This window comes from Sardina pilchardus, chromosome 23 (genome assembly GCF_963854185.1).
Source record: "Sardina pilchardus chromosome 23, fSarPil1.1, whole genome shotgun sequence".
NCBI lineage: Eukaryota > Metazoa > Chordata > Actinopteri > Clupeiformes > Clupeidae > Sardina > Sardina pilchardus.
Window position 1 is genome coordinate 18,121,314 of NC_085016.1, and position 144,179 is coordinate 18,265,492.

At 40.9% G+C, this 144,179-nt stretch overlaps 4 protein-coding genes across 6 annotated transcripts; 3 read left to right on the forward strand and 1 right to left on the reverse strand.

Annotated features, from left to right (window-relative positions):
• Window positions 1–4,174: 4,174 nt before the first annotated feature.
• On the reverse strand, window positions 4,175–6,526 carry tdgf1 (teratocarcinoma-derived growth factor 1). Its single transcript, XM_062527900.1, has 6 exons — window positions 6,323–6,526; window positions 6,190–6,236; window positions 5,942–6,097; window positions 5,559–5,673; window positions 5,316–5,422; window positions 4,175–4,856 (listed from the first exon to the last, which is right to left on the reverse strand). The coding sequence occupies exons 1-6, from the start codon at window positions 6,337–6,339 to the stop codon at window positions 4,753–4,755; spliced, it is 546 nt and encodes a 181-aa protein (XP_062383884.1). The 5' UTR covers window positions 6,340–6,526; the 3' UTR covers window positions 4,175–4,752.
• A 5,812-nt stretch (window positions 6,527–12,338) lies between these two features.
• On the forward strand, window positions 12,339–18,346 carry LOC134071581 (uncharacterized). Its single transcript, XM_062528356.1, has 3 exons — window positions 12,339–12,433; window positions 13,209–13,347; window positions 14,957–18,346. Exons 2-3 carry the CDS (start codon window positions 13,220–13,222, stop codon window positions 18,033–18,035), a joined length of 3,207 nt encoding a protein of 1,068 aa, XP_062384340.1. The 5' UTR covers window positions 12,339–12,433; window positions 13,209–13,219; the 3' UTR covers window positions 18,036–18,346.
• Window positions 18,347–24,302: 5,956 nt separating this feature from the next.
• On the forward strand, window positions 24,303–31,593 carry LOC134071588 (uncharacterized). The gene is made up of 2 exons (XM_062528369.1): window positions 24,303–28,477; window positions 31,555–31,593. The coding sequence occupies exon 1, from the start codon at window positions 24,746–24,748 to the stop codon at window positions 28,262–28,264; it is 3,519 nt and encodes a 1,172-aa protein (XP_062384353.1). The 5' UTR covers window positions 24,303–24,745; the 3' UTR covers window positions 28,265–28,477; window positions 31,555–31,593.
• Window positions 31,594–35,667: 4,074 nt separating this feature from the next.
• On the forward strand, window positions 35,668–67,212 carry LOC134071324 (uncharacterized). 3 transcript variants are annotated; one of them, XM_062527999.1, is made up of 4 exons: window positions 35,668–35,871; window positions 62,374–62,434; window positions 63,304–63,448; window positions 63,886–67,212. In XM_062527999.1, the coding sequence occupies exons 3-4, from the start codon at window positions 63,318–63,320 to the stop codon at window positions 65,957–65,959; spliced, it is 2,205 nt and encodes a 734-aa protein (XP_062383983.1). In that variant the 5' UTR covers window positions 35,668–35,871; window positions 62,374–62,434; window positions 63,304–63,317; the 3' UTR covers window positions 65,960–67,212. The 3 variants fall into 3 exon arrangements, with proteins under 3 accessions (XP_062383983.1, XP_062383982.1, XP_062383984.1); XM_062528000.1 differs by lacking the exon at window positions 35,668–35,871 and adding an exon at window positions 37,470–37,530; XM_062527998.1 differs by lacking the exons at window positions 35,668–35,871; window positions 62,374–62,434 and adding an exon at window positions 37,285–37,530.
• The last annotated feature ends 76,967 nt before the right edge of the window (window positions 67,213–144,179 follow it).

The following is a 144,179-nucleotide window of genomic DNA, read 5'->3' on the forward strand; positions in this document are numbered from 1 at the left end:
GTTTACTCAGAGACCTCAGAGCGAATGCTTAGTTATGTCAAGCAAATGTGTCTTCAAGAGACAAAGAACAACAAACCAGCACTTTAACAGCAATTTTACATTGAGTTGACAATGACAAATATTAGACTAAACGTGGCATACACATTTGCTATCTCCCTCTCTTGTCTGATTTTGCTTCAGCCAATGCACCCTGTCTGAGTGCCTAAGACTCTAGACAGTAAGTTATGAAGCATTAGCAGAGAATACTAGAGCCACTAAAGTCGTTTAAACTGCGAACAGTTAGTGTCTTGGATGCTTTGTGGTGGTGATGCTTAGTGACCCCCCCCCCCCCCCATCCCCCAAATCAGATTGTGGCTAATCACTGTGTGAAAAGCAGTCTCATTTACCTGACTTGCGTCAATTAATTCCTGCTTTAATTGAACAATGAGTACATTGACTGCAAATACATGAGTGCATTTCTGATGACATCTTTCATGCACAGATGGCATGGCACATTTATTTGTCTGTGGTGGTATGCATTCTGTGGTAAGGTATGAGGAGTGTGAAGGTTGAAATGTGTGAGTGTATCTCTACAAGGCCAGAATCCTGTAAAGCTATAGGTGGGCATGTTGTGTTGTATTTTCCTCTTTTGAATTGAATTAGAATGTAGTTTTATGTCTAAGCAAACTCTATATCTTAGAACCATAAGGAGTCTATTAAATCACTTGGATGTCATCAGATTTTAGTTTTATGGTCTCGGTCACTGTATGGGTCTTGAAGACTGCAGTGGTCAGTGGTCTGTGGTCTGGTCCTGTAGTGATGCAGAGCGTTCCGGAACGTTCAAGCTGAGCAATCTGAGGGAGGGGTCATCAGTCAGAGAATCACTGTGCTCCTCTCTTCTTCACTGGAGTGATTACCTCATACCTTCCCCCACTCCCCCACCACACACACACACACACACATAAACACACACACTCTCAGTCCTTCTGCCCACAGACATGCTGCAAGTCACATCACTCTTCCCTCTCATTCCTCTCTGATCTCTCTCTCAGTCTCATGTGTTGTATTTTCTACCCACTCCTTTCCTACAATCATTCTAGCCCTTTCTCTGCTCACTCTTTTGATTTTATTCTCCTAGTTCTCTCTCTCTGTCTCTCGCTCTCTCTCTCTCACACACACACACACACACACACACACTTGTGCATGTGTGTATGTGTGTGTGTGCACTATATGTGCAAATGTTTGTATTTACCCAGTGTATTAAAAAAAAAAATACTGGCTCTTGTTAAACGTCCTCTCTATCTCTTTGGAGAGTAGTTTGGTCTTGGTTGGCTAGCTTTATTTGGGGTGGCTTAAGAATTCAAGGCTCCTGTTTTTTTTAGCCTGACGGGGGATAGGGGGGCCCTGAGTCTGCCAGATAAAAAAAAAAAAACCCAGCATATCTGGCTCGGAGGAGGTTGGTGTCAGGGCCCTTATCACCCCTTTATACGTGGAGCTCCTCAAAGGTTTGCCCAGCTGGGTGGAAACCAGATGGCCCTGGGAAGCACATACGGCCGAGGTCTGAGGAGATAGTTCCCCGAGATAAGCCCTGCATCCTCATAAGGCAATGAGCAAAAGGCACAGGGGTACAGCGCAGATAGCAGATAAACACCAAAATAGATTTGCCTCATATGTGAGCTGCACTGTCCGTGTTTGTTGTTGTAGTGGCCGTTCATTTCTGCAAAGCTCCGGTTAACTGGTTTTCTAACTCCTTCACTGATGCCGCTGGTGTTTCCCCAGCCCCCTTTGGCTTGTTAAGGGTAAATACAAGCTCCCGCCACCATGATACATTGCATTGTCTGTTGTGTGAGTTTAAGTCAGACAGCACTCTCCTGTTAAACCCATACGCTTACCCACCCACCCCCTACTCTTCTCCAGACATCCCCCCCACACATTAGTGGGGTCCTCTGGCTGTCTTCAGTCCCTGCACAGGGCCTGCTGACAAGCCCCTGATGGCTTTCCCCCTGTTTACCCTTCCCAGCCCTGTTTACTGCCACGCAAGAGAGGCATTTGCTACTGCCACACGAACGAACACAGCACAAAACAACACAGCCCAATGGCCCACTCCAATCCCTGGGAGAGAACAGAGAGGGAGAGTGATGGAGAGACACAGAAGGGTGGGGAGGGAATAGGGGGAGGGAATGAGAGCCAGCCAGAGGTGAAGAGAATGAAGATGGGAAGGAGAGAGATTTTCACATATTACTAGTGACAATTTCTATTATTGTTCCAAGTAAATATCCTTTACAGAATATGTTTTCCAAACTGTTGGTAGCAAAAACCATGTTGCCAGTGATGTACACTGTACATCATATACACGGAAGATTGACCACAATATAGACCAGAGAAAAAGTATTCATAAGCGAACATACTGTGGTTTCTGGGTAGGAGAAACCTACAGGGGTTGCGTATTGGGTCGAGTCAAATCACTACTAGACCTTCAACCAATGTGTTTCATGCGTCATGTCAGACATCTTGTTTCCTGAGTCATGTCAGACACATTGTTTCTTGTCATGTCGAACACATTCTCTCCTGTCTTATATGAGATACATTGCTTACAATCTGTTTTTTCAGCATTGAAATAATATTCAAAGCTTTTCAGTTCCCACACACTCAATCAGTCACACACTCAATAAAATGAAGGGAGAATTGTGTACATTCATGCATGAACAAAGCTTCTCTTCAAAGAAATGATCAGTGATCCAAAATACAATAACCCATGTTCTCCCATTCAACATGTTGTGCCGGCTGACGGACACAAAGTTAATTCATCAAAAGAACACTACAGAATCATTTAACAAAAAGACCAACAGAAATCTGAGAGAGAGAGAGCGAGGTCTGAGTCGTCTAAACACAAAAAGCCACACAATGTCCCACCGTCATTAGCATATACACATCAACATCCCAGCAGCTTTCTACCAGCAAGCTGATTGTGTAATCCCTAATGTGGAGCCATTTCCCCAAAGCATTCACAGATAAAGGCAAAGATGCCCCACGTGCACCACAAAGACTTTCCAAAGGCCCAGGCATTAGAAGTGATACCATTGATTCCCCCTATGATGCGCCAGTGGGGAGCAGGAAGTGGAGAGGGAATATGGACCTATGGGGAGGACATCTGAGGCAATGGATACATGCTGAGTTGGGGCCTTTCAGGACGGACCTGCTGGGCCTCTACCACACTGCCATACCTTTTAATCCCTTCTGAGGTGAATGAGAACACTAACAGTTCACTGCTTTCTATTACGTTCAGGGAAAAGAACATTAGATGGAATAAGCACACCATGCAATGCAAGGTTTTTGAGGTCATCGATCACAAAGATCCCCCCCCCCACCCCCCTCGACATAACTAAACATTATTGGATTCAAACAATCTAGAGATATTGGTCAGAAACATACAACTGAATAGATAGCTTTACACAAATATTTATATCTTCCCTGGTGCATATGTGGACATGTTGAGTAACCCTGGCGATCATAACTTTGATGTGTAAAATGCTCAGAATTCAAGAATAGTGCTGTCCATTTTCAAAGGGGAACCAGCCAATCCACAAACAAACAGAAACCAGACGAGTCTTTTGATCCAGGATCTACCCTGCAGGAGCAGTCCCTTTCTCACTGAAAAGGACATGGGAACATGTTTCATTTGAAACCCAAATGGAATAAGTTATAACCAAAATAAGGAGCAGGAATCTACAACATTCCTTTAAAAAATAATCTCACATCCTGCATGTTACTGACAACACACGGGTTTCAACTTCAAAAACCTTTTGGCTTGCCACTGCTATCTGTTCAGATGACTGCTGCTGAATCATAACGAGCATAACAGCAAAGTTTCACTGGTTTCACTATATCAGAAAGAGAACATTTTCATATGACCACTATCCACATCCTCTACCAGTATAATCTAGACCTGCTGTAGTCTTTATCAGGCAGTCTGTATTACGTATGATCTTTCAAACCAAGCCACGTTTTAAAGGCTCTATGTACACTCCATGTTCATGACCTTTAATGAAAACATGCTCAAAGAGAGACAGAAATACAACATTAAGTTACTGGTCAATTAGATTTTTACTTTCACCACAAAAACACTGGATTTTAGATAACAGAGCCAGATGCAAGCCATTTCACACAACACATGTGGAAACATCAGCCACTGTGATTAATTGGCAAAAGCATGTGTTTATTTTAGATAAGGGGAAAATGGCATAGACCTCAGCCATGATGGGTCACCCGAGCTTTATCAAACTGACTGATAGCAACAGTAAACAAACATTTCGGCCACAAATAAAGAGAAGATAACTCTTACAAACTTTTAGTTTTGGCAAGTTAAAAGGTAAATTAAAGTAGATCATATACAAACACATTCAGCACTGAAGCAAACATACTATACACACATTTTGGAATTACAAACATTAAGAGCGATCACGCGCATGATAGCAGTATTAACTCATTTTGGAAACCTACAGACAACCCAAGTTCCCGTTAAAAAATCCAATAAAAATCTTATTTACAGACTCCCTGTCTCATAAAATTGCACTTTCTATTTTCACAGCATGAGCTTCCACTGGAAGCAAATTTCATCTCAGCAATGTCCTATTCTGCTTTTTTACAAATCTTAACGACTTGTCTGAGATTTTCTTTTACAGTCTTACACAGGTGGTCGATATGTTAAAAAAGGCAGTGAAATGCAGCACACAAAAACTGTTTTCAGGATGAAGCAGCTAACGTCTTTTCTCCTCACAAGATGAGATGCAAAATCAGAGGGGTCACGCACCAGAGGAACTTTGTTTGGAACAGTGTGGGGGCATTGGAATGAAACCACAAGGCTTCCTGGGAGTCATCTGCAAGCAAAAAGGAGAGGAAGAAAAGAAGCAGAGTATTACATGAATGCAGGAAGGAGGAACGTGAATGCGGGGAGCACGAGCCATTAACACATACTCCAACCTAAGATCTCTGCTGCTGAATACGGCTTTGTGAGTTTCCTGAGGTAAAAAAAGATACCCTGTGATGATATGAGGGTCCGTATTCTATCAGCTGCTCAAGTGTGAATGTTCCCTTCACAGTCTATTCACAGCTAGGCTGAAAACACCTCCACCTGTTTCAATGTTCCTCTTACAAACTCAGTAGAAATGTATCATAGGCCATCATAGAGACTACTTCAAATGAATGGACAGGAATGGCATTTCACGAGTTCACGTGAAGTTCTTCCTACGTTTACTGCATATGGAAGCCAATATGATATCATTAGGCCTCCATCACACTTAGGCCTAACTGTTGTACAGAAAAGACAGCTTACATACCGCAGTTGTGGAACACTTGAGGGAAGCAATGGAGAACTCCATATCCACATCGACAGTAGGAGCAACCCTTTTGAACCCACTCTCCATGAGGGATAACACCACAGTACCTGCGCACAACAGCAAATATGTTCCGTATATTATACATACTGTATATTTAATGAGAAGAAGAAAAAACGGGACACTGATATGCCTATTTATAATCAAAATACTACTCCATTAGTCCTGTCAACAAAGCAATCTTACCTCACGCGTTCATCATATTCACAGCTGCGACCAGTGAAGTGCTGGGGACAAGCGCAAAAACTTCCTAGGATGCAGGTTCCACCATTTTTACAGCAATCACGACTCTGTTTAGCACCTAGAAGGAACACGGTCACAAAACAGTTGGTTAGGCGAACCATTAATATGTTGACATGTTTGTATTATGACAGCAACGAAAACTGACTCACCTAGCCTAAATGCAATCAATTTAACGACAGTAGCCTACTACGGTTTCTCACTAGGCCTACTCAAAAAACAGGTTGTTTGTAGTTAGATCAATATGTAAGGGTGGCCAGCTCAGGTGGTGCGCTATGTCCTCTCTTGCCTTAGGCCTACATCATAGTTAGAAAACACATAGTACATACTTCCTGTGAGGCCGATGAAAGGTAAAACGGGGTCGGAATTGCTGCTTCTTCGGTTGTCAGAGGGTGAGTTCATCTCATTGAACTGATTCAGGTATCCCGCGTGTTGTGTTGGCTTCCCCGGCAATTTATTTTTCACACAATCCACTCCATCACAAGCTGTTCGCAAAACAAGAAGAACAACGTTGTTGGCATGTAGGATATCGTGTAGGCTTAACCCATACCCTTCATTACTACGAGTCATGACCTACCTGGTCCAACAGCAACACCAGCCGAACAGAAGGCAACCAGTTGCATCCTGAAAAGAGAAAATAAGTAATTAAGAGTACATCGAAAATTAGAACATTGCATGAATGCTGTAGTGACAATATAAAACAGACTTACATAAAGAGGTAATTCATGTTGTTTCGGTTATCCACTTAGAAATGAAGCTTTTAACCCAGTGACCTCCTAGTAGCAAGCAAACAGAACACACTAGTTACTCCACTTCCAACGTGCGTACTTCTGTCCACAGACACACAATAATAAATCCTCGGACCTGGAGATGGCTCTGTCCTACCCACACCCCTAACGGACAATTAACACCACGAGGCCCAGCCTCCTCCGGTTCATAGTCATGCATGAGCTAACCATTCGCGAGGGTTTCCAGATGTTAATGTAGGTATGCTGGGTTCTCTCCATATTTGTATGCAAATGTAAAGCTTAAGCAAGAGAAGAGCACAATTAGCTGGTTTAAAATAAAATAAAAATATAATTATACTGCTATAGGCCTACATCCGAATATTGTTTACCTTGAAATGTTCAGATCTGTCCCACAGTAAAATGAGACAGTAGTGGAATAAAACTATTGAGAACTATAGGCCTACTTCAGGCATTCCCAGTTCCACTGAACATTTCATTAGACTATAATAAAACAGAAGTACATTTAAAACGAAAAGTTTTGCTGTCCCATTGATCCATAGCAACATGTTTCTATCCTCCATAAGACCTCTAAATGCTGTATATAACTGTATATTATTAATAATGTGGGTGTTTTCTTAATGGGATAATACAGAATACATGTAATGCTGTCCTCTTCTACAGGAGTGTAGATGTGATATCTCCATTAGCCCATCCAATTGAGATGTCCAGTTTGGACAGTTATTGACCTTGTGTAGTAAATCATATTTACAGGGTCGACCTAATTTGCCTTCTAGAATTTCATACACAAGACCCTTTTAAACATGTTACGTAGCTTTAACAAAGTGTGATGTATAAATACCCATGAATACCGGAAAGAAAACACAACATGGCATTACTTAACAGCAAAAAGTCAGATGATTTTTTCCCTTATAAAATGGCAACTGCCCTTGCAACAATTATTCAACGTTCATTCAATATAAAAAATGACACTCAAAGGGGTAAGGGGTAGGCATATATTTGGCTGAATTGGTCTGTTATCTTGAGCAAATATTCCTATTGCGTCTCCTGGAAATTCACTGCAATTGCTAGTGTACTATGTGAAGCCCCCCCCCCCTCCATACCGATGGTGAAGAGCCAGACAGTTTTCTCGCTGCCCCATAGCAGACCCCGCCCAAAGCCCACCCCACCCCACCCCACCCCCACCACTCGCCAGACGAGCTCCCTCTGCCTGATCTGGTGTGATGGGTTACTGAATAAAGTGGGAGTTGGTATCAGACGGCCACGTGGGCCCAGTATGAATGGTGACCCCCAAGAAGTCTGGGGTTAGACAGAAATTATGTCTCACGTGTGCCGGCAGATGCTTGGCCAAGAGTGGTCTTAAATCACCCACCGGACGGCGAGACGGACAAGTCAAGCCCCATCTAAGATGACCCGCTCAGAAGACACAGAGGCCTGGCTTGGCCCCTGAGCACAAAATGGCTGACCTTGGTGTCATTGTCAAGTAAATAACCTCATCTATCACTCTCTCTGCGGAGTCAAAGGGAGAGATTTATGTGTGTGATTTCTAGCAGTGAAGAGTAGCCCAATAAAGAACTACTTTGTGGCCAAAAGATCATCACAGCAAGTGCAGTGGGAAAGACAGGATTTGATATATATTTTGCCAACGATTTCTCCAATCGTTTTAAGAGAAGGGAGGGAAGATTGGCTATTGAATTCTTCCAGACGATTGTGATGTGTGCCTAGCGAGCTTTAATTACCGGTGAGAAAATTAGACCACTCAAATGATGAATCGGAGCCGGTGCGGGTCGGACACTAAAGTGACCATGAAGCAGAAAAGGGACCTATTGAGCTGCCAAGGTCATGGATCTTTCCGGAGTTTCTGCCTTTCTCCAAGCGGCCTCAGGGGCTCTTGCTGTGTGACAGAAATAGAGGGGAGTCAAAAGGTGATTCACTCGACTCTGTGCCCAGGTGCAAATCAGTCTGCACAAGCCGACAGCCTGTCATGTTTTCCGTCAGGGGTGCATGTGCGATAATTAGAGTGACAGAGGAGGGAAAAGGGGAATTGGACGTGCCGACTCGCAGGGGTGGGGGTGGGGGTATTGGTGTTCAGACGAGCAGAGGAAATGACAAAACAAAAGTGGACCTGGTGGGTGACCACCTTGAGAAACCAACATTGGCTAAAACTGGAGTGCAGAGCTAGTCTGCTGAAGATATCTCCTAAAGGAGTGTCATGCAGTGCAGGGCTTGATTTGGAACCCAGGGAAGGCCTGGAGCCATCCAGCAAAGTTCTAATAAACAGTGGAGGGTGTGAATGTCATGCTAAAATATTATGCACAGCGCCCACAACTAATTTTTATTGACATGAAAATTTGCCTGGCTGACCACTCCATAAAGTACACATAACTCAATTAAAACATCTTTTATATGTATGCCTCGATCAAAGTAAGCCCAGTAAAAGATGATTACGATATGAGCAGGAAATAAGAAACCTCTGGACCTTTATATACCTAATGTCTCCGCGTGGCCTCTCACTCTGTAAACTTGATTTACATCAACTATGGCACCTCCTGTTGGTTGCTTAGTTTTATAGCTGCTCATAAGCAACACCTGCTGGTGCTCAATTAATCCACAAACTCTAGCTGGGTGGGTTTTACAAGTGTACCGTACTGGCAAGATGGGACAGATAAATGCCCTTGTGTGCTTATGCACAACCTGCAGTAGCAACTGTTTTTGGATGGTTGTGCTGTTACAATCTTTACGGTTTAACATAGACTTTGGGTGCTTATACAACTGCTGAATCCTTTTGTTTCTGTGTTGTTTCCTCACATCCCTCAGAACATAGACAGGCAGTTTTACACAACACACACACACACACACACACACACACACACACTCTCATACAAATACATCATTACCATGCCTCGGCACTGCACTCCACCAAAGTCCTCCCACACACACATCCATAAATCCATTATGGCGAATTTTGCCCCCCACATGGATTCTGCATGTGCTTTAATACACACACTGAAAGCAACCAGTCTCTTGAACCACAGCCAACCGTTCTCAGGCGAGTGCGTGTTTGTCACTCTGCACCCTGTTGGACCACTTCCAGGTCACAGTGGATAGCTAATGGTCTTGCAGTTAAACAGGGCTCTTTTTTAAAAACACACCCATGCGGATTGGAAGAAGGCTAATTCACACCGGCACGGTGCTGCAAGTGCTAGAATGATGCTATGTAGCATGCCATATGCCAGCACACAAGACACATTAACAGTTTCCCCCGTCGGGCAAATGCTATCACCTTTTCCAGCATGGGCTTAAAACCGTTAAGTTCACTCGGTGAAACCCTACACTGGCACAGTGTTATGTTTAGTCCATGTGAGAGGAGATATGTCACGCTGTATCAGGTGTCAGCCATCAGCTTGTGTTCCCAAATGCGGCGCCCGTGCAACAGTGTCGAATGCGAGACACTGGCAAGGCAGCGGGACGCTGTGACAAGTGTACTTTTCTCCATGTCATCGGACAGGAAGACTGGCATTCTGGTGCCCTATGCAGTGACAGGTGGATTTATGTGTTAGTGGAAGGACATTGATTATGTACTGTATGTGGCAACAGGAATGCAGAATGCTTTTGTTTTTGTGCTATAGCAGAAGGTGAAAACTGAATCGCCCACCCTCACCGTTTAGTTGGCAGAAGAGGAGGCTATGAAAGTTGAGAGGAATATTTATGATACTGTAGAAGTCAAGGCAAAGCTCTACATTGATCCAAAGGGCAACCAAATGTCAGCAACTTTACCACCGGCTGTGTGCTGATCTTGTTAAATTCACACACAATTATTTAAATCCCCATTTCTCTTCTCCCAACATACGTTGCATTCATATATTTAATAGATAGTCAACTGAACCTTTTGCTATTGCTAATGGTTCAAGTAGTCCTGTTCATTGAAGGAAGTGGAACATGTTTCTCACAATGTAATTTAATGACTTCTGCAGTCATATATTCATACAACTATAATGTAATATTCACTGTGAAACACTTAAATATTTACACTAAATTTTAATAACCATGGAATGTCTGAGATTTATGCTTTGTTAACCTTCAGTTTGACTTCTGTCAGCGACTTTGGCTGGCTGGTATTTTGCCCGGATAGGGAGATTGCAGAGCTTCACGCAGTATGAAGACCACTGCCAGACCTGATTAACAATTGGATTCATTTTTTGGAGGAAAAAAACCTGACAAAATTGACATATGAGTCTTTATCAGACATTCAAAAGGTTGACAGTTCTATTCCTAATGAGCTGTCTCTCTCCCTCAGCCATGATCCTCTTTAGTTCACTTTGAAAGGTTAAAAAAATCAAGATGTCATCAGCTTCAAACAAACCACACAGTGAGCTTCACAATGACCCACCTCTGTCAAAAGTGAGTGTTAATCCTAATTAAAATACAGCCAGCTAAAAAAACGAATTAATCAAATGTTACCTAAGACAGTATATATGTGCATGTAATTGTACATCCATCCATCCATCCATCTCTCTCTCTCTCTCTCTCTCTCTCTCTCTCACACACACACACACACACACACACACACACACACACACACACACACACACACACACACACACACACACACACACACACACACACACATTCATTCATATGTACTGTATATGAAAAAGAGATGTGTTTGGGAAAGATTCAGGAAAAATATAAATTATGTTACATCTAACAGGAATAAGTTGTTGATTTCCAGCTAGTAATGTGGTTTTAAAAAGGGGGGACCTCTTATACAGCAGTGCTCTTGAATTATGTGATGTTACAGTTCCCACCCTCGATGGCTTATCTGTTTGATGCCTGTCTCGGGTTACACAGAATGTGCAAGGCTGTCCCTGAATCATAATGCAAATAGGAAAGAGCTGCATTACTTGCATGCTAATTGAACTAGATGTATTTGACTCTTGCTGTTGACAGCAGGAACACAAGTAGTGTAGGCTGCCATTGTTCTTGACAGGTGAATGCGTCATATCTAAGATCAGGTGTGGTGCTTTTGTGGCATTCTGCTGAAACCCTGAGCGTGTAGGAGGAACAATGAAACATCACAACAAAGATTACTGGTTAATTCAAAATGTGCTCATCAAATAACTATCAGTAGCGCCTGGAGCTATGCTATATGTGATGCTCCCCTGACAAAAGAATTAAAATATAGAGATGCTTGTATGAGAGGGATCATATGATGTCTCAGTGTTAACAGGCATGATAGTCACTCCACACTCCGGACCAGCAACATGTGATCCAACCCATCTGTACCATGAGGGGACAACTTGTGCTATGCTATTTATATGCTCAGGCTACACCCACTCCTTAGATGTAGCTGCATTAGGTGACATGTAGATTTTTTCATTCTTGGCAGAGACCTCGCTTACTTACATTTAGCATTGACAAGCTCTGCGGTTGACCCTATTCCTGGGTCGAAAATAAATATGGGTCACAACCCAGCTAAATCACTTCTTTAAGGTGATCTTGCAGAGACAAGTTGTCTTGTTCTTCTGAACAAGTTGGACTTGTTCTTAAATAAGCATGTTTACTTCATACTACCTGGTATTTTACTTGAAACCCCATTGAAGGGCTAGTGCCTGGCAAAGCCATTGTGAATGAGAGGTGGGTTCCATGGGTATGCCACCTCAGCAGCTGCCCACTGTGGCAACAGGTTTAGCAGGAGAAGGGCAGATTATAGCCTTTATATATTTACACCGGGGTTTCCTAAGAGCCATCTCTCCCTTGCCAGTGTGCCCTGCATGGTGCTTGCGGCACAGTTAGACTGTGTTCTTGCCAGCTGCATGTTTTTTCTCCACACGCAGAGAATAAGGGTGCACTGATAGGCATCCCGAAGACGAGCATGCCTGTTGCTTGTCCTACACAGTAAGGCGAGAGTGAGGGAGCTGCATCAGTCTTAATGGTCTATAAATAGTGAAGGCCAAAGCATCCCTGGTCACACGGGCCAGTTAATTACAGTTGACACTTTGCGATATATAGGAGTTGCTTCTGTCTGCCGGTGGGAACAGGATATCTACACGTTTGCCCCAGGAGCTGTGACTGGTGAGTTTTCATATTTATCTTTTACCGTACTTAAATGATTTAATGTAAAAGCAAATGTCAATTTCTTTGTCACGAGACAAAACAAGGAAGGTAGGATTAAACTATTTTTTCTAATGTGCCAGAGACATATTAATTAAGTGATAATGGCTGATGGCAGGGCTCACTATGGGGCATCTCTCTCATTTAAATATTTTCATTTATATGATGATTGTGTGCTCTTGAAAGATAACTGATTAAAAAGTTACCAATGTTTTTGTATGCATAAATGTAAAAGTCTTTTAATATCAGGAAATAAAAAATCGATTGTATTTTCTTGTCTAAACATTTCTTTGTCAATATGCATCTGTGTGTGTGTGGCAAGTATATGAAGTTTCTGTAATTGCCTTTATGTGTAATATAACGTTGCATAATGATTGAGTCTCTCCCTGGCTAAATAATAATAAAAAACAAAACAATACAAAAAATAATACCTAGATAAACATGTATTTTATTGGAAAGAACCTTGACTTGAATATGGTTTGTTTTGTTTTGGATTTGCAATCCTATTCAACAAAAATGTGTCACACAGATGAAACATTGAAGAATTGGCTAATACATATTTGAAGCACCATAGAAGAAGTTATTGGCATGGGAACCCGGTCTTCACCCTTTACTCATAGTTACAGTTTTCCCAGATTTACCACAAATGAACACATGACTTGTGTGTGTTGTTTTCACATATTGCAGTAGACTCGCCTTACTAAAATGTTTTTTTTTTTTTTTTAACTGCCTGCAGAGAAAGACAAGATGCCGCGGTCCGAAGACGTAGTCTGTAACGCGCTCCTCATCAAGGGTGTGTGGGAGATCAGGACAAGAGACACACTCCAGAAGCAACACAATGATGCAGCACGACAGGAGAAAAGCGCACTGTCCAAGTAAACATCTGTTGCTGTCTTTAACTGTGTGTAATAATAATAATGACAAAGGACACTCGCAGAGGGCTCTTTTGAGACTATATATGTTGTGTGAGTTTACCACCTGCTGTCTAAGAACATTGAGTGAGAACAGGTTTGAGTCTCGTTTTTTTCCCCTTCAGAATTGCAGTCAAGAAAGATAGCATAATTTTACACAACTCATGAAAAATAGTAAAATCACTAAACATAAAAAAGTTCAAAGTGTTTCACGCCTAATTACGTAACACAGAAATCGTTTGTGTTCTGTTTGTTCAATTAATTCATCTACAAGTGGGGTGTGCAAGTTAGTGAATGATACATTCAGTTCTCATTAAGCACATATAACATGCATCTTTTAAAAAGGTTCATTTCAGACAAGTGTGACAGACAAAAGTGATTAATGAAGTCCTCCCCTGTAAGGAATGTAGATGTAGGAAGCTTGTTCTGTGTCTTAAACCCTCCACATATCAGATGACCTACATCATCCCAAGGAACTCAAGCAGACATACAGTATGACATGTTGAGCCACCATATGTTGCAAGCTAAAATTAGACAGCACATATTAATAACAGAGAAAGCGACCCTTGACCTTTCCATGCTTTACTATGATGGCAAAATCACTGTGTTTTGAGACATTGTTTCAGGTTTGCCCAACCTCTACAGCAAACACAAACAGAAACACAACACACACACATGCAAGCACGTGCACACACACACACACACACGCAACCTCTACTGCAAACACAAACAGAAACACAACACACGCACGCACACACACACACACTCATACCCATACATTCAAACATAAACACAAGCCCATTCTTTCGCAATTTGCTGTTCTTCCTAACATCTTGCTGTCATCACAGTGACACTCCCCAGGGTCAGAGAGAGAGCGAGAGAGCGCTTTAAGCGCGCATAGTTCTATATTATTCTAGGCTCTGATGTTTTCTACATTTCGTTAGCTAATTGAATTGAATTGAATTGAGAGGGAGAGAGAGAGAGAGAGAGAGAGAGAGAGAGAGAAATCATACATCTTTGTCCTTTTTCCTTGTTACAGCACACAAAACTCCTCTTTGGATCAAAGCTATTCAGAGCTTTACATTACTGAGTGAACTAGACCGGGACCTCTGGTTCATTTATATTTCTCCCGGTTGGCCAGTAGGGATTTTCTTAATGCTCTTCTGGACACTGAAACACTTTGCTCCAATTTCACAGGTTCCACATCACCATTGATTTCCATACAGGTTGTCCTCTAAAAGAACATTACCCTATCAACCCGCATCTCCTAGGAAACCTTTTGGGACATGCCCTGATCACCTCTATGATGTCACACTGTATTTAATTGTACTCTTGATTAGCTTTTCTTACTATTTGGAGGAAGGTCTTTTGATCAATAAACCACTCTATTGGGTTACAAAAGCTAATAGTTTGAAATTTCTGAGGCCGGCAGTTCAAAGCCCCTTGTCCAAAACCCTTTCATTCAATTGCATGAAAAATACATTCAATCAACTTTTTTGCTTTATTAATTGTTTTGTAGTCATGTTGTGCTTTACATGTTAATAAACTGGACTGTGTTATGTTTTAACTACAGGATCAACCAAGAATGGCAGAATCGTATGGGCGACAAGTACAAGCCTCGCAAGAGGAAGGAGACGACAGTCCCACTACCTGACGCAGCACCACCAAAACTCAGAATCTCAGTGAGCAAAACAAGATCACCTCTAGAACTCAACAGACCTAACCTCTCAGTTGGTCATCGGTCACTGGAAAAGAAGGCCCTTGTGAAGCGTGACAAGCTGGCCTTATTGTCTTTGTTGAAAAGCTCTCTACCTAATGGGTCGATATGGTCATCATCTTATAAGTTCTCTAAGCTCCCAGGAGAAGGTTCAAACAAGCCAGAGGGCTCAGAGTGGGGAATGGCATGGAAATGCTTGAATTTTCAACCACAGCTTGATGGAAAAGCTTGGATTGAGCAAGAAAATGTTGATATGGGCCCCAATGGTGAGTCAAGCTTGTGGAAAAAATCCCAAAGTCATGTTGATATGGGGGAGTCTTTGGAGAATCACATGTCATCAGAGTGGGAGTCTTCTTGGAAATATAAAAAATCTGAAGGGAAGAAAAAGGATGGTGTGTCTAATGGGCCCAAGCATGGCAGGATGGCTCGGCTAAAGCATCTTGAAGTATCACAACACAAAAACGAAGAGAAATGCTCATCTGAATGGATTGATTCTTGGAAGAGCACAAAACCATCTGAAAATGGGGATGTGTGCTTTGAGGAAAATATGGTTCATAGCGAAGAAGGTAATCAACAGGGTAACGAAGACCAAACTGGATCCAAGTGGGCGGCATCTTGGAAATATTTAAATAGTCAGTTCCATTCTGCATCCTCTTCAAAGAAGTCAAAGAGTCGTGGATGGGCTGATGCATGGAAGATCTCAAAACCAGTGGAGAGCCATGATGAGCCTTCAGAAACCAAAAGCATGGATGTAATGGACCATGAACCACTAGACCCCCATATTCATGGTGTGATAATACCTGTATGCATGGCTGAGAAATACAAGTACAGGAGTAACCAGTTCTGCGAGGGGAAAACCGTCCTAGCTGAATGGGAAAAGTCTTGGGAAGCTGCAAAAAACATGTCTATCCTAGCAAGTGTGAAGCCAAGAAAGAAGGTGGAACCCAAGGAAGAGGAAAAGAAAGATGAACCAAAGAAGGAAAAGGAAAGTGAACCTGATGGATTGCCTAAAAAGCTCAAACCCAAAGATAGATTGGCAGTTCGGCAAAAGCGTATGAAACCTCTTTCAGAATGTGATTCTTCTCACGAGTGGAATGAGTCTTGGAAACTCCCCCGATCTCAGCCTAAGAAAGACCATTTGGCAAATACTGCTATGCTGAATGGGCCAACGATCCTCCAACCTCATTTGAAGAAAAGATGTCTGCCAGATTGGAAGGAATCATGGAAATGTTCAAGATTCCGATCCAGTTTTGGCAAACCCTCGGCCACTGAGTGGAAAGAGTCAAGCTGTTTAGGTTATGAGCTTAGAAAAGGCAGAGAACAGTGGATGAAGGAGATAGGCATTGAGAAACATCAGGGCACATCTAACAAATATGAAGTATTCTCTCTTCCAAAAAGAGGCATGAGAGCAGAGAGCCATGTGTCCATTGGTACAAAGGACAGCTATACATTTGCCCCCGAATGGAAAGACTCTAGTCATGGCATAAAGCATCAAAGGAGAAGTGAAGTAGCCAGGGGAAGGGCTAATACATCACATCTATTCAGAGAGCCTGAGAGAGGAGAAACACCTGTGGCTGACTGGTCTACTGCATGGAAATTTACGAATGTTACACTGAACCAGGACAGCGGTCTTTGGGATCAAGGTTGGTCCTCCACTGAAAATGTTCGACAAGACAGATGGGAAAGAGAACAGGAGTTCCTGAATGACGAGGTCCCTCATAATGGCCCAACTGGATTCAGAGGATGGGGCGAAGCTTGGAGGTCCACAAGAAGACAGCACCGTGTAGAGGGCGCAACTGCAGGTCAGCCTCCTCGGCAAAGACAGCAGCACGGGAGATCCCCGCTTTCTGAAGGATGGGAGAACTCCTGGAGAGTTTCAGGCACCAACGTCAGACAAACGCTCCGTGACAGACCCTCTATGACAGAGTGGTCAGATTCATGGGAGTTCTCTGAACTCAACTCGTATGAGCGTCCACCAAGAGAAACCTGGCTTCAAAAGTCTATGGAGATCACGCCAAGGAGAACCCTCCATCGTATGCCAAAAGTGGGGCAAATCAGCAGATCTTTCAACCCCGATGTGTTTAAGGAGAGAGTTCCTCCATCACAATGGATGGAATCTTGGAGAATGGCAAAACTTCATAGACATCACAACAGATTCCCTTTAAAAGATAAATCTCACTTGTCTGTCCCTCGTCATCAGATCGAAGATGTTCAAGAATGGTCTGAAACCTGGAAGTCCAACAATGTTCTCTCTCAACAGGACAAGTCACTCTGGGACAGTGGTTGGGAAACATTTGAATTGGAAAAACAGCCTCCGGCGCCTAAATATGTTCCCATCACAAATAAAGCACATGGAACAGTCAGAGTGGAACAGTCAGAGTGGAGCATGTCATTCAAGATATGTGGCCCTCAGCCTCTGGAGTGGGATGACACTCCAAAAGTATTCCATCATAAAGATAAAGTGCTGTGGTCAAGGACAAGGTGCAGTAATGACACCTATTCTCATCTCACCTCGAATGCACTCTCACAGAGATTGTGGGACAAATCTTGGAGATTCATGAAGCTAGAGAGTGTACTTCTTCCCCAGATGAGTAGCACCCCATCCAGCAAGTCTGATCGTTCACTTACTGTGAAAAACACTAGAAAAGCAAAGAAAAACATGTATTCTGACATAGAAAAAGGCAAACCACAAACAAAGAGGTGGTCAGATGCCCCAAAATTAGCCAAAACCCAACCACGCAGAAGAGCTCCCATCAAAGGAGCGAAAGGCAAGGGAGAAGCTGAGCATATTTCTATGGATTGGGTTGACTCGTGGAAGTTTTCAAATGATTCAATTAGCTCTAAAGTGGAAGTAGTATCTTGGTCTGAGTGGGGAAACTCCTGGAAGTTCCTCCTGGACTCATACCCTCCAGAAAAGAAAGGAAAGTCCATTTAGGAATATCTGGAATCTTGGCTTTAGTTACGTACAGATAAAAATCCAGCTTGCACAACAACGAGTCCTTGATGTTATGTCATCATAGAAGTCAATCATATTACATTGTTAATTTTATTCAAGAACACCTAACACAAGAACCTTTAATGTAGGCGGTATGGGCTGGTTGAAGTATATTACCAAAAATCTACAAGAGGCTGCTGATATAGAGTAGGGGCACAATAACTCACATGGTCATCAAATGTCCAACACAAATGAACATTTTGACATCAAGCATTTTCTACCAAGTGAAACTATACTGTAATAAAGAATCTATGTAGATCAGTTGGTCTGTTTTCATTTGCCCTTGCACACTCAATCTGAGAACCTGCACACTAAGAATTCCAGTGTTTGTGTGTTGCGGTGTGTTGCTTGTGCACCAATAGGATTAGATTATCAAAATGATTAAGTTAAATTAGTTTTTCTTCATGCACAATGGACTTGCCTGCTACATTGTGTGTCATCCAAATCAGAGCCCATAGAATGGCAAGAAAATAATTTGGTAATTTGAAGATAACTCAAGGAGTGATACCTGATGACACTTGATGATACCTGATGCAATCACATTATAGATACTCACTTTGAGATAAGACAGACAAATACACATAACAAAGCTTCATAACAAGTATAGGCAAGTAAGAATAATGATACTGTAGGTACCTTGCCACTAGTTGTAGAAGTCTAGTCTGGCTCACTTGATTATGACTGAAATAGTTCTGTGAAGCATTTTGATAACTTTCATATTTCAATGTTTCAGCACTTAAAGCAACACAATTTTCATTTCATGTCATTTCACTTAAAGATAACAGCTTCAAACTAATTTTGATGATACACTGACTTAATATGGAAAATAATATCTCTGACATTGCCAGTGCACACCCAGAACACTTGATCTAGCATTATGTAACATTGTTGATTGGGTAGTACCAAGACCCATTACGTATTTCTTGATGAACTACCTCAGCGCTTTTAATGGTGTTGAATATTGATGCTAACACCAGAACAGTATTATGATTTCATTTAGTTTTTTTTATATCAAATGGGAGAAGCCAGCCCAAATGTACTATTTTTTTTTTATTAAATTAAATGAATTAATTTGAGGAAGGGAAATTCTGTCTGCAGTCACTCAATTGATACGTCTATATACCCAGTTAAGATGTGTACAGGTCAATCACAATTGTTTGTTATAAGATGAGTTGAGCAACAGTAGAGTAGTAATCTAACATCACCTGCACGTGTTTGAGTAGATTTTGAATGCCCAGGCTGAGTTTTAGTGGGTAAAGTAAATCATGTCAGAAGCACAGCGAACACATTTATTGGAAAAAATAAAGCTTTGCATGCAATTGTTGCTCTTAAAAAAAAAACAAAAAAACACTGCACTGACATGATCAGCAGCAGCCATTGGTTATTTACAAAGGTGTGTGAATGATGCTCCTCTGTCATCATGTAAAACCAGCCACATCAGATAAACAATTGTGACTGGCCCAGCATGTTTCAACAGGGTGAAAATCTGTCTGAATGCGAGAAGGCCAGATTAGTCTGCCAGAGCAAATTAAAAGGAGGTATCTGCTTTCTCTGGTTACCAGATTAATTAAAGATTGAGGTGAGCGTCTTGAATAAGTCTGAAATATTGCTTTGCACTACACAAGGGTCAAAATCATAACAGAAATATGCACACATCTTGCAGAACTACAAAACGTCTGAGGTGTTTGAGGAATTGAGGAACTTTGAGGAATTTAAATGTGAGAAAAGAGCACCCTGTAATACATGAATGCTGTAAGGTGCTTCATGCCAGCAGAATTTCACCACATCTTTAGAAAAGGGATTGGCAGCAGTCAAATATGCCTGTTGCTTGTGCCACAGTAAGATGAGAGTGAGGGACTCGTATCATGTCTAATGGTCTATAAATAGCAAAGGCCAAAACATTTTGGTCACAAGGGTACAGTTTATTACAGTTGACACTTAACTGCAATATATAGGAGTTACTTCTGCTTGCCTGTGGGAACATCTACAGGTCTGTCCCAGGAGCTGTGACTCTGGTGAGTTTTTTCATTTATCTGATGTGCTTTAATGCACATTCAGTTGTAACTTTTGGGCCATTTTGTGAGAAAGCAAAAGTATAGAAACAATTGTTTAATTGTGCTTCAGGGATCAATGCAGTGATTAAGGCAGTTGAGTAAATTGCATGATGTTTGCTAATTGTGTGATAAGATAGCAGTGACATTAACTTTCATGTCATAGACATAAATATCAAGTCATTTTAAGTAGAGAAAGAATCTTTTGTTCTCTTGACTTATTGTCATGAGTGTTTCTGCAAGTGGAGTTTATATTTTTGTTGTTTTGTTTATATAACATGTGGAATGATGCATGTGTCCCTCTTATGTGAGTGAGACATAATATGGATTGTTTTGGATTGCAATCCTAGAATTATGGTCCACAGATTAAAGTGTTGGCTAGCACAGTAATGTAAAACACTGCAGAAGTTATTGGCATGGGGAACTTCACACACCCCCATTTTGCCAATGGATACATTATTTCATGGACGTTCCACAAATCACTGCACCACATTTCATATTCTGTTACACATTGTAGTGGACTTCCCTTGCAAATTATATATTTAAACCACACAGTAACTAACTGGTTTGTATTATGTGGTTTTTTTATTTATTTGTTTTAACACAGGACCTATTGAGAATGATACAGCCATATGGGTGATACATACAAGCCTAGCAAGAGGAAAGAGAGGAAAATTCCAGTACCCAAAGGCACACCACCAACATCCAGAATCTCAGTGAGCAAGACAAGGCCACTGAATCAGCAGGCCTAGTGGATTCCCAGTTGGTTATCAGTCTCTAAAGAAGGGTGAAAAACTCTTGTTAGTGCATCAGTATGGTGACCGTTGATGTGTTTCAAGTCACCAGGAGAAGGTCTATACAGACCAGACAGCTCAGAGAGGGAAACGTCATCTTGATGAGAAAGCTTGAGCAAGAGCACAGAACACACAGGCCCCACACTGCAAAAATAGCTTATCCAATAACATCTAACCAAGTGTTATTAATATTATGTAAAGATCAAGCAATGTATGTCCTAAAAACAAGCAAGACTCCTTAAAATGAGTCAACGTCCTCTGAAATTAAGTAAAATAATCTTGCAAAAGAGTGCTAGGTGAGTCTCTTCATTCCAAAAACGATGCCAATTTTTTTGGTATTCCAGATTCACCACCAGATTGTTTTTTTTTATCTTAATATAAGATTAATAGACACTTGGTTAGATTTTATTTTTTGCAGTGCACAGAGGGGAATAAATAGTTCAACTCGTGGGCCCATTGATGAGGCTACTGGCTCCACTTAAGTGCTTTGAAGCATCATATGACCTAATAGATTGCCTGAAATGCTCAACCACCCACTTTACGGTCCATTTCATATAAAACCAGTAACATGGCATTTCCCATAATGGCCAAAAATGGAACACGATTCTAAATTGACACACAAAAACAGAAAAAGTCTGAGGCCCATATTTAGATGATGGTTATACGCAATCTAAGATGAGGCTAAAGCTGACAAGGCAAAGCATGAGTAAGGGAAAACATTGTTGCCTAGTTGCATACACAAACATCAACGCTCCAGCATGGTATCTTTAGTTTGTGAGCCAGATGAGACACTTTGCACTTTGCCCAACTTTGGCCAGCAGCCATAACAAACATGTACCCTGTCTCTGCTGGATAAATGAAGCTCCTTGGAAAGCTAAGGTGCTTCTGGAGGTTGTGTTGGTAGACCTGTAGGGGGCATTCGTCCCTCTGGTCATAAGTCCAGTGCCCCAGTGCCTGGGTCCCTAGGACATTGTGCTCTATGAGATACCATCCTTCAGATGAGACATTGCATCCAGTTCCTGGCTCACTGAGGTCATTAAAGATTCCATGACACTCATCAGAAACAGAGTAGAGGTTCCCTGGTGTTCTTGGCTAAATTCCCGGTCCATCAGGCCATCTAATCATCACCCAATGATATTGCTGAAAGGTTCCATTGCTCTTCACCTCAAGCAGGTGTGCAGTGTGCATTCTGGTGCCAAAATGGCTGCCATGCATCGCTCTGGTGGGTGTGGTGATGGTTGAGATGACTAGGTGAGATTTCCCCTGCTTCATTGTAAAGCCCTTTGGGTATCTAGGTTAAGGCTTATAAATGTAGTGAGTTTTGTTGTTGAACATAGAGTGTTCCAAAACAGACACAATATTTAATTGATATCAGAATTTGAGAGCCAGTTTCATGTTTACAATTGACAGTTTTGAATCTCCGTAGTTCAGGAACTAACATTTTTTTAGAGCTTTCATTAAGCTTGTTCACTAGTCTGTTCTCCAACTGTCTGTCCCTACCAATATGTCAAAGGAGTTCTACTGCTTGAGGGACTATGCAACTCTACGACTGTAATGGCAACATCATTTTCTTCACATCCTGAAAATAGAGATATGCAGCCGAAGACAAATTTCCCTGTTGCTTGTGTCACAGTAAGATGAGAGTGAGGGAGTCATATCACGTGTAGAGTCTATAAATAGCACAGGCCAAAGCATTTTCGTCATAGGGGTCCAGCCGGTAACAGACACTTTGCGATATATAGGAGTTGCTTCAGCCTGCCTGTGGGAATATGCTATCTTCAGGATTGCCCCAAGAGCTCTCTGACTGGTAAGTTCTCTTATTTACCTTTTACTTAAAAGTAAAACTTTAAAGTAGATGTAATTGTCAATGTTGTGCCATGAGACAAACTAGTTTCAAAGCTGCTCTATGTAAGCCTGACCTGATTTCACACATGCTCCACCCCAAGCAGTTTGGGGGCAGTGTGTGACTATTTATACACTATAGTGCCTTTGCAGAAGTAAACAACAAGTTTGACCTGAGCCTGTTTATTACAACAAAACACTGGTTTGGGAGACCGAAAGTCTACATTTAGAATGAAAACACCTACAGTATATGGTTGAGAGTCTCTCTGTTGACATCAGTTATATGTTGGATTAATATGTAATGGCGAATTCACTTTCTGTCTTCATATAAGGGCCAAAGCTGTTCAGTTAGCTGATATTCTAACTATTCATTTTAACCAATTAGCTTCTTACTAAGATACTTGGATCCATACCGTATATAAAACTCAATCCAGCACTCTGCGATTGAACAGATGCTCTCTATACGTAGAGCAATCCATTTATCAACAGCTTAACAACACTTTAATGATCCTTAAGGAAGCTTCTGAAATGTATTAAAAACACCACTCTTGACTCTGGGGAGTGTGGACTTTTGCCAATGATGGCATATATGCTTAGCTTTGCTGTTTTCCCTACAATGGTTCCCTGGCACCTGCTAAGTACACAGTGGTATTCTGAGCGGAGATGGGCCAGGCTAGCCTGGTCTGACTGCTAACCTTAGTGCAGTGATCTATTTTCTCATGCCACACTGGCAAGAAAGATAATGAGCAATGTTGCCAGATTGGTGACAGATTCCTCCCCTTTTACAATGTGAATATTTGTAAAAGCCCAAATATGATATGAAATTGTACATTGTACAAACACACATTGTCATTTTTTATTCACCTAAAAATAAAAGTCTATTTATTAACCCATCTTAACGCAAAATGTTATTGAAAATATTATTGTTGATTTCATGGTTATCATTACTACAAATCTATTAGACCAGTTAGCATATAGCTAGCCTATAGCTAAACAGAAGTTATCAGATAATTACCCCGATACACTTCCAGTGAATTATGTTAAGCTAGGCTAACGGTGTCAAATTGGTTTATGGTACGCACAGAGAAGAAAAGGGTATGTATCCTCTTGTAACTTTGGGTTAGATGGCAAATAGTTGGCAAATAGTCCAAAACGTTGGTGTATTCCTTGAACATTTGAAAATAAAACCATTGTAATTCCTCTAATACGAATTGCTATCCTGCTGTGCACACCACAGCAAGTAGATGGGTGTATTTGTTTTCTTTTGAATTTAAACGTATGAGACATTGAGATGATCATGCAATTTAACGGGCCAGAAACATGATTTGAATATGGTTTGGTTTGGATTACAATCAACAGATATGTGATACACAGATTAAATATTTAAGCATTGGCTAATGCACATTTATAACACTCAGAGATGAATTAACTTCTGATATGATTTTACCATAGACTCAATGAAGAATGGCAGAGGTGTATGGGCAGCAAGTACAAGCAAAAGGAAGTAGAGGAAGGCTCCAGTACCTGAAGGCCTACTACCAAAACCAAGAATCACACTGAGCACAACAAGGTCAACAGAAATCAACAACAGACCTAGTGGCTTCCCAGTTGGTCGTTGGTCTCTGGAGAAGAGGGCTACCCAGAAGGTTGCCAAGCACCCTATTGCTATTACTGAAAACCACCCAACCTAGTTGGTCAGTCTCGTCATTGTTATGGAAGTTCTTCAAACCACAAGAAGGCAATGAGTAAAGAAAGTAATGGAAATGCATTGTATCTACTTGATTCTTCTGTTTGCAACCATCATTTGATGGCAAACCTTGGATTAAATCACTTTTTATTGCCTGTGAACAATTGGAAAACCTTGGATTAAGCAAGAGTACACACAGGCTTACTGAGGCTCCAGTGGTGAGCAGAGGGAAAATCTATTGTCATAACAGTGGAGGTAGTCTTGGAAGTATGCAGAATGGATTGGGCCACGTCATGGAGGCTCATGAGTGTTGCAAGGGACAGAAGTCTTTGGGATCAAGACTGTTCCTACACTGAAAATGACATAAAGGATAAATGGGCGGTCCCTCAAAATGGCCCAACTGGGTTTAGGGGATGGAGTGACTCATGTATGCCTGAGGGGGGGAGAGATGATGGTGAAACCAATGGGCCCATGTTTGGGCCACTGGCTCAACTGAGATGCCTTGAAGCATCACACCACCAAAACAAGAAGAAATGCTCATATGAATGGGGTGAGTCCTGGAAGAGCATAAAATACACTGAAAAGGAGGATGTGAGCCTTGAAGAAGATACCTCTGAAAATGATGACAACGAAAATGAGGATGAGAGCTCTGAGGAAAATATGTCCCAAAATGAAGAAGATCAAGAGCATGACGATGAAGACGAGGATGAGAGCTCTGAGGAAAATGTGTTCCAAAATGAAGAAGATCAAGAGCATGACGATGAAGACGAGGATGAGAGCTCTGAGGAAAATATGTTCCAAAATGCAGAAGATCAAGAGCTTAATGATGAAGACAAGGATGAGAGCTCTGAGGAAAATATGTTCCAAAATGAAGATCAAGAGCATGACGAAGATGAGTACATAAGCCTTGAGGAAAATACGGCCCAAAATGAAGAAGACGAAGAGTATGATGATGAAGATGAGTTTTTGAGCCTTGAGGAAAATATGTCTCCAAATGATTACTATCAAGAATTTGATGATGAAGATGAGGATGTGAGCTCTGAGGGAAATATAGCCCAAACTGAGCCTTTGAGCCTTGAGGAAAATATGTCTCAAAATGATGACCATCAAGAACATGAAGATGTGAGCTCTGAGGAAAATATAGCCAAAACTGAGCCTTTGAGCCTTGAGGAAAATATGTCTCAAAATGATGACCATCAAGAAGATGAAAATGTGAACTCTGAGGAAAATATAGCCAAAACTGAGCCTTTGAGCCTTGAGGAAAATATATCTCAAAATGATGACTATCAACAATTTGATGATGAAGATGAGGACGTGAGCTCTGAGGGAAATATAGCCCAAACTGATGAAAGTGAAGATGATGACATCAAACAATCAATTTGGAAGTGGGGGGAATCCTGGAAATATTTACATCATCAGTTCCATATTCCTCCTCCACCCCCTCCTCCAAAAACCTCAGACAGTCCAGGATGGGACGAGGCTTGGAGAATATCAAGACCACTAGAGTGCCACTATGAGCCTTCAGAAAGTGAGTCTGATGAAACAGATTATAACGAACCATTAGACCCTTATATTCATGGTGTGATAATGCCTATATGCAAGACTGAGAAATACCAATTCTGGAGTGCACAGTCCTGTGAGGGAATCCCTGCCTTGGCTGAATGGGAAAAGTCTTGGGAGGTTGTTAAAAACCCACTCTTCCTAGAAAATGTGAAACTCCAAGAGGAAGTGGAGTCAATTGAAGAGGAAATGGAAAGTGAGGAAATGGAGAGTGAGGAAATGGAGAGTGATGAAATAGAGGTAGAAGAAAGTGAACCTGATGGATTACCTAAAAGGCTCGAGGCCAAAGACAAATATAAAAATTGGCTAAAACATATGAGTGCTCTATCAGAATGTGATTTTCCCTCTAAGTGGAAGGAGGCATGGAAATCCTCCATATCTAAACCTTGCTTTGGACAAAGGCATCTACCAAATAACCATAAACATAGACTTGACCATAAGACGATTCATTGGGTAGAGCCAGATAATACCGTTGCACTGACTGGACCAGTGACTCCTGAATCACCTTTGATGAAAAGAGACTTTACTGATTGGGATGAATCATGGAAATGCTCAAGTTTCCAATCCAGTTTTAGACCCTCAGCCACTGAGTGGAAAAATTCAAGCTGTTTAGGTTATGCGCTGAGAATACGCAGAGAGCAGAGGATAAAGGAGGTAGGCAATGAGAAATATGAAGATGATTCTGATAAATATGACATATTTGGTCTTCCAAAAAGGGGAATGAAACCAGAGATGCAGGGGAACTATACAATTTCTCCTGAATGCAAAGAGTCCTGCAAATCTTTAACGCATCAGACCAGAACTGAGGAAATCAGAGCTAGACCTAACCAATCAAAGCCATTTAGAGAGTATGAAACATCTGAGTCTGACTGGGCTGAGGCATTTAATTTCACAAATGGTACATTGAACCAGGACTGCAGCCTTTGGCATCAAGGATGGTCTTCCACTGACATTTTCAGACAAGAAAAATGGATAACACAACTCAAAGTCCTGAATGAGGAGGAGCCTCACAATGGCTCAAGTCGATTAACAGAATGGACAGATTCTTGGAGGTCCACCAGCAGACAGAACATTCGAGAGGATGCAACTGCAGCACAACCTTCACATCAACCTGCTCAGCAACCTCAGCAGTATTCTAGTCCATCTTCAGCAGATTGGAAGGACTCCTGGAGGTCTTCAAGCACTCAGTTCAGACAGACCATCCATGATGTAACCCCCATGACAAAGAGGCCAAACTTTTCTGGATTCAACCGCTATGATAAAATCTCAGAAGACAATAGAATTAAAAAACATATGGAGATCCAGCCCGGGAAAAGCCTCCATCGTGACCTGCAAGCGGGGAAGTTCAGCATATCCCTCAACCCTGATGTGTTTAAGGAGAGTGTTACTCCATCAGAATGGATTGAGTCTTGGAGAGTGGCAACACTTCAGAGACACCACCACAGATTGAAAAGTAACTCCCACTTGCTTGCCCTTATTGTTGAGGCTGAAGAACTTCCATCCTGGTGTAGAACCTGGAAGTTCATCAATCTGCTTCCTTGGCAGCACAAGCCACACTGGGACAAAGATCATGAAACCTTTGAAGTGGAAATTTGGCCGCCTCCAGTGCCTGAGTATATTCCACCCACACCACATATAGTGGAGGAAGAAGAAGAGCCAGCTCAGTGTGTGTCATGGAGGATTTGTAGCCCACAGCCTCCAGAGTGGGATGACACTCCAACATTATTCCATCGTGAAAATGAAGTGCTATGGTCAAGAAGAAGGTGCAAGAATGACCTCTATTTTTGTCTTAACACAGAGATACTCTCACAGGAATTATGGGGTCAATCTTGGCGATTTAAAAAGCTAGAGAGTAGTCCCAAGCCCCAGCCTGAGCCTGAACCAAGCTTAGTTATAATGTCAAAAAGAGATAAAATCAAGGTTGACATTCATTCTCAAATGGAGGAAACAAAACCTTTTGCCCCAATGTGGGCTAGAGCTATAAAGTTGTCTATGACAAAATACTGGCGGGTTCTAGGGGCACAAAGAGGGGGCGGTTCCACTCCTGTGGTGCCCACCCGTCCTACCCCGGCACCCATCCGCCCTTCACAGGTACCCAAACGCTCTGACCTGGCCAGCCGTTTTCTCATGCTTGTCAACCGTCCTTCCCTACTGTCCAGCCGTTCCCCCAAGTGCTCTTCCAAGTTGTCCAACCCTCATTCTATTGTGCCAGCATGGTTGAAAAAGTTTATCTAAAGTGCCCACTTGTGTCTTAATAAGTGCCCTTGTACTGGAGAAAACATGATTTCATGCCTTACAAGGTGCCTAACAACATTCTGAACTTGATGTTCCCAATGGGCGTCCTCCTAAGCCATTACCCTTGCTCTATGATGCTTTACACGAGAATGTACCAATAGGTGTCCTTTCCAGTAGAGAGGATCAGATGCTGTGCGGTATAGGAGACTACAGGTGAGATAGAATACATGATGAAGTATCCAATAACATGCTTGTCTACTAGAGAGGTAGATAGTGGGTAAACATGGGATGCAGTGCTATATTGTGTGTTGCTATATGCTTGAGAATATCGGAAAGTTCCTGGATGCTCCTCAAGTGGAGAAAAAGTGATCTTGTACCTTATGAGATATATAAGTGAGACAAATTGAAGTTCTCAAAAAAATTCCTAGTAAGGAAAATGAGATGCAGTGCCCAACAATCTCCCCTACAATATGCTTATTTAGGACAGGCTTTCTCAAAGTGTTGATGACAGTCCAAACGTGCCACCTTAGGCTTAGATCATTTTTAAATTATAATTTTTTTAGGGCATAACAAATCTTTGTGGTGTTTACTTGCGAGAGGCTGATCAATTAGGCTAATACCCAGCTAGCAATTTGTAATCTCACTGGTACTGTCTCCATTTTTGTTAGTCCTTGCAACACATACAATGCACACAATAATTTAATCATTCCGAATGTCTGGATGCTGAATGGTCAGACTTCTCGCTCTATTGTGCCAACAGAACTTCTGACTGTGATAGGAAACCAGGCAGCTGACATTTTGTTTACATAAATGTCACATTATGCACAAACATGACCAAATTCTGCTCTTCAAATTTGGAATGTGTAATACAAACTGTGAGCCTATCTTAGTTATTAATGGCTAGTTGCTGCCATCCGTTATTTCAAAATGCTTGCAACAACTGTTTTTTACCCATCAAAGACACTGATCTAGGTGAACAGATCAACAAGCCCTCTCTCACTTGGAAAAGATGCAACACCTATGTCAGGATGCTCTCCGTCAACTACAGCTTGGTGATTAAATGCATCATACCAAGCAAGCAAGTTGACTCCATGCAATAGGTCTCACTCTTTCCAGATGCAGTTGGATACTAGGTTTCCTCATCAACCACCAACTAAACAAACACACGTCCTCACCCTGACTCCTAGCACCAATGCTCCTCAGGGCTGTGTGCTGAGTTCCTTCATGCACTCTTTACACTACTGTCAGCCCATCCAATTCAAACACTATATTGTCATGTTTGCTGATGATGCATCTGCCATATGGTTGAGATAGGCCTCACTGCAGAACACAAGATCCATGGGGTGGAGCTGGATCTAAATCCAATTGCGTACTCTTGTACAATCACTACATAACATGTTATTTCCCAACAAAATATTAATTTATGCGCAAGTTGCTTCAAAGAAGTATTAGTTTCAATGCATATTAGTTTCAATGACCACCATACAAGTGATTTAGTTTGTATTTTCACTTAGCTTGGCATACGAAGCTAGCTAGCACGCTCATTCTCTGCCTATGGTTTAGCTAGCACACTAAACTAACTGTGCCTGAAACCTATTGTTTCCGTTTTTTTTTTTTTTTTTTACCCAAATTGGCCAAAGTGATCACATATTTGTATTAAGTATGAAACATGTTGTCTCATTATGTCAACAAAATATGACATGGAAGTATGTATTCAGATTCATTCATCATTCGAGTCTACTTGTTACTAAAACATTTTTAATTGTTTTAATTGTTTTAATTGTTTTAATTGCCGAACCAAATCGGTAGCAACAAGCCAACAACCTGAGACTTTTGCCACCTTCAAGCCATATCGGATATTCAGAAATTCGGACCGCCGACAGAGTTAAAATGGCTTGAACGCAAAGTCCAAACGTATTTTATGCTTGGAGACTCGTGCAGAACTCTTGTGCCCCAAGGTTCACTATTATATTCTCCAACCATGACAACCTCACTTGCAACAACACAAGAAACAAATCTCACTCTTATTACAAATAGGAAAGTTAATTTATCACTAACTACAGATAGAACCATAGTAAGCATTCCTAATAACTTATTTATGCGTTTCCTGTATGTTTTCTGAACTGATCTCATGAACACACTTTTTTTGGAGGTTGGGATTTTTAAAGTCGGCTGCATGAAAGCAGTATATGTTCAGGCAGATCTAACTCCGCCCACTGGACCTAGATCCAGCTCCACCCCCTGGATCTCACACTGCAGCGAGACCCACTTAATATGGTTGAATCAGACTACAACAAGGCCACATACAGGGAAGAGGTTCAAAGTCTGGCCATGTGTTGGGCCAACTATGAGGTGGTAGTAGCGTAATGGCTTAAGAGCAAGCATACAGTGGCAAGACAGTCGTAAATAACTATAAGTAAGAAATAGTAACTAACTGTACGTAACCATTATCTGGCCCAAAACACCAACAGACAGAGATTATCATGGCCTAGTGGCTGTGGAAAGAGCCACTTTAGCTTCGGGTTCCTGGGAGTCACCATCACAGAAGGCTTCTCTTGGGCTGACAGCATCTCAGCAGTGGACTGTAAAAGCCCAACAAAGCATTTACCCCCCCCCCCCCCCCCACACCCACCCCCCCACAGATGCACCACAGAGAGCATCTTCTGCACTAAAGCTATCAAAGGCCCTCCAATATTAACAGCATAGTTGCTATGTGAAGAGAGCTAAGAACATCATAACAGATGTTACACTCCCTGGACAAAATCTGTTTAAGCTTCTCCCATCGTGCAAGCACTTCAGATAAATGCCTGCATGCTTAAAAATGTGCAGATTAAAAAATGGTTTCCTCCCAAAAGCTGTGGCACTACTGAATACACACATCTCAGTCCGACAGAACTGCTGTGCTGCTATCATTGAGTGTGTACAATACTGTACTTTTACTTATTCAGATTCTGTAGTTTTTAAATAATCTTTTATATTTATTATTATTGTTGTTGTCTCATTTTTTTTAAAGTATGAATTCTTTAACGCAATATTTAAATTGACACAACAGCAATTTTGTTGTGTTTGCACAATGAAAATAAAATTCTTGAATCTTGAATGTGAAGCACTATATTGTTCATCATGGGGGCCTTATTCTTGCTTGTAGCAATTTGTGTGAACAATTCAGTTGTTGTGTTGTTTTTGTGAAGAATTGTATTCACCCTCTCTATTTAACTTTCATTTGTCTTTTACTCAGGCAACATGTGTTTACTGTGTTTTTTCTTTCTCTGTCTGTTTGTCTTTATCAGAGAAACTCTATACTGTCTCCCTCGGTAATAAAAAGGAACTACGTCCCCAGAATGTGTTTCCTTTCACATATTCACGCAGTGACTTATAAACATATATTTTAAATGTTATATTCTTGGTTATCTTAACAGTCCACGACGCCAGTTAGTCAATATTACAATATAACTAATATTATACTAACTATAATATAATACAATACAATACAATACAATATAATATAATATAATACAATATATTGTTAAATTAATGTATGATTAATTAGTGGTTTATAAGGAATTAAGTTACATTCATTTGGAGATCTATAAAGGAGCAGCCATGTCATGGACATGAACAAATCAATGTGAAATTACTGTATCACAGATAAACAGTGGGAGGGGGGTGGGTATGGGGGGTATTGAGATTTGTGCTTTGACATTGTATAGCTTTGTTTGACAATAAAAACAGCAAATGAAAAACAAAACAAAACAAAACAAATACAATATTCAAAATCTGGAGGTGTACGGGGTCCTCAAGGATGCACCATCAATGTAAAAATATACTGTATGTGGGTACTCATTCAGATTTCTCTGTGTTATTCTAACATCATTAATCTTATTAAGAATCCTTCATCATTACTCATCCATCAAAGACTTTTGTCAAGTAAATAGCAAAATGTGGGCTACTATAAAAAGTAATCTCTCTTGGGACACATCAAATGATGTGGGCCTTGAGTTTGACGCATGAAGTATATATGCGGAAGAAGGGAAGTGCATGGTATGGTATGTTTGGTGTGTTGGGTTGTGAGATGTGCTAGGAGGTGTGTTGGGAGAGGAGGTATTATGTGAGCTGGGTCTTCAAGAGTTTCTTAAAGACAGAGAGGAACAACCCTGCTCTGGTAGCACTTGGTAGCTCCCTCCACTGCCGGGGAAGACTGCCAAAAAGAGTGACATGCCTTAAAAGTTCCTCTTGTTTGAGACTTCTTCTTGCTTAGGAACTGGGAAGCACCAGAGGTAAGTTGTGTTTGTGTGTTTTCTCTGGATTCTCTCTGGATTCATAAATGCAATATACACTGTTTTTTTTTCCAGTAACCACAAATATATGGGGACATTTTATCTGTAAATGTATGCCTCATTTATAATGCAAATATTCTATAATATAAACACATTGGCACACATTGGAATGAAACTGCTTGAAACTGTTATTTGTTGCAATTACTGTTGAAGCTGTTAATGCCATTTTGCAATAAAGATTTTGTAGCTGCTCTATTGGTCTTGATCATTTTTTAATATATTCTAACTTTCTTTTGAGTTGTCATGTTTATCTATGAATGTGCTTGAACTTGATTATACTGTATCAATCAACTGTAGTGCACCAATAATTACCTTTCTATAGTGCACTAATTAAACATTGGGTTGGGAGTGCAGAAATGTTAATGCTTAACCAAATCAATCTATTGTGAACATAACATAAGAAAAGGTTTGTGTATAGAGTGGAACTCATTAACAACACTACCAAAGTCTTACTAATATCTAGCACATCAAATAATAAAGTTTACAACCAAGTTTACAAACAATTCACTAATGACTGAAAATGTTGAATACTTCCTTGTTTGTTAACAGTAATATAACGACCTGAACTTTATTTAACAATCAATTTGCCATTCATAAGATTGTTATTATAAAATGCTAATAAATGGTAAACATTGTAATAAATAAAGTGAAGCTTTATTGTTAAGAACTATTGTGTAAGGTGATTTGTTTTTTAAATCGTCTGAAATTGATTGACAAAGCCATTGGCAACAGTGTAAGTATGCCATAATTTGTTATCCACAAAATTGAAAAAGAGATAGAGCCTTAGAGAGAGAGAGAGAGAGAGAGAGAGAGAGAGAGAGATTGTGTTCCAACTTAGAGCAACACCATTTAGCCAAATTGTCACCAACAAAGAAGGAAAGCTTATGTTTCATGTGTCCAAATGACAGGCCTGACTCTCCTCAATCCCTTGTTGAAAAACAAGGTGGAGACCAACTGTCTTTCCCTACAAGTGTGTCACAGAGAGCAATCCTGTTACTGTGCCGAGGTCACTGTATCTAAGGCTCTTTATTCCAGAATGTTCTCTACGTCTAGAATAGGGATAGACACCAGAAGAAAAGTATGCCTGTTGCTTAGGCCACAGTAAGATGAGAATGAAGGAGTCGTATCAGTGCTCTATAAATAGCAAAGGCCAAAGAATCCTGATTACACTGTGTGGGCCCAGTTAGTTACAGTTGGGTTGAATAAGTTGCTTCTGCCTGCACTGTGGGGACAGGCTACCAACAGGTTAGTTCCGAGAGCTGTTACTCTGGTGAGTTTTCTTGTTTACCTTTTAATTATGTTTTCATGTGGATGTAATTGTCAATGTTGTGCCGTGAGACAAAACAAGAAACTATTTTTGAAACTTGACCTGATTTCACACGCCCCACCCAAAGGAGATTGAGTTTGCAGGTGGTGTTGCCACATTAGCACACTCTCTCTCCCTTTGCAAATTCGGCCAGAATTGTTTGGTTTAGGAGACTATAGGCTACATTTAGCTGAAAACATTTATATGATTGAAGGATATCTATGCCCTATCAACATCAGTTGATATTAATAAACCTTCTAGATCTTAAGAACTAAGAGTTTTGAATTTGCTGATAGTGCACAGGGTAGTAGAATCTATATTCATTAATATTAGCCTTTAGGCTTGCTACTGAGCTTCTTGTTGATGCATACCATCACATTGGTAAATTCAAGCCAGCACTCTAAAAATGGATTGAGGCTCTGCAGTTAAAAACTGGAGCAGTCCAAACTATCTAAATTATAGTGAACCCAGATAGCAAACTCCTACTGGCATCAATCGGACCACCCTGTTGATTTTGGGCTGAACCCAATAGTGGTGTGCCACTTATCTCTCAGGAGCATCAATGTTGTTCATGATGGCCTGTTCAATGGCCATCTTTCGCAAAACCTTGCATAGAAATACCAGTTGTAACCCCTAGATGGCAACACAATACAATTATTTTCTTTAGGCTACATAGCCTATATAAGTCAGGCAATTCAAATTAACCTAATACAAGGTTTAATAATTAAAACATTTTAAATCACATTTTTTCTGAAGAGCAAGTCAGAACAATGTCATTGCCATGTTGGCAATGTAGTTTTGTTAAAGGAACACTTAATCGTTTTTTCATATTAAATTACGTTATTCCCTTAACTAAGACGAGCTGATACATACCTCTCACGTTTCAATGCGTGCACTCACTGGCTAAGACGCGCGGCGCTACTTTGATAGCACTTAGCTAGCCCAGTTCATTCATTAGGATCCAGAGATGAAGTTAGAAGCGACCAAACACCTCAATGTTTTCCCTTAAACGAGTAGTCACACGACCAAGTATGGTGAGACAAAATAATAATTGTATTGTGTGGCACAGTAATATCCTCACTCCAAAGTGAAACTGAAAGTGCAAGAGTGATGATATTACTGCGCCGAGTCGATGTGCTCCCAGTGTTGCTTCGCCCAGTCAAAGTGTTATTCCGCCACACAACATAGTTATCCCTCTTACCCGCTTAGAAATGCACCACATTTTATTTTGTCTCACCATACTTGGTCATTTGACTACTTGTGTCACTATATTTTAATAGGGAAAACATGGAGATGTTTGGTCATTTCTAAATTCCTCTCTGTTTGGATCCTAATGAATTAACTGGGCTAGCTAAGTGCTATCAAAGTAGCGCTGTGCGCCAGAGCCAGTGAGTGCAGGCATTGAAACGTGAGAGGTATGTATCAACTCGTCTTAGTTGAGGGAATAACATAATTCAATATGAAAAAACGGTGAAGTGTCCCTTTAATGTGCCCAAGTAGTGATGCCTCACCAACCTATCTAGCTCAAGTTGCTGCAGCTAGGCAGCTTCAGTGCTACACTCTGGGAGCATATTCCTGAGCCCCCATGTTCATGCCCCCAGGATTCAGCAGAGTTTTGAGTCTGATCTAAATAGAAATGTACACAGATGAAACATTGATTTGTTAGCCATATTACTGTACAACTCAGTAATAAACTGCTTTCTGATGTGTTCACACCATAGGATCAATCAAATGTGGCACGAGTACACACAAGAGGAAGGCTCCAGTACCTGACGGCACACCAACAGCAACTTAGTGAACATGGTCACTGGCTTCGGAGAATGAGGCTCCTGAGAAGGTTGAGAAGCTCTCCTTACTGGAAAACTCTCAGCCTAGTGCATCAGTATAGTCATAGACTTCAAAGCTTTGCAAGCTCTCTTGCTGGATTGAGCAAGAGTACACAAATACTGAGAAGGGCCCCAGCGGTAAGTAGAGGGAGGTAAAGTTGTGGGGGAAAAAAAAGTTACGCTCAAACATTGCAGTCTTTGGACCAGCTGCCACTTGAGTGGGAGTCATCTTGGAAGTATAAAAAATCTGAGAAAAAATGGATGGTGCAAAGAATGGTGCACCTGTTCGACTAATGTGCCTTAATGAATTTGAATGGACTCCATCCGAATGGATTGAGTCTTGGAAGACCACAAAAGTCTCCAAAAATGGGGATTGGCCCTTTAAAGCAAATATGGACCAAAACATAGAAAACAAACAGTACAGCAAAGAAATATCAAAGTCCATGTTGGCGGGATCTTGGAAATATTTCAATAGTCAGTTTCATTCTGTATCAAACTCCTCAGCAAAAAACTCAAAGAGCTCTCTGTGGGCTGATGCATGGAAGATCTCAAAAGCAATGGAGTATCATGATGAGCCTTCTGAAACCACAGATGATGTAATTGATTCCAAACCATTAGCCTCTTATGTCCATGGTGCAATCATACCTGTATGTAGGGCTGAGAAGTACAAATTCTGGAGTAACCAGTTTCATGAGGGTAACACTGCCCTGGCTGAATGGAAAAAATCTTGTGAGGTTGTTAAAAACTCATCCATTCTTCAAAATGTGAAACCCACAAAGAAAGTGGAGTCAAAGGAAAAAGAAAAAGAAAGTGAGGAAACAAAGGTAGAAGAGAGTGAACCCGATGGATTCCCTAAAAGGCTCAAGCCCAAAGATAAGTTTAAAAATCGGCAAAAACGTATGAATCCTCTATCACAATGTGATTTTCCTTTTGAGTGGAATGACTCTTGGAAATTTTCCACATCTCAACATAAGGAGGGCCACTGGGAAACGTCAAATACTGAATGGATGGAGTCATGGAGGGTGGCAACACTTCAGAGACACCACAACACTTTGAAAAGTAACTCCCACTTGTTCGCTCCTCTTCTTAACGCAGAAGAAGTTCCACCATGGTGTAGAACCTGGAAGTTCATCAATCTTCTTCCTCGGCAGCACAAGCCATTCTGGGACAAAGATCATGAACACTTTGAAGTGGAAATATGGCCGCCTCCAGTAATTGAATATGTTCCCCCCTCATATTCAGCAGAGGAAAAAGAACCAGGATGGAGCATGTCATGGAGGATTTGTGGCCAACAGCCTTTGGAGTGGGCTGACACTCCTAAAGTATTCTATCGTAAAGATGAGGTACTGTGGTCAAAGAGGAGGTGCAATGACAACCTCCGTTCTTGTTTTAACTCGGAGATACTCTCACAGAGATTGTGGGGAAAATCTTGGAGATTCAGGAAACTAGAGAGTAGTCTTATGCCCCAAATGAGTACCACATCCACGCTTCCAATGGCAAAAACTGATACAACAAAGCAGCACCTTTTTTCTGAAATGGAGAAAACCAAACCACTTGCCCCAACATGGTCAAAATCAGCTAAATTAGCCTCAACCCAACCCCAGGCAAAAAGCAGCCCCACCAATGGAGGCAAAGGAATAGTGGAGGCCGAGAATATTTCTTTGAAATGGGTTGATTCGCGGGCGCTTTCAAATGATTCAAAGAGTAGCCAAATGGAAAAGCTATCTTGGTCTGAGTGGGTGAACTCTTGGAGGTTCCTGCTTTCTTCTTATTCTCCAGAAAAGAAAAAGCCTTCATGTAAGTCCTTTTATAATATCTGTCATCTTGGTGATTTGCAGATAATATTTTGCTTGCGCAACAATGTGTTCTTAATATTATCATATTATTCGGTGTCATAATATGCACTGTAAAAAATAAAAATGTGCTTTATCCAGTTTAAATGATTTTCTGAATCATTACTATGAAAAAATCCAATTACCATACAAGAATAAAGAAAAACATGTTAGATCAACAGTTTGACACACAAATGTTTCCAAACATGCATTTGTGAGTAAACTGAACTTGGAATATTAAGTTCCCAGGCTGTGGTGCCAAATGATTGACATACACGGGGTTTCCCATAGATATTTGAAGGGGTTCGTTCCCTTGTCGACACAACGCAAACGGTTCTCTTTTATCAGCAAGACTTGCATGGAAGACTTCGTGAAGCACGCTTGAGCTTGGAAATGTAAGTAACTTTTTTTGATATTGTATTCTAGTTATGAAGTGATTTTGAATAACCTTGTTAGGTTCCATGAAATACATCTAAACTAAAAAGTGCTTTTTACGGTGAGAAACCACTTCTGCTAGTCAGTCAGTGCTAGCATTTCAAGGACGTTATGGTTGGGCTTTAGCTAGCAGTCTCTCTAAATAACATACAGTTAAACGTTTCAGCCATGCCACCAACTAGGCTACTACATAATTTATTGGTTCACATAATGTATCATCGTTGTGCCACCAGGACTGCAAGTTGTTAAATGAGATTACAATTCTTGTTTAACTAGGCTAGTTGCAGACGTCTTTTTATGACTATCAGCTAGCCTGAACAAGACTAGATTAGCCTAGCTGCTCCTCTTCCATTAACTGCTAAGTAAAGAAAGTAGTGAACACATGTCTTCTCTGCCAAGGCTAAACATACTAGACGTTTGTTACACTTGTCATGCAGGCAATAACATGAATCATTTTTAACACATTTGGTTATCTTTATGTGAAATTGTATTTTATTTATTGCTATGGAATAGTGTTGATTGTTAGTCAGGTACATTTATGCATTTAGCAGACTAAAAGCGACTTCCATTGCTCATATATCCATTACTTCAGGGCCAGTCTCCCCTATATATGGTGTTATGTTGTGATAGCCTACATTGTGACAATATATCAAGTGGTATTAGGTAGTGATGTTTGTGTGGTATCTAGGTTACATGTATTCCCAGGTAAAAAAAAAACCTATTGAAAATATACTTTTTCAGAGTGTAATAAGTAGAGTGTGTACTTTTTTCGTCAAATCCAAGTATATTTAAGTATATTAAAGTATGTATTAAGTTCATCGTAATACAAACTTCACTATACTTCAAGTGTGTAGGGTATGCTAAATTGGAACAACTATTTACAAACTTCAAGTGCACTGAAGTACACTAATTAAAATGAGCAATTAAGCATACTTACAGTACAATTACATTGTATGACCATTCTAATAGAAGTACACTTAAAAAATAATTGGAGCTCAACTTACAGTTGAGTTTAAGTACATTTTGTACATACTGTTATCATACTAAGTATTACTATAAAGTATGTTAATTTAGTATGCCTCTTTAATATTTCAAGTGATCTACAAATGCACTTCCGTACTATATTTAGTGCATTTAAAGTGTCCCACTATGACAATGATAACATATTTCAAGTGAATTTCAATTACAAGCTAAACATCATAGACACATACTTTCAGTGCAATATTATTATATTTTATTGTAGAAAAGAACTGTCTTTGAAGTATATTTTATCTGTACTTTAATTCCCATATTGTTATACTTTGGCATACATGTCGATATTACACTTTAAGTGTATTACATTACAATTAATTTCAAGTGCATTACAACAGATTACAAATCTCATTTCAGAAAGGGAACTTTATTACAATAAAATTACAAAAATACATAATTCAAGCAAAGGATATATAATGCTAATAACACAATAACAGGAACATAACTACACATCACCATTCACATTTATTGAATATTACAACACGCAAATGCAGCAAAGTCCCTGAATTTGCATGAATTGGTGAACGTGCAAGATCACAAAATCATGGAGGGCCTGCACAATGCTAATGAGGGATCGGTTCAAGGTACTTCAGTCATAGTACCATGTCTTCACTGCAAGTCTCACTGCTAGTGCGTGGTGAGTCGCTTTGGCTGGAGGAAATAGATGAATCTGCCATGTTGTTTATGACTGCTTTCAGTGATGACACCAGTCCTGGCAGCTCTAAAACAAGGATGCAATATAAAAAGGGTCAGTATCACATTATGATACAAAGAATAAGTATCACATTGTGTCAGAAAATAGAGCATATACAGCGAGGATAAGTATTGGAACCCATGCTAAAGTTGACTAAAAAAATTAGGAAATATCCAACCTTTAAGGACACCAATTGTCTTTGTGAGTGAAATGTATAGCAAATAAATAAATGTTCTTCCTTAAAATACAGGGGTCATAAGTATTTGCTCCCATATGTTAAATTCCCATAGAGGCAGGAAGATTTCTGTCTTTAAAAGCCACTTATTTCATGGATCCAGTATACTAGGCATCCTGATAAAGTATCCTCAGCCTTTGGAATTAAAATAGCCCCACATCACATACCCTTCACCATACCTAGAGACTGGTATGATGTTTTTTTTTTCAGTTAGCCTATTAGCCGGGTTGGCATTGAGCCCAATGAGCATCAAACCAGCTAATAACTGAAAAAAAAAGGTCAGGTGAGGTCAGGACTGTGTGCAGGCCAGTCAAGTTCATACACACCAAACTATATCATTCACGTCTTTATGGACCTTGCTTTGCACACTGATGCACAGTCATGTTGGAACAGTAAGAGATTTTGGACAATTCCATGCTCCCAACTTTGTGGGAACAGTTTTGGGAATTGCCCCTTTCTGTTCCAACATGACTGTGCACCAGTGCACAACGCTAGGTCCGCAAAGACATGGATGACAGAGTTTAGTGTTGACTGGCCTGCACAGTCCTGACCTCAACCCAATAGAACACCTTTGGGATGAATTAGAGCAGAGACTGAGAGCCACCTCGTCCAACATCAATGTACAACCTCACAAATGCGCTTCTGGATGAATGGTCAAAAAAGCTATAGCTGCAAAGGGTGGACCAACATCATATTAAACTCTATAAATTAAGAATGGGATGTCTATTGACATCACTATACTTTTGGCAATATAGTGTACGCCGATGCAAGCTCTAGAGTGCTTCATCAATGAAAAATACTGTCCGTCTCCACGACTTCTTTGATGCATTTTCATGCAGTAAGAGAGTCTGAGGTCCATTTTCACCGAATTTACACTGTTTTTTGGGATATTCATTTACACTTACCAGGTATTCCTTTGAGTTTCTCAGGGCCTTCAAGTACACAACAAGTGCTTGCAGGTGGCAAACTCTCAACGAGCCAATGATGGGATTCTGCAAAACAGGGAAATATAATAACACTACTTTACTTACACTTACAAATTAAGCATCTTAATGTTTACTACGCCTTTACCGTGCAATCCCCCAATGTTAACTTGGAGATTTGGGTATTGGGATGCAATGCCTGTTTACTGCTCCATGGATAGAGGAGTTTCAAAAGACTCTCAATACATTGGAAATGCATTATAAGATGTATGTAATGCTCATGACTTAGAGAGAGGTGGGGCATGTGACAAGGTGTGTTTACGTAATCACATGTAGAGGTTCATATAATGCATTTCCAATGTATTGAGAGATTTTTTGGAACACATTGATCTTCAATGCAAATCTATTCATGGGGTAGAAACAGGTAGTGCAACCCAAAAATGTAAATGTTAACATTCAAATTCGTCATGTCAGCATGGTCAAAAATGTTTCGTTGACAGGTGCATGTTACGGCCCTGTAGCTCATGGCCTAATATTGGTTTTCAAAGTGGGAGGCACAAAACAACTTCTCACTAACCCGATCAATGGCAGCCATGATCTCCTTAATCTTATGTCTTGTTTCTCCTCCCTTCCTATGGCACTCAGCAGACAGCCTGGAGCAGATGTCAAGTTCTGGCATAAACTTGGACTTCAGTTGCACAATGCGTGTGAAATTCTGCACATCTTGAACCATACGAGGGTAGAGGGGACAGAAAGAATGTACAAAACAACCCAGCATTTGTAGAAAGAATTACAATTAGCATACAGAAAACATTGATCTAAGTATGATATCTGCTTCAGTGACTATGAAGAGCATTCCATGCTTATAATAAACAGGGACAATGATAATAATTATGCACATAGGTATGGGTGTCTACCGCAAAAGTAACCATGAGCTAACCTGTAATGCTTCTGTAAGAGAGACCTCAATGACGCTGATGTCTTGCACTCTGCACTCCCACGTCTGTGGAGAAAGTATATCAAACTCAACAAATTTACACCATGCAAAACTATAATAATATCAGATTACTGAAATCTTTTAGAATTTGAATTAAAAGTTGGGAAGAAAACATTTAATTACATTGAGGCTTGTTTGTGATTAACAAATCACTCAAACATTTAGAGTAGGCAGCCTCTACCATGATCATGAAAAACTTACTTGCTTTACTCGTTTAATATAGAAGTCGAATGAGAGCAAGTAGCCTACAATAATGCTGATCACATCATACAAAAATAATGATAAGTCTAACGTTTGTGTAACTTGTCCTTCAAAGATAGTCTGCACGTGATAAACGTTACAGAGAGACTAGGCAAGATGGTGTGGTTTGCTACACGGACATTCAAATAATTCAAATGTTTGTGGACGAACTTTAGTGTCTGTAACAACGCAAATTGTTCATGACACATAAGGACAATTTGGTAACACAGACTGGCCTGCACCTACGTTTAAACATTAAACTTTTCAGATAATAATCTAACTATTAGTATTCTAAGCCTAACACATAAACATAGGCTGGGTTTGTGCGGGGCTAGCTAGCGGCTATCTTATGTTAGCCGTTAACTGCTAGCTGCATGAAACAGCAAACACATGAAGTCGTCCTGACCTGGTCACATCCATGAACATTCAATTGTGTTTTATGAAACAAACCCATCAATGCATAACCACCCCTATTTTCGGCAGGGAGTAAAACTGACCTGGGAAACATGATACAATTCTAACGTTAGCCTGAGATGATTAGCTGTTAGCTACTTAGCCGCCCACATGAGATCTGCTGAACCTCATGTGGGCGGCTAAGTAGCTAGCAGCTAATCATCTCAGGCTAACGTTAGAATTGTATCATGTTTCCCAGGTTTGTTGTCATGCTAAACTCCCTAAAATTACACCGAACTCAAAATAAGAACACTGTGTGTTTAGCAAATACATACCTTACAATCCACGAGTGAGGGAGAAGAGGCAGACCTGCCACAGCCAGAGACCCTCGTTTGTGCGTTTTGAAATAATGCTTCTACGGCGACCATAGAGTGAAATATTTCCTCCAAACACGAATGCATTTCGTATAACTGACTCCTTTTCACCTAGAAACCTATTTTTTACAGTCTATGCTAGAAACCTAATTTTATTGTGTAAATCCTACGAAAAAGGATTCATTAAGATGAGCAATAGTGAGATTTCATTTTTTTGAGAGTGAGTACTGCCAAGTACTGAGATTCTGATACTGAATTGACATGTAAATACAATATCTGTAAAAATAATTACTGTTCTTAAAGTGACTTTTCTGTCAATCAAGTGTTTATTAATACATGGTGGTGATAGTGTAGACCAGGGGTCGGCAATTAAGTTTGGCCTCGGGCCAGATATTTTCCAAGCCATTACATAGCGGGCCACAAGTTCACAACCAAAACAATTGGCGAATTTAATTCATTAATATCGGAGGAGGTAAAAATGATAGGCGCTCTTGAAATGTCAGAGCAGATGTAGGTTAAATTTATCGATTGGTCATTGGGGGCGCTATTATATGCCTGTGTGTTTAAAAAATAAATACAAAAAAACACCAGAAAAACATTTCCACGCGTTGCTGTTAGCTGTCAAAGATGGCACTATCAAAAAATCTGAAGAGAAAAGTTAACAGCGAAAACAGGATCTTTAATGATGAATGGACAGAGAACTATGCCTTCACCCTCCCTAATTTTATTAATACAAAGCCCACATGCCTGATCTGTAACAACTAACGAGGGTGTCTCTGCATGCAATGAGTAGGATACAAGACGGCACCACGAAACTAAGCATGCTAATTGAAAGGTTGCGTTCCTAAATAACACGCACGGTATGTTTGAAACTCGTGTTTTACTTTTCACAGTTCTATGTGCGTAAATTGCCTTGATGTCAGGCCTGTTTAAAATAAGTCGTGTTTTAATTATCACCATAAGCCTATGTCCGTTGTTTGAATTACAACATGGGTTTTAGGGACTAGCTTGGAATTTGAGAACCAGCGCTGTCCACTGACTTCATTTGTTTTTGCATGTTGTGCGTTCACGCTGCACCTCGCTGCGTGCTTCTTCACTCGTATTCAGATGAAACAAATATCTAAGCATTTAGATTGAATGAAATTCTTCTGTTCTGGAAAGTTGCGTTTCAAAATTAAGAGCATTTTTGAGACTGGCAGTCCGATTTTTAAAAAGTTTTTTTTTTTTTTTTTTCATTCTCTGGTTCAAAAGATCTCACGGGCCAGATTTGTTTTGCTTGCGGGCCGCATCTGGCCCGCGGGCCGCCTATTGCCGACCCCTGGTGTAGACTTATGTATTCCCTCACCAAGATGTGGAGCCAAATGAAAAAAATATAATTTGTACAAAATAAACTTACTTCGTCCACACTGCAACATTTAATCACATTACTCTTTCAGATATCAGCCTAACAATGTAAAAACACTTTCCATTGGTAGACTACAGTAAATTAATACATTACCACCAATTAGTTGAAATCAAATGTACACTTTCAAAAAGTATACTAACTCTGTATTACAAATAAGTGCACTTACTTAAAGTGCATTAAAATATCACTATATATTTTTTTATATTTTAACATATTTTGTGAAAGTATTCCGATATACCACTAAAAATGCACTTATTTTAGAGTGTACTGTACAAAGTGTACAGAAGTAACACTTCTAATAAAGTGAGATGATAGTACACTGTAAAAAAGTATGCTAACAGTTTATTTGCAGAAATGACACTTTCCATAAGTACACTAAATTGCCACTCAAATTTATGTCAAATTTAATACACTTAAAACATTGGTACTTCTATCAAATTTAAAATACACTAACAACAAAGTACACTTTCAAAAAGTGCAATCAAAAGACAATTTGATTATTGTGAAATTAGTATACTTTCTTTTTGGACTCAGAAGTTGAACTTAATTACACATATTTTTAAGTATACTTTATAAAGTATACATTAAACTCACTTCAAATAAAGCACAGAAACGAAGAAGCATACTTGCTTTATACTTCATGTACTTTAACCATATTACTAATACACTTAAGTACACTACTTTTTTACCTGGGTTTATTTGAATGAGACTCACAGCATGGTACTTTGAGTACTATAGGTCTTGTCAAGTTGAGTACAGTGACTATAGTGAAGTGGTTATTGCTGAAATCAATGACCTGAATCATTACTATCCCTTGGCAGCCTATGCAGTTAGAGGAAAGCTCTGGGTGACACCTAGGACACGCTTACGCTAAGAGAAAATGGTAAGTGGTATTTACAATGCTCGAATGTTAAAGTTAAAGGAACACTTAACCGTTTTTTCATATTAAACTATGTTATTCCCTTAACTAAGACGAGTTGATACATACCTCTCATGTTTCAATGCATGCACTCACTGGCTCTGGCGGGAGGCACTACTTTGATAGCACTTAGCTAGCCCAATTCATTCATTAGGATCCAAACAGAGATGAATTTAGAAACGATCAAACATCTCCATGTTTTCCCTATTAAAATACAGTAGCACGAGTAGTCACACAACCAAGTATGGTGAGACAAAATAAAACATGGTGCATTTCTAAGCGGGTAAGAGGGATAACTATGTTATTTGGCAGAATAACAATTGGGAGCACTTCGACTCGGCGCAGTAATATCTTCACTCATGCACTTTCAGTTTCACTTTGGAGTGAGGATATTACTGCGCTGAGTCGAAGTGCTCCCAATTGTTATTCCGCCACACAATATAGTTATCCCTCTTACCTGCTTAGAAATGCACCACTTTTTATTTTGTCTCACCATACTTGGTCGTGTGACTGCTCGTGCAGCTGTATTTTAATAGGGAAAACATGGAGGTGTTTGGTCGCTTCTAATTTCATCTCTGTTAGGATCCTAATGAATGAACAACTGGGCTAGCAACAACTTGATGATGAGGTGTGTGCACAGTACACTACACTACCAAACTATACTTTCAACTAGTGTGATGAAATTGAATGTGTTGAATTACTCATCTTGCTGTTATTACAACTCTTTCTATTTTTTGTTTGAGACTACCAACATTGTAAGACACCGCGAGGAAGCAGCCATGAAAGGACTTCCTGTGTTCCTACGTGAAGATCCTAATCAACTTTTCAAGCAGTGTCTTGTAAGTATTAATGGTCATTAATAGAACTTCGATTTTACAAGCATAGAGATGCTAAAATGTTATATGGAAAAATGTGTTAATTTCAGTAATTCAATGTAAAACATGAAACTTGTACTGTATATTATATAGATTCATTAGACGTTAAGTGAAATATTTCTAGCCATTATTTGTGTTAATTATGATGGCTGCTTACAGCTTAAGAAAACCCCAAATTCAGTGTCTCACAAATCAGAATATCACCTACAACCAATAGCTTTTAATATAGAAATGTCAGCCTTCTGAAAAACATGTTCAGGTACAGTATATGCCCTAAATACTTAGTTTGCCGTCCTTTTGCATGAAACACTGCATCAGTAGCTGCGTTTCCATTACAAATATGCGCAAAAACTTTGTCGATATTGTCTTAATGTCGAATATCACAATTTTCGCAATTGCGGTGTTTCCATTACATTCGGCTAACTAAATTAAAATCTCGTGTATTCTCGCGTGCTGTAAGTCATTAGGAGACATGGTGGTTATCAACATTACCCAGATTTAGCCATAGGGATTTAGCCTACACTAAATGCATTCAAATTGCCACCACGGCACGCTGATTATCAGCTATAAGCCATCAGCGGAGGAGGCCTACGTTTTGGCGGGGCAGAAACATAAAATTAAAAATGACATATTTCACAGGAGTTTGTTGTAGTAGGCCTATGCTTAAATCATGTCACAGCCATGTCAGTGGAATATTTCGTAGATCAGCCCAGTTGATTAGTTTCTAAAACTAGAATCTAGATCTAGATTCTAGATTTCTTTCAGCACCGTTCTCATCACGTTAAACCAGCAAAGCATAGCAACGTTGTTGCTATGGGTAAACAAAACTAGTTGAGCGGTTGCGTAGCCTATGCAGCGTTTTTGAGAAAGTGTTGTCGGCAAGTTCACAGCTGTGGATTCAACATTTTAGAATGACACGAGCCACTTTTAATGAAAAAAAATATATTGTTTTACATTATTCTCCCGGTGCCACTTCCTGTCGGCAGTCTTCTTCGTCGGTTTCGTTCCTCCTAACATCCGTTTGTTGGATCACGTGACTCGTCAGATGCGAAAAAAGTGTTTCCATTGCAGTTTTGCGAAATATACAAATTTCGATACGCTCGAAATACCACCTCACCCGAGCGCAAAAACTTTTTATCGAAACATGTGAGTTTTTTCGAAATGTGTGTGTTTCCATTAAGCACATTTCTTTTCGCAACTCTTAATTTGCGCAATTTAATGGGTAATGGAAACGCAGCTAGTGTGGTGTGGCATTGAGCCAATCCGCATGTGGCACTGCAGAGGTGTTATGGTTCCTTTAAAAGAAGCTTTCAGCACTTCTGCATTGTTGTATCTCGTACCTCTGATCTTCCTCTTGACAATACTGCACCACATAGATTCTCTATGGGTTTCAGGTCAGGCGATTTTGCAGGCCAATGAAGCACAGTAATTCCATGGTCATTAAACGTAGGTATTGGTAATATGGGAATTACAGTGCTTGACTGGCCAGCAAACTTACCAGACTTGAACAACATAGGGAACCTATAGGGTATTCTCAAGAGGAAGATGAGACATGAGACCCAACAATGCAGACAAACTGAAAGCCTCCATCAAGGCAACCTGGACTTCCATAACACCTCAGTAGTGCTACAGGTGGGTTGACTCAATGCGACGCCACATTGATGAAGTAATCACAGGTGGGTTGACTCAATGCGACGCCACATTGATGAAGTAATCACAGGTGGGCTGACTCAATGCGACGCCACATTGATGAAGTAATCCATGCAAAAAGAGGCCAGACCTGTACTGTGGGCATATACTGTATGTGTGAATATTATTTTTCAGATGGCAAACATTTCTATATTAAAAATCCAGTTTTGTATTGGTTTAACTTTGTTAGATACTGAATTTTGGGTTTTGTTTAGCTGTAAGCCATAATCATTCAAATTAACACAAACAATAGCTAGAAATATTTCACGTAATGTGTAATGAATCAGTATAATATACGAGTTTCATGTTTTGCATCGAATTACTGAAATTAACAAACTTCTCCACAATACAATTTTTTTTAGATCTACCTGTAAATTGAAAAATAGGAAATTGGAGAGTTTATTTGTGTTTTACTCTTGGACTGCCTGAGAGAGGGATGGAAAATTAATTGCCTGGTTTGTGTGTGTGTGTGTGTGTGTCCGTGTGTGTGTGTGTGTGTGTGTGTGTGTGTGTGTCCGTGTGTGTGTGGGTGTGTGTATGTGTGTGTCAGTTTGAGATGTAGAGGGGATCTCTACAAGATCATTTAACATGTAAGAGCATGTAGTTTGTGTGATGGGAGTTTGAATTGAAAATCATATTTCTTCATGTCCTCAAACAGGAAACTGATTCAGATGACGTGGCTGCCAAGGGAGTCACTGTGGGAATTCTGTATGTCCTTGAGGACTGTGTGGCTGAAGTCTCATCTCCCAAGATTCAAAACATCGCAGTCATCTTGGAGGAATCAATAGTAGTAGAGGACCTTCCGGATACTCCCACTGCCTTGGCCTACCTTCTTGGCCTCCTTTATGCACTCAACATTTCTTATCCTAAGCACCTTAAGTACACCTTTGAAACACTTCAGAAGGTTTTCATGGACATTGACCCAAAATGCTCTAACCGTGTACGATCCCTAAAGAAAAAGCTTGGTCTTGCCTAACATTGCAAAAAAAAAAAACGTAATGCTCATAGTCATCCCTGACTAATTGCTGGCTAGTGACTGGAAAGTTTGTAGAATGTTACAAACATTGTTTTCTACATAACGGGTGTCATGGAATATTTGCTAGAACAAACATTTTTACTGCAGAATGTTTTTTGTTCTTTGAAGACCTGAAAATCATTCTGAAAAGAGGCCTCTTTTCTGTCATTTTCTTCATTTAATATTCTGTCTTGATGATTTAAAATAAATTGTCTAAGTATACATTTGTGTATGTGGATTTGCTTTGTTAATAGCTTATACTGTATAATGCAGCTTAAATGAGGAAAAATGGGTTTAGTCAACAAAGAAATCATCATATTACTAGCTAACATTTTGTACTATGTTGAACTAAAAACTATTTGTAAGGACAACAGTATTTTTGTAGTTGGTATAATCACATCATTGTCAAGTCAACAAACAAACTTACGTTGGCAGAATGATGAATTTTAAGTTGTGCCCACTGGCAGAACGAACAATTGTTCGTAAAGACAACAGCATTTTTGTAGTTGCGAAAACGCAAAAATCTTTGTTGGGAAAACATGAAATTTTGAATGCAGAAGGTTGCCATTGAATTTTACGTTGTCGCAAGCTTTTATTTTTTACAGTGTGTCAATCATCTAATTTTGTCCAATAACGCCATGCACTAGCCTGGCTAGCGCCTACCACTTCTCAAATGAGACGTGGTCTGGCAACCAGACATTCATTTTATCATATTTGAAAAAATGCCCAGATCCATTCATTGGGCGCCACGGATGTCTATCAAATGCGTCTATGCATAGTCTTGCTTTCCCCCCTGTTCTATGATTGGTCCCCTATCTTAGGCAAAAATTAGGGTGGTAGTTTCATGTGCATTAGCAGCGTGAATGAAATCACAGCGCAAGGCAGGATGGGAACACCCAGGCTAGCCATGCACAGTAACTTTTCATGGAAGTTGCTGGTTGAAACACATAACCAAATAATAGAGAAAAAAACGCAGCTAATATTAATTAAGTACTCACATAAAAACATGCATAGCATTTAAATGGTGAAATGTTGCTCGTATGTGTTGGTCGCAAAAGTGAAAAAAAAAACAACAAACAAACCAAAAAACTGAAACTATACTATAATAAAGAAAATATGCAGATAAGTTGTGCTGTTTTCATTTGCTTTTCGAAATGATTGGAATGTGACAAATGTTGAGACCTTATAGGCCAATTATGACGGAATAACAACATGAACATTTGATTTGGTTTGCGCACAACTGTGATGCAAACATAATTACTGTATGTAAAATAATAATTTGTGAATGTATGCAAACATGAATTAACCACACACACCCATGCTCTGGAAAGTAACCCATTAACCCTTTGACGACTATTTTCAGTCTAACTGTACTACCTTTAATTCTAAGCTCTTATCCTGGTCATTGTAAGGGCAACAGTTCTATATATCCTGTTTTATTTTCAGGACAGTTTCGCTTGCCATGCCATGTCCAGGAAAGTATGACAGTATCTGGCAATATAGGAAGTGGTGGGATACTCTTTGGCTTTTCTAAATATATATTTATCTATTGACATAAATATTTAGTTCATTATGAATTGTACATTGAATTCTTGCCACTGAACCATTGGATGAATAATGTGGCTTTTACTTCAACCTGTGTTTACATATGTGCAGATGTCATAGTCCAAAGCACAGTTGATCTGTGCATGCTGTGACCAATGTATTGTGGAGTTCTTGTGACCGACTTTGATTCCTTGACAGTTTGGGGTGCTGTTACATTAGAATTTCAGCCCAAAGTTGGAAACCATGTAGGCATTTTCTGTAATTTCAAAAAGGGATACTCAAGAATGTCTAACTGTACAAGGGAACATCTTTGCATCTTTACATTTATGGTTTTTACATATGGCTTGTCATATGTTGAATGAAGAGTTTGTGAGATTTTCCACCAAGAGTAATGGGTGTGGAGATGGCCGCAGAGCTGTGTGCAGAATGTAAATATTATTAAATTAGTTTATTTTGTATCAATTTCTAATGTCTTATATGTGGTAGCCATTTTATATAAGCAATAAACCCCTTGAGGCCGTTCTATATTCTGAATTATAGCACAGGTAAGGGTTGTTTAACGGCATTCCAACAATGCCCCTCAGCTGTGCTATATTCACGATATATAAAACGGCCTCTCGGGGCTTATTGCTTAAGCACCACTCAACAGCTTAGCTTAAACACTTTTATGTGATATGCATGTGTGACAAGTACTCCATTAGCAATTCAACAACGAAAAATGAATTTGACCTGCTTTGGACCATTCGTTGGCCTCATACGGTTAATGTCTATTTGATTTTTTACTTGGCAGTAAATGCGACCAACCCTCTCAATTCCAACACAGTAGCTTTACATCTTGGCTTTTGTTCAGTTCTAGTAGGAAATACTTTAAAAACTGATTTGTGCATCAGTAATCAATAATGTGAGTAGTGGACACTGAGTTGGGTTTTTCTATAGGCCAGTGTAACCTGTGTTGTGTTGAACCACAGGCCGGGACTCAATATATCAGATGACTCAAGATAACCCCATATTTCCAAGTGAAAAAATACAAGCAAAGGTTGTGGACATAACTGCAGTCACAACATAAATAAAATAAATAAATACTTGAAAAATATCTCAAGAACATGATCTTAAAGGAACAGGCCAACGTTTTGGAAAATTAGCTTACATACAAATAGGAAAAAAGTTGGAGTCTTTGTCACTTTTTTGGAGTTTTGTCACTTTTGGGAGCTATAGGCTAAATGGATCTGCCTATTTCAATGAACTACAGTATGTTAAGCTAGGCTAATGGGGATTTACTGGATGCAGAGACGAGAAAGGTATCTCTGGGGAAGATTGTGAATAAGCTAATTTCCCAAAATGTTGGCCTGTTCCTATATAGCTAATGCTCACTTTAGCTGACTAGTTCAATTCATTGTTCAGTTCAATTCAGTTATCTGGCTCACATTGTTATGCACAATTTGATAACTTATTAATAGTGTGTCAGAAATTTGACTGCATAAAGATGCCAACTATACTTATTAGTTTGCCAACTTCAGATACATGGTGCATACTTGATACATAATTCCTGTTCACTAACACAAGACAGATGGTATATTTTAGATAGTGGATACGCCTTTTTATATCCAGCGAACATCTCATCGATCACTTCGTCACTCTGATCAATCATTCAGTTGAATACCTGTCAGTGGTGGTCACTAAATATATCCTATCTCCTGCAATTTGATGCCAAGCCTGGAATGAGAAGTAGGTGGGTACCATGGATAGCTGTAGGCCACGAGAGACGTTGAGGAGGGAGTTTCCTGCTAGGAAAAGTTAGAGGGGTGACCCCTAGCGGAGCGGTAGCGTTGGTGTTCCGTACCACGAACAGAGCAGGTTCTAGTCCCGTCTGAGGTCACTTCTCGAATCCACTCCCCATCTCTTTCCCTCACTCATTTCCTGTCATCTCTTTTGTGCTGTCAAATAAAGCCTAAAAACATAACTTAATAGCAGGGTCATTCCACCTCATCTCAGATTTGCTTCAAACTTTTACCACCTAAAGAGTCACCATTTAAACTAACTTAGCCAAAATATTAGCTTGGTATACCTAATACTGTACATCCAGAGAAAAAAAAAACTTGAACATGGTAGCCACCTGATTTTTGGCACATTTGCACCCTCATCTAAATCTGCAGCAAAGTTCAGATGTCATTATCTCAAACAGTGTTCAAGCTAAAGACTTCATATTTTCTGTAAATAATGATTGGTACCTATAGATTCCACATGGACGTAAGGCGTTCAATTCATTGGTATAGCTTGTCATACCCCTGTAATGGGGAGATAAAATATCATCCAAATTGATTATTTTTCAGTTTTGTGTTACAATATTTCCAACAAAAATGCAATATAGACACCTCTTAATTACCTTTTCACAGACAGCTTAAACACCTCTGTAGAGAGACATAACCATTTGACGAACCCAATGTGGGGGTTTGAAAGAAATCTGCAATGTTTCCAAGGTATACCAAGCTAATGTTTTGGCTGAGTTAGCTTAAATGGTTACTCTTTAGATGGTGAAATTTTGAAGCAAATCTGAGATGGTCAAGCAGAAAGTTTGTCTAAAATCCGTTGAGGTGAAATGACCCAGCAGTTAGTTATTTTAGTAGTCTATTTATGCTCACAGCAGACATGGCAACTATTAAAACATTTTCAGTTAGGCCTTATAATTAATTTTATGATGGAGTTCCATCTTGTCTGTACTGCCACACTATTGTAATTACAAGTGCACCAATTAGTTGTTTTTGACTATAAATGACTGTTTATGGCTAGTTTCATACCATACCATTTGCTACCATACCAAGTTTTTAAAGGCGAGAGACGTTTTCAGGATCATTTCACCATCTACACACTTTCTTCTACCAGTTCACTAATGCTTAAAAGCTGATTCAGTGGGAAAAAGCCTCCCATCATCATAGGAAATCTGTATAATAAAATACAGTAGAGTAGCAGCCATTACCATTACCGACAAAAGGGTTAAATGATCTCACACATTATATTATTCACATATTACATTGTAACAAATGACTCTCTTTTCATTCACCATCACACTTCCATGCCGTTTCCGACTTATTTCCCCATATCTACGGTGGCCCTGAAGTGCAAAACACAACACAAATAAGACAAAACAACACAAATAAGACAACACAACACAAAAAGAGAAAACACAACACAAAAAGATACAACACAACACAAAAAGAGAAAACACGGCCCCGAAGTGCACAACACAACGGCAAATCACACAACACAACACAAAAAGAGACAACACAACACAAAAAGAGAAAACACAACGGCAAATCACACAACACAACACAAAAAGAGACAACACAACACAAATAAGACAACACAACACAATTAGAGAAACCTCGGCTCCGAAGTGCACAACACAACGGCAAATCACACAACACAACACAAAAAGAGACAACACAACACAATTAAGAGACAACACAACGGAATACCTTCGGGCCACATGAATCGTCGCTGGGACACTTAGGCCTACGTAGGCCTACAGCCCGCAGAAAATAGCATGCTGGGTCTTCACATGTCCATAAGAACCCACAGTAATGGAATATCCACGTTGTGTTTCATTCATAATATGTTTGGTGTATAATCCAACTCATACAAAAGCAAATCATCAGAAATCAGGAAGTAAAACAGCTTGTAACTCTGTCGTTCTAGATACCGTCATATACCATATATGGTAATTTTTGTGAGATTTCTATGGATCCCCCTAGTTACCGTGGTAGCTACCACACATCAGAGCGATGGCTTTGCCCCACATGTCTTTCTGCGACGAGATATTCAAAACCGGAGGAGATTGGGCAAGAGAGCTGTCAAACAGGCTCCCTAGCTTTGAATGACGACAGCACTAGTCAGCCACATGCCTCGTTATTGAAAACCGGATAATGTTGAAGCCAAGGGGTAGACGATTTCAGTGATATGCGAATTTACTTTATAAACCCTAGTAAAGTCCTCGTAACATTCATTAAAACATTTAAAGAGACATGCAGGCTGAAATAATTCGAAGATTTAATGGTGCATAGGCTACTGACAATAAAACTCTTACACAAGAACCCCTTTGAGTAGAAGCATAATATTGGTGTCAAATGAAAGCTAACATTCTGGAGATTTTTGGGGAGCCTGATTGACAGCTCTCTTGCCCAATCTCCTCCGGTTTTGTATCTCGTCGCAGAAACACATGTGGGGCAAAGCCATCGCTCTGATGTGTGGTAGCTACCACGGTAACTAAGGGGATCCGTAGGGGGGATCTCACAAAAATTACCATGTATGGTAGGCTATATGACGGTATCTAGAACGGTGACAGAGTTACAAGCTGTTTTACTTCCTGATTTCTGATGATTTGTTTCGAACTTGTTGCTTTTGTATGAGTTGGATTATACACCAAACATATTATGAATAAAACACAACGTGGATATTCCATTACTGTGGGTTCCTATGGACATGTGAAGACCCAGCATGCTATTTTCTGCGGGCTGTAGGCCTACGTACGTGTCCCAGCGACGATTCATGTGGCCCGAAGGTATTTCGTGTTGTCTCTTAATTGTGTTGTGTTGTCTCTTTTTGTGTTGTGTTGTGTGATTTGCCGTTGTGTTGTGCACTTCGGGGCCGAGGTTTCTCTAATTGTGTTGTGTTGTCTTATTTGTGTTGTGTTGTCTCTTTTTGTGTTGTGTTGTGTGATTTGCCGTTGTGTTTTCTCTTTTTGTGTTGGGTTGTGTGATTTGCCGTTGTGTTTTCTCTTTTTGTGTTGTGTTGTCTCTTTTTGTGTTGTGTTGTGTGATTTGCCGTTGTGTTTTCTCTTTTTGTGTTGTGTTGTGTGATTTGCCGTTGTGTTTTCTCTTTTTGTGTTGTGTTGTCTCTTTTTGTGTTGTGTTGTGTGATTTGCCGTTGTGTTTTCTCTTTTTGTGTTGTGTTGTCTCTTTTTGTGTTGTGTTGTGTGATTTGCCGTTGTGTTGTGCACTTCGAGGCCGTTTTTTTCTCTTCTTTGTGTTGTGTTGTCTCTTTTTGTGTTGTGTTGTGCACTTTGGGGCCGTGATTTCTCTCTTTGTGTTGTGTTGTCTTATTTGTGTTGTGTTGTCTTATTTGTGTTGTGTTTTGCACTTCAGGGCCACCGTACATATCTCATTCCCCAACACTACACTGCACACACACGGGTCGTCATCTAGCCTGGCTAGCGCCTACCACTTCTCAAATGAGACGTGGGGTGTTTCTCAAAGTCAAGGATTGGTCCTTCCAAGCCACTTTTTCAAGGACGTTACGTCATCAAATCTCGTCAAGCACTGTTCCAAAGTAAAGGATGCTTTCAAATTCTATCAAGTACTACGTCTTTCGTTCTGAGAATTTTGGAGGATGCATCGATGGATCCTCGGCGTGAAGAAATAACCCACAATCCTTTGCGTATGGAGGATTAGAAATTATCTGATGGTGTGATTAAAAAAAAGACGGAGAGGGAGATGGAAAGTAGATGCAAAGATGCAGTGCGTGTTAATGTAGGCTAAATACGATTTCTCAAGTGTTTTGTTAATGTCATCGTATATTTGCTCAGGCATTTATATCAAGTTATTGTGCATATTCATCATAAATGCATATGTCAATGTGTATGAATAAGTTGTGATAGACTTTTGTTATTAATTTATCTCTGAACTTCGCCCAATGCAAACTTTGTAGGCTACAAGTTTAACAAGGCTACCATTACCGTTGCCGTTGCCAATTACCAGTATAACTTTCCATTCACACTAACATAATTATAAACTACGGATTGTGATATGTGAAGACCAAGTCGAATGTGGAAATACTGTAGGCTACTCAAAAAAGTTTATTTAGAGGAAAGTGCAGCTGCACAGTTGTTGGAACTAAAAGCAGCACAATTTCTACGGTTCAAATGAAGCGCGCAGCCGGAACCTGCGTGCACTTCCACACTTGCTAGGCTGTTCCATTGCATGTGATCTTGACGGCTGGGGAGGGTACTGGGAAGGTGTGTAGCCTTGTCTTTCTAGCACTCAAAAGAAAGCATTCTAAGGATGCGCTCTTGACTTTGAGAAACACCGGTGGTCTGGCAACCAGACGCTCATTTTTTCTCGTATTTGAAAAAATGCCCAGATCCGTTCATTGGGCGCCACGGATGTCTATGAAATGCGTCTGTGCATAGCTCATCATGGTCTTGCTTTCCCCCCTGTTCTGTGATTGGTCCCCTATCTTAGCAAAAAATTAGGGCGGTAGTTTCCAGACTGCCTTAGCAGCATGAATGAAATCACCGCGCAAGGCAGGATGGGAACACCCCAGGCTAGTCGTCATTCATGACACACTTTAGCAGTGGCTATACACATACAGTACACATTTACACTGACATCATTCATTCAGGAGGTGGTGTCCATAACAACATGTAAACACACAACACAACAACACATTGCATCATCCAACCCTCCTGCAAAGCACCCTGGGAGCTCAAGTCCAGAACAGCTTGGCTCAGTCCGTTACAATATAGTATAGCCCTAATTTGAATGATGGGCAGAGTGTGTGCAGACTGTGAGTCTCAAGTCTAACCAATAACTAAACAACATCAATTTGCTAGTTTAACATCATGCGCAAGGCATTGATGTGCAAACATTGATGAGTCAGCTCAATAATTAGGGCCCATAGAGAGTTTAGGAATACATAAACTCAATCTGCATTTCTTGAAATGCAGAAGCCTAAAAAGTATATAACTGCTGCTGCTGCGTAGCAGTACAAAATATAACTGCCACTCAGTCCTGCACATTCTCTCCGCCAGCAATAAATCAAGCTTGTCTATTTGTCTCTATCTCTTACTCCAACCCCTACTTGTGTGTTTGTGTGTGTTTTTATGTGTGTGTGAGTGGTTGTGTTTATGTGTGTGTGTGTGTGTGTGTGTGTGTGTGTGTGTGTGTGTGTGTGCGCATGTGTGTTTGTATGCTGGTGTGTATGCACCCATGTGCTTGCGTGTATGTGTGTGCGTGTGTGTGGGTGTACTGTATGTGTGTGTTTGTGTGTATGTGTGTTTTATCTTAGCAGAAATTTGATATTTTTTTACAAATCACAAATAAGTGATTATGGGCTAGGTTGATGCAGGGCCTTGAGACCAACACATACCCTAGAAATGTCGTTATATTATAGCTACGCTATCTACACTGTCATATGGCGGTCATAATAAATAGTTTACCTGACATCATGCTTATGAGTGATTATGTGCATGTTGCAACCCATTTGCCTGTGATGCATATTATTATGCTGTGTAATTCCTGTCTTTTACGTCATTGCACATTGTTGTTTCCTCCGACACATTGTAATTATCTGGTACGGTCATGGTTGTCCTTACACATCACGGTGCCATTCAGTGCATCCACTCGCTCTGACAGAGTTTACATCACATATACAGTAGGTCATCATGTTACAGTATAAACAATCAGTCTAAATCTCACATGTCCCTGTCAGAGGCCAATGTGATGTTAGTTGTAGTGTCTGGTGGCCCATTGGGTGATCTGTTTGAAAGCCATGGATTAAGACTTCATACAGCAGATTACTATATTTTGTTGCTCAGTTGTAAATGCCTGTGATGTTTTATGGTCCCACCTTTATATTAACATATAGGTGACATGCTGTACAAGGTATATTGCAAGATGGTCTTTGCTGGAAGCCTGGGCACAAGTCGATGAGAAATATGTGGATGCTAATTTCCTTTTGCTGTTGTTTTCTCTCTTTTTTTGCTATACGAGTAACTAGAGAGATTTAGTATGTTATTCATTTTCCTTACCTAGTTCTGTCACAAAGATTTAGGACCTCCACTTCTTGGTGCATGTCTTACGCTCAAGTTCTCAATAGGGGGCAGGATCTGATCTGAAGTGGGTCACTAGGGGGCAGGGTCATGACATACTACGCTCTAAAAGTTCATGGCGGGCTGCTTTAGTAAACCTGAGAATCTGAAGTGGAAACTCGACTGTTTAATTTGGGAACTCAATTCATTAATCTGCAGGGCACAGCCATTATTAATCATTCTTTTGATTAGGTGCAAGTCCATAGTTATCATTCAGAACATATTTTAGTTGCTTAATGGTGATAGTACCTGTCCACGCTATAATTAATGTCTTTGGCTTAATTTAAAAAAAAAAGGTAATTAGTTAGAATTCCCATTTCATTCACAGCCATTGACAATGGAATTTGTTTGTAAAAAAAAATATGACTTTATAATGACCCTCTGGCCTCAACTGTTGTTGAGTCATGAAAACATAATTGCCCAGGCACACATATGGTAATCATACCAGCCCATTCCATGCCTTAGTTGCTATAGAACATTTTGTGCTAGACTATGTTTATCCCACGACAGAACATACTTTAGCCATATATGTTTTTGGACGCCCGATATAAATAGCAGGTTAATACCACATGATATAGACTGCGACTCACGTATGTACAGTACACTTAGCAAAAGACTTACTACAGTTGGGGTGGATTACATGACCTCTTTTTTGGAGGACTGCCGGTTGGTATGGTAGATTGTGCAGATTCACTGCTCAAGCTTTGCAGTGGAATTGCGTCATAATTGACAGTTTGGCCTTTGCTGTCAAAGTCTGAGAAGACAGACGGCAAATAGGAAACTACTTGTACTGCATAGGGGATGTTTTGAGTGTGGCCTCCTGTGTAGTATACAGAGTGTGCACATGTGAAAGCATGTTTTGAAGATGCGGGTGCGCCCATCCAATTTGTTTTTTAAAACAGGTGCCAGACAAAAATGTGTCAAAGAGAGAGGGGGATGGTCTGTACACTGTATAATGGCTCCAAAAATACTTTATTTATTTACTAAAGAGACAATGCCTGATGAAGATCTGTTCATGCCTGAAGAAGATCCGTTGATCGAAACAGTGCCTCTTTAGTAAATAAATAAACTATTTGTACAGTATACAGCCATTATACAGTGTGCAGACCATCCCCTTCTCTCACACGTGAAAGCACACATGAATGGATACAGTTCCAGAGCATCCATATGGCTGGACTGACTGCATGTCCCAGTACAGGCTATAGATCTGCATTCCTTCTGTTCCACACAGGGTCACATTTCTTTCTCTGGGGGCACTTTAAATATAATGTTAATGCCACGGGGTTCACACAGGCACGTTAACAACCAAAACAGATCCATCGGCAGATCATTTACTCACCATCTGTCTCGTTAGTGCACAAACTCACGGAAAAGGTTGTTAACTCCTATTAGCAACTGTATCAGTTACTTCGTAAAATAAAAAGCTTTTAAATTTTCACAATGGTGCTAATTAATGAGTTCACTGCATATGTAAGCCTAGAGCTTTGCAGTAGACATAAGGGTTGTCTAGGCTACTGAACATGTAGTCCAAGATTCAATGTCTTACTACACTGTTTTTTGCTGACAATCATATCATAACAACCATAAGACTGAGGCTTGATATATCATAAATATGATTATTTTCATATTTTCTATGAGCACATCATATAATAGCCGTGGTATATCCATTATATCATGTGGATGTGGTGGAACAGTGGATGCGTTGCCACCTGACAATTGGTCAGCTCAGGTTCCTGTACCTGCTGTGACGAGTCTGTGTCGTTTTAGATAAAAGCATCACATATCAGTCACCTTTACCCATATGCCTATTATAAATTATTGTTTTGTGATTAGATTAATTAAGAGCACAATAATATGAACTAATATGAGATCCACAACCCTTAACTTCCCTTTTTCCCTTTTGTGCGGCCAAATCAACTTTAATATTCTTATCAGCCACAAAATCACAAAAGTAATTCGCTCTCCAAAGAGGGAGATCTAAGACCACCAACAGCAACCTAGTGATAGAAGCAGGAAGTGCTCCCTGCTGTAAGTGAGAAATCCTTGATGACAACCGCACTCAAGGACATAGTCCATCTGCTTCTGGCTGTGACAGGGAACTCAGAATGTGATTAATTGAAAATGACTCATTAGTAGCCATATTGCAAAACACACACACACCATTCTACTGGTCATTTATGACTCTGTTTGTCACTCTGCATTGATGCCACCCCCTGATTAAAATATAGCATACATTTCACACCAAAACAAATCCAAGTTTACTTTGTTTTTTTATTTTGTCTGCTTTGTTTAGAATATGTTATTTATGCTTCAGTGATAAAACCTTTATTGACTATGTATGCTTGATACAAGCATGTTTAGACATATGCGAGTGCACAGGCAGTCACTCATCTGTTTAGCATTTCCCCCCTTTTTTGACAACATTGAAAATTTAACTCCATGGAGCCTTAGTCAGTTTTGAGAAAGTGCTGTGAACTTAAGCCTGTGTGGAGGGAGGATATAAGTTGACATAGCATTTAGCACATAGCAAGTCTTCAGTTTATTTGCGGTGCACATCAATGAAACCAAATCTTGATCATCTAGACATCATCTTGAAACTAAGAGCTACAGGAGCAAAACTGTGTGTGGTGTTCATTGTTAATCACTGTGGTGTCAAGGAAAAGACATTGGTAATGTTTGTAGAGTGCTTTCTGGAAATGATCACCCCTCCTCCACCCTTCTCTCACTCTTTCATACACAAACATACAGACACACGTGCACACACAGGCATGCGTGCACACACACACACACACACACACACACACACACACACACACACACACACACACACACACACACACACTGAGGGACTTCCCCCCGCCCCCTTTCTCTCAAACACTTCGTCCTCTTTTGATTCTGCCTTGCTCAGACGCTCTGTTGTGAGAGTGAGGTGTTTATGGCTGTAATGATAGAACCGTGTCATGCGTGCCGCTCGTCTCTAAGGTGTCAGAGCACCCACCCCTCCCCTCCTCTCCCACCTCAAGCACCCAGCAGGAGGACTTCATGTGTCACCCACTCCGTTGGGGGCTCTGCCATCCCTCAAACACCCTGCTGGAGAGCTGGGCTCGCTTGCTTTCAGGGAGCCAATTTAAGCTGGTTACTGTCAGCAACGGCAGTAGCGCACAGTCACACAGAGCAGCGTCGAGGATACAGTGTACTCGTGGCTGCAGTGGGAGGGCTTCTCGTGGGCTGGCCTGGATTCATTTCAAGCTGCTGACTTCAATGTTTATGGTTCCATGTCATACAACATGTCACGAATTTGGCAACACTGTACATCCCAAATTCCTCATATACGTTTTTTTTTTTTTTAATGCAACTTTTGTTTGCTTCAGTAACAGCAACAGAAGCACTTCAGCACTTTATTGAGTATAGAGGTAATATTTCAGCCCTTTAAAGTCATATGAGAGAGACAGTTTTCTTCAAAAAAAAGTGTGCTTGGTAAGTCCTTTATATATTTCTATTTTATAGCCACTTTTAGCTGCTTTATCCTCCAATGTGGCACATCCATAACATAGGGAGGGAAGACTAGCATCGCCCAGTTGATCCATATTATTAGCCTCACAACTGATGGATAAGAGAATTGATGTTAGGAGGTTATTAGGTAGTTACAACATTTTGTAAGGAATATTTGTGAGTGGAAGTTGGATAATGTTGGAAGTTATAAATATTGTGTCAAATAGTTACAGGATAGTGCATAGACTGTCAGCTCCATCTGTTTGCTGCATTAAGCTTTCTTAGTCTCAGCTCTGTATTCTAAATTTTAAAATATGTATTTAGTATTTTACGATTGTCATCTGCTCCATGAAAGATCAAATGTACAGTATTGGATGCTTCATAGATTTACAATTGTCACTGTAAATAAACATCTTAAGTGATATACAGTATGTTTGCTGTACACATTTGTGGTGGCAGTGCCGATATAAGCGGTCAAATTCATTGTGGGCTTAACTCCAAATTCATGCAGCAAATCATGTTAGATCATATGAATTAAGGGCATTTAAATGCATGAGATCAGTCATGACACTCTGTCGTGAACGGGCCCGTGTAACGTTACCCAGAGCAAATAAAAATAGCACACTCTAGGGATGCTGGTTATATGTACAGGTTATATATGAGATGCTCTCTGTCCCTGCAAAGGCATTGTGGAAAATCCACTGAGGAGGCTAGTGGAGATTTTTGCTGTGATTCTACAGCCACGGTAAGCAGAGTCATGGTATTTGTATGAGGATATGGCTTTAAAAGCTGTGTTAATGCTCAATAATTTAGAAAATTTGTCATATATATATAATGCTATATATTGACAAAACTACAGCGACAATATTGTGCTTCATTGCAAAAACCCAATTAGTATGGTGTTTAGGGATGAAAATGTCCTGTTTATGGAAAAGGCTTAATCAATTTATGCAGTGAACACAGCTAACAGCAATAATAGTGACTTGTCCCCTTTTGAATTTCACTGGCAGTTAACATGAATAAACAAGGACTTTCATCTACGTGCACGAGGCAACAAATACATTTTGTGAGGGATATGACTTATGAGTGTTGAGATCTGCATCTTTGCAAGTAGTTAATCACATCACACAATGCTGTTATGCTCTGATTAACTGTGATTCATGATAGTAGCAACACAACTTGCTGGTGGGATATGATCACTCACTTTAGCCACCAATTATCCATGTTGGGCTGGATTCACTCCTCGATTTGGTGTAATGTTTATGAGGGTCATTAACTTGGTAATAATCTGTCATCAATTCCTTGGTACCAACTTGGGCTGTGTATACCTGACTGTGATTTGTTGTTTGTTAGACTCTAGTTTTACAAATGCCTTTGTTCAGAGGAGCTGTTATTTGTGTTTAAGCATGCCAGCTATTTGACAACTGACAAAAGAGAATGCATGTGGCCTTTGTTGTCTACTTTTTCAACCATGTCAAAGTCATAGTGTTTCATGCAGAATACATACTAGCTGCATGTGTATGTCTTTTCTTGGCAATAAAATTGACATGTTACTAAAACAGAAATACATTCAACTGTAACAAAATGCTGTTACATTATTTCATATCCTTTCAGCCCAGGAAGTTGAGATGGCTGAGCGGCCAGAAGTGACTGTCTATGACAATAAGGAGCTGCGTGACCAATGGGAAGATCGTGCCAATGCGTTCAGTCAGAGGGATGAGGATGAACGCGGTCGAGTGGAGAAGAGCGCCCTGAGTGGGTATGGATTTAACACATACACTACACTACAACAACAGCCAGTCCCACTAACGAATGAAGTGCAGGACCACACTGCACTGCTTTGTAATATGCTCACCTTGGCTACATATAGTAGTACTCATATAGATGCAGGTTCACTTTAAATGAGCAATGCAGGCCATACCTAGTTAATTAACATAATTAATAATTAATGTACCGGTATACATGATTAATGACAGACAATCAATTCAGACCTAATTTTGATAACTTGAAATATATCTAATTGAGAACATATCTAAAAATATATTTGACATTCACCTGACACAGCTACTGCTCATCTCACCATAAAAGTTGTTGCTATCAATGGATCCAAAAATGTGGGTCCTCTGACCAAACTGATTAGAAACTATTTGGATGTTGTAACTTTTATTGTAACGTTTATGTTGCATTGTTTGTCAGGCTGTTCCAGGAATGGAATTATCGGCTGGCAGTCAGGACTGGGGTCAGTACTTCAGGAGACAAGAAGGGCAAAGATATGTCGGACTTCAGAAAGTATGTAGTTACAGCCCCTACGGTCGAGCAAGATGAGAAGGCCCTGCAAGCAAAGTTCAAGGTGGTGATAGCCCCGAGAAAACCGGCACCACCACCTCCACCACCACCTGCACCTAAGAAGCGTGAGCCTAGACCCCCACCTCCAGCCAGGAAGGAGAGGCCCAAACCAGAGGAGAAGAAACCAGCCAGAGCACCACAACCAGCCAAAAAACCAAGTGCACCACAAGCAGCAAAAGCACCATCTCAGCCAGCAAAGTCCATGGCTGCCCCAGCTGCTTACAAGGATAATCTATCTCAGGCTGGCTGGAATGAGTCCTGGAAGATACTGAAGCCCTTGATAAATATGGAGAGAGCGTTAGGCTCAGGAAGAGAGGCCTCTGAATTAAATGTACACAAATACCGCCCTGTGCAACAATCACTGGATGAGATGCTGCCATCTTCGTCAGAGTGGAACAAGTCCTATTCATCCTTGAAAAATGATGTGCATAAAAATTATCCAAAGGAACAGAAACCTTGGAGGTCTTTACAGGAGCCCGGAAATCTCAGTGGCTCAGAATGGGAACAGTCGTGGAAGATGCAGAATATCGAGTTTCAGCAGCAAGTGGAAGCCTGGGGCTTGGAGTGGTCTGGTTATTGCCGGCAACCACGTGACAGGATTTCAGATGATGCTCAACAAAGGGGAGATGCTCCCCAGGGATGGGAGGAATCCTGGAAGTCCTTCAAACCTCAACCAGAACAAGAAAGTGAGCACCTGGAATCAGAGGACTACTGGTCTAAGGAATTCTTGGACTTTTACCAACATGGGATGTTTTGTCCGGGTTGGAATGACTCATGGAAAGTGCCGGAAGTGCAAACTCACATGAACGCTTTGGAGGAAGTGTATCTGAAAGACTGGGCTGAGTCGTGGAGGTGCTCCAGACACCACAGCTGGTGCAAGGAATCCTCGCACCTCCTCCATCGCCTCCATGCCCTGCTGAATTCGAAACGCATGATGTGCAACAAACGGAAGACCTCTCAGCTTCAAGAGGAGATGCCAGCTGAGTGGACCGAGTCCTGGATGTGCCTGAAAAGTCAGACTCAGCCACAAGAGGAAAAGGAGGAGGAAGACTCCACCTCAGTAGAAGCAGATGTTTCACATGTGCCGTTGCATCTCCAGTTTCATATGTTGAACACAAAGATCCCTGGTTGGGATAAGTCCTGGTCTGTCTCCAAGGCCCCCAGTTCTGGGGATGAGAAGCAAGCCAAGCCCGAGTGGAGAAACTCCTGGAAGATCTCCAACCCAAACCCTGTTGCTAGCTCTAAGACCCAGAAGCAAGACATTGTGTGTTGGTCAAATGAACACAGGTCCTCCAGGTACATGGAATCAGAAACAGACTATATCACACCAAGTGAATGGAGTGCATCCTGGGAGACCGTGAAGCCTCCAGCTGAATCAGAAACCAAGCCCCAGCAAGAGTCTGCAGAGGTGCAAAATGGCCATCCCATTCATGCACATCTACTCAAAATCCCTCTTCTGGATTGGAACGATTCCTGGAAATTCGCAAACAAGCAGGCCAGCTCCAACACACTGTCGCTGTCAAGGTGGAGTGAATCCTGGAGATTCTCAAACCCTAACCACCCCGAGACCGAAAACCACAGGCAGAAGAGCAATGGTCGGTGGCATCAAAACGGTCCGTTCGATGTAGACCCACAGTTCACAGAGTGGGGTGAATCGTGGAAGTACCTGAAGTCTGACTCTCTGAAGCCGGACATGCTTCGGGAGGACAGTGGGGAATGGGGCGAGTCTTGGAGGGTGCTGAATCCTCAGCTCTATCTGAAGAAAGAGGCCTGGAGCGAGCAGGAATCTGCCGGAGAGTTTTGCGACCTCCGTCTACAGCTGTCATTCTTGTTGAAGGAAGATAAAAAAGTATTTAGCCCCGAGTTCAGCATGCCAGAGTGGAATGGGTCGTGGAAGTTTTTGAAACAGGAAATAGAACATTGAGATGAATTACTTTGGCAATGGGTGGTGCGCCACTGTTCTGTGGGTAGATTTAATGGTTTGTTTTCGTTTGTTGTTGTTGAAACAGTTGACTGATGTCTCTGAGCTCCACAAATGTGACATATGAACACTATTCATTGTTTGATTTCTTATTTGAAAACACTAATGAATCATTGCACAGCAAAGTTAGAAACTAAGTAATATTGAATTTAAACCCCAGGCCAAACACCATATACAACATTTTAAATGGATAAGACTGAAGAAAATATAAAGCAGCAAGCAGATGAAGTCTGGTCTGTTTCCCGTCTGCCATACAGATGAACCTACGCATATACCTCAAGTTCAGTGGTATTCATACTGAACAAAAGACACATTTGGGAAAGGTCACTCCTCGCCTTAATTGAGAGAATGAAGCATACACCCCCGTGAAGGTTTTTAGATACCACTCAAGATGTCAAACACAATGCAGGCAAATTACGCGAACGTAGCTTGCTGTAATGGAATATTTTCTTGGGTTTTAAATGTTTTGCATGGCCAACGAGTGCATCTATTTTAAACTCTTATAATTGACTGATGAAGGTGTTTCAATGCATTTTTAGGAGTTTCAGAGTTTGCATTAGTTTGTTCGTTTCTGAGTTTGATAGCTTGTTACATACATAGCTGATAAGAGTGCAAGATCTATTCCCTGAAGTGTGACCTCTTCTTCAGTACTATCACAACAACTTTTGTGTTCTCAAACAAAGGAATTACTATAATTACGAGGCATTCTTTCTTTTTCAGCCATATCGAAATTACAAATAAAAATGCCTGTAATGCATTCACTGGTTTTCTATTTCAGAAATACATTTTTTCATTTTTACACTGTCACAGATGGTTTTGATTTTATTTTGAAAATGGTGCTTATTTTCCCTAGTTGTCTTATTATAATTGCCTCAAAACAGTGCATCAGAGAACTCTATATCTTGAGCTCAACAATATAAACATAAGCCTTATTGACTGTTTCACAATGTGTCTAAACCCCAATAACAGCTCGCATGATCAAACAATGACAATATCTGTCTGTAAGCCGCCAATAGCACTGTAATGCTATTTTCCTTTTTCCTCTATTTAGATGCATTGTTTAGCACTTGCATTTTTCACAATACTTCAAATTGAACGGATATTACTGATTATACTGATAAACAAAGCTTTAGTAGGAGACTTATTGAGATATGTTTGGTTACAATACAGTACACCAGAGGTTGCACCTGTGGCAGTATACCTGATGAGAAATGTTTTGTGGCAACCAAAGGAAGCATTCATTAAAATGAGATTATAAACAGAGAAAGATCTCCTCATCTCGTTTTTCCCCCAAGTGTCCTTTCAAGGTATGTTCTAGCCATAAGCTCTTTAGAGGTCCATTGGCTTGATGTATTTCACTGTGACAGGCACATATATGCGAGCAAGTGACTAATGTTACTGAACTGGCCCCGAACATGTGACATGCATGCCAAGGGAGCAGAGAGCACATGTGTGGCACATATCAGGGGTAAAAATACGCCACAGGTTATGTGAGAAATGAAGATGCCTGATGGCCAGTATAAATAGCAATGAAATCAGTCTCTGCTGAAGTCACATGGACATAGTGTTTTTTCACAGAAAAAGAAACAGTGTTCCAAAGCTATTTGTCAAAACTTATCAGATCGAAGGTTTGCCTATGTCAGGGTTAGTGAATTTCAAATAGACCACCAGCCCCAGCCCATCCGTCAATCATTTTGTGACCTTCAGTTCTGCATCTCCGTGCACTTTCTCCTTTGTCCATCAGGAGGCGATCATGAGGCCAGTGTAGTCCAGTGAGCCAAGTGCAGAAGGAAAAAAAAAGTGACAGGCTTGAACACAGGTTGCACAAAACTCCAGGAGGTCTTTGTGCCAAGTGTGAATGCCTTTGCCACAGATGTCAAATCCACAACAGATAGACTGCAGAGTTCTTTTAGTCCAGCTACACCTGCCAAAAGGAAATGAAATTGGCTACAAGATTCCAGCCGAAGCCAAGGAGATTTCAAAAGTGCTGCTGACCCTTGTGTTGTCAGGGTTCAGTCCTATGACAATCCCTGTATTATCTTGTTACATAAATAACACTTAAAATGCCAGCGCCCTTGTGGAATAGATGAAGCACCGTGAACATGAGTTATGCCTGGTGGCTTGAGCATCTCTGCAACTCAGCAAAAGGATCCATTGGTCCCGGTCCTAGCCCTCTTTTATGTGACAGAAAGACAAGCTTTGGGGTAATTGGGGTATCAACCTTTTGTCCTGCTCTGACTTGCACTTGATTCAGCCATGTGAGCATGAACACATGGGGTAAGGGTCCAGTCAGTGTGCATTTCCATTAACCTCAATCAAATGTGCAGTCAAAGGTATTAAGGCTGCCTCATGCAGAAAACACACATGTGAAGACAGTGGTATGGCATACAGGTATTGCTGTGATGCATGTAATGATTGGAGTGTGAGGTATTGTATCCTCTATTGTACGAGTGTGGTAAATAATACAGTGTGTAAGCCAAAATTATTTCTTTGGGTTAATAAATAATACTGTTGAACTTCTCACAAGCTGTTCCACTAAATTAACATCTCATATGCAAAGGGAATAAGAGGCATAAATAGGTTAAGTGCTTTCCTCAGCTGAGAGAGAGAGAGAGAGATAGAGAGACACAGAGAGAAAGAGAGAGAGGAGAGACAGTGTGGTAGGAAAACATAGAGTGCGTCCTCTGCTGCTGTCACTTTTCATGCTATACTGTCAAAAATTTCAGATAATGCAGCTGGGATTATAGGGGCTTTTACTGAAGTGACAGGACATTTGATTTGAAAATGCAAAGATGAAATGTGTGAAAAACTGTGGCACGTATCTGAAAATATTGCTGACTGCCGCATAAAAGGTACAGCGTCTCAGGGCAAAAAAAATATACAATGTCGTCTCTTGATTTTCTTGTCAAAGGGGCAGGCATGACTGAAATCTGAAGTTTATTTCTTGTTTCTGTACAGGAGTTCAACTGTTGTTGTGGCCTTGGAGAGATTAATGGCGATGCTTGCCTTCACTGAAGTTTGTATTTGAATAGACTACTAAGATATGGAGGCAGACATACTGTTGGCTGTGGCCAACTGATCCAGTATATTGAGGCTTCATTTAAAAAAAGAAAAACTAAACATTTATAAGATCCAGTAGGAACCTAATTAAAGCTGATCTTTGATTGCACTGTTCTGTGGAAATGGCCCCCACTTTTTCTCTTTGTACAAGTATAGGAATACTGTATAGTGCATAACAAGGTCATGATTTTCTTCGGAGAGCAGAACGACCATCAACAATGTGTACACTCTACTAGTGAAGCACGACTTGAGCAATTCCAGGGTCATGGAGGCACTGAGAGCACTGATCCTGTGGAAATGTATGAGTTGAACTCTGGGTATTAGCTACCGCTGAGTGAATACAGTGTTTGTTTTCATCGCAATTCAAGTTAAGTGTCTGTGATCAAATGATTAGATATAAGAGCTCATAAAAGCCAAGCTTTTAGAAGGTCAACTACATTAAATGAATGACTAATGCTTCTTAATTGTACATCAGTATGTTTCACACACTTCAGTGATCTCAGTGTGAACTGTTTTGTAATTGATTTTTTTTTTTTTTTTTAACGTAGGTTAGAGCCTTCCCTAGCATGTCCCTTTCCAGGTGAAAAAATCGGAAACAGGTTTTGCTAATCTGAAACTATAGGGCCTGAAGAAGTGAGAAAACATCATTTGCAAAAATCTATATTATGAAATATTCCAAACACTTTATTTTACACATCGCCCTGCACTATACCAGCCAGTAAGGCGATATGGGGTTTGAATATGAGCATATTGGAGAGGGAAGAGAAGTCCATTGTGGAGACCATATCTGAAGTTGTCGGGCCTGAACCCGGCCTCTCGTCGCCATAACTCACCTGTGACAAATGAGCCTGTCCTGGCAGATGTTTGCCAGCTGGCCAAGGCTCCTCTGTTAGAATAAATGGCCTCCTGTCACCCATCAGAGAGATAATATCGGCCGCTGAAAGGCCCAAGAGAGGATGGTGAGAGACCACTGCCCCTCACACAAGAAAAAAAACTTTTCTTCTTTTCTGTTTCTAATTGTGCATGCATTTTTCATCATGAGTTTTGGTGGGGTTTTTTTCCCCCTTCTCGTCCTCAGTGTTTTTAAATGATACAATCACAGAAACATACAGGAGAAGTGGAATTGGAACACCTGTCCCTAGGTAGAGAAATAACGCATAGAGTAAGTGATAGTCTAGAATGAAAGGCTACAATGTGTTTGTTGAGCTACATGGTTGCTATGTCTGCATCGTTTGGTCAGAATAGGCATTGATGTTAGTCTTTTAGAGATAAATCCAGTCACCTGAAGAGTTGCGTCAGGTCAAATGCTGTCAATCTGTTGTCAGCAAGACGTCACTGTCTCTCTAAAAGCTGCTTTTAAATGACACTCAAAAGCCATTCTCTCAAGACAGTGGCCTCATCCATCACCAGCAATACCCACAGAAAAAATGCCCATGTCACTCCAAAACACCCTCTCAACATGCACACACACACACACACACACACACACACACAAAAACACACAACACACACATACTCCAGTCCAGTCCAGTTCCTCTCAAGTCCCAGTGACGGCTCTAAAATCTCACATAAACTCTCTGAAGCTCTGATGTTTACCCCTCTTTACAGCCACCGACCACCACCCCCTCAGAGTGCTGACCTCTGGATATTCCGCGGAGAAAGTTATTCTGTCAGGAGCAGCATTTTCTGTTTTGTGGCTCCTTCCCTCTCTGGCCAGTGGCACAGGCAGCCGTGGAGGGGGAATACTGCCGACAACGGCATTTTCCTCAGCGCCCAAAACAAAATGCATGTCTGAGAGGTGTAATGATTAAAACCAGTGACGACTTTACACACAATTGAATGCTGAGGAAACAGCGGGAGAGGCGAGGTAGAAGAGGAAGCCCCTTAAGAGCCGCTTCTGAGTGCTGCAGTGTGGAAACACACACAGGAACCGTAAAATATTGATGAGGGGCCTTTTATTTCATACAGTTGCTTGTTCACTGTGATCTTAAATTCCATTTTCGGCGCTGTTGTTTTGCTGATATCGTTCAGTAAACAGAACTGTTCTTAAATCTCATTTGTCGCTCTTGTTTAACATTTTGTCTCTGTCTATAATAACTTTACGTGACGCTTTTCAGTGTTTAGTTTTTAAATTTGAAGGTAACAGTGCCAGAAAACTCAATGGTATACCTGGCTCCAAGCACAATTTTAAACTTGGTGTCAGCAGTGCAAAGTAATATCTTTGATCCAATTGTAGACTGAAGGTGGATATTCCACCTCTTGATTTTGGACACCAACATGCACACACGTTTGAGCTATTAGCCAAAATAATTAGAATTTGGTGCAGAATGGAGACTCATCTGAAAGGAAAGTCACTGAATTGCAGATTCTTTAGAGGGGTTTTTGGAAGACTGAGCTAATCGGAATTTTCTCTGAGTAGGCACTGCGACAAGTAAAGTCTCACACTGTAGAACATTTCTAAATCTGTCTCTGAAGGAGGGGAGACCAAGACATAAAATAAATGCTGTGTGCAATCTTCCAAGAACAGATATTTTCTGTTCTGGCAATCTCACACACAAGTGTAGTCAAATGGGTTATCAGCAAGGCAGTATAGAAGCCGTAGAGAACAGCGGGCAAGGTATTGGCTCTGGACAATCCGCTCAAAAGCCTTTATTTTTTCCCTGCACCAATATGACGTTATGCTGCAGCAGTCTGCTTGTGAAGATTAACAGGCAAACACATATTTGATTGAATTATACTTTAATTCAATTTAATAATTTAATTTATATTTTAATTTAACCAAATCATCTTGGCCGGGTTTCCCAAAATCGTTAAGAAGCTCTTAAGTCCTAAGAACTTCTTAGGAGCGTTCTTAGAACATTCTTACAACGCTCCTAAGAAGTTCTTAGCACTTAAGAGCTTCTTAACAATTTTGGGAAACCCGGCCCTTGTCTGTTCAAAGAAAAGTGAGCAAAAGAAGAACAGAAAAGATTGAATGATAAAAAAAGAAAGAAAGTAAGTGAGAGAATGACAGAAAGAAAGAAAGAGAGGGAAAGAAAAAAATGAATGAATGAATTGCATTCAGAATGACTGCTACCACACAAAACAATGACATGTTACAGCAACTGCTTCAATAGCCATTGGCCGGGTTTCCCAAAATCGTTAAGAAGCTCTTAAGTCCTAGGAACTTCTTAGGAGCGTTCTTAGAACATTCTTACAACGCTCCTAAGAAGTTCTTAGCACTTAAGAGCTTCTTAACAATTTTGGGAAACCCGGCCATTGTCTGTTATCATGCTATGTGGCAGAGATCTCTAAACTGCTAATGTGAAACGGCTTGCTTTCATACAGTATATTCAGGCCCGCTGCTGAGCTTCTGGAGGCCCTAAGCTTAAATGGACAGGGAGGCCACCAAACGCCAACACCCCCCCCCCCCCCCCCCCCACACTACTGTTCATATAAAAAGTGACTCAAAAACAACATGTGAATCATCTTAAATCTGCTGTTCATCTGTAAAGCACTTCGTTATTTCATAGCCAGTAGCCTGTGTATTTCACAATGATATGGGAAGCACATTAAGCTATTATATTAGGCTATATCAATTTCGTGGAACATATACAAAACCTTATGTCTATAGGCTACTCTAATTTTACACATTAAACAAAAGGCATTTTGTAAATAACCAAACGTAAAGATACCCTAGCACATTTTGGCCCATACCAAATGAAATTGAATTGAGATATTACATGCATGTGCCTTAAATAAGAGTTCTGAAATAATACTCACTATTCTTGATACATTCATCAGCCTGTCTAACTCCTGTCTAATCTCTGATCGCTGATCACCACAGCCTATGCAGAAAAGCTTTTGACAGAAGCAGCAGTGCTAATCTTGCAGTGCACTTTGCACAAACTGCTAACTAGAATTTCGCTGACTTCGTATTGGGTGCCAAATATCTACATTGACGACTGTAATTTGCAATTACATTTTTTGCATTAATTTTGCAAACTATTTGCAAACATGTCACATGCATTGTGAAATCTAGATTTTACATAATTTAGGGCTTAGAGCTACATCAAATCCAACTAGGTTGCTGTCGTTAGCTAGCGTTAGCAAAATAATTAAAACCTAAAGTAGCCTAAACACGAACCTACCCAAGCTGCACAAGCGTCATCTCTCAGTTTTCTTTTCTTTTCTTTCGTTTTTCAGTGCCAGATCCATATTGTCTCTTACTTCCTATTATGAATCACCATTCGAATTCAGCTTGAATAAAGACGGGTTTTATTATTATGGTAAACTTCAGGCAGAAGGATGCGCCGATTTGAAAACACAGAACTTTGAAGGCTGTACCATTTCAGGGAAGCGGGGGGAGACTCTTTTTATATATAGACAGATTTCCTGTTTACTAACAAAACTAGATGCGCGCGCACCCATGTGGCAGAAGACGCCGAATGGCCGGTCTTAACGTTATAAAGTTAACCTAATAACCAGCTGCTGTAAGCTACAATCGGCATTTTTTGTATGCCACTGTTGTCTAAATGATGATAACATCTCATTTATGAGCTTATTTCAGAGTTTGTCGTTCGTTTTCATTATTTATAAAACATCGTCTTTTTGGCGGTTTTGGTGGTTTCTGGCAAATGCATTACTTTACATTCCTGAACATTCTCTAACCATCGTCATTTCGAATAGTGCTGTTTTCGGCACTAAAATTCATTTTAATCTTTTCACGGAGAGCAGCTGCTTAATGCTGTTCATGGTGCTTTCTGCCCCTTGTGTGCATGCGCATGTTTTCGAGAAATCTATGTATTAGGTAAAAACATATAATTTGCCCGAATTGAGTGATAGATTACACAATTAAGAAGGAATAACGATGGGCATGTTCATAACTTATTTCTATATTTTTTGTAATGTAATAATATATTAATTATCATTACAAAAAATTAGCAACCTTAATTTTGGGGGCCCCCGCCAGGTACGGGGCCCTACGCGCTCTGCGTACTCTGCGTATGCGGAGCGGCGGGCCTGAGTATATTACATCAATTGCCTCAGCCCTGTAGTGATTTAACTAGCTGTCTAGTAACCTTGTCATTGATTGAATGAATCCCATGTGTCATTAGCCTATAAAGTCTCTGGGGAGATCAATAGACAGGCATATAAAAACATCTCAGGGAGATGTGGACATCAGGCTTCCCATTTGTAGATGTAATTAATACTATCATCAGAATGCTCCTAAAGTTAAAAAAGACCTCTGCTGAGCTAGCATGCCTCCATTCATCAGGTTACAAGTTTGTACAAAGTAATGTCCTAGCCCTATGCCAGTCAGCCTGTGTCCATTTAAATGTATCGGGCCACATACTGGCCTATCAGCGTGTTATCATCACGGAATGTTTTTTAACAAGTTTGCCCTTCTTATCAAATTGTGTTGTGATGGGAAATATGTAAATGACGTAGCTTTTTTTTTTTTTATTCCATCAGGGCACCAGGAGAAATGCCTTGTGCATGTGGAGTTATTTCATTGACTTGGCTTCTGACTGTAATGCACAGGGGGACAAACACAAAGACAGGAGATGGTTTATAAGGCCAAATGTATCAGCGAGAACTCAGTAGGATTGCCGACCTAAGCATCACTTGTAAAATTCTAATCCTCTTTAAAAAAGACTTTGAATGACAATGAGTATTTTCAACACTGTGTGGTCTGTGTGCTTTTTAATGCGATTTACATGGCACCATGTTTGCCATGGAAGTCTCAAGTGGTTAAACAGCACATCAATAATTCATAAAACATCATTGTCTGCACAAGAGTTTTTTTGCTTCATCTTAGCTGTCCGTAGAATGTGCCGACTGTGTGATAACTCTGCAGTTTAATAATATCACGCCTGGGTTCAGAGGTTCTGGTAATGTTGTAGAAAGTGATTGTGAGTTGAGAGGTGAGGACTCATCACTCTTGATGAATTATACAGTCTCCTCTCACCTGCCTCACAGCAGCAGTAGTGGCTGATGATTATCATAAATCATCACAACTCTGCCGCCTCCTTTTGTATGTGCAGGTCAGATCGGCATGCCCATTCTAATGCAGTACACATTAAACCCCAATCACAGACACGTGATACAACTTAACCTTCTGTTTCTCTGTGGTGCGTAGGTATTGAGAAATGTCCCATTAGGTAAACATTTTAGGTAAACCATGACGCCTCTCGTCTCCTTCATGCCTGTAACGCAGGCACGCGCGTGGCTCTCGTGTTGCTCTATAAGGCACGTGATCGCTATCTGTGAATGTCACACTTTTAGATATCTGTAGGCGTCCGCCTTTCGCCATGGTCATCTGATTGCTTGTGTTGCCAGGGCGTAACGGAGCGATCTGTCAAGGTAGATCAGACGCCCAGTCATGTCGTGCATCCATCGGGTAGACGTCTCATTTTCCTGTTTGTCACAACGCCACAAACAAGAGACCCCCAGAGAGAACGAATCCAGCAGACATGGCTTCCCTGAGGAGTTGCAGAGGACGTGGAGAGTGAGGAGAGAGCAGACTCTCTATCTGCAGGTAGCGTGCTTCTTCTTGAATTCACGCTATGTCCCTCAAACATCAAATACGTTGATTAAACCACAGAACAGTACAGAAGATCTATTTGTATTAAAGACCAACTGATGTGATAGGATTCCACAGGAACGTTAGAATTGCCATTGTATATAGGAGGAAGCAGAGGACTGATGGCAGTAGCAAACCAAACGGTGCGAGTGTTTGTTACCCTCGCCTCTGATAGGGGTAGGAAGGTGTTTTAATCAGGTCCATTCATCTGTCTGTCTGTCTGTGCGTGTATGCTCCAAAACACCTGGTCCGATTGGTTACTCCAAATGCTCACACTCGAGGGTCACCATATCGCCGTCTTCCTACAGTATATGGTCACGCGGATGCTGGAGTTTGGTTTCACTTTCTTTAACACTGCGAGATAGGGGGGGCGAGAGTCTGCAGTCTGGCCTGACTGCTCTCATTGAATCTGGAGAAGAGTTTTCCCCGCGTGGTATAGGTGCAGTAGGAGTCCTGGAGACAGGGAAGGGTGAGTACAAGCGGACGTGTGCAGGGGACACGGGCCAGGCAGTGGCCTCCAGTGAAGCGTGCGCTGTCCGGCCGTAATAAGCAAACTGAAGCGGGATGATGAATGACCGTGCCAGACTGCAGGTAGCCACACTAACCCATGTGCTGTTCCATATGCATGCGGGTGCTTTGTTGTGAGCTGAGGTGCGTGGCGATTCTTTCTCTCTTACACACACACACACACACACACACACACACACACACACACACACACACACACACACACACACACACACACACACACACACACACACACACACACACACACACACACACACACACACACACACACACAGAAGGGGGTGTGTATGGAAGTGGTGGTGAGAAACTAGAAACTCCTCCGTCTCTTCTATAATCAGGGGCTGAAAGGGACACTACTGTTAACTGAAATATAACATGTTGTATTTCCTATTAAATTACCTAGGGACTTTTATTGTGACGGGAACACCTAGGGACTTTTGTGTAGGAACGGATGTTGATGGTGCAGTTCATGTATGAGTGTTCGTGACAGTGGTCATTAAAAGTTAGTGAACTATACGTTGTGTTTGTAATTGAATAACATTGGTAGCAGAGGATGTCAAATAGTTATAAAATTCCGCCGACCTTCGATGAAACCAAGCCCTACGAAAGCTGGAAGAATGAAGTCGATATGTGGACACGAGTTACAGATCTGGCGAAAAAGAAGCAAGCAGTGGCTGTGGCTTTGGCGCTATCGGGAAGAGCAAGAGAAACTGCGATGGAAATACCGGTAGAGGACTTAAATAAAGACACTGGCATGCCGACTTTGTTTGAAAAACTTGATGAGTTGTTTCTCAGAGAAGAAAAAGACCGAACGTATGAGGCATATTCAAATTTTGATCGGATTATAAGGGACAATAGTTTATCCATGACGGACTATATAATTCAATTTGAACAACGATATTCAAGGATGCGCAAGTACAAAATGGAACTCCCCGATGCGGTTTTAGCCTTCAAACTACTAGATACTGCATGCTTGGAAGTGAAAGACCGACAGTTAGCTTTAACAGCGTGTACAGATTTGACATTTGCTTCAATGAAGTCGGCCCTGAAACGAATTTTTGGGGGGAAAACTTTCGCGCACCCGGTGGGAATAAATCAGGAAGCTGCATATGTCACAACAGACCAAAGACGTCAGAAGGGCAAGACGTGGCCCAAAAGTGAACAGCACAAGGCACCTCTGTCTGGCACGAATCCTTTGGACAAGTATGGGCGCAGATCAAAATGTGCCATTTGCCAAAGTACATACCACTGGGCTAAAGACTGCCCGCACAAAGGTGAGCAAATCAAACTTACTCAATGTGAGACTGAGAACGTTGAAGAGTGTAATATCACTCTCTTTGCTAAAGAGTCACCAACAGCCGCAGACATTTTTTTAACTGAATGTTTTGGCTCTGCAATAATAGACACAGCATGCACACGTACTGTGTGCGGAGAAGAATGGCTAGATAGCTATATCACAGGACTAAGCCAAAGAGAGTTAGAAAGTCTGAAGAAGACAGAGCAATGCAGTAATAGACCGTTTAAGTTTGGTGATGGAAAAGTGGTCCATTCGACCAGAAGACTGAAAATTCCTGCGAAAATAGGCCAAACGAAATGCAGCATTGAGACTGAAATAGTTCCAGCAAAGATTCCACTGCTTTTGAGCAAGGCATCCATGAAAAAAGCAGGGACTGTGCTGGATATGGAAAATGATAGTGCAGTGATGTTCAGTCAACCTGTAAAGTTGGATTTTACGAGTTCTGGTCATTACTGTGTGAACATTATGGACAAAGAGGGCAAAACCATTCAAGGGGATGACCATATCCTTGTGGCTGCTGAGGCTGTTTCTTCAAATGAAGACAACAATGAGAACATAGAAAAACAATGTGATGAAGAAATTCTAACCATTTCAGAACAAATGAACAAAGGTGAGAAACAAAAAATCCTGGTGAAGCTTCATCGACAATTTGGTCATGCCTCTGCCGACAGATTGCTGAGGCTTCTGTCCAGCTCTGGCACTAAAGATGCAGAATGTGCCATCATTCTTCAGAGAATTGTCAGCGAATGTGAGACGTGTCAGAGATACTGTAGAACAAAGCCAAGACCTGCTGTTGGCCTTCCACTAGCATCTCAGCACAATGAAACTGTGGCAGTAGATCTGCATGAACTTGAACCTGGTCTGTGGTATCTCCACATTATTGATCAATTCACACGATTTAGCGCAGGAAGCCTTTTGACCACGAAAAAAGGATCTGAAATAGTTAAACACTTTATTCATGACTGGATAAGTGTGCATGGCCCACCTCAGAAACTGTTCAGTGATAATGGGGGAGAGTTCAACAATGATGAGGTTAGAGACATGGCAGAAAACTTTAACATAGAAGTAAAAACAACAGCGGCATACAGTCCGTGGAGCAATGGACTGATAGAGCGACACAATCAAACGCTGACTGAGATCGTCATAAAAGTGAGGACAAGTAACGGCTGTGACTGGGACACTGCATTAGACTGGGCGCTTATGGCAAAGAACACCATGCAAAATGTTCACGGTTACAGTCCTCATCAGTTGGTGTTTGGACAGAATCCCAACTTGCCCTCAGTGCTGATTGACAAGCCCCCAGCTTTAGAGGGCACCACAAGAAGTGAGTGGGTAGCAAAACACATCTCCGCTTTACATGCAGCAAGAAAAGCATTTACAGAGGCAGAGTGTTCGGAGAGAATAAGGAGAGCTCTGCGTAAACAATTACGCAGCACAGATGAGAGATACGAAATGGGTGACAAAGTGTATTACAAGAGAGTTGACTGTACAGAATGGAAAGGACCAGGAGTTGTGATTGGTCAGGATGGAGCAGTGGTATTTGTCAGGCACGGAGGAACATGTGTTAGGGTGCACTACCTCAGACTTAGGAAAGTGAACAATGAAGATGATGAACATGATAGCGACATGGAGAACACAGAAACAGAGCCAACCACTGGGGTGCAGACTGAAACACAACCAACGCATGATTGTATAGAGACACGTAATGACACAGGACAGAGAGCTGAAGTTCATCTGAAAACAGGACAAGTTCTAAATTACAGAGATGGCCACAGCGGGACTTTACACAGAGCTGAAGTTCTTGGGCGGGCCGGCAAATCTACAGGCAAATACAAAAGCTGGTACAATCTGCTATTCATTGAGCCAAGCAATGTTGCAGGCAAGACAGACGCAGTTGATATATCAAAGTTGGAGAACCTTCAGATAGAATCCATTGTTGCTGATGTTAGACATGCCACAGATAACAGTGAGGATGTGTTGATAACAAAAGATCTGTCATTTGACATAGCTAAACAGGAAGAGATGAAGAATTGGAGAGATAACAATGTGTTTGAAATGGTTCAAGATGAAGGACAAAAGAGCATCAGCACCAGATGGGTATGCACCATTAAAGAAACGCCCACTGGATTGGTACCAAAAGCAAGGTTGGTGGCTAGAGGCTTTGAAGAATTACAAGTGTCAGAACTGCAAAAGGATTCACCAACATGTGCTACAGAGTCGCTTCGGCTACTTTTGGCTGTTATATGTCAAAGACAATGGACCCTACATTCTATGGATATAAAAGCTGCATTCCTACAGGGAGTCGAACTGTCGCGTAACATCTACATCAAACCTCCCTCTGAAGCAGACTGCTCTGGAAAATTATGGAAACTCAGAAAGTGTGTGTATGGGCTGGCAGATGCTTCCCTGTACTGGTACAACAGGGTGAAGGATATAGTGCTGAAAGCAGGAGGCAAGATGTCCATGGTCGATCCAGCTGTTTTCTATTGGACAGATCAGGACTGCGCTGTGACTGGGGTACTCGCCTGTCACGTAGATGACTTCATATGGGGGGGCACAGACAGCTTCTCCAAGACAGTAATACCCCACCTTAGGTCTGTCTTTCAAGTTGGACGTGAGGAACATGACAACTTCTGCTATGTGGGGATAGACTTTGTGACTGTTGACAAAACTGTGCAAATACACCAGGAGAACTACATTCAACACATGCAGCCAATACATGTGGCTCCTTCACGAGCTGTACAACATGACTCCTCCCTTTGTGAAGAGGAAAAGGATAAACTCAGGTCAAAGATAGGTCAGATTCTCTGGGTAGCGAGGCAGACTAGGCCAGACGTCTTGTTTGATGCCAGCAACCTAGCTTCTAAGCTTAAAAATGCAACAGTGCAAACAATTCATGAAGCAAACAGAATAGTGTGCAAACTGAAGTCCAAGAAAGTAGGGTTAACCTTTCACCATTTGGGTAGAGATAGTGCTCTTAAGATTGTAGTGTTCAGTGATGCGTCGTTTGGAAACCTCACAGATGGGGGCACTCAAGGAGGGCACCTGATAGTTTTGATGGGAGAAGATGGCAAATTTTCACCACTTTCTTGGCAGTCTAAAAGAGTTAAGAGAGTGGTGAGAAGCACACTTGCTGGAGAAACTTTAGCAATGTCTGAGGGAATAGATAATGCTATCTTTCTTGCTACACTGTTTTCTGAATTGGCCACAGGAGGCGCCGAGCGTGCTCCACCTTTAATCTGTGTAACTGACAATTATTCACTTCTTGATGCACTTAAGTCCACAAAGTCTGTGTCTGAGAAGAGACTTCGCCTGGAAATGAGCAGTATCAAAGAGCTTATCCAAACACAGAAAATTGAGCGTGTTCTGTGGAACAACACAAAAGAACAACTTGCGGACTGCTTAACCAAAAAGGGGGCCTCGCCTCAACAGTTACTGAAAGCACTAAGTGAAGGACACTGGAAACTTGACTAAACTTGTTATACTCTTAGTCATAACAACATGGTACTTAATTACTGTTAAAATGTGATAAATTCTGCACTGTTTAATTACTGTTAAAATGTGATGAATTCTGCACTGTTACTATGTTCACTTTATTGGAAACTCTCAGGGTTTTTTTATTTATTTTTTATTTTTCTTAAAGAAGAGAGTGAGTTTGTTAACTGAAATATAACATGTTGTATTTCCTATTAAATTACCTAGGGACTTTTATTGTGACGGGAACACCTAGGGACTTTTGTGTAGGAACGGATGTTGATGGTGCAGTTCATGTGTGAGTGTTCGTGACAGTGGTCATTAAAAGTTAGTGAACTATACGTTGTGTTTGTAATTGAATAACACTACATACAGTATTACCGGTAGATATCTAGCTCTAGCTTGGTCCCATCCCAAAAGGGGGCATGGGTGTTGATGAGAGTGTGACCTAACTTGGTCTGATTTCTATTTTAGAGGAAAAATCTGGGGCTTTTTAAAACATGTCACACATCACTCATCTTCTTGATTCACTCTGCCTGATGAAGGTCTAACGACCGAAAGCTTGCACTCAGCAGTAAAGTTAACATTTTTTTGCACAAAGACTTGAAGTGTGCGGATTCTTCTTAAAAATAAAAAAAAACACATCACTCATCTAAAATCTTCAGTAGTCTGCACCAATCTCATACGCATCTCAAACCAGCATATCATCATAGTTGTTACCACGTAATGACCAGGAATGAGTGGAGGGGGCGTGGAGAATGAGAGAGAGAGGGTCTGCAACTGGACAGTCCAGGCTGCTGGAGAGCGTTGCTAAGAGCTTATATAAACAGTGATATCATGCCCTTTACAAGCTCACAGTAATCAGCCAGGTCTAAAAGCATTCCCGGCCTAAAAGCGTTCATGGCCAAGTGGGAATTCTCACGATTCTCCTGATTATCACCATGCTACCGTCTATAATACAGTACAGTCCTGCGAATGACCTTTAATCTGTAATGATATTTTTGCTTTTGACTAGACTGGTCTTTGAGTCCTGACTAGTTTTTGTATCCCTCAACAGTAGGCAGACACACAAGTCGTGGCTTTCGCCTTCGCGATGATGAGCCTTACTTGACTTCGTCCACCGCCGAACCTCATCATACTCCTTCAGCACGAAAACATGCATTTATCAAGCCCATGATCAGCACATTGACTCCACTACAGATTCCCTCGCGGTCTCCTGAGACTCTCTCTAAACCACTTAGATGCTCTTCATTCATGGCCTTCTAATAACGAGACCTTTTGCACGCCCGCGATGAGAGAGCACAATGATTTCCCTGCTGTGTGTGGGCAGAGGAACGTGTTGATTTGGACAGAGGAAGAACAGCACGGCATGGCTGAAGTGGGCAGTCCACTGTTCCAGCACCTTTCTGTTTTCTCTGTAATGGCACCACAAAGGAGAGTGCTGCGTTTGATTCCGCCGTCTAGCTAAAGGGTGGGTTGTGGGTGGGTGGACACACACACACACACACACACACACACACACCAAAAACAGACGTCATGGAATTTACATATCGTATCATGTCTCATAAAATGAGCTGTGACCAATATTAATGTTCTGTTTGCGATGTCTTCGAGCAAATAATCTAGTTTACTTAACACTCTGTGCTTTGAATGAGAACTGTATACTTTAGGCACTGTGATTTTTTCATTGAGCATAAAGTGAGGGAGGCCAGAGAGAGAGAGAGAGAGAGAGAGAGTTCTAAAGAGACAGATAGAAATTAATTTCAACAATTGTTGTTGTATTAATATCAAAATTATGCTTCTATAATACATTATTAATATTATTATAGATTGGGTCCAGGAGTTGATAATACCCCTTAACTGTAACCTTCTGTGTCTCTGTCTCTTTTCAGCTATCCTATGTGGAGTTATGAAATGCATATACAGTACATGCACAAATTGCCATATATATATATTTGTTTAATGTCATTGGAAAATGTTTCCATCTAGTATGTGTTAGTGTTAAGATAGATACATAGAGATGCCACCAGTGCGGTCTATACATGTACATATATCTGATTTCTCCTCTTTTCAGCAAGGACAAATAAACTGCAACACTAATCATATCTAAACAATGTTGTTTGTAGCTAGAAAAACTATGCATTTTACTGATGTCTCATGAATGTGAGCGACTTCAAATTGCCTCAGAACAGATACTGTACATGGAACCAATGATATATAAATATGAACTAGTATAAATCATAAAAACATTAATTGAAGCATATACAGTAGTTCATGTTGAATTCCTGCTTGTTTGTTATACCCAGATAAGTGACAACACTCAGTGAAGAAGAATTATGATTGGCTCAAAAACATAATTTCATTTTGTGTCATCATCCAATGCTTTACTGTCATTTCTTATTTGCGTGTCAAACTTTCGTCCTTGTCACTATGATAGTCAAAGCATATGCAACATATTGAGAGTCACATCAAAAAGCTATCAATGGATTCTCAATCTGTCAATGCAGCTGTTTTAAGAGCGACTGTTGCCTGACATTTTATTTATGTTACCTTGTCTAGCATGCCTTGGTTTCATGCTATGACATGACATGCCTTTGTATGTATGTGTGTGTGTGTGTGTGTGTGTGTGTGTGTGTGTGTGTGTGCGTGTTATGACACTGCGGACAAGTGCAGACACATGAATTGTAAAGTGTTGGAAGATGCCAGCCCTTGTCAGAGGCAGCCAAAAGCATCCTCTCCCTCATCTCTGCCTCGAGGGAGCTAGTGACACCATTGCTTTTGCCCGAGGCTTGCTGCCAGGGATTATCTTTAATAAAAGTGATCTGTTCCTTCAGCCAGAGAGATATAAATAAATGAAAGATAAAATAAATAAAATAAATAAGCCTGTAAGCAAATAAATAAATATAAAGCCAGACAGATTTATTAAAACAGATAAATGTCATTCAATACACAGCGTGGCTCATAATGCTGATTATCAGACTGAATTCTGACTTATTTGTTTGTGCTTGTTATATATAAAGCGTGGATGACAACAGGTCATAGACTGCATCATACAGCACTTATGCTAGGACAGTTCTGGGGTTCCATCTTCAGATTCGAAAGACACAGTTCTATCTCCAACTGACCCTGAACCATCAACTGTCTCTCTTCGTGAAAGTTACAACTGTCAAGGCTCAGTCCCTTTCTCTGCCTGTTTTTCTCTGAGAATGTAGTGTTTGCGTGTGTATCCTGCTCATCTCCGAATTAAGCAAGATGTGCCTCCCACATACTCATATGACAGTGATGTGTCCTCGTGGAAGCAGTCTCTTGTGCCAGTACAGTAGGTGTTTTTCATTTAATTACGGCCGACACCTCGACAAAGAGCGGTGCATCTTAGCACATTTTGTGTTTTGGTAAACACTCCTGCCCTCGCACTTGTCACCAGCTTTGTGGATTTATTCCGAGAAGACTTTACATGCGGTGCTCTCTCATTGATATTCATGGCAGATGTTAGAAGTGCCAAACTTTTGCTTGACCGATTTCACAGCAACAGGCTTATGAATTCTGCATCAGCCATATATTTATCTTGAACACTGCAATTTTATCCCTTTGATTCTTTGGAAATTCTCAGGTAGCTTCAAGGGGACCAGTCAGTCATGTGAATACTGATGGCTTTAAACAGTTTCAGATATGCAAGTGAGTGTTTATCTTAACCTATTCTGTGTCTTCATGCCTGCAGGTTGGCACTGTGGTGTTTATGCATCTACCTGTCAGTGTGTGTGTGTGTGTGTGTGTGTGTGTGTGTGTGTGTGTGTGTGTGTATGTAAAATTTACTGAGGTGAATCTGAATTACTGTGGGTGCTGTGTAAGCAAACATGTCTATTAAGTTGTTGTTTTGCACACTGCATTAAACTTGCAGAAAGAGTGGGTGACAATCTTAAATCCCTATGTATTATGTTATCTCTAGAGATTATCATGATCACTATGGTTTCTGGAGAGACCTGTAATTTAGTCATAAATGTAGTACATTTATGTTGCACTATTTGAATTATTTGAATGCATGAGATACAGTGCTGTGAAACAGTAGGCCTACTTTCCCCCTACCTGATTTCTTCTATTTTGCCTGTTTGTAAATTGTCAAACTAAAATGGTGCAGATAATCAAACCAATTGTAATATTAGACAAATATAACCTGAGTAACACAAAATGCTGTTTTTAGATGATGATTTCATTTATTGAAGGACAAAAGCTATCGAACCCTTCCTGACACTTTGTGAAAAAGTAATTGCCCCCTTAGTTACTTAATTAAACTGGGTTGGGTTCAACATCACTAGACACATTAGAATCAGGCATGAGAACCTGTCTGGCAATGTGAAGTTGCCTAAAAAGTCTCAAAAAGCAGCACATGGTTCTGTGATCTAAAGAAATTCAAGAACAGATGATAATAAAAGTCACTGACATCTATAAGTCGGGAAAGAGTTACAAATCCATTTCTAAGGCTTCGGGACTCCAGAACCATGGTGAGAGTCATTATCTACAAATGGAGAAAACTTGAAACAGTGGTGAATCTTCCCAGGAGTGGCTGGCCTAGCACAATTCCTCCGAAAGCACATCGACAACTCATCCAGGTGGTCACAAAAAAAAAAAACAGACTAAAATCTAAAGAACAGCAGGCTTTGCTTGCCTTGGTTAAGGTGGGTGTTCACGATTCGACAATAAGAAAGAGACTTGGCAAAAAAAGCATCCATGGGAGAGTTGCAAGATGAAAAATACTGCTGATTTGCCAAAAACATCTTGATGACCCCAAGTCAAAATTGGACGTTTTTGGAAGATATGGCTGTCATTACAGTATATCTGGCATAAAGCTAACACGCCATACTACAATAAGAGCATACCAGCTCGATGGTGGTTTGTGCCCCCAACGTCGTCTTCCAGGCAGCGCTGCCACTGTTGACTTAAAGGCACTTACTGTAATCCTACCCCTACCCCTAACCCTAACCTTAACCCATGCCTAACCCTAGCGCCATCCAGGCAGCGCTGCCTTGAAGACAACATTGGGGGCTCAAAACACCAAGAAACATCATACCAACAGTCAAACATGGTGTTGGTAGTGTGATGACCTGGGGCTACTTCACTGCTTCAGGGCCTGAGCAACCAATTGAAGCTTTTTTTTTATTGGCTTAGTCAAAGTCCTGACTGATTGAGATGCTGTGTGGCATGAGCAATTCATGCTCGAAAACCTTCCAATATGTCCAATTAAAACACTTCTACAAAGAGGAGTGGGCCAAAATTCCTCAGCAGTGATGTAAACAACTTGTTTGAAACATTTGATTGCTGTTGTTACCGCCAAGGGTGGCTCAACCAGTTATTAGGTTTAGGGGGGCAAATGGGTGATATAGGTTTTGGATAACTCATTACCTTCAATAAATGAAGCTATCATTCAAAAGCTGCATTTTATGTCTACTCACATTGTCTTTGACGGACATTAAAATCAAATTGGATGATCTGAAACATTTAAGTGGGACAAATATGCAACATGAAAACCAATTGGGAAGGGGGCAAATATCCGTTTTCACAGCTACCGTATGTATGTTAAGCCTCAGTATCCGTCTTGCTCTTTCTTCGCTGCCTGTGAATATGCCACGTCCTCTTTCTCTCACCAGATTTGGTCCAAGGTCTTTGTTTTGTACAACAACGCTTTCTTTGGCTGCTTTGGTTAAATGAATCCTTTTTTCTTAGTTGTTTATAGAGGATGGGGTCAGATGACATGACAGCAAACAAAACCAGGCAGGGACTGCTTTGTTGTGTGATTAGCTCTCTATTCTATATACACTGCAAAGTTCCTTCCCAGGTAAACGATATATCACTTATGCCTTAACTATTGTTCACTAGCATTCATGCCACTGCAATCCTAAAACAGGCATCTTCAGTACAGTATTTCTGATACAGATAGTTGAGGAGTTCCTGCCTTTGTTCTCTTAGAAAGTACCAGGGCCAAGTTTACTGATGGTAACCAGAAACCAATTGTTGCCAGCATAAGTAATATGGCACTTGGCGAAGGACGGTTACAGGCGGCAGCGCGGGCCTTTGATTTTCACGAGAGGCGTGAGAATAATGGGAGCGAGAGGATAAGATCTCCTTGTATTACACCCCCCCATGACTCCCCCCACAATCAGTGGTTTCAAGCAGTGAAAAAAGCAAAAGGAGGCGCAGCTTAATCTCCAAGTGTTCCACACGCTCTTAGGGGACCTGGCGCATGGCCAAGGAGTGCCCATAGTGTGCTCTCTCCGTCTCTCTCTCTCCATCTCTCTCTCTCTCTCTCTCTCTCTCTCTCTCTCTGTTGCCTGTTCCTTTATCCCATGTCTTTGAGCTGGAGAATATCGCTTACATAAGGGGATACCTTTTAAGGGGCTGCCGCCATTCAGAGCTCCACAGTCATGCGAGTAGCTCCATCTTTTTTTCTCTCTGTCTGACTACGCTTCCAGCTTTGAAAAGGCTACTTGTGAACTCCTGAACTGCCATGCGATCCCAGACATTTTCCCTTTTTCGACAGAGGTAAAGGGAGATGTAGATAGAGAGACAGAAAGAGAGAGAGAGAGAGAGAGCAAGAGAGAGTGAGAGAGAGAGAGAGACACACACAGGGGAAAACAGCTTGGTCACAGAGGAAGTAGAAGGGGAGTTGGTTGGGCAGAGGATAAAAAAAAGCCATGAGCGCATCTGACTACACAGCAGTGTAATTGATTCCCACTATTCTTGACCACTTTAATGGCCCATTCAGCATGGATCAGGACAGCTGATAGCACGACAACAGCCACCGTTTAAACATCCTTACATGAAGTGTGTTAGAAAAAAATAAAATAAAAATCTGTCGTTGCATCTTGCCCCAGACTTTGATGAAATATTCTGATGTGCCACCATCCGCGCAAACTCATTGACTTTCAATCCCATTTCATCAGTCACACTCGCGTGGCCACGACAGACAGGAGGAGGTAGGGCGCGTGTCCGGCTCATCCCAATTACAGAGATGACGAGAGGGAAATAGGAGACTGTTAAGTTTAGTTGAAAGAGGAAAAACAAGCACACAAGCACAAGAGATGGCGGGAATCGCCTGTGGAGATAAGCCATGGAGGAGTAGTTTGGTTCTTTGGAGGAGGTTGAGCATCCGCGGAAAGCGATGTGTGTCCTTTTCTTGCAAGCAGCCGCCTTTCATCAGGCCGGCTTTATTCATAAGTATGCCCTGAGGAGGTCGGACTATAAAAAAAAACAGGAGTAGCCTGTTATCTGGAACTTTTTTGGAGTTTCTTTTCCCAGCCTGGGCAGCTTCTCAATTATCTCCCCGCTGCTGCTGGATCTTTTGGGTCAAGTGGACGCTCCACGTGCATGGGCATTTGGCAAAAACACTCATTGCGACCACATGGTATAGCCAAGGATGGGCAGTTTTTCTGATACATTACGTTACATTCTGATACATTACGTTTCTGATACATTACGATACATTTTGTAATTTGTATTTTATAGGTATGCTTTGTGAGCAGCCAAAAATAGGCCTGTAATGTGAGCACAACAATTGAAACTTGATTGAAACATGTCGTGTTATCAGAGTTGTCATGTGTGACATGATATGTGACAGAAGCGAAAGGCAGTGTCTACCTGGCTTAAGGCCTAGATACACCGCCCAGACTCGAGCCAACTCCCAACTCCCGACTCCTGGCGTTGTCTGAGATCTGCCGACGATAAACTGCGAAACACACCGCTGCGACGTCAACCGACCCCGCCACCGCATAAACTTTGTGCGCCTGAGCAAACACTCCCTGGGATAGCACCAGGGGCGCTAGGGTGGCTAGTCTCGTGAGCAGCACATAAACAAAGCATACACATTTCACACGTTTCCGATGTCCGCTAGCCAAGAAAGTATCTTGTTGTAGTAGTAGGCTAGTAGTAGCAAAACTAGCAAGTGCTAGACTAGCAAACAAAGCAAGCCATTTCGTTTTGCAACCAACACGGACAACTAGCCTAGTAGTAAACAAAACAAACCAAACCAGCCTGTGCTACACTAGCAAACAAAGCAAGCCAAGGGTAGCCATTTCGAGGTGCAGCAACCAACACTTCCCGCACAACCAATCAGAGTGCCCCAACGGCCAACACCCCGTCGTCTAAGCTAGTCCCAACTGAGCAAGCTCAAACTCTCCTGACGACATCCCGAAGGGAAAAAAGTCTCCCGACCACCTCCGACGAACTGGGACACACCGGACCGATTTCTTCCCAACCCCATCCAACTCCTCCAGACGTCCAACCGTCGGGTTGGTGTATCTCATGCTTTAGGTGGGATTTAGTGTCTTTGGAACAGAATCCCCTTATCACACCTGGTTGTAAGATTTGATACCATCATCCAATTCTAAGTTCGGTTCGAATGGAGCATACTTTCCTTTGCTGGATTGGTTAACAGGTTTCATCAACAACATGTAAATGGCAGACTTACTGGTTGTGCTCAAGGCCATCAAGCTGAAGAGATCACTGCAATGCAGATCTCACACACACACATACACTCACATACACATGGGGCATCCATGGCCTACTTGTTAGGGAATCTGACTTGTGACCAAAGGCTGGAAGGTTCGATCCTTCATCCCTGATTGGTAAGAAGTATGTGGGTGGGGGAGTGATTGAACAGCGCTCTCCCACATCTTCGTCCACATCCATGGCTAAGATGCCCTTGAGCAAGGCACCTAACCCTCAACTGCTCCCCAGGCGTCGGATTAAAGGCTGCCCACTGCTCTGGGTGTGTGGGTGTGCTCCAAGTGAGTGTGTGTATGAATGTATGTACACTACCCCCGGATGGGTTAAATACAGAGAACAAATTTCCAATAGGAACTTCCTAGAGAACTATACAGTATAACTTAACTTAACACACACACACACACACACATTACGCTCACTGTCTCACATACCCACATTCACTCAATCCCAGTTGCTTGTGCATGCATGTTTATCTGTTTTTGGTTGAATGTTTGAACTGTTTTGGAATTTCTGATGTAATGGAAATGGAAAGTTTGCAAAGTTATTTCATGCTCCCTTAAAAAAAGGCAACTGAGAATGTTTGGTATTTCACTTTAAAATACACTTTGATGTGTGTTTGACCATCCTTGTGCATAGCTGCATACATGAAAGGGTGATAACACATCTTTAGTCTTCAATGTGAACATCCTATTCACGTTTGCTAAAGAAAGATGTATCAAACCAATAGTAAGCATCATATATAAAAGGTCTGGTTAGGGATGCAAGGTCGCTCTCTCTGTCATATGAAAACAACTGCAGAAATACTCCTGAATGGGAAATAATAGTTTGTGATAGGGCATCAGTTGCATGTATAATTGTCCTCATTGCCAATGTATGAAATATGAATAAATTCATGAGAAATTCATTGCCATTTACCTAACTTTTATGACGGTGAGCATTGCGAGTCAAAAACAGTGATGAATAATGATGACTTTGAATGATGTTTTGTTGGGCATCAGTTTCCTCCACGGAAATCTAGGAATACATGTTTGCAAGCTGCATTTTGTCCAGATTACCAAACTGGAGCAAGGTTTTTTATTATTAATAATATCCTGTTAATTTTCTGTTTCACTGGGCACTCCCAATTAGGTTGTCGTCTGAATTTAGACCGGGAAGAATTTGATTCAAACAAATGGAGCAGCTTTTTATATCTCTGTATAAGTGTGCTTTGCTCGCAGAGCTCGAACCTAATAAAGAATAAAAGACAGTCTGTATGAAATGTAAATTTCCCCATTTGTTTCCTCACACAAAGTTCACGCTATCAATAGCAGACCTGTCATTAATTTTAAATCACTTTTTAAATTGGAGAATTCAAAAGAAAGGTACGATGGAGAGACGGGCCTTGCATGATTAATGCAGGTGCCTTTTCCTCCCTCTTCACTGTCTTCATGTGAGAGACGTGAGAGCCTGTCCTGGGAGACTTGAGCCCCTCTGCAGTTCGTAACCCACATCTTCCTCCTCCTCCTCAGATCTCCCAGATGCAGCCCTATACCACAACACGTCTCTCAAAAGACACCCAGGGCCCTCGAATCCAGATATCAACACACACTTGGATCCATCAAAGTTTTGTCGCCGTGATCTCACGAGTACAGATTTAGCTTGGTCTTTTGTTGACAGTGCAAACAACATGTTTGCAAAGAGGAACGTGTTAAAAGTGCTTCCAGAGTGGAGTGCAAAATAAATCTTTTGCCTTCAATGGGCACATATGACGAATTCCATTGACTCTGGCATATAGGGATGTGCATTTGAAAAATGCATGTTTTCCCAGAGGTCTGGTGACTGTTTTATATAATCTGTTTCCATCATGTTTAATGAATGACTCATTTAAATTTAAATGTATGGTTCACACAATGCAGTTCTTTTACTTTGAAATAAAAGTTCCAAACTCGTTTTGATGTCTCACTGACTTTTAATAGCGAAAATTAGGTCTATGTAATTGTTAATATTGTACTATGTCATGTTGTTGATTGAGTAGGAACATGACTGTTTTTTTACTTTAATCTTAGATAGTATTAAATATTGATGCTCAGGGGCATGATTATCATTTCTTACATCGTGTTGATTTAAGAGAGTAATAGAGATTTAGAAAAAAACATATTAGGATGCCATTTGCTTGCCCTGTGGACCTTATGTTCGGCTGCAGAAACTCGCAAAAACAACCCAGTTGTCAAACCATCACAGTCCAACTCTGATGTAGCTATCTGGTTAAAAACATCACAGTCATTTTACTGGAAGAGCGTTGAATTATGGTATATTTTCTCTAGGAAGCAAGGAAAAATCTACATTATGGCCCAATGTTATTAATCTTGGATATCCTTGAAGCTAATATATTCTAGGTGTCTTCAAAAAATTATTAAAACTATAGCATGCTTGTTTTAAAAGGTTAAACCCCTTTAAAGATTTGAGTGGTGAAAAGGTAGTCTAATTCGTCTGACCTATATTAAATGCAGTGAAACGAGTGTAATTCATGATGTCTTAACTTTTCAGAGTGTGAAACATATTAGACAAGAGTAGAACAATACAGGAAGCAGATGAGCACATTTGTCACTTTTCTCAGCATAGCCACAATGAAACGCAGGGAGAAATTAGCTCATAGGTTTGTTCAGGAATTAACATTTCTATATTGCATTTGTGACAGTTGAGCTTGGACGCTAAGGACGTTCATAGTGTCAAAAATTCTCCAGGGCTCATGCATGATTAAAGACAGACTTTGATTGCTGGTCCCGTGTGACTTGGGGGGGGACTGCACACAGGGATGTGCTCGACCTATGGGCTATCTGTTCCCTCACTGTGGAGGGACTTAGCTGTCTGCACCCCTGTGAAGTGAGCGGTGGAAAGGACAGCTCAGAGCGGCAGATCTGCACATAGATCTTTTAAGGAAATCGAGAGATGGCAGGAGGATGTGGCTGGACAGATAGAAGGGCGGAGAGGGCTTTTTACAGACCGGGGGAGATCTTAGAGAGCAGATGGACCCTTGGGAGAGATGCTGGAGCAGTATGGGCATGGCTGAGCCTTTGACTCAGAGCACAGAGATAGCCTATAGGGGTGATGCTGGGATGGATAGGCTACTTAAAGTACTTAAAAGGCGACTCAAGACATGGTGCCATGCTTTCATGTGGATATCATTAAACCATATTCCTATCTGCTTGCACATTCACATGACTAAACGAACGCCCTAGTCAATTAATCCCGAGTGTTTAATCTGTTGCTGTGATTCAGTACATTTCTGGAGCACGGCAAATAGTCTCAGCTAAATTCACCTTCACAGGGTTTACTTCCGTCAGTATTTTTTTGGCCTCTGTGAGTGAAGGAGGAAAAGGAAGATCTCGCTCACAGAAGATCAGTGGAACATAGTTTTATAGCTCCAAGCACAGCTGTTGCAAAGTTAATGATGGTCTGATTGTTTCATCAGGCTGAGGTCTGCGACATCAATTACAGGGTATGTTCCAAAGAAGAAAACTCAGCACAACTTTGAAGAGCAGAAAGATGCCCTTCCTGGTTCCACTGCTACAAGGTGAGATCAAGGCAGGAAGGATCTCTTTTCAAGTTGCCCATTGCTCGGGAGCACTGCCTTTCATCCTCCTTTTAGCTCTCAAAGTTGATCTTTCCCTCGTATACATTTTTACCAAAACTCTGTTCCTAAGCCTACTAAACATTTTTATCAGGGATAAATCTCAGCCGACTGTTTTGCTAACTGCTATTTGGTCGTCGCCTGAAAAATCCAAAATGGGGGGGGGGTGGGGGGGGGGGATGAAAAGAATATGACTTCAAACCACACCTTCACAGGAGGACATTGGGGAAGACAGGGAATTCACAGATACCTCTGCTTTTGTCTACCCCCTGTCTCGTTCTTTCCTCTTCTCTTTCAGGTCCCATGATCTCTTGCTTTGTTCGCTGTCGGCTTTTGTTGAGCGTCGCCTCTGGCTGTTGTATAAATGCAGAACAACAAAGCCAGGCTGTTCTGTGAGTCACACTCTGCATCTGCCCGTCACTCCCTGCCGGAAAAAAAAGAACATGGCTTTAGAGCCAGATCTTGACTGTTTCTGTGTGTCTTCAGACCATGCAAGATAGGGAAGCTAAGGGATTTCTTAATGCTACATTCACAATCATTCAGGACATTCTGAGGCAGATGTATGAAGATAGGTGCTGTTTATGCTGCGTTCACCAATGCCACACCGCAGAAACCGCATGCTGTATCTACTCTTTGTACATTCTGTTTATCAAACCTGAAGCTTGCCTCTTAGTTTCCACTTTTTCCCACCTCTGCGGTATCCACAACGGAGTCAATTGTATCATTTAATCACAAGATCAGGAATTAAATGATCAAGAATACATGCTAATAAGATGTCATCTACTCCATTTTACAAAATACTCAAGCTATTTCTACAATTATTTCTTTATAACAAACAAACTCAAAAGTCAAGATGGAATAGTCTATTTAGAAATGGATGACATGGAAAAGCAAAAATAATACACTAAAAAGGCAAACAAAAGTAAAGCTTGCCTTTGACATGGTACAAATAAACAAAACTGAGAAATGTTTTTTTTTTTTTTTTTTTTTAAATCATTTTGAACCTGGGTCCCCTTGGGCATCTTTCCCTCTGTCCCAAAGCTCTTTAGCTAGAACTCTGGATTACACCTTCTCACGTGTGGTGACTCATTTCATGACATCCCTAAGGGCTTAGTTTAGTTTAGTTTTTTTTTTTTGGCCAGAGCATCATAACCAGTAATTACAATGTATTCCTTCTCTGGGGGTGAGGATAGCACCACCAAGTGAAAAATGAACTCCCTCTGTGCCGCATCCATTCAGGGGCATTGTAGTCATTGTGCGAAGCAGTGGCCGTGATTGACAATCTGTTTACTTGCCGCTCTTTGCACCCCGAGAAGCGATGAGCGCCGTGTTGACAGCCTTCCTCCTTATCTGCCTTCCCTTCTCTCTCGCTCTGCTTTCCTCCGCTCTGCACGGGGGCCGTGGGTATAGAGCTGCTGCCAGGTCGTCGCTCACACTGGTGACATCCAAAGGGGGTTAGTCGGCAGAAGCCCATGCTCGCTGGCAGGAAGAGTCGGCGCTTCATTCCGTGCCGATCTCAGATAGTTGTGCCACAGCTGACACCGGCATCCGCTAAGAGGGGCAGATCCCATGTCTCCTCTTCACTCCTCTCCTCTCTCCTTACCGCACTAGTTTGGTGCAGGGAGGAAGCTTTTCTGAGGATTGTGGCCAGGAGTCATAAGTTGTCAATATATTGTTTAAAGACATACAGGTATATAACCCAGAACGCTTAACTGTTTCCATGTATTTGAGATATTTGTGATACACATATTAAAATGAGTATGTCTGAGAGACAACTGTGACAATATAGTACTGTAAATAAGTTTTAGTTCTTTCATAAAACATACTGTGGCAATACTACGACATAGTCCATAGTGTTCCAATAAGAAAAGCATGTGCTGTTGAAGAGAAATATGCTATTCAATCTACACAGAATTAAAATGGGCATGTCTGAAAACCTGAAATATTTATAGTGCTATATATGTTTCTACTGTCATTTCAATCTGCATGTCAGTGTGTTTGGCCACTCAATAGCTTCAAATTCCTCTGTTATGCGCATACATACTACACAATATCAAGCAAGAATTGGTTGGTATCAAGGATTATGTATTGAATTTGTGAACTTTTATGGAATGCACTGCCACTAATAAAGTCCATAGCATTCCACCATTCTCAAAGTCTCAAAGCGAAAAGGAAAACCAAAAATCAACACCTACAGTAACATGACTTTTTTGTGAAATGTTCACAACATGTTGACTGATAAGTACATATTATCACATCAGAATGCACTTGTTTGTTAAGTATTCATGTCTTTTACATAGCTATCCGTCTATCCTTAGATCTCAAATGGAATGTAAGTCCATATATAGACATTCTCACAAGGCTTTTCCTGTGCATATCGCCACAGTACCTTGTAGACTTGTTGGCTTGTTTCACAGACTCAGGTGAAGACCATTGTTCCACAAGGATAGGATAGGGCTAATTAAAGTTTTAAAGCAGTCTTAAAATAGCCTCAGACACTGACAAATCTCAGCCCAAAATGTCTACCTCCCATTACAAAAATTAGCAGCATGTTGGCACGATTAGATTAGATTAGATGGAATCTCATATGAGTTCTTCCTAAATGTTTCATTTTTTGCATCTACAGTATGTGACTGGTTGCAGCCCTATGAGGAAAAGTGTTCTAAATTGAGAATTCTACCAGTGTTCCACAAAAAGCACTGTAATCTGTGAATGGTACAATGGAGTAGACTGGATATAAGTTATCAAGCTCTGTATATTCACGACACGGCTGTTTTGAACATAACATTGTGTCTTTATTCATTGTATTTCTGGTTCATCTACATTCACTCCAGGTCCCATAAACCAGATAAAAAAAAAAAAAAGCTTAGAGGCAGCTTGATGTAGGACTGCTTTTAGCTCTAAGCCAACGTTTACCTCAGTATCTATCTATCCAGTCTGCATCACCTTGTTCCGGCAACTTGGGAATAGTGTCAGACTAGGCCGAAATTAGACTCGACCGCCTGTGCGAAGCCTCTGAACAGGTGCGAACCAAGGGCTGCTAGCTCACCTGTGGCTAGCACCTGTCAGTGATGTCGTGGAGAAGGGCCCTGTAACCAGCCCAGGGCAGGAACCTACTCGATACACAACACACTCTATTATTCAGACTTTTATGATTTAGGGAGCTGCGGCAGGTGCTTTCCGTGCTAGTTTTGTCTTCAAGCATTCAAGTGTAATAAATTGCTTATTCTTTGTTTACTTCAAGTTTGCAGGAAAAGTGCATTTATCTTTGCACTTGCATGCTACGCTGCAGCAAATATACTGCTACAATCTGTTTTTAGACATACTCTCTGACTGCAATACATCAGTTTGACTTCACTGTTGCAAAACTGATGCAAAACCTCTACACTCAACCCAGAAATCCTACTGCTCAGGACGGTAAGCACTAGGGGGACTCCCCAGGGAAGCTCCTTTGATGGACCTGGTAATAAAACATCAGTCCTCACATGGTCTGTGAGATTTGCTTGTCTCATCTTTATTAACCCCATGCCTTGAGAGATAGAGGAACTGTTTTTGGGCTGTTCTAAGGGGAAAAAAAATACTCACTGATACGCGCCCATTCTGTTGCATACAAGATTACGGCAAGTCTCTGCGGTGTTCTTATAAAAAGAATAATTATGTTAGTGAAGATGAAACTAATTTGGAAAAATGTCCAAACATAAAAAGACTTCCTGATGAAAGATTAGACCATTTAGGGGATAAACATTCCCTTTCTACCATCACAAGTACTAGCCAAGTCCTTCATCATATCTCTATGAAATCATTTCAAAATAGGCGGACAGACAAACTTCATAAAATGTCCACATTCTCCACAGGGAAAAGTTTGTCACTCAAACTAAAGTTATCACACTGATCTACACAGCCAGCCTTTGACCTTGTGTGGAGCAGCAATGCACTGGATCACTCACATCATAAGTCATAATACAACTTGACAGAATCTTTCACTTTTCAACGTTCAAAGGCTGCCGACAGTGACATGATCACCATTCAATTCTGAATTTGAAGAAGCATAAGGGCACTTTGAAGACTCCTCCTGCCTATTTGAAAGTCAGTTAACAAGATGACACACCATCAAAATGGCATGGATCTTCACGAGCAGTCATGATCAGTGGTCTGTGCACATGTTCCAAATGTGCATTGATCATGGGGGAAACATTTGGGACTACTTAAGGAAAACAAAAGGTGTATTTTTTTTCTCTGGAATTTTCTTTTCAACATATTATCTTTATTATTGTTATTATTATTATTATTATTATTAATAATAACAATACTACTACTACTACTACCACCACCACCACCAACAACAGCAGCAGCAGCAGCAGCAACAACAACAACAACAACAACAACAACAACAACAACAACAACAACAACAACAACAACAACTTGGACTTCTATAGCTCCTTGCATTGTACCCAAGGTCGCTTATCTTCAAACCTTGTGTGCCTCCCCTCCTCCCGCCATGTTTGTGTATGTGTGTCCTATAAAAGGAAACAACTCAGACTGCGACTCACATTTAACATTTTGTAATGAATAGATAAACTGGTCCTCCTAACAGACTTCTTCAGGTGAAACCAAGCACATAATGCACCGTGTCCAACTAGGTCCAATTTGCTGTTCTAGAGTCACTCCATACATGTGTTTGTCATTTCATAAACCCCTAGGGAGGATTGACCCCGTGACCTCACTGCGGTTAGAGCCATCATGCCCAATCAAAATCCCACCGGACATATTTCAGTGTCCACCAGAAGTGACATCACATGCGACCTTTTTAGCGAGCACTGCGAGTGGTGCGGTCACGGTCTTATGTTAGTGAAGCGCTTCCTTGGGATAATTGGGGAAGTCTTGGCTGAAAGTGCTGAGATGGGGGTGATGCAAGTGTCAGCAAGAATAAGCTCTGTGGCACTGAACTGAGGAGATAATTTGACACAGGACAAGGTCATTATTCTGAATCTCATCCCACACCGAAGTGACCAAGGAAGAGGACCTTGTGTAGTTCTAGCACTGCATTGAGGATGGAAACAATCCATTACAAATGGATGAATATGACACATTTTACTGTTAGCCAGAACTTTTGGACAGGTTTTGGTCAAAATAAAGTTATCATTGCTCAAACTCAGTTTCAAACTCAGTTTCATAGAGTCATAGTACCCTCCAGTACATTCTAAGAAACTGAAATGCAGTATTCAAGTGTCTTTTAATAGCCAAGGATGACACTGAATTATTTGGCATTCAATTAGTCAGTGTGTACATGATGTCCTCTTTTGAGGGTAAAATCATACACACACTAGGTAAAACTAATTGCATTTCAAAGCCCATGCTTACTGCTTGATTGCTTAGTGTTGCAGCACTAGCCTATGCCTTTACCTTCACAGCCAGGGGCAATATTAGCAGCCTTTCATGGAAACACTGTATACAGAATGTATTTTATTTTGGCCTTGTTCGAAGCACTATGTGGCCTATCACATGGAACTGGACCTTGAGAAAGACGTGAGTGAAAAAAGTAAAGAGAGAAAAGGGGAGTTCCTGTAGCTTGACTAGCAGAGAAATATGCTAACGCTAACACCAAGGTTGTGGGGTGGGTTTACATCTCCCAGGGAAAACAAGTAAATAAATGTAATAAAGAAATAAGTAAATAAGTAAAGGAATTTACTAAATGAACATGGATTTATGAAAGCATTGATTTAATGCTGCATATCAAAGGGGAGCACACAGACATGGGAGACAAATGAAAAAACAAGCCAACAACTCCAACTTGAGACACCTATTTCAAGGCCATGAAGAGAGTGTTTTCACTTTGAAATGTACAAATACCTTTGAGGAGCTGTTTAGGGGTTAATCAATGACTGGAATGCATCTTTAAAAAGGAGTTCTGAATGTCTTCCTGTTTTGCTATTGTTGGCTGGCTGTGGTAGAAATTTGAGAGCCAGCAGTCCTTGACATCAAAGGCCATAAATGGGATGGGGATAGGAAATTCAGAAGTCAAGTCCTCCATCAAGAGCGAGGCTGTCTCCTGTTTGTGCTCATTCTGATGCTTCCAGAGAGCAAACCCCAGCCAGTCTATTCTCCACAGGTAATTAGACATAATCACTTATACAGCCTCAGGAAGATTTGCTTCAACAGAGCACTGGGAGGCTAAAGTGCCCCTCCCCTCCACACCTCTCAGTCTCTTTCTTTTTTGCTCTCTCTCTCTCTCTCTCTCTCTCTCTCTCTCTCTCTCTCTTTCTTTGCCACTCAAGCACACAAAGATGTTTATCTCTTTCTAACTCTCCTTCTATGGTTGTCTCCCAATCATTTGTAGTAAATTGGTGCCCAAACATATTGTTTTCCAAAAACACAGACATGCAAGAAAACAAAATGTCTTTCTCGATGACATTTCTGCCACCATTGTTCATATCTACGTGCTGTGATCTTCTACTGGCCCCTGTGGTGAGCTGACATCCTGTAGCCTGACTGTTGGTGTGCTCGTGTGTTTTCACACTACGGTATGTACTTGTGTTCATTATAGCCAATGCAATACAAAATTCTATGCCTCGCTCCCCTGCAGATACAGTTTTCAAAGAAAGCATCTTACTGTCTCATAGACCATCTTAGAGAATCATCTCCATTGTCTTCCTCTCCCCCAACCCCATAAATGTTTAATCTTAAACATTCATGCTTTTCATCTTTCCCCTTTGGTAAAGCAAAATGCAATTTAGATCTGCTTGCTTTTCCTTTGACCGTTCACTCTTGCTCTAACCCTTTTCTTCAAATATATCTCTCTCTCTCACTCTCACTCTCTCTCTCACACACACACACACACACACACACGCACACACGCACTTCCTCTATCTTGCTTTCCCCTTCTCCTACCACACCATTTTTTGTCCTTCCCTCTCCTGCTCTGTGTCCTATGTTCCTCTCCATCCCTCTATCTTTGTCGCTCTCGTTCCAACTGAGCTTTTCTATTCTCATGCTTTCATCTTGGCAGTTACCTGTATTGGCAGGTGAAAGTGCTGTCAGACCTCTGCAGTAATAGGTGTTTTTCAGATGACAGTTATGAACAGAAGAGAGATACAACCCCCCCCCACCCCCCCTCCAATCCAACCCTCACCATGGTTATAATAGGTGCTCCAACTACCATTACAGAAATGACAGAAAGGCACAAAATGCCCAACCCTCTCAAATTCTTCATTTCATACATTCAGGAGGAAAAAGAGCTCCCACACCTCCTTACTTGAACTGACAAAGCTTCCTTCATAGAGGAATTGGTCACACAGCAGCTGTTCAGCAGTTTATAATCGCTTTCTGCCTCTTGTGGTGAGTTGTTGTAGACAGACTGAAATCCAGCTCCCCTAAGGGACTGTCCAAGCTAGAGGACATTGCTGATATTTCATTGTTACAGACAAATTACACACGTTTCATTCTGAATATAGCATAATATAACTGTCTAAACATATCCTGCTGAACAAAATATCGATTTGCTTAATTAGGTTTTTTTCCCCCTCACTTTTGACACCAATATCTCCAGAGGGTGTTTCATATGGATCAGATTGTATATTACACTCAGCCGACTGATCTTGCAACTGCAGAGGCTTCCTTTTAAATGACTAAAAACAAAATGAGGCTGTGGGAAACATGCGGCATGGCATCGCATCTTGCCAATTCATCTTGACAACATCTTGTCTAACAAGAGCTGTTTGTTGATGCAATCATAATTTACATGATATTAGTCTGAGATGATCAAGAAGTGGTATCAGGGAGGCTATTTTTAAATGCACAGAAAATTGTAGCTGGTCTGCGGTTCAGTACTCAGTGGGCGCCATGCAGATAATGATCATTTCAAGGGTCCAAGGGTGCGTTTAAAAGAACACCAAAAGAGCAACCACAATGTGCAGACACATTAGCAGCTCCAAACCACAAAGCAAATGGCACAGGCTGAGATAGTCATGCTGCTGCACATATTTATTAGTAAAACACAAACAGCTAGAAAATCTAGAGATTGCCTGTCCTTGAGAATGTCCTTTCAATCAAATTATGATGACTTCAGAACTAGGGGCCCTTGCATATAGCCTACTCTTACTGGTAATGAGAGACTAATCAGCAAGCTGTTCTTGTTGATGTAAATCAGTGTATTCAGTGGCAATGCATGGAGCATTCAGAGTCTAGTGTTCATTTTATTTAGCTATAAACATGACACACTTAAGTGCCATACACATAGAATACGACAGTGGTGCCACTGGGTTCTGAAACGTCAAATTTGAAATGATTTGCACGGTGCGGAAACGGAAAGCACAGCACAGCTAGCAGTAGCAGCTTGCCGCTCAGCTAGCCCTGATGTGGCTACCATTCTGCGCTGAAACCAGCTGTAAATGCAGCACATACTGCTTTCTACCTCAAAACCCCTTTAACACTCATTACGATGTGTTAGAGAGCAGTGACAGCGTAATAAACGGTAGATACGGTAGATACACTTGGCACTCATTATCACATTTTAAGAGATTATGGACACACTCAGATTGAGAGGTACACCTTCTGTATAGCTGAATCACAAAAACAAGTTGAACACAACTCGGTAATCCGTCATCAATAAAACTTCCACTGGTGCCAAACAAGAAAAGGGCTTTTCTTGTGTTTGCTCACCACAAACAAATGTGCAAACAGACTTAAAAAATCCAGCAACGCTCAAATACGGTATGTGTATACAGCATTGATGTTTACTTGGATGAGTTGAAAGTTAGGGGCAATGACTAAAAATATGTACTGTAGGCCTATTTTAACTGATGTGAGGCTTACATAAATCAACCACACCAAGATATTTACCATGTGAATATTTATTGAGTCAATAGTATGGGACTAGTGTAAACAATAAAGGCCTATTCATGCATCATATTTTCACTTTCAGAAATGTGACCCTGTAAAGCGGAACCAGTCGTTTCGGTGAAATTTAGTAAATTAAGTTATTGTGCTCACGTGAACGGCCATAAACTAAGCTTTCCAACGATATGTACAGTATATCGAGGGTATTACACAAACTATCGCTAAGATAACCGCATCCAAAGTTGACATGGTTCTCCTGTCACGATATGCCAGAAGAGGAGAAATCACCTGTTTAAGCAGCGCGTGCACAACGGGAATGACAGCAAATGTGTTGAATCTTCGCCGGGTTTAACAGTCAAAACGTAGGTTTTTCAGTGAAATGCGTTCACGATATGAAACTGTAGACTGTATACAGCCGAATTATGCGAAAACGTGAAATTCAACATTTTAACCCGGAAGTTAGTTATTGTTGATTTTCTCAAAATAACGATGTGCGCAAAACGACTGATTTCGCTTTGAATGGTCACAAATAGCACTAGTCATCAATTTCATACTTGAGTTCAACATGTCAACATCTAGTTTGCAAAATATTTAAAGAGATGTGTTAGAACATGTTGGAACAAACTGCACAGAAAGATTGTAAATCAATCAAAACATGTACCTTGTTCCTATTTCGACTTCAAGAACTGAAATCAGGAGAAGCAATCACATTTTCTTTGACTATATTGACGTTTCTGCATTCAAGTATAAAACCATTAAACAGACATTGAAGATCAGATCATAAAGGAACACTGATATAAACAACATTGCCAAAGCTCTCCACAAACTGAACTCGAAACAGATGAGAAAGAGTTCTAAAACTTGATGTTAATTAACAGGAAACTGCAAAACAAAGGAAAAGTTGTCTTCCTAAATACAATGATGGCACGCAGCTGTATTAATAATTCTCCATACAGTCTTATTCAGAGTGAGTGATACTGAAAAAAAAAACTCAATTAATTTACTCTATTCATGTGAGCCAAATCCGTTTTGAAAGCTAATATTGGTGTAGCAGATTGTCAACCTTTCCCAACAAACTAATACAGATGCACTTGGAAGTTTCAAAGCTGCAGCGACAAACAATAAAAGGGATTATCTCTTCTTGCGTGGGGTATATAACTGCAATCCAACAAACCCTGAGAATGACATTCAGAGTGTCTCTCTCCTCCTCAAGACATACTGAAGCCACATCAGTGTTCACTCATTGACTTTATTAAATCATACTCGGGGTGTGTGTCTGCTTCTTAATAGTGCAATAAAGACCGTGAGACCGATCGATTCTTCATTCAAATGGTATACAGTTGGGGCCCTTTAATATTTAGCTTTTTTTTTTTAAAGACCCAATAAACACAATTCCAAGTGTTGACATCTGGAGACAAGAAAGCGCAATCTGGCCTCCGTGTCCGTGTCCAAGACTGGATCATGCAGGAAATAAAGTGTTTCCTTGCCATCACAAATGCCACTAATTACTGCCGAATTATTACTTGCCCAGCCCCGATGGCTGCTTTGAGCTGAAAGCTCAGAAATTGGCGAGGCACGTTGTGCTGTGACTGTAAAAGCGGAAAAGTTATTAACACGTCCTTCCTGTTGGATTCATCAGCCCTCTCTCCCCATTAGCTTCCATCCTCGACCGGCCTTTGTGGAGGACACAGATAAGACTGCACAAATGCACTGTGGAGAACACTGCAATCCACACTGACAAGGATAGTTTTTTTTTTTTATGTTTCCGTCAAGGTATCACAAAAGGGCTACTCTGCTATTGCGTCAGCTGAAATTAGCCTGGACTTGTCTGACCTCTCGCACTGGCCTATCACCTTGTCTCAGTAGAGTCATACCATAGCAATTACTCTGGCGCAATTAAGGAAATATTACATGAACTACTTGACATAAAATACTGCATTAATTTTGCAAATCCAATATTATCTTTACAACATATCTCACAAATGAATCAGTGTATTATGACTCAACCCAAATTCCTGCTACCGATCAGATGCTTTGGAACCTTCAGTACCCGTGAATTCTGTATAGCCGCAATCTAATTCCGGTTTGCACCAGATATAACATACTATACTGTACCTTCTCCCTTCAGTCTCGAGGAACCATTTAAGCTCACAATGCCTTCAAACGTGTCACATATTATGACTGGCTTTGAGTATGGCTTGTGAGTGGATATGTCAAGTTCAAGGCCTGCACCATGCCGTGACACTCATAGCACCCCGCGATGGCTCAAATTTCTCTCGGATTGTCCGCTGCACATAAACTAGAATAATTAAGAGCCTTTGTTATGAGCTTCATTTTTCATTCTACTTTATCCCTGTCCGAACCTCATCATTTATGTACCTACAAGTTGCAATGTGCCTTTAATCATGACTCAATCCAAAGGACCGGATATGACATTAAATATGGATGAAGAAAATATGAAAGGCTATCTAAGTGTATTCTATCTGCCAGTACTTCAGTTTAAAAAAAAAAAAAGAAAAAAAAAGATGCTGTATATTTCATGGCGAATAGGGTCTTTATGTACACGACTTCAGTGTTTCAATCAATACGTCTCTTGCATAATGGACCATAATGGTCACAATAGCCCTGGAAGGAGTCTTATCTGAATTAAAAAACAAAAGACGAGGTCACGGCTGCTAGTGTAATATTTAACGCACATTCATATTTCATTAAATGGCCTCATAACGCTGCGGAGAGAGAAGGCCTGACAGACATGCCCAAGGATGGATGGGGAAATGAGGAGCATCAATAATGGACCAGCGTGTGTGACAGGAGGGAGAGAAGACAGACAGCAGGGCACAGGAGTCAACAGTTTACCCAGGAGGACAGCCAGCCTACCACACGGGTCAGGCACGCACACACACACACACACACACACACACACACACACACACACACACACACACACACACACACACACACACACACACATATATAGGAGGACAGCCAGCCTACCACACAGGTCAGGCACACGGCACACATACACACACACACACACAAACACACACACACACACACACACACACACACACACACACACACATATATAGGAGGACAGCCAGCCTACCACACAGGTCAGGCACACGGCACACATACACACACATACTGTATAGGAGGACAGCCAGCCAACCACATGGGTCAGACACACACATCTGTGGATCTCTCTCTCTCAAACATACACACACACACACACACACACACACACACACACACACAGAATGATACACACTCACACACATATCTTGTTATGATGTGCTGTATGTGACTTGCACTCAGTTAGACAGTACACACAGGAGGACAGTCATTCAACCACATGGGTCAGGTGCACACATCTGTAGATCATATACATACACATACTGTACACATATGCGCGCACACACACACACAGTCACAATGTGCTGTCTGTGATTTGCACTCAGTTAGAGTTTTTATCAGTCGCTTTGGTGCATTTCTTGAATCATCGTTAGCATTTGCACAACAGTTGGTGTAGCTCAAAACAATTAGAGCAAACTGCACCACATAGAGGATTACCTGTAAAAGTATAGTCTGGCTAGCGCCTACCACTTCTCAAATGAGACGTGGTCTGGCAACCAAACATTCATTTTCTCGTATTTGAAAAAATGCCCAGATCTGTTCATTGGGCGCCACGGATGTCTATCAAATGCGCCTGTGCATAGCTCACCATTGTCTCGCTTTCCCCCTGTTCTGTGATTGGTCCTATCTCAGGCAAAAATTAGGGCGGTTTCCAGACTGCCTGCAGCGTGAATGAAATTGCGCACAAGGCGGTATTGGGAACACCCAGGCTAGTAAAAGTATGTATTTTGCTAAATAAAAAGTTGTTTATGCCTCAAAAGCAAATATTTATACCAATGAAACTGCCGTTTACACAATTGTTTTTGCCATTTTTTGTATGTCACACAGACTGATATAATTCTTTCAATCTTGATGATTATTACTGACAACTAATTAATATCCCATTTTTTTTTAGAAATGTTGACCAACTGAAAAGTACATGGAAAGTATGAGCATGTACAGCACTCAATATTATGTAGTTGGGGATCTTTTTGCCTGAATTACTGCAGCAATTCGGCGTGACATGGAGTCGATCAATCTATGGCACTGCTCAGGTGTTATGAGAGCCCAAGTTGCTCTGATAATGGCCTTCGGCTCTTCTGCATTGTTGGGTCTGGTGTATTGCATCTTCCTCTTCACAATACCACAAAGATTTTCTATGGGGTTAGGGTCAGATGAGTTTGCTGGCCAGGGATACCATGGTCCATGAACCAGGTACTGGTAGCTTTGGCACTGTGTGCAGGTGCCAGGTCCTGTTGGGAAATGAAATCTGCATCTCTATAAATCAGCAACAGGAAAATGTAAGTGCTCTAAAACTTCCTGGTACTGTAGATGGCTGCGTGTGTTTTAGGCATAGTACTGGCCCTAATCACTGACTGAAAGTGCGCAGAATTTATGCATTTACATAACAATATGTAAACTCCCCCGAACACCCAATAAAATTTGGGAATAAAATACGGGGGGGGGCCTGATATTAGAGTAGAGCGGTAAAAACGAGACGCCTCTAACACTCTGCTGGAGTTCAATTTCTCACCTCAAGAAACTCACGTTTTTAGACTAGAAAAGGTACGTTTTTCAGCTAAATATATTTCAAAACACACAAAAAAAATCCACGATTTTAGCACAAGTAACATAAGGGACATTTTTCTCGGAAACGCCTGTTGCGACGAGCAACTGGTTTCGCCGTGGAGAGTCAGTCACAAATTACCTCTCCCTGTTTGGATTTACTTTGTGTTTGGGCCTGTTTTTGTTTGGACTGTTTGTTTGTGTTGGACGTTTTGTTTCGAGGTTTTCGCGCATTGCGTGAACATTATGGGAATCGAGAGAGATGAATGAGACGATACGTGGGCTGGTCGCCCTGAGGAGGCAATGATTGGTCTGGTACAGGACATGGAGGTAAGCTGGTGTCTTCTTGCATTTCACTCACTATTCGTTTTGTACATTCTGACTTCTACATTATTGTACACACCTACCTACTGTAGGTTACGGTATCTGGTCTGGGTAACACATGAATTCTCCACAGTCAATTGTTTCGAGCTTGTTTCCGGGCCTTGACTTCCTATCATACATACATACACATACTGAAGCGCTGTCAAACCATCTCTGATCCACACCAACACATAGCACACAGTAACTAACAGTCCCTCGCAGGAAAACACATATGAATACAAATGTGCACTGAAACGCAACTGCATGCATATATGCTTGAATAAATGAATACAAGCATGCACACACAGAGACAAAATGTGGGTTGGTAAATGATTTGTTTACAGACACACACACATGCACACACACACACACACACACATTTTTAAATTGTAATATTATCATTTCCACCATGCCTTGTGCATAATCTTTGTATTCAACCTTTAATCTCACAGCGAAATTATTGAGAGGCAAACGCTATGAAACAGAATTGCATGATCCATATCATTTGCTCTGCAATGCATTTTGCCTGGTATGGATAGAATTAATAGCCCTGCTCCTTTCAGACATTTCATTCCCCCCCCATCACATTCTGGTCGGTACTATAACACAATGTGTTATACTGTATAGAAATAGCCCCTTTGATTTTAAGTAAGCTGGGCTGAACTAGTGAGCTCCGCTATCATAGTCTCCCATTTTAGCCTTGGCTGTCAACAGGTATGACTATATTATTCCATGCTGCTTATGAGGTGCATTACTGCAGTAATGTACAGAGTAATGACAACAGGCCACAGATGGCCAGACTACCTGATCAAGTTAATGTGATTAAAATAGACCACGGGACTCTTTAATAACACTGAATGGAACTAAACACAACAATCACATCACGCAATATACAGCACATAGGGCAAGAGCCATCAGTATTTGCTGGGTAAAGAGTGATGACAACCAATGAGATTAGACCCAATGAGGTATCCAGTGGATGCAGCCCAGCCGGGCCTTTATTTGCTGTCTCTCTCTAACACAGTCCACATCATTTTTTCATAGCACTGCTCTGAGCAATGGACTTCAAAGCGATGGTGCTGAGCTCTTCTAATAAGCACTTTTCAGGGGCAATTTATAGACCTCCTACTTAGCAACTAGTTGCAGCAATGCCATCCTCGGTTGTCAACAGTAGCTGCTGAGATGAGAAGTGTTGTAAATCTCACACTCTGCTCCTAATACAAAAAACCTGCAGATGTTCTGGCAGCGCACTGTCTGCAGCGCGTCAAGTCTCTGGTGATTCCAGCGCATTACAATTGTATATTGGGTTAGTCGCCTCGCCTGATACAAGTACTGAGAAAAATGGGGGAAAAGCAGATTGCAAAGGACTCCCATCTCTCAACTCAAGCCTTTTACCAGTGACAAAGACAGAAAATATGTTGCCGCAGAATGGCAAATTAGCGTGCGAGATGAACATGACTAATGATTATGGAACAGGGGGATAAAGTAAGCAGGGGGGGGGGGGGGCAAGAGAGGACAGAGCCACAGTGGAGTCCACACTGCAGGCATCAGACTCACACATTCCCGCGGACCGGCCTGTCAGTCAAGGCAGAGGCTGAGCCCTCCGGGCTGGCTTTACCCCACAGGGATTGAGTGGAGAGATTTAGCCACTGTGCTTTCTTACCGAGTCGCTAACATTCACTCGAATGCCTCGGCGTGGACTACACTTAATCCCCCGCTTGAGAAATCTTCAATATTTGGATACCGGGGTGTGTTGTGTTGTGTTTGGTTTGTTAATTCCACATTAAGGAGATAAAAGGGCTTTAGTCTGTTTGTTTTTTTTTTATCTGTATTTGCATTCTGTCAACACAATGACATAGTCTCCTTGTACAAATATGAGTTTGCCTTATATTAAGGGACGCTTAGACATTTAGCACTAAACAGTAATCACCATGGATCACCCGAACCGCAGACAATCAGACACTGGGTATTAACCGGGGTCAATGAGCTGAGAAAACCCTTGGGGATGGGAAGCCATTACTTCTCACACGTGTTATGACAGCTTTATATCAGCTGCAGACAATGTCATCGCTCGATTTGAAAGCCCTGTGTCCACCTCGCTACAGTACAAACAAACAAAGATGTCCTTATCTCCACTATCAACCCCAACAGCCAGTGAGCGCCATGGTAACCTCAAGCAAATGTCATTCACAACAGATGAAACAGACAAAATTGGAGAAAGATGTTAAAATACCGGTACTTCTTTGTTTTTGTTTTTATACACATACAGTTCATGCAAGGAACTTCACCTTCGTTTGCACTAATTTAAGGTGCACATAGTTTTAGAGAGGAAAATTAACTGTCTGGGAAAATGACATTCAGTACGTTTTAATGTGGCTGTGTAAAGATCTCAATTAAGATACGCCTGGATGAAGTGGACCTTGGCAAAGTGCTGAGCAGGTCCAGTGTCAGCCTGCTGATTGAAGATGATTAAAGTTGCCTAGAACAGAGCTTCGGGAGGAAACTCCACAAACTGGCCGCAGGAAAATGTGGACAACATTGTACTCTCTCTGTGTGTGTGTGTGTGTGTGTGTGTGTGTGTGTGTGTGTGTGTGTGTGTGCCCTTCTCCTCACAAGACAGAGTCACCATGTCAAGGACAAGAGTCACAGCCTGTTACCCAGTCACCATTGTTATTTCCTTAACCCCGGACCTCATGAACTCTGAAATATTACGTGACTGCTTTCATGTGCTTCTCAGCATTTCGTGGAACTAATTTATATATGTGAATATTTAAGCCTTATATAGCCCCCCCACCCTCCTCCCTGCGCCCAGACACACTTCTTGCAAGTCATTAAGGTGGGAATCAATATTAAGACAGTGTTGATGAATGAAGCCTTGTTTCCTATGTTGCTCCCTTATGGCCTTTAGCAGTGAGAACGGATCACCATGGGTTTCACTAATAATGCCTTATGCACACTTACTTAGTTGTCTTCTCTTATTGGTTGTCCCTCATTTACTGTTGAGAGGTAGGAAATGCATCTCCTGAGATGATAGTGGTGGTTTCAGTGCTGACTTGAACTACATCAGTTGCTGCAGGTTCATTATAAAAACTTCACTTCCCATATGGAGCTGTAGTTTCCAACTGTGAAGAATGGCCTCAGAGATTCATTAGCATTTGTGAGCTCCCGGTCCTAACCAGGGAAACCAAATTAGTGAATCATGCCTGTACTGTTCGGGTGCCTCGCCATCCCCTGTTGCATTAAAAATCAGTAAAGCTGTCTGCTCTGAGATAAGGCCTTCAAACTGGCTCAATAACAATTTTCAGGCTGAAGTATCAGAGTTGACTCAACACAACACAGTGAGTCTGAGAGTTTTGATAGAATGTGTCAGTGGTTTCTCTGTGCCAATCTTATCATGAGGACCACAGTCAAGACAGAAATATGCACAGATTGCATCACCTGTAGCCATAGACTATGTGAAATGTGTAGAGCACATGTAGAGCATGTTCATTCCTAAAACATTCTTTCAAAGAAACAACATATAGTTTGTAGAAACATGAAGCACAAGACCAAACGGAAGGTTTCTAATGTTATTCTCCACCATCTATTGTGAGTCAAGAAGTGGAACAAAAACAGCGGTATTGTCAAAAGCTTTTTGATTTCTTTCAAGTCCTCCGACTCACTGTACTGCCAGACCAGCAAGTTGGGTACACCTCTCAAGGTAATAACCAAAAGTTTAAAATCCCAGAGGCTCATATGACAAAGAAAATAGAGCAGCCAGTTCCTAAAGCCTGTGCATTTTTGATGCAATCAGTTGGTCACCCCATTATGATGATTTTCCCCATTGTTCAATTTTAAACGCAGAGGAAAGGAGGACGCTATGAATAATTTACTAACAAACACATCTTGTGTTTGTGTGCAAATTTGTGTGTGTGTGTGTGTGTGTGTGTGTGTGTGTGTGTGTGTGTGTGTGTGTGTATGCTACTGTAGTAAGAGAGAGAAAGAGAGCGATAAAGAGAGAAAGAGGGAGAGAACCAGAGAGAGAGAGAAAACAAGAGAGAGAACAAACAAAGAGAGAATGTGAGGGAGAGAACGAGAGTGAGAGAGAATAAGAGCGATGGGGCAAGGAGACAAAGTTCAGGGGAAAACATAAAACTGATCAATACAATCAAATATTGCAGTGTATTACATATGGTATGCTGAGTCAGGAAGCCCATTTGCAGTTTCCCCTCGAGTGGATTAGAACCGGAATCCCCTGGTCCTCTCAACACAGCCCTGAGAAGCATGTAAGGGTGTAGATGAAATCTCCACAGTCAACTCCATTTGGATTTAATTTGCATTCTTCTATGCAAAAAAGACCCACAGGGAGATAGTACCTTTATGTAATGTGTTATCTATTTGATAAGATTAAGAAGCCAGGACTGGCTTGGATTCTTTCAAAACTTCTGCTATATTAGAGAGATAATTTGATACTGTAGGGAGGATGAAAACAAAAAAAAACATGTTATACACATTATAAACAAGTCATTATACTGGGAAATACAATATATGTGTGGGGCCATAATGTTAAACAAACAAAATGAATGCCCACAAACAAACAAAAAAAACTCATTTGTCTCACTAAGATACTTATAATGACAAAAAGTACTCTACTCAGAAAAATATGTAAATGGTTAAGTTACAGTATATATTATGTACATAACATTATCCCTGGTACTGTACAGAGGAAGCCAACGCTAGCACACAATTACAGATTTTGCAACATTTCTCTCCCTAATTAATGATGCACAGTTATCGTTGCTCGACAGCTAATGCCAAAAGTGGACACCTTGTGAAAAGCATTCAAAACATGTCCACGGCCTGTGATTAGCAAGGTGCTCTACCACACATGCCTGACCCCACTGTGCAACTGTGACGCCTTTGGTCAACAGCAGGGGACCCAGCCAATAACACAATTAGGAAGCAATTATGGCAGTTAGCATGAGAAAGCAAATGCTGAGGTTTGTTGTGTGGAACAGTCTGCTGCCAAGTGTGGATGGGTGTCAGCATGAAGGCACGGCATCCTTAGGCAACAGAACTGCTCAGGAACAGAATGCAGGTGCCAGAGGTTTAGGTATGCCTTTTTTTCTTGATACTGGCAATGAGACAGGTGCTGGTAGGAGCAGTTGTAAATATTAGCAAGAAAAAGTAATTCGCTGACAATTTGATCATGGGTTAAAGAAATAATGCTTACTTTGGTGGGTTGGCTGGTTGGTACAGTAGTTGACCCACACCAGCTAGTAAAGTAGTGCAATGATTAACTTGGGGCATTGTACATTCTGATTAGAAGCTTTAAATCTTCCCTTGGTCCCTTGAAGATGTTTCATATGCAAAGGAAGCTGTGGAGCTAAATGTAACTGCAAGGTCTGAAACTGCAATTGCGGAGGTAGTTCTGCCATTGCTGGAAGGCAGGATAAATTTTGAAGTGTTTAATCATCTATAAGAAAAAATCTGCTATTGCCAGGGGAGATAGATCACTGGTCATGTAATTATAGACTAAAACAGAATAATACAATAGAAGGTTAACTGTTAAATACTTTATTGCATTCATTTATAAATGTATAAATCATCTATCATCAGATGAAAGCACATCATACGGTCTTTGGTATTATTTGCCCACAGTGGTGCTTTCCAGGCAGCGCTGCCTTCAAGGCACTACTCCCCTCAGTTTAGGGGTACAGTAGGATGAGGGTTGAGGGGGTTAAGGTTATAGGAATAGGGTAAAGGTAGTGCCTTTTAGGCTGTGCTGCCTGGAAGGTGCCGTTGGGGGCAAAAAACACCATTGAGCACATCATACTGTCCTGCCATGGTAGCTAATATAAAATTCAAAGTGTATGTGATAGAAATATGAAACAAAATCAGTCATTGTTACCCGAATTGCTCTAAACAATGCTGCCATGCAGGTGACCAACTGTGTACACACATCACATTGGCATAGGGGTAAACCTAATCCCCAAGAACAGTGAATTTGTGCCATTTCTGCCCCAACATTTTGACGTTGTGATAGACAGAGGAAATGCTCTAGTGCTCCTTAATGGGATTTACACAAAAGGCCAAGTGCTGCTGAAGGACAAAGAAACCACTGACATTTCTGTTCTCTTTGTTTGATCAATAGCACTAGGGAGAACCGGGAGCTGCTCCAGAGGCTAAATGTTAGAACCCCACAAGACGTCAAGAACGGCTCCTCCAGAACTTATGCTAATTCGGCCTGTTCCTCCTGACTAGACACTACTTTTAATGTTGCCATCTTCACAAAAAATGCATTAGAGATATTAGTTTTAAGTCTCATTTGAGGTAGGCATGAAATCAGAAATGATAAACCGCCCATGAAAATTCTATGTTAAGGACCCTTGTTTCAATAGCCGTACATTCCATAAGAGTGTAACTTTTCTGTGATACATTTCTCTCATATCTGAAGCAAAGTCTTTTGCATTGTGAATTGAATCAGTAATTACAATGACAAATATTATGAGTAATATGCCAAGGTTACAAGCCTCCTGTTCAGTTGGCTCCCAATTGTTATAACATCATCAAATGATTACAATGCTTCTCAATCTAAGACCCGCGCTGATTTACAATTAACGTGATGTATGCCTTTTTGCCAGTTTTACTTACTCAATGTCAGCGGAAGGCATTTACAAGCAGTACTTTGGAGCGACTGTTGACAGAATGAGAGTGCATATGGATAATTGTCCTTGTGCTGCTTTGTGAAAGGCACAGAGTTAAATAGTGGACACAACATTAAAAATGAAAGAGGTTCACCAACCAACGTCTGAGGCTATTCAGCCAAATGACAAGTGTCGCCATACATCATAAAATAGTGACTTATTTCCGGTCCCTGAAGTCTACCTCTACCGTAATTTCCCAACTATTAGCCGCGGGTTATACTGTACATTGATTTTGCTACATTTCTTCAGCTATGAGGTTAATACACGGGAGCAGTTAATATGGTATTAATACGGTTTTGTTTTTTTAAACTTGCATAAAACGCTGTCCCGCGGTTTATACACAATGCGGCTAATACACAAATTGCTGTACAATGGACATGCATAAATGACAAGTTCACTGACTGATTAATTTCTTGACAAGCAAAACGGCTGCCCTTACTTTTTGTATGAGCATGTTTGAACGGTGCACAATACTTGTGAACACCAGTACCAGAGACGGTTTATAAAGTGAGACGATTCATATGAGGGTAAATTCCGGTTTCACTGTGACGCAACTGCCACTCCCATTTAGGAGGCAAACGGGAGCATTTCTAAGGTAGAAATAAACCTGTCATCAACGGCACCTGCTTCTGCTGATTCTACACCGTTCTAAACCGATTATCTCGTCACTGATCACGCCCCTTTAGGAGGCGGAAGTGGGTGCCATTTCACTCCATTGAAAAACCCCTTTATGATTCATCTTAGTAACTATACGATCTTTGCCAGTACCATCTAGCACTAAACAAATGATAATGGCCATGGGGTCTACAAATGCTCACTTGATGAATCACTTCCACAAGCAGGAACTGGCACAATTACACAAATGACATTTAAGATCCGGAGACTTTTGTCAGTTCAACACCATTTAGCAGCAAAATTTAATTCAGGAACACGTACAAAAAGCTCCCATATCGACTTTTCAAACACCTTCCCATTAAATAAAACATTAAAAACACAGTGGTTTCAGTGCAACTTCCTGGATAACAGATCCAGTGATACTCATTCTTTGCATGGCCTAAGCTTCACTTAACACACATTAGAGACTCTACGCTCCTGTTTGAAGAGGATTTCTCATCAGTATCCTCAGACAGCAGACAGTCAAACCGTGATAATTTTCCCAGAGAGGTAGCATGGAGATGCCACAGAGTCATGCTCTGGCATAATGCTGCCTTTATCCTCGGGTCCCAGCTTTGTACCATTGAGATTCATCGTGGTTCAGATGGAAACAGAATGACTTTGACTTGACACTAATGAACCTCCCACAAGGGAATGATGTGACTTGGCAGCTCTAGCATGGTCATCTCTAAACGTCAACGTTTCATGAAGATTCCCTTCACTGTGTCTATGCATGTGCTAGTAAGGGGAAAAAATCTGATTTTTACCCAGTGTTCACCTATTTCAATTTTTTTCAAACATTCTTTATGGAATTTCCATTGAACAAAAATGGGATTTCAAAATGATATGTGGAAACCCTGTTGACCTGATAATTAGCCATGGTTCATCATTTTTTTTTTTATAACTTCTTTTGTTTCTCCTCTCAAGCAAAGGACAGGAGTGGGGAAATGTCTGTGGGTTGGTGATTTCCAAGTTCTTAAAGCGGAGCTTAATTTGCTTCACACTGTGTGTTATTCTAACCTCCAGTATGCCCCAAAAGCCTAGGCAGAATGTCAGCACATGCCCGTAAAATTGCTGTCACGTACATCAGGAAATGTTCTGTTAGTTTAATTATAATGTCTCTTTGGTCTTGGGGCCGGAGGGCTCTCCTGATTGTTTAATGGGCAGCCAGTGATTGGGAAGTCCTGCGAGCCGATTCTGCACTGACCCTTGCAGCCCCCTCTCTCCTTTAAGAGAATCCTTTTTGGGACAGATGAGGTCGGTGCAAATATGTACGGTATTTGACTGTAGTGATGAGAGGGAAGCTATCCACAGCATTTTTCCGCAAGGCAGGAGAAGGAGAGTGAAATGTCAGCGCATAGCCAAGGGAGCAGTCTGCTGTATCATAAATTCAGCCAAATCTTTATATATATAAAAAAGATTTAAAAAAGGAGTATAACAATACTTGGTGCCAGGGGCCTAGTCTGCTCCCTGCTGAGGATCCTCACAGAAGTGTGTTTTTGAAGGAGGCTGGAAGAATAACCAAAATGAGCATGGATGGCTTCTTGCGAACCTTGTCGTTGCCTCTGTCCCTTGCTCAGGCTTTTAATCTACCTCCTATCACAGAGAACAGTCGATAATAAAAATGTGATGACATTCGCCGAGTGGGACTGCTAAGGTTAGCACAAAGCGGTTGACAAATAACACCGTTGTGCTGTTTCACGGAAATATTTCAATTTTGATCCTACACAACCTGGCTCAATCATCAAAATGAGTACACACGCAAGCAGTTGACTTAATCAGCAAAAAATGCTGTATTTGCTTTTGCAAGACGGAAGGTTTGCTGGCATAAGAGCTAGACAGCATATTTCTTACAGATGTAACTACAGGGCATGAAAAGCAATAATTAACCTGTAATAATGAAACCGTCAATTCAGAAGTGTTTGCGTCAGAATTTGTGCTAAAACAACTGAGTAGAACTGACCATGGAAATATCAGGTGAGTGAGGTTAAGTGAGGTGGGGGGGGGGGGCTTTCATTCTGGGATCACTTCAAACTGTAATGCCGTGTGGCACTACAAATACACTGTATGAAAACATTATCTTTTCTCGTTGTCTCTCTTTATAATACACACAGATATTAATGTATGCATGATGTGGGCATTATTCAGTGAGACAACACCATTAATAGGGTTCATCTGGAGGGGTACACATTTGGTACAGTGTTGGTGTCATGGCCTAAATGGGACAAGTCTGCATTATTCAGTGGTTATGTCTGGAGATAAAATGTTTTGTGAGTCTGTTGTAATCTTGTAATACTATTGTAAATTTACATCCAATGGCAGGTTGCTGCGTACAGTACAGTGTAAAAGTATGCAAACAAATCAGCCAATCAGCAGTTGAAATATGCATCTACTGTATATGCAAGCACCATATTACAGTACCTCTCAATACCATACTGTACATCAATGGATTCATTCAGAGAAAGGACGCGTTTTTTCCAACAGTCATATTTTTACATGAATATACTTATACTCACACATTAATGTTAGTATTTACATTAGTATTGCATGGTAAATAAAATGGTATCTCTTTACATTAGTATTGCATGGACTGTCTTATTATTTACAATGACAGAAACCAGTTTTAATTCAGTCGTCTGCCATTAACAGACACATAGCTGATGATTAGGAGACGCAAACCAGCAGTTTTAAAGCAACACTTAAGAGTTTTTCGTACCTTAAAATAATGTTTCCAAAATCATTTCAGCCGTTCATCAACTCGTAACAGGGTGAAACTTCTGCATTCACTTCACGACCCTCTATCGGCTATAACTGCACTATGTAACTTTACCAGATCGGGTAGTGTACCTGTAGTTCAATGAAATGAGACATAAGAAACTACAAATTTGACTTCCTTCGATGTCGCAATGCATCATACTTTGATAAAATTGTGCAACATACAGTACTCTACCTTGTCTGTGGACCTCGTTATTTGCTGGATAAACAAATAGTGTGCGTGCGACAGAGGAAAAGTGCTTTAGTGTTGCTTTAAGACTGTGTTGTGCACAGGTCACCCCCTGATGTGAGACTACAAATCCATCAGACTTGTAATTCACTCACCTACTGTATTCTCCCTGTGCTTTTCTTCACTGTTTCATCATTCAGGGAAGACTGAAGACTCCTTAGGTTTTCTTCAGCCATCATATTTCATTTACTGACAATGGTAACTGCAGACCAAGGTAATGATGTGGACCCTGCCTGTAGCAGTATAGAGAAAATGAAGCTAATTTAAACCACATTGTTCCCACTCCCTCTTGGCATAAGCACATTCGGAGACATACAGAGCCCTTAAACCTTATTTACATCCCTACCCACTCTTAAGAGTCCCCCCAGAAGCCAATATTTATGCAGACTAGGGCTTTGCAGAGAGCCATCAGTGGACCCTTGTGACAGATGAGTAGAATACTCTGGGAATCTTGCCCGGAGTGGCATGTGTGAATTGGGGAGACACAAGATTCCATCTTGTATCCACGGTGTGTCACTATGGTGATGAAAGTGGCTATATTAATCAGTGCTCTCGCTCTGTTGCTGTGGTGTCCAGAGGTAATGAGATTGAATGGCATGCGTGTGGCTCCCTCAGAATCCCGCGGCGCACTTTCCCCATGGAAATCAGTGGCATTTGAACTGCAGAAATGTAGGTTCTTCTCCTGTCTTAAAAACTCACCTTTCATTCTGAGATAGAAGTCACAAGAGTGAGAGACTTTTTTCCTCATTTTCTCCTCTTTTTTCCTCTCTAATGACTGAGTTCTGGCATTCTGTGTGAGAGGAAAAAAAACACACACATTGTCAGTTATGGAAATTTCCACTTTGTGATCTTGAAAGCATACCTTTTCTATTTTTTGATTGTGTCATTTGGTTGCTGCTTAGTACTGATAAAGCTTCTGGTAGAGAGCAATCGCCACTTGATTCAATTGGCAGCCACTCGCCTGTGAAGCTTTCTGCTAACCCCTGCTATGAAAGGATTTGCCAGGAGTACGGTTCCTATGCATCTCCCCCCTCCCCCCTAAAAAAACATGGCTGGCAAGTCATTCAAAGTGGCCATGCAGAAGTGCGAGGGGGTGAATTAGCATAAGATGTACAGGGGCGGCAAAGTGAGATATCTCTGCTTGACTGGTGGCTCTTGGCATGGCACGAATACAGCTCGAGGAGGGAGTTTGCACTCAAAGACTCAAATTGTTTGCCTACCGTGCAACACTACCCACGAATGTGCCAACGACAGCATGTGGGTGAGGCTGGGAGAGTCATTCCAGATGTAAATTGTGCCATTCAGACTTGATTGGCGTTGAAACGTTTCAGTGGAGGAACCCTTAGGTTTTGTTTGATAACGACATAAATTAAAATGTAGGGTTTTTTTGGAAGTGTTTCTCGTAGGCTGTGTGAGTCACACTACAACATAGTGTTAGTAGAATTATTATTATTGCTAGAAGACAATGAGCTTTAAAGATCAAATCCAATTGGCTACAAAGTGAAGGCCTCTGACAACAGACCCCGGTTAACCCCACATTCAAAACATCCACGCCTTTAACACATTTTATGATTAGTAAGCTGTTGTTCTTCCTGTCAGTCTTTCATATTTCCTTGCTGCCTGTTTTTTTGTTCTGAAGGTCTTGTCAACATGTAATCTGGCATTTCTTTTCAGCACTTATCACACAGGAACAACTTCCACAGTTCAAATACCAATGACTCATCACTGAGGAGAACAGGGGATGAAAGACAGAACACCTCACTATGGAGAATGAACTTGTGTGGTTTTATCAGAGATTTAATTAAATATGAAAACTAATGAATTAAATGGATTAACTGAACAAAAATAAATAGAATGAACAAAAATGCTAAATGAATAAAAATGTTAAATGAAAAAAAAATTGTAGAGCTTAACATTTTGATTGAAAGTGATTTTCATGATCACACATATGTACTCTGCCTAACTCTCACCTCTCTTGGAGGTTTTAGACATGGTTCTGTGCTATTACATAATGGTTGGCAACATACAGTAATAGTTGTCAATATTAAATGTCACTACCTTGTTGTCACTATCATCACTGTTGTGTGCATGGAAACATTACAAATATTTATGCTAAAATACAGTAAGAGCCCAAACTTGACGAAATGTATTCCATTAAGCTTTAACTTAAGAAATTAGTCAGCGAGTTTTATAAAACACTATACACTCAATGATACCTCTCATACTGAAAAACCAAATCCCACTGCATCAAATACAGATTTTGTTTTAGAGGGCACATCTTTATTCTTTCTGATGTGTCTTCTAGAAAAATTCAATCACTGCAACAGCCTTCTAGCATTGCTCAGCACGATCTGCTCCAGTCTCTCAAGATCGGTGTCCTTGGATTATCTTTAAGAAGCTGACAATTTTTTTTTCCTTTATATTTTTTTGTTTTATTCACCCACCTGTTTACTGTTGCTGTTTTTGTTCACTTGATTCTTTTTGAATGAGACCCTGGGAACTCAAGGAACTTCATTCTGATTGGCTGTGAGCCACCCAGTGCCCTGACACATCTCATACCAGTCTGCCACCCGTCCACCCTAAAAGCATCAACACGCCTCCGCAAAAAAAAAAAAAAGACCTCGTCTAGCCATGAAGAGGAATTTTTTATGCGTGAGCACTGATGCGGACACTAGCTTCAGTTCCGAAATACACGTCTGGATCAGAGTAACCAGGAGAGGCAGTGATTTGTGAAAGAGAGAAAAAAAGTGGGAGGACTGTGAAGGGAGAGAGGAGTGATCACGCCAGGCGGCTCCTCGTTTGCAGGAGGCATCTTCTCGCCTAATAAGAGTCAGGTTTGATCAGGCGCGCCATGCCACCGGTGAACCGTGAAACACGGCTGACATGCACACCAGAATCTGCTTACATGTGTGATAAGGCGTCATAGCCTGCTGAGCGGAACTGACCAGATGCAAAAGAAACAAATTTGAGCCCTAAAGCCTTACAACCAGCAGCCACTTGGGGTTTGATTAAGCGCCAGGATTCTGTTGCGCTAATCTGTTGTATATTGCCTTTGAAAGTCAGCGCATGTCTGTACTTGGACTTTCCTTTGGTACCTGACTTTACCTGATAAGTGCCCCATAAACAGAGAGATCATGTAGCTAACATCAGTGTAATAAACGTAGGCTAAAGGGTGACAGGTTGGACCACTACATGTGCAACCCGAAAACGCATTTGTTGAGAAATCCTGGCAGCACGCTGAATATGCATCAGTACATATAGATTGCCTTTAACTTGTATTCAAATATGTGCAAATGATGACACCCTGGCAACTTTAAACGCTTATTTGCATGGCATTTGAATGATGAGAATTATGGTAATTGCTCCGTGCGTTTGATGTCTGAGGACATGTTTCAGAATGAGTAGGCAAAAGGAGCTCTCAGGCCCCCAAAAGCAGAGGCATAATCAGCCGGGGAGGTCGACCTGCCAGTCTAAGCAGATGGTCCTAAAATGCTTGGCAGAGAGAAAGCAAGAAGTAAAGATGGTAATTAGGTGGGGTGAGCATTTGGAAGCAGATGCTTGTGTGCAATATTTCTTACTAGATTGATTCTATAGTTGTTTGGACTGTGAATGTGGCCATGGTTTGTTTCTTTGTGCCATGCGTATGGGTGGGTTTGCCGGGGTTGTGGTTGGATGTGTCATTTTTAAAAGGTAAAAATGTTCCTTAAGAGTCCTTTGTTGAACATGACCAGAAAAAATATTCCAAAGGGCTTGTTCAGGGTTTTATGTGAGCAGACGAAACAGCAGAGAAACTGTCTGAGTCGTGAAATGAAGGCAGGACAGAATGTGCTTAAGCCAAAACAGCAGTGCTTGTACAGTATACCCACAGACTCATACTAAAGCCTATCTATGTGCTGTATGATGCAGATCTGTGACAAAACAAAAGCCCATTCATGCCTGATGCTGATGTTAACATACAACACCTCACCTTCCGAGCATGGAACTGGATTTTAATATTCATAACCTGACAAATGAGTGGTTCCCATGGAGACCCACAGTGTTTTAGAGAAACTCAAATCTTTGCCCATGATTGTACTGACCAAAGAAATGTTTGGTGGTGGTTCTCCGTGGTTATTATGGATCTTGGTTTGAATGTGTGATAGGTGGCCCCTTTAATAATTACTGCAGAAAACGTACCTGTCAAAATGTGGTTCTAATATTTCGTTATGAATCATGTATCAAAATCCAAAAATGTAAACATGTAAATATGACCGCAGCATAACTGCAGATACATCTATCATTGTGGACATGGATGACAAAAAAAGTCTAAATAAATGGACTGACACAGAATTCATTCGCTTTGCACAGAAATTATCTAATAAAATGATGCTCTTTTGCTGTGGCCAATAAAGACTATTTGGCAAAACATTGGAGTTAGTTTGTGGATCATTTTATCAAAGAAATTGTAAAATTGTAACCTTCCATCTTATGTTGCTGAAACTAGAGATGTTTTGAAATTGTTGAGTGATATGTATATACCAGACAAGTCTTTCTTACATTTGATGTTGAGAGCTTGTATACCAACATTCCCCATGAGGGTGGACTAGAAGCCATGAACTTTTATCTCACATCCAAGAAGGACACTTTCCCAGTGGAATTACTGATGTTGTTGACGAAATTTACTTTGAAATCAAACTATTTCATGTTTAACAACAAATACTATTTACAAACTCAAGGAACAAGCATGGGATCTTCATTTGCACCAAACTATGCTAATTTGCTCATGGGTTGATGGGAAGACAGACATATTTTTTAACAACAATCCATTTGGGAATAAGCTTCTTAGATCAATATACTGTTTTTTAAAACAGTATATTGATGACATTTCGTAGTCTTTGTGGGCTCTGAAGATGAATTGTTTAAATGTAACGATTAAATGAATGGAACATATCCTCAAATATTTGGACGTTTAAGACAAAGAGCGTGTGATCAGACTCATTGACCAAGCTATTGAAAAGGCCTTCAAAAGAGACAGAAAGGAACTACTAACTACATACATGCTGATGCATGTAGGTCAAATTAAACTGAATTTGAAATTGAGAATTGCAGAACAAAGCGGCAATTAGAAATGGCATTACGCTATTGCCAGGCATTATAAAGAAGAGAATCACAGGCCTGCCACCACCCTTAAATTCACTGGCATTGAGCGAGTGCAACCCAACCCATGAGGGAGCAACTTGATTAAAACACTTTTGAGGAGCGAGGCCTTCTGGACACATGAATTAAACACAGTGAAACCCTATGGCCTTAATAAAGTAATGGATCTGAGTGTAATCTTAAGAGAGCCTAAACTTATGTCTTTTGGTGTCTGAGTAATTAAATTGGAATATTGTTGATGTATGATGTATGACATGAGAGCCTTGTAGCTGTGTGTATCCAGGGTCAATGTTAATGTGATCATGTGGGGTATTCTGCCCTACAAAGCAAGAAGGCAGTAACTGCGTTTTTGGTCTATTTTTTTTAATTATAATTTTCATAACATTCAACTTGTTATGAAGATTGATATTTACCAAAAATAAGTTAATGTTAAGTAAGAAAACCTCCACATGTCCAATAATTCACCTACAACTACTTAGACTGGACAGCAGGATAACTTTAAGGTCATTTTTTTCTGTTTTTTCAGTTGGCAGTTACTGCCTTTTTGCTTTGTAGGGCAGTATTGACAATTGGTCTTTACCTTTTTATCCTTATTTATAGGGGGTATTTTTTCTCAGATTATATTTGTGTACAAAGTATTGATGCATATATGCTTGAAATGTAGGTCATGTGACCTGGTAATTGCTTGTTTTAATAAAATAAACTGCAAGATACACCAATGTGCAGAGATTTTTTGTAACATTTTTTGAGTGCTGATTTACTGTTTAGATAATGGTTAAAATGTCTCTTCCTATTTTACTCAGAGAGGGAATGCGCTGATAAAATTCTTCACACATGTGTGTGCAGCTCATGCCGTCTGACTTTAAAGACGTTGTGACAGAATCAGAAACGATGTATTAGCAACTTCTTTGGATGTTACACACCAAAGGAATCCGAGAGCTTTCTGCTGATTAAACAATGCGGGCGAGCCCTGAGGGCCTCCGTCTGCTACGTGGGCCATCACTTGCCCCCCCAGAACACGTGGGAAAAGCAGTCATGGCATAACATTCTTATTTCACCCTCGGATGATCAGCGGGTGATGAGAATCTCACAAACATCCCAGCAGCCCCTGCTACGGAGCCTCACCTGACTGCTCTGCATGCAGTTGTCTGACTCTGTGTCATACACATTAAGAAGGGATGAAGAGAGAGAGAGTTTTTCTTCTCCAGTCTTCATCGTGGAGGCTGAAGAGTTATACTCTTTTTGAGCCGATATTCATTTGGGTCTGCTAGTTTGGAATAAGCTCAACTTCATGAGCCAAAAGACAGGCGCAGCACCATTTTATTACTTATCTAAAATATCCGTATAGAAGCACTACATGAGAGTTGAATGAGTTCAACATATTCCAGAGGTCTACATATCGGTGTCAGTCTACAAGCATTGGATTTAGGACAAGCCAAAGAAAATGTCTGACAGCAGATAATCACACCTGCTTGAAGTCTGAAACCTTTTTGCTGGCATAAAGGTGGCACAGTGATAATAACCTCGGTCTTCCAAGAAAGAAGCAAAAAGTCTAGGTACATGATTATGTAGGTGTCATCAAAGGTATCATTTTCTGCCCCTCCATTGTGGTGGGGGATCATCCAGGTCCTGGGGACAAGGGAATGAGAACAGTGCTCCTGTTGCCTCTGAGTTTTATAACAGACTCGAGCACAGCCAGCATAATAGGGTCTGATTTCATCTGGTTTATGGGAGTTTCAGCTATTTTGTGAGGTTTGCTTTACAAGGGTTTGTCTGTGTTATGAAGCCATTTAGAGGGAACAGTCATATCACACTGTTCGGACCTTCAAAACTCGTCTTGACACATTGTTAAAAACATTCTTCGAAACTACTGTGGACTCATGTGCACTGATATGGCATGGTTGCCATGAAATGTTGCCATGAAATAATATTGCTGAACAATGTTTTACACAACAACAATGTCTATGCTTACTTGTTTGTGGCAGTAATCAAAAGCACGTTGTGTGACTCATGAATAAAACTTGGGTGTCCCAGACATTTATGACTCACCCAGGTCTGAACTGCGTAGATGTAATCCTCCCACTATCCTCCAGTGGTGATGCCCATGGGCATGGCCACAGCACCCATCGGCGTCTTCTGAGGGATACCCCCCGTTGAGATGAGAGTAATTTATTCTTCCACACTCTTCAGCATGACAGGGGAGTGCTGAGTGCCGTGTTTCAAAAACAAAAATGGTCTGTTGAAACATTTCTTGACAAAGGATGTACCTATAACCATCTGGATGTACAGTACTGCAGCTATGTTTTCTACAATTCTAACACAAATATTTGAGAAAGACGAGTCTGGATCATATATATCATCAACTAGTGCAGCCAGGAAGAACAAAATGGTTGAGCTCCCTCCAATAATGACTGATAATGTTTTATGCATATTCAACAGATTTTTATCCAAATGACCGTGGAAAACTGCCGAAAAATGGTGGTCATTCAACCACAAAATCCCATACTCTAAAATGAGATAAAACTAAAAAGAAAAAGCACTTGTGTTACATTAACACTGAAATGTTACACATCAAATGGGTGAACTGTATCTATAATCCAAAATGTCATACCCTTCACAACCCCTCTGAGAAGACTTTTTAATACACTTGATAAAGGCTGAGCTGGCGACATACTTATGGTAATCATGACTGATTCTTGCTATAAATCTTGTAAAATTTCAAGCCAAAAATCTCATTAATGTCACGCCCTCCTCTGGCTAAGAAAGTTCAGATATAAAAAAAAATGCCCTCTCTCTAAGAAATTGATCCACCTTTAAAGTGAAACTTTGTTCATTTGAAATGAGACCGGCAGACATATCATTATGAAGAGTCCTTAAGTGTTCTTCTCCTTACCCAGATGATTAATATAGTGCCTGTGATAAAACGTCAACGCAACGTTAAAATATGGATTATTTGACCCAGAAAGGTTGAGACCTCTAGGAGAATTAATGTGAAGAGTGGATGCATGTTTTTGAAATGTAAGATTCACATTTTCACAAGTTGAGAGTGCTCTGTGTATAGATCATTGCTGCTGTTTATCAAGTTAAAACTATACTTTAGCACTGCTCCGGTTCTTTTGGGTGAAATTATTATTATTATTATCTTATTTTCCAACAATACTGTCTTTACAGTATGACAGTCCTATTAATTCCTCACTCATTTCCTGGGTTGCTGTGATCACAAATTCACAAAGTGAAGGAAGGCTTTGGTTACACAATGGTGGCTCTATGGAGAAGAGAGCAATTGATTTACGACACTGGGGCATCCGTCACCATCAACTGGGGGGAAAGGAAAGCTTCATTTCCCTGCTTATGCATGTCATTGGAGACTGGTACAACAGGCCCAGGAGTGCCTATGTTTGAGAATATGAGATGGGAGCTGGAGGAAGAAAGTGCTGAGATATTTCCATGAGAGCCATCATGACAGTCTCTGCGATGATGAAAATGTGTGAAACACAACTAGTTATGTTAGAAATTCCAATCTCACATTCATCCTTTGTGTAATCATTTGCAGCACTAAAACTTGGCTCCTTTGAAATGCCAACTATGAAGGCATAAATACAACCATTCTTTTGAGAGCCATAAATGGTGCAAGCAGGGCATTTTATTTTTAAACATGCAGAAGGCTCCCATTGCACCAGTACAGAGATTTAGTCCAGTTCTTTTATTGAAATATTTCATATGGGAGCTCTTTAGTTAAAAGGAGTAGTATCACATGGTACTCGCTACAGAAATAAAAAATGGCCTTTTCACTATCCTTAGCCATTTTAAAACAATTACCTCAAGCACAATAGACTTACAACAAACAATTTTCCACATTTATGCTATTCATTTCAGCTGGCGATATTGTACCCTTCAAAGGCTTCACAATACAAACAAAATAAAAGAGAAATTAAACTAGCTATTGGTTTTCTCCTCATGATTTCACAGTCACTCAATACTCCCACTCCGCAGAGACTTCTGTCAATATCAGAGTTGTAGGCCCTAATAATCCCAACCTGTCTCCACTGAGCATTCAAAACAAATCCAGACGGCCGTTTCTGGAGATGTCATTTTGGGTGGAGGTGAAGGCACCCCACCGACACAGACTGACAGCAGACAGGAGTGTGAGTGTGGGGAGATGGGTGTGTGTGTGTGCGTGTGTGTGTGTGTGTGTGTGGGGGGGGGGGGGGGGGGGGGGGGGGCAAAGCTCCTTGAGCTCCGCTGACCAGTGGAGCATATCACTGGCAATGCTGAGGTCATGGGTTCAGTTCTCTGCACCAACACAGATCCGGGTAAAAAAATGAATTCCTTCTTTCTGTCGCACTGCAAGATAATGTATATAAAGGCGTACTTCAGTACATCTGAAGTATAGGAGGTCATGATGTGAACTCATACATTTGGTATTCTGTCTGCCACCCCCCCGCCTTGTAGCCTTGCTTTAGCATTGCTTTTTCAGGAATTAATTCATCTTACGAGTGGCATAAATCTGTCATGATGGCGTCCACCCAAAGCAAGCCTGGTATTAGTGGCATGAAAATCACTAAATTAATCCCCAGATCATTACCTTACATAATTGGTGTACATCATCCCTTCAGCACCGAGCCAAACATCCCACCCTCCTCTAACACCACTAGCAGTCATCAGTCAAATCATTTCCCGCCATCAGTCAATGTCCAGGGGAGCTTGATCGACTTCATTGGAATCTATTATTTCTGTGACTAATGCGCATCACTGCCTCGCTTGTATCCTCTTACTTGCATACGCTCATCTACAGTAGCACCTAGTTTCCCATTCAAAGCGACTGCACACCTGTCTCTGTTTAAATAGTTAATGCTGTCTTGCGGCATTCATCAGAAGCCGTAATTGTCCTCCTCCTTCATTATGTGTCCTGACCAGCTCTCTCACACTCACACCATGGTTGCTGTGCAGCGCTGCTCAATTATGGATCATTAATGATTCAACTCAAGGAATGCTGCTAAGTGTCTCCACCACAAAACAGAAATTGTGAGTGTAAGCTATGTGTAAAGACATATTTCTTGACAGTCTATTGATAGGATGAAGCATGTATTGGACGTTCGGCCCTGCTGGATGGTTTTCTGTCAAAGTTTTTCTTTTCTTTTCTTTCTTTCTTTTTTGTTTTTTTACTTTCTAGCAGAATCAAGACAATCTGTAGAGACTGCTGTTGCCAGGGTGAAGACTTCATTGGAAGAAATGTAAAACTGTTCAGACTACAAACCCCATACCATTGGAGACATCTCAATTACAACCTTGCAGCAGAAGTCCAACATGTAATCTACAGTAATGTGATAAGTAGCCAATCAAACATCATGATAAATTTAACTGTAAAGATGGCACATTACATCATTATTGCAATTATTCATTCTCTTAGTAATTACTATGTTAAACCCCCAAACCAAGTGTGTGTGTGTGTGTGTGTGTGTGTTGATATTCTTCTCTGAACAGTTTTTTCCACAGTTCATGTAGGTTGTATACTGCATCTCAACCTAGACAGGAACCTTTGCCGGTGGTTGAGCCACTTAAACCTTTTTTGGAGCCCATGCTGCTATGCCCTGGAAACAACACAAATGATCCGGGAACAGGAGAGCTGAGGGAGAGTGTCCAGGCTAGCCACCGAGGCCATCTGACATTTGAAGACAATGAGATCAGAAAGAGCTTCTTTGCATTTTTCTTTTTGTAATGGCTGCTAGGAGTGTGTGAGTCAGACCAAACACTCACGATGCACATCTTCAAGAAGAAAGGCTTTAAGGTGAGCTTGGGCTGCTGTGCATCATCCAGCATAAAGAGAGAAAAAAACAGAAGGTAAGAAGACTTATAACACTCTTCTTTGCTTTTCGTTTTTTTCCCCCTTAGCCCTCTGGAATACCGCTAGGAGCCAGACACTCCTGCACAAACATTTCTCTGCCTTATATCTCCTTCTCCGTTGTTTGTCTCCCATAATCCAGTTTCCTCAGCAGATTGGATTTAGGCCTGTTTTCTCCCAGCCCCTGGAGTCAGAGGCAGCATCAGTTTCTCACAAGTTTTATCCAATCCACACTGGAAATCCATGCTGTGCAGAGCTCTGCTTATTATGAGTTTGATTCAACTGCTAATACCCGTGTGCCTGCTGAATTAAAGGAGACATTCGAACAATTGGGTGAATGGTGTAGAGATCTTAAAGGGAAATCATTAATTGAATTGTCTGAGGACAAACAGAAAAGATATGAGGTAGGCTGTATATTGTAAAGCTGGATACGGTAGACCATGAGAATGAAATTATAGCCGCATGCCTTGACAGACAAGTCATATGTGGCCCATCAAATTATTTATACTGTAAAATCTCCCATGCTGGAGCATTTAAAAACATGGACATAATCTTGACAACTCATGATGTGAGCGTATTATCCTGACTGAGTAGTTGTCCACAGCTGTCAAAACAAACCTTTTCATAGCACACTTACATATCTATTTATGCATAATGAGGAAGTGGTTCGAGCACAGACTTAAAGGTTTCTGTGGTAAGAGATCCACATGTAGTGAAACCCATGACATTACTTTGAGCAAATTTACTCTGTCATTTCAAGTTAAGCAGGAGGGAGGCCGCACCATGCATAAATTCACTTTTATTTGCACAGACGCATTTCGGCGCGTGCCTTCTTCAGCACGTCTGTGCAAATAAAAGTGAACTTATGCATGGCGCGGCCTCCCTTCTTCTTTACTTGATCTGACTACTCAGGCCAGCACTCTAATAGTTTGGAAAGATACACATCGAGTGAGGCCTGCTCCTATCCTCACTTGCACTCTGTCCTTCCTATACATGTCAGCTCTAACTAAGAAATTAAGAACTAAGAAGTACTGCTTGTTTGCAAATGTTGGTAACACTTTACTTGACAGGTTCGTTCATAACACATTCATAACAGCTGTCATGAACTGCACATGAAGAATTCATGACTGTTTCATGAAACATGACTCAACATTCATACCAACCCATTCATGAATATGGAAGACAAAACGTCAAAAACTTGCCAAAATAAGTCCAACAATCACAAAGCAGCATTGCTGTCTTTTGTTTTAGCCAACCTGATCATGTCACATCTTAGTCAACGGGGAAGTCCAGTGTCCAGGAGAATTTAGTTTTTTGTTTGTCTGTTTGTTTATTTCATGATAACCTCTGAAGAATGCAGAATTGTCTACACCAATGACTGTATAGATATATAAAACAGGAATGTCCAACCATTCAGAGGTCCACACAGGTTAGTAGTTCACTTCCCAGTATGATGAATACTTCACAACTCGTATAGTTAAGTGACATTTGAAGTAGACTTCATAAAATGTTCATGAGACGTTTACAAACGCTGGAGAGGATTCATAATACCCCCTGTATATGGATTACTAGATTGTTGGACTTTTATTTTGACAAGTTTTCGTCGTTTTGTCTTCCACATTCATGAAAGTGTTGTCATGTTTCATGAATCAGTCATGAATGCTTCATGCGCAGTTCATGACAGCTGTTATGAATGTGTTATGAACGAACCCGTCAAGTAAAGTGTTACCCAAATGGGTAATACTGTGTAGTGCCAGTTGTGCTTTCAACTATATGTTAGTATAAAAACTCTTAGCTTTTTAGCAATATTTTCTAAACTAAAATGATCATGGTATGGTGCAGGGAAGTTTAAAATAAGGTATACATTAAATGCTTACTAAATTATGAATTTTGTTCCATTAATATTTCTGTTTGTCTTTCTACACTGTGCTACTATCCCAGACATGTTGGCCTGCTTGTCTTGAAGAGTCCAACAGTTCCACATCCCTCCTGCCTTCGTTAGTCTGTTTACTTCAGGAATAACTGTGTTGTGTTTGAGAGACAGCATGACTGAACTCTGCATGCTGTGGTCAGGATCAGCACTCATTAATCTGAATTACAAGCCACTCTGCTGGAGTCATAATTTATCCACAACAGTGGAACATACAACAGTCTGGAAACAGATGACAAACCGATAGATTTTTCTAAAGACACGTCTAGTTTGTTCGCCGCAGATGACAGTAATTCAAAGCATCAAATGACAAAATCAGGTTTGTAATGAAGTCTTACATAAGAACGACAACATTCATAATCATAAAGTCCTCTGTAGAGAAACTAACAGACGTACGTATTCTGAATGAATGGGAGCTGTGTGAGGTTGCTAATGAAATACAAAAATACATGTGTAGGTGCAAATGCAGTGCTTAACCTAAACATATGGCAATCTATCTGTAATTCAACCCTGCTTAAATGTTTCCCTCCTGTTGGGTGAAAAGGGTGGTTCAGAACAAGAAAGATAAATAATTCATTGACATGATGGGCAGATGATCACGGAATTTGAGGTGAACATTATCATCTGAAGTAATAGATTTCTTATGAAAAGCAAAACACCACTGCCGTCAGTGCATGGTAAACAACAATTTCAACCTGGAGTATAATCAGAGATGTGCTTCCAGAGTTTTGATTGAGGAGAGGCAAAATAAAGTTCCATTATCCATCGAACTAATGAATAAATAAATAAATAAATAAATAAATAAACAAATAAACAAAAATAAAAATGGTTGTCTTGAAGAGAGATGCTCAGAGCTGGGAGAATGGGAACAGAGAGGAGCGAAATGTTTTCACAACTGGGACGAGATCCAAAACATCTTTTTGGTTAGTCTTATCAGACTTCGCAAGCACATGCTGAAACGTTACACATGACAAATTTACAAAGTGATAGGAATACATTTAACGCCGTGTTAACATAAATGATTTTCTGTGTTCTTTCATGTGCTCTTGCCTTTGTGTTGTGAAGGCCAAGCTTCCAGTTTATTGATGGAGATAAAAACATACATGAGAAGATGTCTTTAAAGCATTTTGTCTGTTCTTTTTGTCTTTCTTTTGGTCTTTGTTTTGCCTTTGATTGCTGGCATGCTGGATTGCTGGCCTGTTTTTACAATGTTGTCTTGCTTTCCACTTTTGAAAGTGAAGAGTGGAGTGACACAATTGACAATTCAAAGAGGACTTCAACCAGATAAATGAGAAACATAGTGGGCCCTATCTTACACCAGAAAGCGCAGCGCAAAGCTTATTCTTATCTTACACTCAATCAGGGCTGTACGCTGCGAGCACCTCGTCGCAAATGCGAGTAAATATATATTAGTGCTAATTGAAAATATGAAATGGGAGCACAGGTGCGAGTACTGAATTCAACCCTTTTATTCGCATTTTGCTCCTAAAAATCCACACCAAGTGGATCAAAGTATAGGCTAGTACAATTTTCGCGCATCTGTATACAAATTTCATAGTTGGCAACTCTAACGCTCCTGGCTGGAAACTCACGCTTTCAGCATCAACCTCGCTGTCTCTCACACACGCAAGAAATGTCACTCCAAAACCATTCTTCTTTTTCTTCAATCTGTTCGTTATCAGTTGGTGACTTTGTAGCGATTACCGTTGAAACGGCAAACCATGATAAGAATGTTGACTAGCCTATATAGCCTACAATTACCGTGTTCATTTCAAATATTAGTATTATCACGGTTGATAAACACGGTGTGGAAACCGTGTTAGCTTCACCCCAGCCTGAATTTGACATAGGCCTGGTTGACTTCTATGAAAGAAATCCGACTGATTCTGTTGTCTAAATTATGGATTTAACCGCGATTTGGTGTAGGCTACACCTGCTTTAAAAAGGCGGAACATTTTCATTGCAAATGTGCGCATCATAGCCACTCTGCGTCTTTGGAGGTTACGCTCACATTAAATCCATTCCACTAACGTTATCCGAATACCGTAACGTTTTATTTTGAGCACTGGTTGTCACTCATTGGATATAACAGATATAGCCTACCAAACTCCAAGACGAGTCATGGTAGAGTAAGTTAAGCACCCAGCCAATTAAACATGACCAAGGAAAAAGTGACAACTCACGATGCCATGCCATGGTAGGCTAAATCAAGTTAACGTTACTGGACAGTGGACACAAATCTTTTCTATTACACCAGAAATATTTGTCTTTACCTTTGTTAGTTTTTTGAACATTTAAGTTATTTAATGAAAACATGATGTATCCTTGAACTATGCTTGACTCTTTTCCTAAAACCGAATGAAACCTAATTATGTTCACGTACATCTTAAAGTGACAGGCACTCAATTAGACCTACACACCACCCCTGTAATATCATTAAAGACAAGTGTAATCAATATGAAGTATTCAGTTTACTGAATATTTTAAGCTATAAGTTATTATGCAGATCCTAAAATGCTATAAATTGTTAACAAAATGTATACAAATTCTGAATTCAAAATATGAAATAGAAACAAGACAAGCCATTTTCTGTGTGTGTAGGGTATGAGCAGAGACTATGATTGCCACTGCCCACTGCTGTGAATGATCTGTATCCTGCTTAAGGCAAGAAGGTTTTCAAGGAAATTTCATAGTGCTCCTAATTTTTTTTCTGTGCTCCTAAACTTTTTCATTTAGGAGCACCTGTGCTCCTAGTGAAAAAGCTTAGCGTACAGCCCTGCACTCAATACAGTGATGAAGTCTTCGCCATGCGCTCCACTTTTATTAAATCTTGCACACATGGGTGTGGCAATAATATGTGGTCTGGTGCATAATCCAAAAATGGCGATCTTAATCCCTCTAAAAATCATTACACCACAGACCAAAAACACCCTGGTCTATAGCGCAAGGCTCATATAAAGCTCACTTGGAGACACACTGACACAAGATGTAAGCAGCCCTTAGCAACCAGTCCCAAACAACTCCTCTGTCACTCTCATTAGTTTAAACGTTAAAGGATGTTACACCCAAAACAAACCCATGACTGGTTAACAGAAACAGAAGATGTGCCTGACATCTGATCACAAATTCACACTGAGCGTGGACTGGAAATGCCCTAAATGTCATGTTTAAGCTTGACACCTCTGACCATCATTTCTGATTGCCAAGCTAGGGCCCAATGTCTTATGAACAAGTGGATGGCCATGACCACAAAAAAACCCCCAAAAAACATTGCCGAGGCCGAATGTGAGTACATTCATTACCGCCCTAAATGTAATGTTTAAAGGGATAGTTCGGGTTTTAAGACACGAAGTTATATGGGTTCCCTGTCAGCAACGTTGTGCATCAGCACTGACTTACCCCGCAACAGCGTCCTGTGAGCCGAGATCCAGCCGGTTTTTGATGCTGAAGAAAGTAGTCCGGCAAGTTTCTGGGGTCACGAAAGTAAAGTTTTTTTCTTCTCAAAACCATATGCGTTCAAAAGAGTGATATATTTGCACCACAAAAACGTTGTCCAGGAAAAATTCAAACCTCGTTATCACTTACTTATTTTTCGCGATTCCTATCACTGCGCGCTACTGACAGCTGGACAACGTTTTTGTGGTGCAAATATATCACTCTGTTGAACGCATATGGTTTTGAGAAGAAAAACACTTTACTTTCGTTACCCCAGAAACTTGCCGGACTACTTTCTTCAGCATCAAAAAACGATCAAAAACCGGCTGGATCTCGGCTCACAGGACGCTGTCGGGGGGTAAGTCAGTGCTGATGCACAACGTTGCTGACAGGGAACCTATATAACTTTGTGTCTTAAAACCCGAACTATCCCTTTAAGCTTGACACCTCTGACCATCCATTTCTGATTGCCAAGCTAGGGCCCAATCAATGTCTTATGAACAAGTGGATGGCCATGACCACAAAAAAAAAAAAAAACATTGGTGAGGCCGAATGTGAGTACATTCATTACCCCCCTTACCAAGCGAACATCATTGCCAGATGAATTCCTGGGCAATTTTCTTGTCCATATAAGAGCAATACGTTTTGAGTGTTGTTCTAAGCCAGACGTATTAACTGAATAATAATAAATAATAAAATGTAATTTAATATCCAAAAGCAGTCTCCATTGTGCCAATTAACAATGATGGTGTCCATATTACCTACAAGAGTTAATTTGCAGAGATGACTATAATAAGCTTTACACTTTTTAACCAAAAGGGTCTCTATGGTTTATGTTTCTAAAAACAAAATGTCTGGAATATTGTGTGGAAAAAAGTTATAAACAATTCACTACAGTTCAACATTAATACCATGACTTGCATAAAACATGAATTCCATGTTCCAGCCAGGCGTTACCTCTATTACAATTCTTTCTGGCCCTAAGTCACCTTGTCACAGAGATTGTGGAGATAGCGCCAGGGGTGTACTACGTCTGTGATATAGGTCCTGATTCCCACTGCTATCAAGCTCTTTGAGACCATACACAATGGGGATTTTCAAGCTGGCCTTTTGCTTATCAGCGAGGAAGAATGGAGAAGTCACTCCGGATTATGTGGCTGGAAAGCCCCTGAAGGCTTCCATTCATGCAGTGAATAAACGCCGTGAGTGCGGGAACCTGCTTTATTGACCTCCCGCCAGGATGAAAAACTGGCTCTCTCCTTTTATTTCTGCCTGACACCCGCAGGATGTGTGGTGTACAGACACGGTGGTGTTCGGGCGGAAAATGCCGGCGTGCTCACAACCGCGCTCCCCGCTTTTGGCTCCGCCTCTGCCAGACGACAGCCAGCAGACGTGCCATGCCAATGAAACTCACATCAAAAACGCCCGGGCCTTTAAACCTCGATTGAGCCGTACATCTGCGACTTAAATGTCAATCCAGGCCATGGCAAAAACATTATATCGGGTGGAGTTATCTGAATAGACTTCTTTCAATTTCTTTATTCAGCCGATATCCCACCGGAGTTGAATTAGTGCCACTTGAAACCCTGATTATTTTCCAAGCAAGTGGAGCACTTTGACTTTCACTGTGTGCGCCGCATACTTGCTGGGACGTCGCCACGGCCACTCTTGTCTCTGTATGGGAGCGGATCCCAGAAGTGGCATAGCGACGCACCGCACTGCTGCAGAGTTGCTACTGCACTTCCACTGATAGAGAGATGATTTATACACTGTCAGATTAAGACGTCAGATGTTTGGGACCAAGGGGGGGAGGGAGGGGGGGGGGGGGGGCATCTCCCTCTTTTCATTACATCCATTTCATCCTTTCTATAGTCTATATAATAGGGAGGAGGCTTTTCTGAGTTATGTGTTATGCCCTGTGGTCTTTTCTCTGCACATGTTGAGAGGGCCATTCATGACTATAAAGTGAGGTCACCCAAATAACAACAATATTTTTGACAGCATTAGCCCTGACATGTGACTCTGGTTCTAGCCCTGACATGTGACTCTGGTTCTAACCAGATACAATGGTGTGACTGATTAAAAAAATACTGTATCTGAGAATTGCATCCTTGTCCAGACATACATTCATTATGATGATTAACTGGCTGTATGCATATCTGACAGCATCAAGGCAGCAAGGATGAAATGCGGACACCCATGCATGTAAACCTCATTCAGATCTTATTTGCTTGGAGTTGTGCATAACTACTCATGCAATTAACCCACCGTGACACGCATTTGCAGATGGGATTAAAGATTTCATGCAAAAGAGTTGGGCTATAAGTGCTCATCCTGGGCTATCTGCCATGAAGTGAGCAAAACGGCAGCCGGCACAAAGGATGACTATTTGGAGGCAGGGATTTGTCTGTCAAAGACCGGGCATGAATGGTCTGAATGCAGAGAAGGCACTGTAAGTGTCCGGAAATAATTGGCCTGCTTGCTGAGCTTACATTGATGAGAGCCGAAGCATTCATAATGCTTTCAGGTGCGGACGCTATGATCACCCTCTAGTTTTTTTTCTTTTTGCAGCCTCCTCTCATTCGCATTCTGAATGAAGTGTGCGGACTTTTAAATGAACTAAAATCCAAATTACACACCAGGGAGTTCAACCTGAAAGACCACAGCAGTCCAGAGACTGTGATGGAACAGGAAGTGGAGATGGACAAAGACAAATACAGGCTAACTCGCACACAAGCACTTGGCCCACAAGCCTTTTTCTTCATTAAGGAGAACAAAAACAGCCGCATGCATTTAAACATCGAGGACAAACGCCTCTCATGTCAAAATCCAATTAAAAATAAAGTCATGGGAAAGCTGAGGGTGATTTTCAGATGAATGAGAGCTCAGAGGAAGTGCACTGATTTGCATCCCGATCTGTCAAAACTAGAGGACTCTGCATGAGCAAAAGAGAGTGGATTTTTGAGCAAATAAAACTAAACTCAAATGCTAGACGATTCTGAAGTTAGCTGACAGCCACTACACATCCTAAAATCTCATGTCAGCTTACAATGGGTGCATAGAAAAAGCGGTAAGTGGAAAGGAAATTTCATATCATACAGGAGGTACTTATTTACTTCATAATGTGCTGCATCCTAGAAACATTTTAGTACCAGATGGTCTAAAATGATTCTGAATTAAATACATTTTTGGACAGGCACCTTGAAACACCTTCCTTGTAGCACACCTGTGGTGATGAACTAAAAATACATTCTACAGGCCATTTTCAAATCGGTCCTAAAATGAGAAAACTCACTGTTTATCTTATTTTATTTTATTTTGTTTGTGTACTGAAGCCCACACATTCTTCTTCAACTCTGGTCACTAGAGAGCTTGCCTATCAGTCTATGTTCGTAGCTGTGTAAAACTGCAAGTCTAAAATGTTTGAGCTCAGATGCAGAGCTCTGAAATTCTCTATTATGTTTCATTTATGTAGTCTGATTTCATCATAAAAAGTTATCCCCTATTTACACAAAATAGTTCTAAACTCCAAATCTAATTAGGTTTCACCAAAAACAAAAGTTAGAGACAGATATAATATTATGACCCCAATTGGCTTTCATTTAACATAAAGATGCCAGTTTAACATCTTGATCGAGGTTAAGGCCTGTGGAGGGCATTGGTTGTCCTATCAATGTCAGATTTAATTTGCTTAAGCATTTATAACTGCATCAGAAAAGTGGTGTAGTTTGGCCGACACAACCCAAACACTCATTACAAACTAAAATGAAAGTGAAAATTAAATCTGTAATCAGCCATGGGAGGGAATCTGAATTAGCATGTCTTTGAACAAATTAGTCATTAATTGCAGTTACAAACAACAGTGGGAAACCTCAGTGGAACAATATATACATTACTCATTGCTGAAGTGCAATCATGAGCAGACTGCAGCAGGTCACGAAATGGTGGTCGGCTGAAAAACGGCGTTTCACTGAGGAAATGGTGGGACACCTCAGTCCACCTCTCAGTGACTCACCATCCATTTAGGATTATTCATCCACTGCTGAATCTGTTCAGAGAATTCAACCATTTAGTGACGACTTTCTCCTGAGCCACTCGGGCATTTAAGGGATAAAGGTGTACTTTAGTGCTTCTTCAAAGGAGGTGTTTCAGATAGCTGCCTAAGAGCTGTCTGAGTATCGCAAATTACACCTCAGATTACTGATGGTCAGCAGCTGGAGCTGTGGTCATTTGAGAAAAACTGCGTGCATGCCTTTGACAGTCTCTCCCTGCAGCCTCGTCTGCATCTCTGTTTTGACAAATCAATGACCTTTGCTATTGCTATAGATTACACTCACTTCCTGAGGACTTGTCACCCTTGGGTTTGGGGTGTACTGTATGATTGCATGTGTGTGCGCGCATGTGTACGTGTGTGTACGTGTGTGTACGTGTGTGTATGTGTGTGTGTGTGTGTGTGTGTGTATGTGTGTAATAACATAATTCATCTGCAATGTTCTTTCTCACATGAGGCCATTCATAAGTTCAGGCAAAAATCACATAATGCTCTAAAAAGCATGGCATTTCTAAACCAAACTTCGCCTGTGGACTGGAAAATTGCTGATGATCTGGGAACAAAGAAACTGTATAAAAAGTCTCCGAGACAATGCTGTTTCAACATATTCTGTGGTCAATAATCAATTTCAGTGTACCCATATTTCCCAACCATAATGAATACAGTAAAACTGCCAGAATGTTTTCTATGGATGTGTTTACAAATAGGACCAACATGCCTGACTGGCTGGAAATATATATACATGATATATATATATATATATATATATATATACATAAGCACTAAAGCATACGCACTAAAGCATACCTATACTGTCTTCTATTCCTGCTTAGGTAGAGGCCTTCAATCATCACTCTCACACCCCTGGTTCCTCATGGCAACCTATTAGAAACAGCGTGATCAGCCCAGCCAGGCTCTGGCTTGCTGCCTTTTGTGGCGTGTCATTCTACCAGAGTCGGGCTCTCAGGGTGCTCTGTCAGACAGCGGCGGGACAACAGGGGGACAGGAGACATGCTCAGAGGGGTAATGGATATTTACATGAGGAGGATAAATAGTTTGCTCACATCGCCTCAGCTCTTGTCACCGCTAGATTGCTGAAAGGAAACAGGTGTCAGTTTTGACAGGAGGAGGTTTTGTGTGTGAGTGAGTGTGTGTGTGTGTGTGTGTGTGTGTGTGTGTGTGTGTGTGTGCCATGTGTGTGTGTGTGTGCTGTGGGTGTGTGCTGTGTGTGCGTGTGTGTGCGTGTGTGTGTGTGTGCTGTGTGTACGTGTGTACGTGTGTGTGTGTGTGTGTGTGTGTGTGTGTGTGCTGTGTGTACGTGTGTGTGTGTGTGTGCTGTGTGTACGTGTGTGTGTGTGTGTGTGTGTGTGAGGAAGGAAGAGGCCAATGCAGCATGTTGAAGCAAAGTGGGAATGATCCCGCACAGAGCTGAAGCGAAAAACAGGAAATTGGGTGTGAGGGGGGAAATTAAATCAAACTAGGAAATAGATCCCAAGGTGGGATTACCGCATATTAAAGCTCTGGAAGAAGCTTCTCCAAGATGACTAATTGTGAAAATGAAATATGTAGCCCTGACTCTTGCAGACCTTTATTGCTCACTGAAGCCAATATGGTTCACTACCTTGAGCCAAAGTTTCAGAAAACATAAATCAGATGAAGAGTTTTTTTTTTATATATGTTATACTTGACTCTCCTAATTAAAGCCGTTTTATTTCTTGGGACCTGTCTTACACCCGACGCATTGTGGCACAAGGCGCGACACAAGTCTTCCTAGCTTACACTCACCTCAGTGTTCATTATTCCACCAAGCACACGAGTTGACAAACTGTCTAATGAACTTTGCACACCTACGGGCGTTTCAGTGAAAAAGATACCGTAGATGCGTTCAGGTGCATGATCAAAAAATCCTATTTTAACACCACTTAAAATGACAAACTGACCAAGAAAAACGTAAAACACACTCATCCCTAAAACACACTCATGACTAATTTAGAAACACAAGGCCAACCCTTTAGAACTATGTGCTTGTACAGAGACCGTTTTTACTGCTATCAAGATAGCATCTGTCATTCAGACACGTCCTAAAGGTTCATGCACATCACGCCTCAGACTATGCATTTTAGATCGTTAAATTAGAGGCCCCTTATATTAGAGGTCACGTGAGACATTTTACAATAGATTTCGTTATAAAGGTATATTAGAGGTTTGATCTTTGAAGAGTACTTGCCTACTGGGCAATGCTTTTGGTGTAATACAATCATTAACAGATAATGCACAGATAAATGTTGTCTATTGAAGGCATTTGGAATCTATAAGTCATTGTGATAGAAGCCTCAGTAACTTTCCAATGCAGTTTGCTTCTTTCTTCTCCTCTGAGGACGTTTGTTGTTGTGTATCGATTGTAGTTTGAGTCTCCCTGCGGTTTCATCAATGAGACCCAATTCCTCAGAGCATGTTCCTGAACCTCCCGCTCGGACACTGTTCCGCCTGAGTCTTCCCGTCAATCACGGCCGATGCCCCCACAGACAATGACGAGCCATCATGGCTTAGGCGCTCTGTCAGTCGCGAATCTCAATTTCTCATGTCACGCTCCATATCACATGGGCCCGATCAAACATCAAACGCATCCTAAATATTAATGCGCCCGGTGCGACTTAACCTGCTCGGGCCTCGTGGGGATCGACCCCGTGTTCTGACTCCACAACGAGGAGGCGTTGGCTGTCTGAAGACCCCACGGGGAATCAAACTTACCCCACGGGCCTGGCTTAGCTGGCTTTATCACAGGGCTAATTATGTCATTAAATGATAACGCCACCTCCCACTAAGCAAAGCTAAATGGATGTGTGGCGCTGTTGACGCCACCCAAGTATGGATTTAGTGCCTGTGTTAATAGAATAAATATGCAGTATATACCCGTTTGGAGACGTTCCACAGGCAGGCTGAACATGGTTGAGACAGGCTTTAATCATCCGCGTGGTTGTAGGTGGAGACAAATAAATGCTTGAGCTGTCATTAAATAGGACTAGAATTTTCTCAAATTGCATTCCCTGCAAATCACCACGTGTAATTTCAGGCTCCTTCATTTAATCTATGCCTTTTAAACACTAAACCGAGATTTTTTTTTTTTTTTTTTTAGGCTTATTTTATAATTCCACTAGACTTGAGAATAGCTGCTCACATAGCCAACGCTGCAAGAGTGGGAAGACAGCAGTCAGACGTCCTCTGTCCTGAATATGCGGAACAGAATGACCCCCACAGGTCACCTCACCTCAGTCCTCGCCCCCTTATGGCTACCTCAGCAGGTACTGTATAGCCACACTGAGAACATAGCACAGCTGAGATCATGGTTTGAGTCCTGAGCAGCACTGATAAAATATAGAGGACACATGCTCAAAATCCTGCCGGTATAGCTGAAGGAGCTGAAAACGTCTGAGTATTTTAAAACAAAACAAAAAAAAAACCTCACACTGATCACAACTGACAAGATATTCAGAACAGCTTTCACGATAAATGGCAGTCTGTTACACAAAACAGACTAATGCCAAAATCCTGTCACATATCGTGATGAGTCTTCAGCATCAATTGCACTCACTTCACAGAGCAGAGTGTTGAGTTCTCTCTCTAAAGGTTTAGGGAAATCTAAAGGTCTGTGTGTCGGTGCAGCTCAGAGCCTACACAAGCACACACAAACCCCCTTACAGTTTCCAGAGGTTTAGAGTTCTTTTTCATTTTTTTCTTCTATAATTTTACACCGTAAAACTTGCATATTTCAGACCTCTGCCAAAGCTGAATGAATGCCATATTGCAATGCCAGTGAAAACTAAACGGAAGTCACGGATCAGAGTCATAATTCAGATATTCTTCAAAAGTTAACAAGTTCTTCCTTAGCTCATACTACATGGCGGTAGTGTTTTTGTGATCTTTCTTTAAATTTTAAAAAAAAAATGGACGGCAATCTGCATGAAAAACACAATCACCTTAGTGGATTTGCAATATGTGTGTGTGTCTGCAGCGACTGATATCACCATATGAAAATACTGTAGCCCTGACTAACATAATGATTTGGCCGTGGTAAATAAACTTTATCTTACAAGCCCTAACTAACTTTAGTAATGTTAATAGCTGTTCAACTGTAATTGATGCTAAGAATAGAGAATAGAGAAACAATTTATTTCGTTAATTTAGCATGACACAAGTAACCCTTATTTTTTTTTTGCCGTTTTGCCTGAAAAAAAACTTCCCAAGAAGAAAGTTTGAAAACAAAAACAAAGATAGTCCTAACCAAAAAGCTTATTTCAGCGTCTGCTTTTTCTGCATTCATTTTGTTTTTCTGGTTAAATAGATCTGCCAGACCCCAATGCAGTTGATGAATGTCAGAGCAGCAGCAGTCTCACTATAATGAACCCAACTGACAAATCACATCTGAACCCATCAACTTGATGGAAATGTTCTGATTATGTAGTCATGTGTTATTTTCCCAACAAATATAAAAGGTTAAATCCATTCAATAACTGTGCTTAACTTAGCCCTTATTACATTTAATAGCTTGTGGCACTTTATCTTTTAGTCTGAGGGGAGAAAGCACAACACAACAATTGATTGTTATGGGTAATTATGATCCAAAAGATAAAGCTGTGTTGGTTGTTCTTCACCTTCACCGTAATACACGTGTGTGTGTGTGTGTGTGTGTGTGTGTGTGTGTGTGTGTGTGTGTGTTTTGTGGGTGGTGTAAGGTTCTGTTTTTATCATTCATATTTTCAAAAATACATATATTCCAGGAAAGTATTGATCACTGTAAAGGCCAAAACCATAAAGGATTTGGTTTCTCAATATGTGGTGAAAAGCAGCACTATACAACTCCACTCATTACTGTAAGCAATGCATCATGTTTTAAATAGGCAGATTAGTTCCTTCTACATTGACACAACACCATTGTTCTGTGTACATATGAAAGTCTGCATGCATATTCACATGTATTATACACTCTTAAAACAAATGTGTTGTCACTATCTGGAAACAGAGATGTGTTTTATTATTATTATTATTTTTTTGAAAAAGCAATGCAAGTTGTGCTATTTCCAACACATATTGTGTAACAAATCAAAAAAGAAAACAACACAAAGTGTGTTGTCCCTATCTGGACACAGAAAGGTGTTAAAAACAACGCAAGTTGTGTTCTTTTCAACCCATTCATTTTAAGAGTATACTGTCACACCACCAGATGCATTGACAGTGTGATTGGAAATCTGATTATTAAATATTCCTAAAGCATATCCTGAATATTACAAGATTTGATTTTGACAGTTCTACAGAAAGCCTGAAGGGACATCTACCATTTTAATAACTCTTTGTTTCATGGCCAAGACATTTCATGTGCAAGACTCCAGCACTTCTGTCTTTCTCTAGAAAATGAGAAACTGTTGCCTGTAAACAAAATGCTATATTTATTAACATATTGTGACTGTTGATACTACTACATGTTTCATTTTGAGAAAATGTTGCGTAAGCTTATCTCTACAAATATTTTCTGTCTTATATCAGTGGTTGTCCTTGAGTAAGGGCACTTCAATGTTAGTGTATTCCCTCAATCCTTGGAAGTGTATGGGGTGTGGCTATGTTAGAGAGAATATCAAAGAATTTAGAATAGTACCAAAGATCCTTCATTACTACTGCTCCGCTTTAACCCTCTCTGATAGTACCATACAGTACAGGGCACCAAGAATAACTTTTTTCATTCAAAATCTTCAGCACATCTACTGGTGTACTTCACATCTACTGAACATCTCTGGTAGATGTGACCTCCGATCTTAACTGATACATTTCAGCCTGGTTAAGACAACATCACCTATAGGCTTCTTTCTTTGTCCACTTCTAGTGAATGTGACCACATCTGCAGGAGCTGAGCAAAATGCAACTTATGAAAATGAAAATGCAATATACGGGAAAAACGGCTGAGCTAGTAGACCTGTGAAAGGCAGCCTATGTGTGTATGTGTGTGTGTTTTTTTTTACAGAGTGCTGTGTTGTTTCTGTACACCCCTGCCTTGTGCCCCTGGAAGGTGCGGATGCATTTAATGTGATTTATTGTCTACTACTACCTCCCACTCGGCTGTGCCTGCACAAAAAGCCTCTTGAATTCAAACCCGAATTGGCAACTCTGGCACGGGAGCCATACATCACCAGTGTCAGCTTTTATTATTGAAATTGTAGCTTGATGGGCACTGGCACTGTATGACTTCGGCCTGAGCAGTTTCTCTGTGAAATACAATGACGACAGCGTCATCTAAATGCCTTTCCGATCCCTTCATCTTGACCGAGCCATCTCTGGGATTTTTTAATGACATTATCGCTAGTCATCCCAGTCCCCAGCCTTTTCGCTGATCGTGTTCAGGGCTTTTTAATTAGGCCTGCAAAAGAGGCCCAGGCATAAGGCTGTTTGCAGCTTGCACCACTTCTTAAGGGCTTTTAGTCATTAATGTGGGCATATGGTACCACTAACACAGTGGCTTTACTCCCCTCTC

Excerpts from the sequence above, each read along its gene's own strand:
- LOC134071588 (XM_062528369.1), top strand. The coding sequence starts at position 24,746 with ATGGATTGGGCCACGTCATGGAGGCTCATGAGTGTTGCAAGGGACAGA.
- tdgf1 (XM_062527900.1), bottom strand. Across the intron at positions 6,098-6,189 it reads TGGTGTTGCTGTTGGACCAG|CTTGTGATGGAGTGGATTGT; the intron begins GTAGGTCATGAC and ends TTTTGCGAACAG. Across the intron at positions 4,857-5,315 it reads TCAAGTGTTCCACAACTGCG|ATGACTCCCAGGAAGCCTTG; the intron begins GTATGTAAGCTG and ends TTTTGCTTGCAG.
- LOC134071324 (XM_062527998.1), top strand. The coding sequence starts at position 37,446 with ATGGAAAAGCTATCTTGGTCTGAGTGGGTGAACTCTTGGAGGTTCCTG. Across the intron at positions 37,531-63,303 it reads AGAAAAGAAAAAGCCTTCAT|CCCAGGAAGTTGAGATGGCT; the intron begins GTAAGTCCTTTT and ends ATATCCTTTCAG. Across the intron at positions 63,449-63,885 it reads GAGAAGAGCGCCCTGAGTGG|GCTGTTCCAGGAATGGAATT; the intron begins GTATGGATTTAA and ends ATTGTTTGTCAG.
- LOC134071581 (XM_062528356.1), top strand. The coding sequence starts at position 13,220 with ATGCCGCGGTCCGAAGACGTAGTCTGTAACGCGCTCCTCATCAAGGGT. Across the intron at positions 13,348-14,956 it reads GAGAAAAGCGCACTGTCCAA|GATCAACCAAGAATGGCAGA; the intron begins GTAAACATCTGT and ends TTTTAACTACAG.